This window comes from Dasypus novemcinctus, chromosome 8 (genome assembly GCF_030445035.2).
Source record: "Dasypus novemcinctus isolate mDasNov1 chromosome 8, mDasNov1.1.hap2, whole genome shotgun sequence".
NCBI classification, from domain to species: Eukaryota; Metazoa; Chordata; class Mammalia; order Cingulata; family Dasypodidae; genus Dasypus; species Dasypus novemcinctus.
This window is the reverse complement of record NC_080680.1, coordinates 20,683,071-20,826,006: the sequence shown is the minus strand read 5'-3', so window position 1 is coordinate 20,826,006 and position 142,936 is coordinate 20,683,071. Positions and strand designations below refer to the sequence as shown.

At 44.3% G+C, this 142,936-nt stretch overlaps 2 protein-coding genes, 1 long non-coding RNA gene and 1 pseudogene across 4 annotated transcripts; 2 read left to right on the top strand and 2 right to left on the bottom strand.

Moving 5' to 3' along the window:
- The first annotated feature begins 34,933 nt into the window (after positions 1–34,933).
- On the top strand, positions 34,934–40,401 carry CTSL (cathepsin L). The gene is made up of 8 exons (XM_004470929.5): positions 34,934–35,043; positions 36,115–36,250; positions 36,546–36,668; positions 36,752–36,895; positions 37,084–37,308; positions 37,761–37,923; positions 38,743–38,860; positions 40,021–40,401. The coding sequence occupies exons 2-8, from the start codon at positions 36,125–36,127 to the stop codon at positions 40,118–40,120; spliced, it is 999 nt and encodes a 332-aa protein (XP_004470986.1). The 5' UTR covers positions 34,934–35,043; positions 36,115–36,124; the 3' UTR covers positions 40,121–40,401.
- Positions 40,402–54,109: 13,708 nt separating this feature from the next.
- Positions 54,110–56,014, bottom strand: LOC139439484 (uncharacterized). Its single transcript, XR_011649355.1, has 2 exons — positions 54,757–56,014; positions 54,110–54,346 (listed from the first exon to the last, which is right to left on the bottom strand). It is a non-coding gene; the product is annotated as an uncharacterized lncRNA (long non-coding RNA).
- A 2,037-nt stretch (positions 56,015–58,051) lies between these two features.
- FBP2 (fructose-bisphosphatase 2) lies at positions 58,052–130,487 on the bottom strand. Of its 2 annotated transcripts, XM_004470931.5 has the most exons (7): positions 129,941–130,473; positions 123,285–123,447; positions 120,237–120,329; positions 105,400–105,540; positions 102,289–102,426; positions 62,375–62,494; positions 58,052–58,468 (listed from the first exon to the last, which is right to left on the bottom strand). In XM_004470931.5, exons 1-7 carry the CDS (start codon positions 130,108–130,110, stop codon positions 58,274–58,276), a joined length of 1,020 nt encoding a protein of 339 aa, XP_004470988.1. In that variant the 5' UTR covers positions 130,111–130,473; the 3' UTR covers positions 58,052–58,273. The 2 variants fall into 2 exon arrangements, with proteins under 2 accessions (XP_004470988.1, XP_058157545.1); XM_058301562.1 differs by lacking the exon at positions 62,375–62,494 and having other exon boundaries at positions 129,941–130,487.
- LOC139439431 (SREBP regulating gene protein pseudogene) lies at positions 94,942–99,199 on the top strand (annotated as a pseudogene).
- Positions 130,488–142,936: the final 12,449 nt, after the last annotated feature.

The following is a 142,936-nucleotide window of genomic DNA, read 5'->3' as shown; positions in this document are numbered from 1 at the left end:
TTTCCAGATGGGTCAGCAAGACTCGCCAAGGCAGTCCCTGGGCTCAGCACCGCAGTTGAGCTGAACCTTTTGCCCACAGTTGACCTATTTCAGTAGGTCATACATATCTGGAGGCTCAACAACTGAGGAAAAACAGGGAGAAAACAGTGATGGAAGCTGGTTTGGCTGAGAGACTCCAAAGGCTCATTAGTTCTTTGATGCTACTCGGAACCATAAGAGCAAAGCAGACCTGATGGACTGTGCTGAAATCGGGCAAGGTCAGTGACGATGGCCTTGTGTCCCCAGTCTACTGTCTAGCCCTGCCATGTCCTAAGACCCCCAGTGCCTGGCCCTCCCCAGGCCTCCAGGGCCTATCCTGTGCCCTGTTGTTTTTCTGTGTTTTCTGACAATTCTAAGGTCTCCAGTGATATATCTCAAGGTATGGCCCCAATAAAGATGTTTCAGGGATATGAGGAGACTCGAGTTCCAACAGGGCTTTCAGAAAAATCATAGTAGCTGTATGTTAGGGACTGTATGCTAAGCACTAAATAATTATACCCCTTTCATCCTTGCAATAACCCCCAGAGCTGGGCATTTTTAATCCCCCTTTCACAGCTGAGAAAATGGAGGCACTAAGAGATTTAGTGTCTTGTCCAAGGTCACATGGCTGTTAGGAGGAGGAGCCAATATTTGAACCCAAAACTATTTAATTCCAGCACCACCATGGTCTTAATTACTCTATATTTGTTTACCTGATTGTTGCCTGCCTTTGCCCTTCGACCATTGTGTTCACCACTTGCCTAGAACAGTGCTTGACGTAGAGTAGGTCCTAAATCATGGTTGGATAAAGAAAGGAGGAATTGAATACTTTCCTTTCTCCCCTGCAAAGTTGAGAAATAGAGGCATAATGGAGGAATGACAGGTCATTGTTGTATCTCGTTGTTTACTGAACTATCAGCCGTATAGAGTTCAGCCAGCTCTGTAGCTCCCTGGCACAAAAGCAGGAATTCCTTGTTCACTGCAGGAAAACTTCATGCTGATACTTTAGTAAGAGTTCTTTCTTTCTTTTTTCATTTTTCCCCCAATATCCCACATTGTACATCAGCCCGCTCAAGCGGTTACAAAACTGAAAGATTTGAAGGTTAAGTAAAAATCAGGAACAGAACATTTTCTTCAGGAAGGAGCACTAAATACAGCCTCAAATGGGAAACTTCTTTCCTCCAAAAAGTCAGTCTCTAAAAATTATGGCTAGCATGGTTTCTCCTGTCAGAAATCAAAGTTGGGAAGCAGATGTGGCTCAAGCCTCTGAGCTCCCGTCTACCATATGGAAGGTCCCAGGTCCGGTTCCAGGGGCCTCTTGGTGAAAGCGAGCTGACCCATGCAGAGAGATGACCCAACAGAAAAGAGACTCAGAGGTGAGACAGTGAGAGACACGACAAACCAGGGAGCTGAGGTGGCTCAAGCGACTGAGGGCCTCTCTCCCACATTGGAAGTTCCCGGGATCGGTTCTCCGTGCCTCCTAAAGAGAAGATGAGAAGACAAGCAGACACAGAACATGCAGTAAATGGACATAGAGCACAGACAGTGAGTGCAAGTAGCTGGAGGTGGGGGGATAATAGATAAGATAAGATAAAAAGAAAACCAAGTTACATCTCCTGGCAGCTCATCGTCAGTGACTTCAAGTCACTTTTCTGACTTTCTGACTCCTCTACAGCCAGTCTGATCTCACCCTTCCTCCTCTCTGAGTCCTCTCTCTCTCTCTTTTAGGAGGTACCGGGATTGAACCCAGGACCTCATCCATGGGAAGCAGGCGCTCTTCCACTTGGAAGGTCTCTGCTTCCTGAGTCCGCTCTCTTAAGCTGAGCCCTTTGTCCTGCCCACCTGCTCCTCTCCTCCCACTCACATACTTGCCTTCACTCCCTCAGTCTGTCCAGCGCGTCTGCCCCGGGACATGCTGGCTACTCTGACCCCAGCCCCTCCGCCTCTGTGACTTTTCTTTCCCCTGAACGCCTTCCCCGTAGTGTTTGAAACTGGATACTTCTTTTGGCTGCTAAATACGAAGCTGCTTCTCAAAATAAGACTCAGTGCCCTGAAAGAAGATTCCAAGGAAGAAGAGCCAGCTCCCATCTCCCGTCAGCACTCTGCTGCTGCGTAAGACCTCATCTATTAAAGGCCTCCTGAGGCTCTTTCAAAGACGGTGGAAATGGGTTACTATGTCTGAATTTCTGAAGGTGCTTTTCATAGGGAAGAATTCAATGGAATATATGGATTACTGATTGCTTCTCCCCAAAGGTTTGTGAACACTTCTTCGAGCCACTGAGGACCAGACCTCTGACTCGCTAGAGAGCCTAAATGAGAGCCAGCAGATGAGCAGGCGAAGGAAGGGGGAGCCTCCAGCCCCAGCCCGCTCAGTCTGCTAGAGATCCCCGCCCCACCGTTACAGAGGGAACCTGCTTGTCCTTCCAGGCCAGGGTTACTCATCAAGTAGGAGTAACAGCTGCGCTGCTGCCCCTTACTCCCTCTGGTCACCCACAAATAGAGGCTTGAGTAGGGGGCAGCTTATTCTGAAGCTAGGAGCCAGTTCAATCAAGCGTTTCCTCAGATTGCAAGATTTGCTGAAAAAACTCGCTTAGTCCGCGTTGTGGTTTGCAGGGCTGCTGTAACAAAGCACCACGGGCTAATTGGCTTACGAAGTCTATATCTCATGGTTCTGGAGGCCAGCGTCTGAAATCAAGTGGCCCTCTGAAGGGGGAGAGTCCATCCCGTGCCTCCCCTGGCTTCTGGTGGGTGCTGGGAATCCCCAGGTCCCTTGGCTGGTGATGGCACAACTCTCAGTCTCTGCCCCTGGCACGTGGCTGGCTCCCTCTGTGCCCAAATTTCTTCTCCTAGTGAGGAGTCATTGGTTTAGGGCACACCTGCTCCAGTTTGGCCTCCTTTTGTCTAATCACATCTTCAAAGATGTTATCATCATATTCCAGACAGGGAACATGTCTTCTAGGGGGACAGAGTTCGGTCCATCACATTCCCCCCAAAAGTAGGAATTACTATGAGTAATGCAAGGGCATTTGTACTTCTCCCTACATAAGCCTCCTCCTCCTGTGTAGTTGGAATCCTGTTTGAAGGTAACAAAAGGGACAAAATGGGCCATGACTCTGTGGTGAGTAACACGGTGGCTGCTCTGGGCAAGTTGGACTGGCTGCGTGGGTTTCAGTTCCTCTCTCTAAACAAAGCAAGCCTTCTCGTCACTCACAAAAGCAGTAGAGGGTGCTGATCGTCAGCACCGTGCCAGAGGCTGTCCAGTCACTAGCATGATTCTGCTGAAAAAATAATGTTTATCAGCAATCCCAAGTCACGATGAATCTTGCTTCCACGGGGCTGTGTTATTTGCTAATAGTTTTCCCGACAGCCACTTCAGTGTAGGAGAGCTTGTCCAGAGCTGCAAAAAACCAGGTCTCTGTCCTCGAGAAGATTGTGAAATATGAAGAAAGCCAACACACCAGCACCTCTGCAGGGAGATGCTGGAAAGAGCAAAGGAGATCATCCATGGACTTGAACCCCAGCACAGGGGTCATGAGTCACCTTGGGCAAGTCAAGCCTGGGCCCCATATGTTCAGGGTCAGGTTTTGGATAACGCCCTTGATTCCTCACCTCAGCCGGGTTGTCACGATTGAGTCATGGAGCTCTTCACTTAACTCCTTGCTCAGAGCAAGGAAATGGTCTGGGTTCCACCCCCAAGAAATGCACAAACACCAAAGGGCATATTTTGGCAGTGGAAGAACAGCTAATAGCCAAAAGCATGTGTTTATCTTGCAGGTGCCAATAACACTTCCCTGGGCTTGGGTACCAGAGACTTGAGCAGCCAACTCTCCACCAAAAGGCATAGCCTGGTAACTGACTCAGGACCCATGGGGTGGTGCCCCCAAGTCTTCTAGTTCACAACCTCACATCCCTGAAGCTTTGTTGTCCAATTCCTCCATAATAATGGAGTCCACAAGCCACCACCCTGCTGGCTGATGATGGTGCTCCACTTCTCTCTTTTAATGTTGGGGAAGGAAGAGCCACCTCCGTAGTTTCTCAAACACTCCCTATTGGGAATATTCTCAAACACAAGGTGAAGTCCGAAGTACCAATGGAAACGTGACCTGTCCCAAGGAGCACTTCAGGATTCTACGATCTGCAAATCTAGACATGGGGTGACTATAGGTACCAGTAGCCAAAGTAAGTACTAACCACATTAGGGAAAATAGTGAAGGGCAGAAAGATCAGAGTCTGAAAAATCCCACAGTGTTAGCTTCCTGTTCCTTCTCCCCAATTAGAAAGAGTATGGTGGGAATTCTCCAGTTGTTGAAAGTCCACTGTGTCCCTCAATTCCCCCAAAGAGTCTAAGGACCTAGCCTGATTCTCAAATTTCTGTTTGAGAATGGTTTTCTTCTGATTCTCTGGCCTATAAAGGCCTCTCAGAACTGGAAGAGTCCCAGTAGCAGAATGCAGTCTGAAGAGTGTGTGGTCAAGGAAATTCAGGCCATTGCACATTGTACCTGGTCAGGCTGAGACAAAGAAGTGAAGAGTTTGAAACAGCCAGAGGTCTGACCAGGACCCTTTGACTGAGGGAGAGAGAAAAACCCATTCTCAGAACTGAATTTCTAATGCAAAAGAATTAAGTTGGACCCCTACCTCACACCATAGAAAAAAAATTTAACTCAAAGTGGATCAAGGACCTAAATAAAAGTGCTACAACCATTCTCTTAGAAAAAAACATAGAGGAAAACCAGGACTTATATTTGGCAATGGATTCTTAGATAGGACACCAAAAGCATGAGCAACAAAAGAAATCATAGATAAACTGGACTTCATTAAAATTTTTAAAATTTGGTGTATCAAAGGATATTATCAAGAAAGTGAAACTACAACCAACAGAATGGGAGAAAATAGTTGCAAATCATATATTTGATAGTGCCTTAATATTCAGAATATATAAAGAACTCCTACAACTTAACAACATCCCAATCCAAAAAAAACACAAAATGAGCAGAGAACATTAACAGTTCTCCAAAGAGGACAATGAGCACATGAAAAGATGCTCAACGTCTTTAGCCATTGATAAAATGCAAATCAAAATCACAGTGAGATACCCACTAGGATGGCTATTTTTTAAAAACAGAAAATGACAAGTGTTGGAGAGGATGTGGAGAAATGAGAACTCCCGTGCATTGTTGGGAATGTAAAAGGCAGCCACTAGAAAGTAGTATGATGGTTCCTCAAAAAGTTAAGTATAGATTAACCATGTGACTATAGTGATGGTTAATTTTATGTGTCAATGTGGCTAGGTTATGGCACCCAGCAGTTTGGTCAAGCACTGGCCTGATTGTTACACAAAGATATTATGTATATAAATGGATTTGCACCTATAGTCAGTTGATTGCAGCTATGGCTGATCACATCTATAGTCATCAAAGGTTATCGCCCTCAGCAATGACGGGAGTTTCCTCATCCAATCAATTGGAGGTCTTAACCATTTCAGAGGTCAAAAGAGGAATTTCTGCCTCCACTTCAGCCAGCTAGCTTCCCCTGGGGAATTCGACTTCACCTTCACTGGAGTTTCCAGCTTCTGGCCTGCCCTAAGGAGTTGGACTTGCCAATCCCCATATCCACATGAGCCAATTCCTTTAATAAACTTCATAATATTTGCGTTATATATATACACACACACACACACACACATATATCTCCTGTCGGTTTTGTTTCACTAGAGAACTCTGACTCCTAACAGCAATTTATAAGAATTCAATCCTACCTCTCCCATCTAGGGTCTTTTAACATTGTACTTTCTAAACTGTAAAGAAAATTAAACCTTCCAAAAAAAATTAATGCAAGAAATATTTAAATTATTTAACAGTATCTAACATGGGATAAGGTATTGAAAAATACCATTGTGGTGAGGATGATGACGGTGATGTTTCCCTGGAAGGTAGAATATCTGCATCAAAAGTTCCAAATTAAAAAAAAAAAGTTCCAAGTAACTTGCTCTCCTTGCTGATAAAGTGAAGCCAAGTAGAAGAATTATTTTAATAAGCAGATGACATACTTTAAATTTGCTGGCCTTTGGAACATAGAAAAAAACAATGTTAACGTTTTCAAAACATTTTTTTTCCCTGTAAATAATTCAAATATTTCCTGCACTTGTTTGACTATTAATTGATTCACTAAATCTCTTCTTCATATATTGTATAGAGAGAAACTTCATGCTTGCCTGGTTGATCCATCACAGATTATCTGTTGGGGAGAAAGAAGCAAACAGATAACATGTAAACATAAATGTGACTATTACAGCCTGATTTCCTCGTTTGTAAAATTGCTGGAATTAGAACAATTTTTACATAGATGAACTTGGCAAATCCAAAAGGTATTCAACTCTAAGGTAATTAGAAGTCACCGTTTGGTTCTGCTGCCTGCATTTTTAATCCAGCATTCAACCTTACTTATTACTTAAGCACCAAGTTGCCCAGTCACTGAGATAGGGGATTCAGTGTTGTATTAGGCACATACACGACTTTGAGGAGCTCAGCCTAACAAGGATGAACAAAGACTTAGAAAACACTCGAACCAGCACTCTGAGAACATCATCGTCCAGGCGCTACGGAAACACAAAGAAGAAATTCATTTATTGTCCATTGGTGTAGGGATTGAGGGAAGAGCAGGCTTTTACCAGACATTTAAAGAGATGGAGGGAAGTGGATGTGGTTCAAGCATTTGGGTGCCCACCTACCACACAGGAGGTCCCAAGTTTGGTTTCCAGTGCCTCCTAGAGAAGACAAATAAGACAGCAACCTAACCTGATGGGCTGACATGATGAGATGATGCAACAAGGAGACACAAAGAGGAAATACAGTAAGAGACATAACAAAGCAGGGAGCTGAGGTGGCTCAAGCGATTGAGCACCTCTCTCTTACATGGGAGGTCCCGAGTTCAGTTCCCAGTGAAGACCAGCAGACACAGTGCACAGTGAATGCACACAGCGAATGGACACAGCAGTCAGCAAGCACAAACAACGAGGCGGGGGGGGGGGGGATAAATAAATACATAAATAAATAAATAGATAGATAGTAGTCTTTTTTTTAAGAGGTGGAATGGGAAGAAGAGCATTCCAGGTAGAAGGAATGACCTGGGCAGGTGCACAGAGGCACAGGAGCACAGCTCGGAAGAACCGCAAGTAGTCAGAGCAATATGGCTGGAGAACTGTGTTGCACAGTAGGGTGAGATGAGATTGGAAAGGACTGTTAGGGCCAGTTATGAAGGCTCATGGAAACGAAAGTGATCCATGATGATGGTGCACTGTCAAAATGGGATAAAAGAAAATCGAGCCCCATGACGACCAAAAAGGACTGGCACCCTGAAGAACTGAGTAGTTCAAAAGCCATGGAAAATTATGAGGAACCCAGTAGTTCTGACGTTACATCATGCAAAATAAAATATTTCCTGTTTGTATCACTCAGAGGTTGGGGGCAGGTGACTGCTATGGTAACATAGAAAGTGGTCTTTGAGAACGTTTCTTCTACTTCCTGTTCAATTGACTGGAAATGATTTTTTCTTCCATTGATGGATCTTTTTAGTGCTTATCAGAAGATATGAAATATTTAGAAATCATAATGAACATTGTATAAAACAAAGTATGAATTTGAAAATTCTTTCTCTTAAGAATCCAATATTCCAGGCAATATTTCTTCAATACATTCTCATTTGTCCTTGAAATTGTACCAGACTCTCTGCTCTGTTGCCCTTAGGAAGCCAGCAAGAGGCAAACAAAACCCGAAGATGAGGTATCTAGAGAGTGATTCTTGTACAGAAGGCAGGTAGCTGAATGGCCCAAAGAAAATTTCTAAACTGGAAATTAGGCTTCTTTCTGGGCTGCAGCAAGAGTCCTCCCTCGCCTAAATTCAGTTCATCTCTTTAGGTTTTGTTAATATTTGCTTTTCTTGGACCAGGTACTTAAATGTACTCAAATAGTTAACAACAACTCAGACTAACAATTGTACCCATGAATAGTTGAGTGGCTGAATCACCCAGCAAGCCTGCAGAAGGTGTTACAAGACACTTATACAAGTATTTCAGCTATTTTGAATCAGGTGTGTAAACTCTGGCAGGCAATATGCCACAGAAAACCCTTCGTTGCTTAACGTTGCTCAAAACTGAGACCAGGTTAGGGCCTCTGTGGTATCAGCCACCTTTAACTTTCTTAGCTGATCAAATAGAGGTTAAATTTGAATTGCTAAGGTGTTTAATTCAAGATACCTTATCTCTTCTCCTGTTGCTCTTCATTCAAAAGGAATTTATTGCCCCAGTCATAGAAACTTAATTCCAAGTGATTTAAAGCTTTCTGTAAAATCCGGCAATTTCACATGCTCCTTCAGTAAACAAGACCAACACAGCACCAGGAAAAGGTAGTACATCTTGTCCTTCTCTCTCATCTGATACTGTTTTATTTATTTGTTTTTTTAAAGATTCATTTTATTTATTTCTCTCCACCTGCTCGTTGTTTGCACTTGCTGTGCCTGTTACTCTTCCTTGTTTCCTTAGGAGGCGTGGGGAAGCAAACCTGGGACCTGCGATGTGGGAGGGGTGGCGCCTAATCATTTGAGCCACCTCCGCTCCCTACTTTGTTGTGTCTCTCATTATATTCTCCTCGTGTCTCTGGTTGTGTCATTTTGTTGCATCAGCTCACACTGCCTGCCTGTCGTGCCAGCTTGCTGTCTTCTTTAGGAGATACCTACCTAGTGACCTAACCAGGGACCTCCCATATGGTAGGCAGGAGCCCAATCTGTTGAGCCACATTCACTTTCTTGATGCTGTTTTAGAAGTGCAAATAAACTACAGAGAAGGGGATAAAGGGCCATGGGATCCCAATAGACCATGCAGAGAATTGTTTTCTAAGGCACAGTTGACCAGAAAACCTGTAAAAATGAGTCCATGCAAAGCAGAAATGGGAAGGCAGAGGGATTCCCCATGCAATTCTGTAGAGTCATAATCACTATATTGCCTTCAGAACTCATCAGAATGAGCAGAATTATTTTCACTCTAGACATAAGGAACTGAATGCTTTAAGGAAGAGTCTTTTTTTCCTTTTTTTTTTTTTGGCTCAGAAACATTAAACAGGAAATAGCTATTAGGAGGACAGTATCCAAAGCTACCATTTACCATTTCGCTTCTGTAGCTGATGCTTTCATTTCCTAAGATGCAGTTTCATCCTTCCTCGTTCTCCTTCTCAGCAACATAAATTGGGAGGAGCGCTGGACTCAGTCAGAAGCCATGGCACCTCGTCCCTAATCTACCATCAGCTCAACACCAGTAGTATATGGTCAACCACGTCACTTTCGGGGTTCCTTCCTTGGAGAATGGAAACACATATCTGCCCTAACCAGCAACCCCTCCCCGGGTGGCTGTGACGTGCGGGTGGCCTCCCCTGTGGGGGTGAACCTGTAAAGCACCCAGCCTGGAAACGTGAGGGTACAGCAAGCACTGAGCAGCAGGCACTGAGCCAGCATCTCGCCTCAGCCCTGCTGAGCCTTCGTCTCTCTACCTCCTGGCCTCTCTCTCCTGCCTCCTAGATGCTGGCCACTCTGTGGGGTGCAGAGGAAGCGGGGACAGAGGAAGGGGCTGGTATTGCCTGATTCGCATTTCTCTTCTATCTGCTAGTGTCCCTGCTGATAAAGTCAGCCACGGCACAGAACACTGGGGTTTTTTTTTCCTATTAGCAATGTGTTCAAAAATGATTTGAAATGATGATTTTTTTTAAAAAATTAGGCATTTAAAGAAAGTTGGGATTAATAACTTCTCAGATGAAAATGAGAAAGGAACTAAATCAGCTGTCTTAAAGTTTTCACTTTTTAAACTATTGACAACTCCCAGCATCAAATAATGTTGAACGCAATTATACAGTAGGGAATGAAGTATACAGTAGTAAATGAAGGAAACAGCTTAAAATATTGGATTTCCAGGTATTTAAAATATCTAATTTGTTTTTTAAAAATATCTAATTCAAAAAGAAAAATTATATTTGAAGAACTCATAGGGAAGTGGATGTGGCTCAAATGATAAGGCTTCCATCTACCATATGGGAGGCCCTGGGTTCGATCTCGGGGCTTCCTGGTGAAAAAGAAGAGAAAGCAAGCCAGTGCAGCAAGCCAGTGCCCACAGGGCAAGCCAAGTACTGCATGGTGAGCCAAGTGCCCACGTGGTGAGCCGAGTGCCCACATGAGTGCCCGCGCAGCAAGCTGAGTGCCCGCGCAGTGAGCCAGCGCCTGCGCAAGTGATCATACAGCGAGATGATGATGCCACGGAAGAGGCACGAAGGGGAGAGTCAAGGTGAAGCACAGCTGAGACCAGGAACTGAGGTGGTGCAATTGACAGGGAACCTCTCAACATCAGAGGTCCCCAGGATCAAGTCCTGGTGAATCCTAGAGGAGAAAGATGAGAAGAGAAGACAAAAAGAGAAAAAAGACACAGAAGATGACACAACAAATGGACACAGACAGCAAAAGGAGCAGGACTGGGGTGGGGGAGGGGGAAAATAATGTGCGGTGCTAAAAGGGACAACTTTGGAAAAAAAAAAAGAATTCATAGGGATGTAGATGTGGCTCAAGCAACGGGGCTCCCGTCTACCATATGGGAGGCCTCAGGCTCGATTCCCGGGGCCTCCTGGTGAAGGCGAGCTGGCCCTCACCACGGAGAGCTGATGACCCATGCTGAGGAAAGCTGAGCTGGCACAGCGAGATGACAACAAAGGGAGACACAGAGGAGAGACAGTGAGAGAAGCAGCAGACCAGGGAGCTGAGGTGGGTTAAGCCATTGAGTGTCTCTCTCCCATGTCAGAGGTCCCAGCACCGGTTCCCGGTGCCGCCTAAAGAGAAAACAAGAAGAAAAGACAAGCAAACTCAGAAGAACGTGCGGCAAATGGACACAGAGAGCAGACAGCAAGTGCAGGTGGCAACGGGGGTGTGTATATAAAAATAAAAGTAAATAAGTAAGTCTTTTTTAAAAATTTTTTTAAAAACTCATAGTCTTCCAGAATTTGAAGCACCAGACTAGAAAACTATCCCAAAGAAATGACTGGCTGGAGTAATAAATTGTTTAAAAAAGATATCCCTGAATACATAAACATCACCTAAATACCTGAAAGCAAGCATTGTTCCGGAGGGTTTTTGTTTTGTTTTGGCTTGGTTTTTGTATGGAATAACTTGGCACATGAGATTTAGTAGAGACAAGGTTCCCCACAGCAGAGCAGAGACTTTCCAAACAGAAAAATCAAAACTGGAAACAAAAGCTTTTCCCCCGCTAAAAGAAAGTCAGATTCCTGCTTTTTCCCCCTTTTTCTTCCCTTTCCTAACAGGTATATGGTTCTTTCACCTTCCTGTGAAATGTTCTAAAGCTCTGCTTTAAACAACCAGCAAGAACTGGCAGAAACAATTCTCAGGGCTCCAGAAACCAGTTAAAGGACTGCAATAACAGGGCAAACATCAAGAAAAAGGCTTCTTAAAAGCTCTAAAATCTAGGGGCACCCTAGCTGGCTCCTCCCCGCCCCTCACCAGGTTAGAGTGGAGTCGGCCTGTGCTCCCAAGTGCAGGTGCCTGGTCCCAGTTCCAGGGGGAGCAAATACATATACTGGGAGCTTGTATGTCTGGTCCCATCGGTCTGGTTCTAGAACGTACCCTGCACATGGAAGGCGGCACATAGAGCTCTCCTACAGAACACTGGGGGACAGCTGTCAAGTCACGCTGCCGAGGCAATGGATCGTTGGCTGCTGTGCATAACATGCAGGGCCCAGGACCACAAGGAAACCGTTTCTTAGGGAAGAGGTACATTCAGAACTCTCTAAACAGGTGAATTCCTAGGGCCATATGTGCATGCCCAAGACAAGAGGCATGCACACAAAGGATCAAGGAAGCCCCTATGCTTTTGCCCAGACCTATTATTGTATACCCCACTGTATGGATAAGCCCTGAAGGAGACCACTTACAGGTCAATCTGCAAAGAATAGGAAAGACATTTTCTTCTTTTCCTTCTTCTGTTTGTTTGTTTTAGTTTGCTAGCTCATAGCATGCCATAACACTATCTGGATACAAACTTAAGGAACAGACATCACAGAGTTTAAATTTCAGGAATAGCACATCAAAAATTCCAGGTGTATTAGTTAGCCAAAGGGGTACTGACACAAAATACCAGAAATTGGTTGGTTTTTATAAAGGGTATTTATTTGGGGTAGGAGCCTACAGATCAGGCCATAAAGCATAAGTTATTTCCCTCACCAAAGTCTACTTCCACATGTTGGAGCAAGATGACTGACGACATCTGTGAGGGTTCAGGCTTCCTGGGTTCCTCCCTTCCAGGGTCTTGCTTCTTCCTGGGTTCAGGGTTCCTCTCTTCCTGGGGCTGGCTTCTCTTTCCTCTGTGAGCTTACTACCCAGGGTTCCAGCTTAAAGCTTCAGCATCAAACTCCAACATCAAAACTCCAACATCAAAAACCCCTACCTCTGTCCTTTGCCATGCCTTTTATCTGTGAGTCCCCACCCACCAAGGGGTGGGGACTTAACACCCTACTGGCACAAGAGGTTTACATAATTAGTTAATCAAGTAAACCTATGAATCTGATATAATCTAGTATGCCCAGAAGAAAAGATCAGTTTACAAACATAATCCAATATTTCTTTTTGGAATTCATCAATAATATCAAACTGCTACACCAGGTTTCAACAAAATTTTACAAAACTTACAAAGAAACAGAGGGTGATGGCCTAGGTAAAGGAGAAGATTAAAGCATTAGAAACCATAAATGATGGTTGCTACATCTAATCTTTCGAAAGGATTAGGCCTAGGACATGAAAGACAATGGCTTTTAAAAACTGGTCTTGAATTTGCTCAAAGAGCTGAAGGAAAACATGGACAAATTGCTCAAGGAAATGAGGAAAACATCAGATGAACGCAAAGAGAATACCCATAGAGAGAGAGAAATTATGAAGAGGAGCCAAACAAGACCATAGTAATAGAAATTAAAAATTCCCTAGAGGAGTTTAACAGCAGATTGGCGGGCAGAAGAAAGAATCACAGAACTTGAAGATAAGACAGTTGAAGTAATTCAGTGTGAACAGCAGAAGGAAGAAAGATTAAGAAAAATGAAGTGGGCCTGAGGAACTGTGGGAAACCATCAGGCATATCAATACAGACCTTGCGGAACTCCCAGCGACAAGAAAAGGCAAAGAGAATATTCAAGAAAGTAATGGCTGAAAATTTCCCAAATTTGATGAAAGACATGAATATCCACATCCAAGATGCACAACAAACTCCAAACAGGATAAACCCAAACAGATCTATGCCACAATATATTATAGTCAGACTGCCAAATGCCAAAGATAAAGGGAGAATTCTGAAAGCTGTAAGAGGGAAGTAACTTGTCACATAGAAGGGAATCGTAATAAGATGAAATGCTGATTTATAATCTGAAACCATAAAAGCAGAAAGGCAGTGAGAAGACATATTTAAAGTTCTGAAAACAAGATACGGCCAACCAAGAATTCCGTATCCAGCAAAATTGTCTTTCAAAAGTGAAGGCAAGATTAAGATATTCTCAGATAAACAAAAGCTATGGGAGTTCACCACCACTAGACCAGTGCTACAAGAGATACCAAGAGGGAGTTCTGCAGGTGGAAAAGAAAGGACAATAGACAATAGATCAAAGCCACATGAAGGAATAAAGATCTTGGGTAATCAAAACAAATGTCAGTATTGTTATGCTTTTGCTTTGTAATTCCATTTGTTACTTTCTACAGGATCTAAAAGGCAAATGCACAGAATGTAATGATAAATCAATGATTTTAGACTTATGAAGTATAAACATGTAATTTGTGACAAGAACAACATAAAGGTGGGGGGATGGAGTGCTACAGGAACATAGTCTGTATCTATTATTGAATTTAAGTTGGTATTAAAGCAAATGAGATTGTTATAGATTTAGGATGTTAAATTTAAGTCCCAGGGTAACTACAAAGAAAATATTGTAGCATATGCAAGCTCACAGAGACAGAAATTAGAGTACAGATTGCCAGGGACAGGGGAAGTGGATGTGGAATTCATGCAAAATGAGTTTTGGGTTTCTGTCTGGGGAGATGGGAAAGTTATAGTAATGGAAGGTGTTGAGGGTACTGCAATATTGTGTTGTGATTAATCTTACTGAATGGTATGTTGGGAGTGGTTGAGAAGGGAAAGTTTATATTATACATATGTTCTCATAATTAAAGAAGAAGAGAAGAAGATGGAGGAGGAGAAGGAGGAGAAGGAAAAGAAACTAAAGAGACAGTGACAAGCAAATGCGATACAAGATTCTGGATGGGATATTGCAAGGGAGGGGGAAAGGCTCAAAGAACATTATTGAGACATATGAAAAAACTGGAATATAGACTATATAAACTTTACATCAGTGTTAAATTTCTGGGACTTGATTACTGCTCTTAAGGTGATTACATAAGTGAATACCCTTGTTCTTAAGAAATGTACATGGCTGGGGAGAGGATTTGGCCCAACGGATAAAGCATCTGCCTACCACATGGGAGGTCCAAGGTTCAAACCCATGGCCTCTTGACCTGTGTGATGAGCTGGCCCGTGCACAGTGTTGATGTGCACAAGGAGTGCCATGCTATGCAGAGGTGTCCCCCACGTAGGGGAGCCCCATGCATAAGGAGTGCACCTTGTAAGGAGAGCTGTCCAGCACAAAAAAAGGGCAGCCAGCCCAGGAATGGTGCTGCACACACAGAGAGCTGACACAGCAAGATGACGCAACAAAAAGAGACACAGATTCCAGGTGCCGCTGACAAGAATCCAAGCGGACACAGAAGAACACATAGCAAATGGACACAGAGATCAGACAGGGGAGGCAGGGAAGGGGAGAGAAATAAGAGAGGAGGGGGGCAGGGAAGGGGAGAGAAATAAATTTTAAAAAAAGAAATGTACATGGCAATATTTAAGTATTCAGGGAGAATGATATATATACAACCTACACTCAAGTGTTCAGAAAATGGATGGATGGATAGATAGCTAAATACATACATACATCATACATACATACATATATACATAGAATGATGTGACAAATGTGGCAAAAAGTTAAAATTGGTGGATCACAGTATTGAATGTGTTTCACAATAAAAAGCTTTTTAAAAAAGTTTATTTTGTCTATGTTCCCATATTGCTGAATAGGAATACAGTACTATGTGTTTATCCATTCTCCGGCGGGTGGATCCCTGTCCACAGGTGTCAAGTTGGGAGCTATTTTTAATAAAGCTGCTATGAACAGTCTCATCTGAATATCCACCAAAGACTGGAATTGCTGAGTCACTGGGTAGGTGTATGCTTAACTTTGTAAGAAACTGCTGAACGCTACTCCTGAGTGGTTTTTACCATTTTGCACTCCCACCAGTTCCATTTGCTCCACATCCTGGCCAGCGCTTACTATTGCCATTCCGCCCCCCTCCCCGCCTTTTTAAAAAAATTTATCCATTCCAGTGGGTAGTATAATGCCATCTCATTGTGAGCTTGCAGTTTTTCAGAAAATCTGAGCCATCCTAGCATCTCTCCAAAGCTCTCCTTAATTCTATTAAGGCAAGGAAAGCTATGTGTAAATGCAAATGTTAGATTATCTCTATTCTGACCATCAAACACATGAAACAATGGATTGTATTTTAGGTTCTCTGGGTAGAGTCCTAGGATGTTTATGTCTACTTTTATCAGTTCGGGAGCATATTTTAAGGTTAACTAACTATCTTTGCTTTTCACTTAGCATAATGTTTATTTTGTCTGATATTAACATCTTATAGTATTAACATACATTAGTTCAGTTTCAAAGAAAATCAGTCTTATATACAATTTTACCCATATTCATATTTCCCATGTGGTTTTACTATGCTATACAGTACCATGTTACATTTTTTAGCTTCCCTTTTAGTAATGTGCATTACCTTAGACTTTCTCTTTAAACCACTGCCATACCCACATAATAGTACTGCTGATTACAAACACTATGCTGTATTTTCATCTTTTCTATTCATTTCCAAAAATTAACACACAACCTTGTTACCAGTTCTTCACAAGTTAACCCTCAGCTTTCCACTCTCTAACTTCATTCTATTTTCTGGTGACTCGTATCAAGTTATTAACTCCATGAGATCACACAATGTATGTAGTTCATAGTAGGGCAATCATACAGTATTTGTTCTTTTGTATCTGGCTTGCTTTACTCAACATAATTCCCTCCAGGTTCATCCATATTGTTACATGTTTTATGATTTCATTTCTTCTTACAGCTGCATAATATTCCATCATGTGTATACACCACAGTTTAACCCTTCATCGGTTGATGGACACCTGGGTTGTTTCCATCTTTTGACAAACGTGAATAACATTGCTACGAACATCAGTGCGATGTCTGTTTGTGTCACTGCTCCCAGTTCTTCTGGGTAAATACTTAGCATTGGTATTGCCAGGTCACGTGGCAAATCTATATTCAGCTTCCAAAGGAACTGCCAAACAGTCCTCCACAGTGGCTGCACCATTCTACATTCCCACCAACAGTGAATAAGCGGTTCTATCTCTCCACATCCTCTCCAACATTTGTAGTTCTCTGTCTTTTTAATAGTGACCATTCTAACAGGTGTGAAATGATACCCCATTGTAGCTTTGATTTACATTTCCCCAATCATTAGTGATGTTAAACATTTTTTTCATGAGTTTTTTTGCCATTTGTATTTCTTCTTTGTACAAATGTCTCTTCAAGTCTTTTGCCCATTTTTTAATCAGAGCATTTGTCTTTTTATTGTTGAGTTGTAGATCTCTGTGTATATCATGGATATTAAACCCTTATCAGAAATGTGATTTACAAATATTTTCAACAAATTCCTTTGAAGTGCAAAAGTGTTTAATTTTTAAGAGATCCCATTTATTTATTTTTTGTTTTGCTTTTCATGCTTTAGGTATAAGGTTTAAGATAGAATTTTTGCCTCTATGTTCATTGGAGAGTGTTCTGTAATTTTCTTTTCTTGTAGTGTCTTTATCTGGCTTTGGTATTAGGGTGATGTTGGCGTTAATAAAATGTGTTGGGTAATTTTCCCTCCTTTTCAATTTTTTGAAAGAGTTTAAACAGGGTTGATGTTAATTCTTCTCGAAATGCTTGGTAATATTCACCTGTGAAGCCATCTGGTCTTGGACTTCTCTTTGTTAGAGATTATTGATGACTGATTCAGTCTCTTTAAATGTGATTGGCTTGTTAAGATGTTGTATTTCTCCCTCTTATTCTTTGTTAGGCTAGCTAAGGGTTTGCCAATTTTATTGATCTTCTCAAAGAACCAGCTTTTGGTTTTATTGATTTTCTCTATGTTGTTGTTGTTGTTGTTCTCAATTACATTTATTTTTGCTCTAATCTTTATTATTTCTTTTCTTCTGCTTGCTTTGGGAATGGTTTGTTCCTCTTTTTCTAGTTTCTCCAACTGGTCAATTAGATCTTTGATTTTAGCTCTTCTTTTCTGATATAAGCATGTAGGGATATAAATTTCCCTCTCAGCACTGGCTTCACTGTATTTCATAAGTTTTGATAAGTTGTGTCCTCATTTTCATTCATCCCAAAATATTTCCTAATTTCACTTACAATTTCTTCTTTGAATCACTGATTATTTAGCAGTGTGTTGTTCAGCCTCCACACATTTGTGATTTTACCTCTTTCCTGCCTATTATTGATTTCCAGTTTCATTCCATTATGATCTGAGAAAGTGCTTTGTATGATTTCATTCTTTTTAAATTTATTGAGACTTGCATTGTCACCTAACATGTGGTCTATCCCGGAGAAAAATCCATGTGCACTTGAGAAGAATGTATAATCCACTGAGTTTGAGTGAAACATTCTGCATGTTATCTGTTAGGGCTAACTAGCTTATCACATTGTTCATGTTTTCTGTTTCCTTGTTGCTCTTCTGTCTAATTGTTCTATCTAATGATGTGAGTGGGGTGTTGAAGTCTCCAACTATCACTGTAGAGATGTCTGTTTCTCCCTTCAGTTTTACCAGAGTTTGCCTCATATATTTTGGGGCACCCCAGTTAGGTGCATAGATATTTATGACTGGTAATTCTTCCTGGTGGAGTGTCCCTTTTATTAATATACAATGGCCTTGTTATCTCTTACAACTTTTTTGCATTTAAAGTCTGTTTTGTCTACTATTAGTATAACTAACCCTGCTCTTTCTTGGTTACTATTTGCTTGGAGTATCTTTTTCCTACCTTTCACTTTCAGCCAGTTTGTATTCCTGGGTCTAAGGTGAGTCTCTTGTAGGTAGCATATGGATGGCTCATGTTTTTTTATCCATTCTGTCAGCCTATATCTTTTTTGAAATTATTATTAATATTCCCCTCCCCAAGACGGCTCCCTTGTCTGTCTGCTCAATGTTTCCACTCATTGTCTGCTCGTTGTGTCCCCTGGTCTTCTTTAGGAGGCACTGGGAACCAAACCTGGGACCTCCCATGTGGGAGAAAGGTACCCAATCACTTGACCCACATCCACTCAGTGCTCGTTGCGTTTGCTTACTGCATCAGTTCTTTGTGTCTGCTTGTCTTCTTTAGGAGGCACTGGGAACCTAAGCCAGACCTTCCCTGTGGGAGATGGGCACCCAACTGCTTGAGCCACATCTGCTCCAGCCTATATCTTTTGATTGAGGAGTTTAATCTATCCACATTCAATGATATTACTGCAAATGCATTCTTTACTTCCCCCATTTTATTTTTTGGTTTTCATATATCATATCTTATTTTCATCTGTCGTCTCATTCTTTTGGTAATCCTTTCTGCTATTCTTGTCTTCTATACTCTCCTCCAAGCCTCTCTCTCCTGACTTTTTCTTTCAGGTTGTAAGGCTCCCTTTAATATTTCCTGCAAAGATGGATTCTTTTTCATGAAGTCTCTTAGTATCTGTTGGTTTGTGAATATTTTAAACTCACCTACATGTTTGAAGGACAATTTTGCTGGATAAAGACTTCTCAGCTGGCATTTTCTCATTCAGTACCCTAATTGTTTCATACCTCTGTTTTCTCACCTCCATGGTTTCTGATGAGAAATACTCACTACGTCTTACTGGGCATCCCTTGTATGTGATGTTTTGCTACCCCCTTCCTGCTCTCAGAATTTTCTCTTTATCTTTGACGTTTGATATTCTGAGTAGTATGTATCTTGGAGTAGGCCTATTCGAATTTATTCTGATTGAGGTATGCTGCACTTTTTGGACATGTAAGTTCATTTCTTTCATGAGACTTGGTAAAATTTCAGCCATTACTTCCTCAAATACTCTTTCTCCCCTTTTTCCCTTCCCTTTTCCCTCTGGGACTCCCATGACATGTATGTTGTTGCACTTCGTGTTGTCCTGCAACTCCCTGAGCCCCTGCTCAATTTTTTCCCATTCTTTTCTCTCTTCAGTTAGAGTCTATCTTCAGTCTGCGTTGTATGCCTCTAATGTATTTTCTTCCTCCCTCCCTCCCTCCTTCCCTTCCTTCCTTCCCCAGGACTTAGTACTTGGGAAGTGGGTGGTCAAACCCTGAGCTACAGCCACTCCCCAGTGAGAGTGAGTTTTTTCCTTTTTGCTTGTTTGCTTTTGTAGGAGGTAGTGGGGATGGAACCTGGGACCTCATACATAGGAAGCAGGGACTCAAGCCCTTGACTACATCTGCTCCCTTTAATGTGTGTGTGTGTTTTTTTAAGATTTTTTAAAAAATTATTTACACCCCCCCCCCCATTGTCTTGCAGTCACTATCTGCTCTCTGGGTCTATCTGCTGTGCACTCTCTTGTGTCTGCTTGTCTTCTCTTTAGGAGGCACTGGGAACCGAACCTGGGACCTCCCTGTGGAAAAAGGTGCTCAATTCCCTGAGTCACCTCAGCTCCCTGCCTTGTTGTGTCTCATGTTGTCTTTCCTCTGTGTCTCTTCTGTTGCATCATCTTGTTGCATCAGCTCGCCGCACCTGCCAGCTGCGCCAGCTCCCCTTCTGCAGGAGGCACCAGGTTCTAAGGACTGAGAATTCAACAGTGTCTTAGAGCACAGGAGGATGCTGGCGATTGCAGCGGCAGCTTTCGACGCGCAGTTTTGCTGCCACGATTCTTTTCTTTTGCCCCTCTCTCTTCTGACGGTGTCCAGCCTCCCCCTTGTCCTAAACCCTAGAAGATGTTCTTCCTGGCCATTTCTGTCTGTCGTCTAGCTATTCTTTCTGGGAGAGAAGAGAGTCCTGTGACTTTCTAGCTCTCCACCTTCCTGGAAGTCCCACTTCTTTGCTTTAGTTATAATTATGGCTTTACGGTGGTTTTTTTAAAGGAGGGATCGAACCCAGGACCTTGCATATGGGAGGTAGGCGCTCAACCACTGAGCTACATCCACGCCCTGGCTTTATGATTTATCTGACCAATGTGGTCACCTGATTCAAAGGAAGAAAAGAAAAGGTGAGGACGGCTTGCCCAAGAAATCCTCAAATAAGTTTTCTTTCAATGAGTTAAGACCTCTGGAAGGATTTTGTCTTGACCCCACAATAAAGCGATATTGTTAGATCCAACAGGTGCAAATGCTTTATATGTATTATGTCATTCAGTCTTCACAACAATCCTAGGAGAGGAGTACAAATATCATTCCTGGGAGCAGATGTGGCTCAAACAGTTAAGAACCCGCCTCCCACACGGGAGGTCACAAGTTCTGTTCCCGGTGCCTCCTGCAAAAAAAGACAGCCAGCATAACAAACGAAAAAAACAACTCAGGGAAACTGATGTGGCTCAGTGGTTGAACGCCGGCTTCCCACACACGAGATCCTGTTTCAGTCCCCAGCACCAGGTACCTAAAAATATATATAATAATAATAATAATTCCCACTTCCTGAAAGAGGAAACAGAGGCTCAGGCGAGTTACAGAACCTCCTGAGGTTTTCCCCTGCTGGAAAGCAGCAGAGAGGCTATCACCCTCAGGCCTGGTGCCAAGCCACATCCTTCCCGGCCTTGGATTCTACTCTCTCAGCAGAGCGCCGGGCTGAAGGGCAGAATGTGGACAAGCAACAGGAAGTGCTTTGGCTTTTCCGGATAAGACTACACTGACTAACTGCTTAGAGATGTGGAATTATCTTTCTAAACAGCAAAATCAATGCTTAGAGTGAAAATTCCACATCTACTGATAGATACTTTTTTGCCTGAAATAGCTATTTTTGTCTCAATTTTTAAAATATTGCTTAGCTTCCCAACAGCTGGAAGTGGCCTGGCCATCTTGGTAGATGAAAATGAATAACACTTCCTCTACAATAGCAACTCTTTTCCACCCTAAACCCAACTTTTTTTGTTTGTTTTCATTTCAAAGGAATATATATTATTTTTTTTTATTGACTTTGTAATAATATTACATTAAAAATATATATGTGAGGTCCCATTCATCCCCACCCCCCCCACCCCCCCTCTCCCCCCCCAACAACACTCGTTCCCATCATCATGACACATCCATTGGATTTGGTAAGTACATCTCTGGGCACCTCTGCACCTCATGGTCAATGGTCCACATCATGGCCCATACTCTCCTCCATTCCATCCAGTGGGCCCTGTGAGGATTTACAATGTCCAGTGATTACCTCTGAAGCATCATCCAGGGCAGCTCCATGTCCCAAAGACGCCTCCACCTCTCATCTCTTCCTGCCTTTCCCCATACCCATCGTCCACCATGTCCACTTTTCCCAATCCAATGCCACCTCTTCTATGTGGACATTGGATTGGTTGTGTCCATTGCACCTCTATGTCAAGAGGAGGCTCAGATTCCACATGGATGCTGGATGCAATCCTAAAGGAATATATATTATTGCAAAATGGTTTTTTTCCCCAAACAACACAAAAGGGTAAAGTATATTGTTGAATGGAAAAGAAAATAGAGTATTAAACAGGCTATCATGTGCTACCTTTTTGTGGAAAAGGAAAGAATGAAATGAGAATCTGTGTTTGTATTTGTTCTTAGATGCATAAAGAAATTCCAAGAAATTGACAATAGATGTTACATACTTGGAAGTTGGCACTGAGATGGAAGAAAATTTTTTACTGTATTTCTTCCTATATTTGGAATAGCTTGAACTATGTGACTTTATTCCTTATTATTGAAAAAAAAGGTTAAATTTTTAAAAATTGAGTCACAAAAAATAACATAAAGTAAAAAGTTCATGTGCCCAACAGAGCTCCCATCTCCCCATTCAGCTGCCACAGATAACTTAAGTTTGCTACACATTCCTCTAGACTTTCTCTCTATATTTACCTATGTCTACTTATCAAAATACATTAAGCTATTTTATTTTATCTTGACTTTTAATGAATTCATACTATGGACACTGTGTAAAACTTGCCTTTTGCACTTCTTTTGCACTCGGCAGTATATGCTGAACACCTTTCATTGCTAGTACACCTGTAACCATGATTGTACATTCCCTGGCTGATAAATATTTAGGCTATTTTCAATTTAAAAAAATTTTTAATTTTTTAATGTATTTCCCTCCCCCCCCCCAGTTGTCTGCTCTTCTGTGTCCATTCACTGTGTGTTCTTCTGTGACCGCTTCTGTCCTTATCAGCGGCATGGGAATCTGTGTTTCTTTTTGTGGCGTCATCTTGTTGTGTCAGCTCTCCGTGTGTGTGGCGCCATTCCTGGGCAGGCTGCACTTTCTTTCACGCTGGGCGGTTCTCCTTACTGGGTGCACTCCTTGCGTGTGGGGCTCCCCTACATGGGGGACACCCCTGCATGGCACGGCACTCCTTGCGCGCATCAGCACTGCGCATGGGCCAGCTCCACACAGTTCGAGGAGGCCCAGGGTTTGAACCGCGGACCTCCCATGTGGTAGGCGGATGCCCTATCCACTGGGCCAAGTCTGCTTCCCTCAAATTTTTGCTGTCACAAATAATGCCACAATAAAAAATTTTTGAAATAAAGACAGTCCTTTTGAGTCAGCCTCCTAGGAGCCCCTGGGCAGGGAGGCTCTTTGTAAATGAGGACCATCTTGCTCCCTCCAGGAAAAGGAATGCAACCGCTATTTCCCCAGCTACCACTTATTTATTTTTTTAATATAAGGCTTGTTGTTGTGGGTTTTTTTAAGACTTTTTAAAAGATTGATGTATTTATTTGTCTGCTTTCTGTGTTCATTCGCTGTGCGTTCTTCTGTGTCTGCTTTTCTTCCCTTTTAGGTGGCACTGGGAACCAATTCTGGGACCTTCCGGAGCGGGAGAGAGGTGCTCAATCTCTTGTACCACCTCAGCTCCCTGGTCTGCTGCGTCTCTTATCGTCTCTCCTCTGTGTCTCTTCTTCTCTTGTATCATCTTGTGTGCCAGCTTTCGGCTTGGGCCAGCCTGCTTCATAGCCGGAACTCCTGCGCATGCCAGCACGCCTGCATGGGCCAGCTCTCCAAGCGGGCCAGCTCGCCTTCACTGGGAGGCCCCAGGAATCGAACCCTGGACCTGCCATGTGGAAGACGGGAGCCCAGTGTCTTGAGCCACATCCGCGTCCCCCCAGCTACCGTTTAGCTACCACTGACTGGGAAGTGGATGATGCAGGCGGTAAGTTAGGAGAGCCACAAAGTTCACGGTTCCTACTGAAAATTAACCATTTTCTTGAATAAGTATTCCTTAGGCTGCTGCAACATTTGGTTATTTCCAGAGTTCCTATAAAGTTGATTCTGACAATTTTTGTCCATCTCTTTTTTCATTGTTTTATACAGTGTGGAATTTGTAATTCCTTACTCAGGATTTTGCTGATGTCACTCCAAACCGTGTGCCTAAAAAAAAAAATAGTTTTTTTTCAGATTTGAATTTGAGGTCCTTTGCCCTCCAAAGTAAACATTACAGTCTTGAGGGTGGGAACGTGGGACGTGGGGAGAAGCCCCACAAGGGCAGCTTCTGCCTTAGTTTCCAGGGGTGCTGTAACCAAAACCAGAGACTAAACAACAGAAATTTATCGCCTCGTAATTCGGGTGCTGCCGGCAGTCAGGGCTTTCTCCCAAGTCGAGCGCTGTGATGAGCCGCCGGCGACCCGCGGCTCAGGCTCCGCCCCCATCACGTGACCGTGGTCCTCAGGCGCCGCCTCGCTCCCGCTGCCTGTAAGGGCTCCAGGCACACGGAGCGATTCCGTTTGGCGCCATCTTAATAGAACAGGCAAAGATCCTATTTACAAACGGGTTCACAGCGGTGGGACTTGGGGTTAGGACTTGAACCTGTCCTTGTGCGGACCGGATTCAGCCCGTAAGAGCTCCCTTCTTACCCGCAGCTCCAATAGGCTTGGTCTTAATTTTATTTAAATCTCTCTGTCACGACCGGTGCCCATTTGCTATAAAATCAAGATTACTGTGGAAAGGTCAAATTTTACAACGGAAAAGCTGAGCCTGAAAAACCTGTTATGAAAGCCCCAGGTAGATTATATCTAAATAAATGATCGAAGTATACCCAGTAGAGGACAATGAGGATACCGTAAGAGCATGAGTGTAAAATTAATTCTTACTGATGAGCACAGGAGTATAATTAATGTTTGTTGATGGACTGACAGAACAACTTGACAAATTGTTTGCCTATTTAATCCCAAAGGAAAAGCAAATGTACAGTAACTCAAAAATTGATCTCCGAAGTGAACTCACATGAACATCAAACCATAATCAGTGTTTTCTATTTGATTCTAAATAGTATTACACCACCTTGCAAATGGACAGTTTCTGGATAATGTTTTTTAGGAGTAATTCTGGGCTCTGTGAATTTACACACACTGCAGGGGGTCATTCTACTAGGGAGGGTACTAAGTGACTTAAATATCTTGAATACCACCACATTAAATGTATGAGTTCCCTCCCATTTAAAACTTCCAGAGACTAGGTAAAGAATTAGATCCTAAAGATTTTAAATGCAAAACTGTTCTAAGAGATGAATTAGGTTACTATAGAGTAATACAAGTGACAATTCACCAAGAAGAAATAACAATAATAAATATTTATGCACCTAACATAGGTGCCCAAAAATTCATGAGACACACAGTGGCAAAACTGAAGGGAGAAAAAAAAGTCTTCAATAGTAGTTGGAGATGTCAACAGTCCACTCTCAGCATTAGATACAACATCTGAAAAGAGGATAAATAAGGAAACTGAGCTTGAATAATATGATAAATAACTAGATCTAACAGACATTTATAGAGCATTAAACCCCTGAACAGCAGGATATACATTCTTCTCAAGTGCTCATGGATCTTTCCCCAGGATAGACCATTTGTTGGGACATAAGTAAATCTCAATATATTTAAAAACATTGAAGTTATAAAAACACTTTCTCTGATCACAATGGAATTAAGCTGGAAATTAGTAACAGGCAGAAAAGGGAAAATTCACAAATATATAGAGATTAAACAATACATTCTTAAATAATCAGTGGGTGTATTAGTCAGCCAAAGGTGTACTGATGCAAAATACAAGAAATCTGCTGGGCGTTATAAAGGGTATTTATTTGAGGTAGGAGCTTACAGTTACCAGGCCGTAAAGCATAAGTTACTTCCCTTACCAAGTCTATTTCGGCATGTTGGAGCAAGATGGCTGCTGACGCCTGTGAGGGTTCAGGCTTCCTGGGTTCCTCTGTGCTCAGCTCCTCTGTTTCCTCCACAAGGTCAGCTGTAGACTATGAGGCTCTCTAGGCTTTGCCTCTCTCCACAAGGTCAGCTGTAGACTATTAGGCAAATAGCTCTGTCTCTTTCCCTGGGGCTCCAGCTTCAGCATCAAACTCCAGCAGCAAAACTCCAACATTAGAAACCCTTGCATCAAAAGCTCCAAATCTGTCCTTTGCCATGCTTTTTATCTGTGAGTCCCCACCCACCAATCATAACTCAGTCATGCCCAGTAATAGACCAGATTACAAACATAATCCAATATCTATTTTTGGAATTCATAACTATATCAAACTGCTACAGTGGGTAGAGAAGAACTTACAAAAGAAATCAGTAAACATCTCAAGACAAATGAAAACAAGAACACAACATACCAAAACTAATGGGATACAGCAAAGACAGTGCTGAGAGAGAAATTCATAGCCCTCAATGTTTATATTTAAAAAGAAGAAAAAGCTCATATAAAAGACCTAACAGGAATTAGAAAAAGAAGAGCAAATCAATCACAAAATGAGCAGAAAGAAAGATTTATGAAGATTAGAGCAGAAATAAATGAAATGGAGGGAAAAAAGCAATAGAGAAAATCAACAGAACTAAAAGTTGGTTCTTTGAGAAGATCAAGAAAATTGATTAAAAGGAAGCAGATGTGGCTCAAGTGATAGAGATTCCACCTGCCATGTAGGAGGACCCAGGTTTGATCCCTGAGGCCTCCTGGTGAAAAAGAAGAAGAGAAAGCATGCCTGCACAGCGAGCCAGTACCCATGTGAGTGCCCGCATGGTGAGTCAGTGCCCACATGAGTGCCTGCACCGTGAGCCAGTGCCTGCGCAAGTGAGTCACGCAGCAAGGTGATAATGCATCAAAGGAGAGACAAAGGGAAAGTCAAGGTGAAACGCAGCAAAACCAGGAACTGACATGGCACAATTGACAGGGAACCTTGCTCCACATCAGGGGTCTCTAGGATCGAATCCTGGTGAATCCTAGAGGAGAGAAAATGAGAAGAGAAAGCAACACAGACAGCAAAAATGGCAAGGCAGGAGGAGGGAAAGGGGGGGGATAAATAAATAAATAAATCTTTTTTTAACAAAGAAAATCAATAAACCCTTACCTGGAGTAACAAAGAAAGAAAGAGAGAAGATGCAAATAAATAAAATCAGGAATCTGAAGGGGGACATTACCACAGACCCAGAAGAAATGAAAGAGCTTGTCAGAGGATACTATGAATAACTGTATGCCAAAAAACGACAATGTTGATGAAATGGACACATTTCTGGAAACATATGAATAAACCACACTGGCCCTAGAAGAAATAGAGGACCTCAGTAAACCAATCAGAAGTAAAGAAATTGAAACAGTCATCAAAAACCTCCCCAAAATTAAAAGTCAGGGACCAGATGTTTTCCCAGGGGAAGTCTACCCATCATTTACAGAACTAATACCAATCTTGCTCTAACACTTTAAAAAAATTGAACATGAAGGAACACTACCAAACTCATATGAAGCCAATATCACCCTAATACTAAAGCTAAATAAAGATACTGTGAAAAAAGAAAACTACAGACTAATTTCTTTAATGAATATGGTTGTAAAAATCCTCAGCAAAATACTAACAGAATCCAAAACACATCAAAAAAATTATACATCACAATCAAGTGGGCTTTATACCAGGTATGCAAGGGTGGTTCAACATACGAAAATCAATCAGGGAAGTGGATTTGGCTCAACTGATAGAGCATCCACCTACCACATGGGAGGTTCAGGGTTCAAACCCAGGGCCTCCTGACCCGGGTGGTGAGCTGGCCCACGTGCAGTGCTGATGTGCACAAGGAGTGGCATATCATGCAGAGGTTTCCCCTGCATAGGGGAGCCCCACATGCAAGGAGTGCACCCCCTCAAGGAGAGCCACCCCACGCGAAAAAAGTGCAGCCTGCTCAGGAGTGGCACCACACACAGAGAGAGCTGACGCAAGATGACACAACAAAAAAAGAGACACAGATTACTGGTGCCACTGACAAGAATGCAAGTGGACACAGAAGAACACACAGTGAATGGACACAGAGAGCAGACAATAGGGGGAAGGGGAGAGAAATAAATAAAAAATAAATCTTAAAAAAAATGTAAAAGAAAATCAATCTGTGTAATAAATACACCACATTGATAAATTGAAGAAGAAAAATCACGTGATCATTACAAATGATGCAGAAAAGGCATCTGACAAAATACAACATCCTTTCTTGATAAAAACCCTCCAAAAGATAGAAATAGAAGAAAACATTCTCAATATGATGAAGTACATATATAAAAAACATACAGCTAACATTGTACTTAATGGTGAAAGATGCTTTCACCATTGTGAAATGCTTTCCCACTGAGATTGCGAACAAAACAAGGATGCCTACTCTTCCCACTGTTATTCAATATTGTGCTAAAAGTTCTAGCCAGAGCAATTAGGTAAGAAAAAGAAATAAAAGCCACCCAAATAAGAAAGGAAGAAGTAAAACATTTCTATTTGTGCTGATGATATGATCCTTTACTTGGAAAATACCAAAAAATCCACAACAAAATATTAAAACTTCAGCAAATGGCAGGATACAAGATTAATATGCAAAAAAAAAAAAGCATTTCTGTACACTACTAATGAGCAATCTGAGGAAGCAGTCAGGAGAAAAATCCCATTTACGATAGTGACTAAAAGAATAAAATATTTAAGAATAAGTTTAGCAAAGGACATAAAGGGCCTGTATTCAAAAAGCAAAAAAATGTTGCAAAAAGGAACCCATGATGACCTAAATAATTGGAAAGATATTCCATGTTCATGGGTTGGAAGACTAAATATTAAGATGCCAATTTTCTACCCAAACTTACCTACAGACTTAACATAATATTGATAAAAATTCTAATATCCTTCTTTGTAGAATCGGAAATGTCAATTATCAAATTTATCTGGAAGGGTTAGGGCCCCTGAATAACCAAAAATACCTTAAAAAAGAAGAACAGGGTTGGACGACTCTTACTTCCTGACTTTATAGCATATTTTGTAGCTACAGTGGTAAAAACAGCATGATACTGGCATAAAGACTGAGAGATTGACCAGTGGAATCAAATTAGAGCTCAGAAACAGACCCTCACATCTATAGTCAAGTGATTTTTGAAAAGGCCATCAAACATACTCAGCAGGGTTAGAAAAGCCTATTCAACTAACAGTGCTGGAAAAACTGAATATCCACATCTAAAAGTAAGAAAGAGAACTCTTATCTCACACCATATAGAAAAAATTCAAAATGGATCAAGGACCTAAGTATAAAATGTAGAACCATAGAACCTATATTTCTTAGGAGAAAATGTAGGGAAACAGCTTCAAAATTTTGTGTTAGTGATGTTTTCTTGGCTCTTACACCCAAAGCACAAACAACAAAAGAAAAAATAGATAAATGGGACTGCCTCAAAATTAAATACTTCTGTTTTTCAAAAGACATTGTCAAGAAAGTAAAAAGGCAGCCTATTCAATAGGAAAAAATCTTTGGAAACCATATATCTGATAAGGGATTGATCCCCATGTTATAGAAAGAGATCACACAACTTAATCACAAAATGACAAACAACCTCATTAAAAAATGGGCAAAAACATTGAATAGACATTTCTCCGAAGTGGAATTACAAATGGCGAAAAGACACATGAAAAGATGTTCAACATCACTAGTTATTAGGGAAATTCAGATCAAAACTATAATAAGATATTACCTCACACCCCACAGAATGGCCATTACTAAAAGAACAGGAAACTACAAGTACTAGAGAGGATGTGGAAAAATAGGAACTGTCCTCTACATTGGAGGGAGTGTAAAATGGTGCAACCTCTGTGGAAATGATCCGGTGGTTCCTCAGGAAACTAAATATAGAATTGCCATATGATCCAGCAATCCTGCTACTAGCAATATATTCAGAAGAACTGAAAACAAGGACGCAAAGAGATTTTTGCACACTAATGTTCATAGTGGCATTATTCAGAATTAGTTAAAAGATGGAACCAACCTAAGTGTCCCTCAACCAATGAATGGATAAACAAGATGCGGTATATTCACACAATGGAATATTATTCAGCTGTAAGAAGAAATCATTTGGGGAACATGACAGCATGGAGGAAACTTGAAGATATTTGTTAGGTGAAATAAGCCAGACACAAAAGTTGAATATTGTACAGCCTCACTGATATGAGCTAAATACAATGAGTAGATTTAGGGATTTGGACTATGAAAAGTTGGTGGGAGATGGAATGTGGGATGAGAAGTTGGGGAATATGCTGGATGTGTGTAGAATGTTTAAGCAGGTCAAATGTAAACATGTGGTAATGGTTGGCCTTGATGGTAGCACATTATAATGAATGTAACAAATGCTGTTGATTTATGGATGTGACTGTGGCTGAAATAAGCAGATGGGAAGATTCATGCTAGTCAGAGGACAGCTGGAGGATAACACTGGGAATGTATAACAACGATATTGGAAGTAGACAAGGATTGTGGTTAAAATATAAATACAGAAAAGTTCTACTTTAGGGTACTAAGAATGTGGTGATATATGGGAAAATATAACTAATGAAATTTATGGACTATAATTAACAACACTGTAATGTTTTTGTAGCAAAAGCAAAGTTGGTACTCCATTTTAAAGGTAAAAAAATGGTTTAGTGAGATATGAATACATTTAAACATTAGTTTTTTCTCTTTTTCATTATAAGAAGACTTTGACTATGTCATTTAACTGATCTGTGTTCATCTGGGTATCCTTCTTTCTTTCTTTTTTTTTTTTTTTAAAGATTTATTTATTTATTTATTTCTCTCCCCTTCCCCCCCACCCCGGTTGTCTGTTCTCTGTGTCTATTTGCTTTGTGTTCTTTGTCCACTCCTGTTGTTGCCAGCGGCACGGGAATCTGTGTTTCTTTTTGTTGCTTCATCTTGCTGTGTCAGCTCTCCGTGTGTGCGGCACCATTCCTGGGCAGGGCTGCACTTTGTTTCGGGCTGGGTGGCTCTCCTTACAGGGCGCAATCCTTGCGCGTGGGGCTCCCCCACGCGGCACAGCACTCCTTGCGCGCATCAGCACTGCACATGGGCCAGCTCCACACGGGTCAAGGAGGCCCGGGGTTTGAACCGCAGACCTCCCATGTGGTAGATGGACGTCCTAACCACTGGGCCAAGTCCGCCGCCTGGGTATCTTTCCGAACACTAGAGGGACAACTGAGTTGGCAGTTGGAATTAGAGGAGATAAAAGTGCCTGAAAAAGAACATTTTAGGAGTAAAGTTTCCATAACTTGTTGAGTTTCCGTTTTCTGTTCTTTTATTTTTGGGAGTTTGAAATAAAGTTGTTTTTTTTTTAAATCCTCCCTCACCCCCGCCCTTGTCTGCTCTCTGTGTCCATTTGCTGTGTGTTCTTCTATGTCTGTTGTATTCTCATAAAGTGGCTCTGGGAATGCATCCTGGGACCTTCCATTGTGGGAGAGAGGTGATCATTCTCTTGTTCCACCTCAGCTCCTGCTTCACTGTGTCTCATATTGTCTCTTCTCAGTGTCTCTTTTTTGTTGAGTCATCCTGCTGCGTCAGCTCTCTGTGTGGGCGGCACCACTCCTGGGTGTTCTGCTCTCCTGCATGGGGCTGTGCTCCTTGCACAGGGGCCACTCCTTGCGTGGTGGGCACCCCTGTGTGGAGCAACACTCCTTGCACGCAGCAACACTCCTTGCACGCAGCAACACTCCTTGCACGCAGCAGCACTCCACGTGGGCCAGCTCGCTACACAGGCCAGGAGGCCCTGGGTATCAAACCCTGGACCTCCTATGTGGTAGGTGGAAGCTCTACACATTGAGCCATATCTGCTTCCCTAAAATTGTTTTTAAAAAAAGAATTATGTCCTGTTTATGTATAAGCAAAAGAAATGTATACAGATGCTGTATTAGTCAGTCAAAGGGGTGCTGATGCAAAATACCAGAAATTGGTTGGTTTTTATAAAGGGTAATTATTTGGGGTAGGAGCTTACAGATACCAGGCCATAAGCGTAAGTTACTTCCCTCACCAAAGTCTATTTCCACGTGTTGGAGCAAGATGGCTGCTGACGTCTGTGAGGGTTCAGGCTTCCTGGGTTCCTCTCTTCCAGGGTCTTGCTTCTGTTTGCTCTGTGAGCTTCCTGGGGCTCCAGTTTAAGGCTTCAGTATCAAGCTCCAACACCAAAACTCCAACATCAAAAACCCTCAACTCTGTCCTTTGCCATACCTTTTATCTGCAAGTCCCCACTCACCAAGGGGTGGGGACTCAATGCCTTACTGACACAAGAGGTTTACTTGATTAAGTTATCAAGTAAACTTCTGAATCCAATATAATCTCATATGCCCAGAGGAAAAGACCAGTTTACAAACATAATCCATTATTTCTTTTTGGAAGTCATCAATAATATCAAACTGCTACAGCTGCACACAAGAATATACTTTCATAGATACTGCTTTTTAAATAGGAATTGGGAAGTTCTGCCAACTGCATTTTTTTTCCATCAAAGGCAGAACTAAGGCTTGCTCGCTTGATGAAAATGTGAATATTTAATAATTAGCACTCAAAGTTATTTTGCAAAGCACTGGAGATAGAAGAGTAGTGATAAGAGCTAAATGGTTAGCACTATCACTTTTCTGTAATACATTATTTAACAGATTATGTATAGAGATGTTTCTGCGACTTGGAGCAATGAGCCTCTTGCTTAAATAGTCTTTCCCTAAAGTTTCTTTATATTTCTCCTGCATTTAGGTATTTCTTGTTTAATTTTAGATTTTCAGCATATTTGGCATTTTAAAAGTCCATTTTCTTCCATTGCCTTTGCATCACATCCAGAGAACAAAGGGGTTGCCACTGTTTGGAGCAGTACCTGCCACACAGCCTCGAGTCCAGTTGATAAACAGCAGGTTTTTCTTGCTTTTGCAATCTTATGAAGCTGTAACCTAAGGGTAGTTGTAAAGGCCACAGGTTAGAATAACTTAGATTTCTTTAAAGACTGGTTTTGTTGAAACCTGTGGTGTATGAAAAAGTAAAAGCTTGGGTTATTTGCTAAGCAGTCTACTTTTATAACCACCCGAGAGTTTCAGCCTCTACTCATATTTGAGAGAAGGGATTATATTTTCTTCAAAGACCATAAAACGAAAATTTTAATGACTTACTTTAAAAAAACAACTATTGGTTGGTTTTATGCTCCTAGAAAGGTCATCAATTTACTCTTAAATAAAAAATAACTTACAACGAGGGGGAAACAAAATGCTTGTGGGATCTTCTTGTACAGACTAGCTATCCCTGGTTTGGCCAAAATGGACCTGGCAGTAAATTTCAAAAAGGGCTTGGAATTTTCTCTCCTCCTGACCCTTCAAAGGGCAAAATGATTAAGATTTAGCATAGAAAGAAGAATTATTGTAATCTAATTATGCAAGCTTAAAAAGAGAAAAAAACACCCAGATGAAAACTTTGGGGAAAAACTTGTATCTGGTTTTGTTCATGTCATCTTTCCTGCCTGTGTTACATTGATGGAGATGGTTATTTCATTCTTTAATTATTGTTTTGTTTTTTTTCTTTGTTTCTGAAGTACCTTTAATTTATTTAATATCCATTGTTTCAAGCTCTGCCATTTTGGGAGTACCTGTTATTAGCATTTATGTACATCAGGAGTGTGCACTCACTGTTTAGTATGTTTTATTTACAGTAAACTGATCTCCAAAGATTTCCTTTTGAAAACACCCCTCCCTCTTTAATTTTTACATTCCTTACTGTTTTACTAAATATTAAGTATTCTTTGACAATTTTGGTGCTCATGAGTTTCAGGGAACAAAAAGAACACGAATCTGTCATTACATCAGAAAATTTGTTTAAAACGCACAGATAATTTTTTTTTCATTTAGTTGTCAAACAATGATAGGATGGCCATTTTAATATATGTCTTGGGAGATCTGCTTATTTGGAAATAGCCGATTGCTCACTTGGAAAAATAAACCAGTGAACAATATCTTTCTATTGTACTTCACCGAATTAGATTGTCTTATCACCCCTGTTTTAGCTAAAGAATTGTATTCTGTTTGCAGAATAAATAACATATACACTAATTCATAAGGTTTTCCACGTTTTTCGAGGGAATATTATGGGAACTGCAGTTTGGGAGTGAAATGAAACTAACTTTCAAGTACCTCCCGACCCCTAAAAAAACCCTTACAAATCAACATATATTATGATGATTTTGTTCTAAAGGGTAATTTCAACAATTAACATGTTTCTTACGTAATAAAAAGAAAAGTTTTAGAAAGTTTCCTGGACTAAATTTCTTAAATCCTTAAATATATATATATTTCCCCCATCCAAAATATTTTCCCACCCTCTGTAACTTAAATCCTGACATTAAATGCCATTAAAGTAACTTTCTTAAATTAAATCTCGAGAGGCACTGTGGACACGGAAAAAGATGCAATAAACCATAAGACATTGAGGAAGTAAAAGCAATTTTTACTATTCTCACCTTCTTTGTGAAACCAATATTTTCTGTAAATAATTAATTTCTAGTATTTTTTGTTTGGTTTCTTTTTCTTTTTTTTAAGAAAGGCTGAAGATAGTAAAGAACGCATTACAAAACATGGTCTCTGCAGAACCACCCAGTGCCGTCCCCTCTGCCTCCCAGCAATTGAACCTTGGCAATGGGATCACGTGCTTTGGAGACTGGCTTTCCCCGCCAGATTTTTCTACAGCCCGTCAACACTCCACCCCTAAACTAGGAGATACTGTGCCTGCGGCTCTGCATTCTTCCACCCGTTTCACCTGTTTGGACTGTCCAAGTGACAGCTAGCGTTTATGGTTCTGACCCCCCAGGAGTTTTTTATCAAATATTTTAGGACGAAAGACACACAGCATGAGGTGGAAATTTCACTTTGGGTTCGCGTGGAAGTTTCTTGGACTAAACCGTACAACGAGCGCATAAATGCTAAGCCATTGCTTCCGCTAGGCAAGTGCTCGGGAGGGGCGCTCGACCCCCGCTCTGTGGGCCCCCGCCGACGCCCCCGCCCCCCGCCTCGCCGTCGCCCTCCCGACCCTCCGCCGCCAGCCCCGCCCCGGGCCCGCCTCCCCTCAGGCCACACCCAGGCAACCTCGCCCCGCCCCCGGGCACGAGGTGAGCCTGAGCAGCGTCACGCGCCCATGGGCCGAGGCAGCCAATCGCGGTGCGAGAAGGCGGGGACGGGGCGGGGCCGAGCGGGTAGCATTCCCGGGGCCTTAAAGGCCGAGCCGGCGGCTCCGGGGCGCAGCCTGCGGACCTTAGAGACCCTGGGATCCGTCTGTGGTGCGCGTGCGCGGGCGTCAGGCTCGGCCGCCGCAAGTGAGCGCCGCCGGCGGGGCCGGGCGGGACGGGGTCGGAGGAGGGGGCCTGTCCCCCAGGGACCTCGGCGCGGCGGCGCTCGCAGCCCCGGGGATCGAGAGCATCTGCCCGAGCTGCCGAGCCGGGGCTGGGCGCTGCCGCCAAGTCCCCCAGCCTCGCGGGCGGGGCCGGCTCGGCCTCGGGGCGGCGGCGCGCTCTGGGTCCCGCAGCCGGGCGGTCCCGGGCCGGGCGGGGCGCTGGACGGCCTCGCGCCGGGCCGCGGTGCCAGCTGCTGCCCGCGCCGCCGAGGCCGCGCGCCTGGGGAGGAGCGGCCCGGGGCGGGTCCCCGCCGCGCGGCCCCGGGACTGCTGTTCGCGGTGTGCAGAGGGCCGGGGGGCTGTGCCGGCGCAGCCCCTTGTGTGGATGTGGTGGGAGCGGCGCTCCTTTCCCATTTCTTTGTGAAGTACCTCAGGAACGTTTAAATTCAAGGAGGGGGAGGCTCGAGAATGGCCTCACGTCCCGCCAGGTCATAGACGGGGAAATCGGTATGGGGCCCCTCAGAGCTGGGCGCTTTGCCCCCATCGGGAGCAGATGTCCGGCTTACTGGGTTCTTGTCCATCCCCCTGGTGACTGGTGGTAAATAACCCGGACCATCGGTTCCTCGATGTGGCCCTGAGATGCTGAGCCCTGAGGTATTGCGAGACCCTTAACAAAATAAGTTGACGGCGCTGTTACTGTTTCAGTTGCCATGGCACCTGTCTGCTTTTCATTTCCATGGCTGAATCAGGAACCTTTGATGCTTGATAAGGCCCTGTGTTGTTTTTCTCCACCCAGGACTTAGCTTTCTTTCACAGTCTACGGGTAAATACTTGGGAAGATAATTTAAATGTTTTCACTCCACCACGGTGGCTGTAACTTTTCAGGAGAGATTAAGAATGACTTTTTAAAAAGGACTGGTCTTGCGGGGCAGGTGTGGCTCAGTGGTTGAGTGCCTGCTTCACAGGTACAAGGTGTCCCAGGTTCAATCCCTGGTACCTCCTAAAAAATAGAAGGATTGGTCTAACCAGATACTCGTTTCTTTTCCCTTACCAGGATTTGAAACATGAATCCTTCGCTCTTTCTGACTGCCCTTAGCTTGGGAATAGCCTCAGCTGCTCCAACATTGGATTCACGTTTAGATGCACAATGGCAGCAGTGGAAAGCAACGCACCAGAGGCTATATGGCATGGTTGGTAATATCTGAAACTGTTTAGAGGGACCCCAGGGGGTTTGGCTCCTGCTCACTGGGAGCTGAGAGCCAGACAGGAGCTTCTAGAAGCCGGCTTCTATCAGAGCAGTGACTTAATGGTACCCATGACTGAGCACAGTGTGGGGGTACACAGCCTCAGCCCTCTTGTGTCTGAGCTTGGAGAGCAGCTCCCAGAAGTAAAAAGCTATCTTGGGCCAATGTTACTCTTCCATCCCCACTAAGCCACATGAGTTTTATGTGGAAATAAATACGATTAGTTCTGTGTTTGCTCTAGAATGAAGAAGGTTGGCGGAGAGCGGTATGGGAGAAGAATATGAAAAGGATTGAACGGCACAACCTGGCGTACAACCTAGGGCAACAGAGCTTCACGATGGGAATGAACGCCTTCGGTGACATGGTGAGCGTGGCACGGCTTGCTGAGCTCTCTGCGCTTCCCCTCCTCAGTGCTTTTTAAATATTTTGCTTACTTTTCTTTTAAAGACCAATGAAGAATTCAGGCAGGTGATGAATGGCTATCAAAAGCAGCTCAACAGGAAGGGGAAAGTATTCTTTGACTTCCCCTCTGAAGTGCCCAAGTCTGTGGATTGGAGGGAGAAAGGCTACGTGACTCCTGTGAAGAATCAGGTTTGGCCTTTAAATTCAGACCACCTGTACCAAATAGTAAAGTTAGAAAGGAATCCACCTTTTGTTAGACTGTGGAGCCACATGCATTTAACTTTTTTTTTTTTTTTTGAGAGAGAGAGAATTCAGGACTATGGGTTGTGGTCAGAGTCTCTCTGCCTTGTAAACTGACACGCTTTTTTATTTTCCAGGGTGAGTGTGGCTCCTGTTGGGCTTTCAGCGCGGTCGGGGCCCTTGAGGGACAGATGTTCCGGAAGACGGGCAAGCTTATCTCCCTCAGTGAGCAGAACCTGGTGGACTGCTCTCAGGCCGAGGGCAACCACGGCTGCAACGGGGGCCTCATGGACAATGCTTTCCAGTATGTCCAGGACAACAGGGGCCTTGACTCCGAGGACTCCTATCCCTACGTCGGAAGGGTATAAACGGCTTATTCTCATTCCAGCTCTGCTTTTGGAAAGTTGGGGCACTTTTCAGGAGCAACAGAACCCCTCACGTTTTAGATGGGGCTAGCTTTTCAGACCTGTCCTTAGAAATTAGTGGCCTAAGCCCGGTTCTCTGATCCGACAGTGACATCTAACACGTCTACACTTCTCCCTAGCGAGAACAGAAGCAACACTGGGGGGCTGGGAGGGGCTTGGCATACCACCGCTGCCACCACAAAGAAAACCTTTCTCCTTGTGGAGAGACCTAGAGAATCTCGTGGAGGAGACCTCAGCCAGTTTTTCACTTTCGCTTCTTGGGCGGCTTTGTAATGAAACAGACTTGGAAGTCAGACACTGACCCGCTCCGTCTCGTGTGGCCCCAGAATGCACGTTCGCGGCGCGGTGGAGAGTAGTAATCAAGGCTCTGTCCCGCTTCCCTCTGAAAGGACATGCGCTGCCGCTACAAGCCCGAGTACGCCGCCGCCAACGACACGGGCTTCGTGGACATCCCTAAGCGAGAGAGAGCGCTCATGAAGGCGGTGGCGACCATTGGCCCCGTCTCTGTCGCCATCGATGCCGGCCATGAGTCCTTCCAGTTCTATAAGTCAGGTAGGGGGTGGTTTGTTGCTAGAACTTAAGGCAGGAAAGTGGGAAAGCCTCCAGTACCTCGTAGCACGATTGACCCTTTGGTCTGTAGAATTCAGTGTAGCATACTGGGTGTGTGTTTACCATAGGTGAGTTTATTCTGTACATGCAGTGCTCGTACCTGTACGTTTTTAGGTACCAAGGGCCAGGGATTGAACCTGGAACTGCGTATGTGGGAAGCAGGTGCTCCACCACTGATCCAGATCATCTTCCCTGAGTGTTTTTTTGCCAGTTGTTCTCTTTTTTTTCGGGAGGTACCAGAAATCGCACCTGGGGCCTCCAACGTGGGAGGTGGGTGCCCAACTGCTTGAGCCCCATCCGCTCCCATAATACTGTGCATTTGACATTCCGTTAAGGACATTCCCAGGAGAAGCACTTCATGAATATTTGCTGATGGCTGCATACTTCTTGAGGGATAGTTTAATTTACATAACTTTTCTCCAGTTGATTTTTACTTCTATAATTGAAAAGTACCCCTAGGTTTAGGTATTTTTGCATTCTGTGTCTTTTCCTTAGAGAGACATCCTGGGGGAGGAAAGGGGGTAAAATTACCAGATTTTAATGAGCTGTCTTTCAGGCCCCTTGGTGAGATGTTTACAAAAGGGATTATGCTAATTGTGCTTCTGCTAATAAATCCCCATAGCTTCTTTTAAAATAGATCCTAAAAGTAAGTCTTGGCTGGAATTTGGTTTCTTTGAATTTTGAGCTGCTTACCTTGCTGTGGCTAAGGGTGAGTTAGTGTCACATGTCACTTCTCAGGGCAGTGTTGACTTTTGCTCTTAGGTGTTTATTATGAACCAGACTGCAGCAGCGAAGATCTGGATCACGGGGTTCTGGTGGTTGGCTATGGCTTTGAAGGAACAGACTCTGATAACAACAAATATTGGCTCATCAAGAACAGGTATACGGTGTCCAGTGACTTACACTTGTATGTGAATTGCAAAAGGGAAGCCTTGCTTGGAATCTCTATTTGGATCCAGGTCCACAAACCCATAAGGACAAGGCTGAAACCCCAGAAGTCTCTCACTTAGGGTGAATTTTATTCAAAAATTGTTAAGTACTCATTTACAAATAATGATATTAACCCATGTTAACATTTCCCAAACTACTGTACTGAGAAGAGTGGCAGCATTTTATATGTTTGCAAACTTCTTTAACCGTCTGACTCTACCACATTTTGAGAAGTGTCAGTCAGTAGAGGACGACCTATGAACGGAGGGATGTGCATATTTTCAGAGGTAGCAAAATTGCTCTCTGGAAAGAATGTACACAGACTCCCTGCAAGCAACATGCAGGTGATTCCCTAAATGGAGAAATATTAAGACTGCCCTGAGCTCACTGGGGCTATTAATATGGCATTCTAAATTCTGAAATGCCCAGCCCCAAGGGTTTCCATTTTCTACCTCTCAATCTTACAGTTCTGGAAAAGGTCATGGGTGTTTGGGGTCAGGGTTTTGTGCAGATTTGGGACTCAATGATTTCTGTTAACATCTGCCTCTGTCTTTTTTTTTTTTTTTTTTTTGAGGTACCAGGGGCTGTGGAGTGAACCGGGCCACACCACTGAGCCACAGCTCAGTGGCTCTTGTTCGTTTTTGTTTTTGTCTTTATTTTTTTAATCTTGTTTGTTTTTGCTTATTTGTTTTTGGCCCTGGGAACTGAACCCAGGACCTCCCATGGGGGAGACGGGCACCCAACCCCTTGAGCCATATCCACTCCCTGCCTCTGATTCTTTCTTTGTTTTTTTGTCTGGTTGCATCATAGTTGCTTCGCCACACGGGGGCCTGCACCTTCCACACCGTGTAGTTCTGAGCGCCTTTTTTTCTTCCTTTTTTTTTTTTTTTTTTTACCAGGAGGGCCCAGGAATCGAACCTGGGTCCTCCGTATGGTAATTTGCTTGAGCCACAGCTCCTTCCCTGGCTCTTTATGTTAAGTCTAAAAGGTTGTCCTGGACAGCCCAGGAGGCTTATGACCTCTGGTGCACCATTTAATTATTGGCTTCTCTTGGTAAAGCTAAAACGTGTTTTTGATTCTTTGCATTAAGCGGAAAATCTGTTCTTTCAGCTGGGGTGAAAAGTGGGGCATGGAAGGCTACATCAAGATGGCCAGAGACCGGGAAAACCACTGTGGGATCGCCACGGCAGCCAGCTACCCCACCGTGTGACCCGAGGAGGCCTGGAGGCCGTTACCGGAGGCGTTTTATTTTAAAACTGACCCAGCCCTTTTGGTGTGGGGTAAAAACACTTGAATCATTGAGGATCCAAGATTTGAATTCTGTGACACTTCGATGGTACAGTGTTACCACTATTTAATTACTGCTGTAAGGAACTTTGTAATATTATAACTCATTGCTTGATACTAAAACTTGAATTTTCCTTTTGTTTTAAAGAAGGGTGTGTATATATAGTTTTACCTTTTTAAATAAAACCGAATACTTCATGAGTAGATGTGGGTCTTTTTTTTTTTTTCTTTAGGAATAACAGGGATCGAATCTGGGACTTTTTACATGGGAAGCAGGTGCTTGACCACCAAACTGAAGTACACCTGCTCCCTGTTTCTTTCCTTTTTTAATGCATTCGCTGTTTGTGTAGTCAGGAAATGTAATTGGGCTATAAAAATAGAACTAAACGTGCCAGTGGTGTCGGGAAAAATACCGGGTGGCGTCTGGATCTTATAAGTGCATTCTTGAGAGATGTTGTTCATTTGACCCAGGATGGGCATAAACGCAGTCAGGCTGTTTATCTGATGGAGCTGGTTTCTGGAGCTTCTCCCAAGTTGCTGGTGAAAACCTGTTGGTTACTTTGCAGTTTGAGGACCAGACACCAGTGGGTTGCCCAGGGTTGTTTTGTCTTTGGGTGGACAAGGGATGAAGGAAAAGCTCTAATAGTGAGGCCAGGCTTCAAAAAATAGTTCCCTGTCCTGGGATGGTGGAAGAGATGAGCTTGAGTAGAAGTCAGGCCAAATTTAGAACTAGCTATCTAGTTCCCTGAATTAAAACCACTCCACAATTCTGCTGGCTGAAGAAGCACATAGTTCTAGCAGCTGTATATGTATTTTTAGAGTCTATTTTCCATCTAGGGCAACTCCATGACATGCTGCACCCTCTGTGGCCTTCCCTCATAGGCACTTTGGTTTTGAACTTGAACCTGTTGCATGTGGAATGAAAACTTGGGATTTATAAAAGTACTAGTACTAGCAAGTGTAGCAGGAAGGCTTGAGAAATTTCCAAGCCAAATACTGTCCCTAACTTGGGTCCTAGATTTGATAAAGCTAGAAGGTACATAGCACCCACTATGTGCCAGTCATCACAACTGCAGAAAAGATGTCCCTGTCCTCAAGAAGGAGCTGGGTGCTGTTGGGGAGATGGGGATGGTCAGGGCAGACTTCCTGGAGGAAGGGAAATTGGGCACGAGCCCAGAAGAGCCAGTCAATAAGGAAGGATGAAGGAGCATCTTAAGCAGAGACTAAATCCTTTTGCGTTTGGTGACACTGGAGGTGATGGATGAGGGTGGAGATGAGGCTGAGGCAAGAGATGGGTTTTGGGCATTGAGGAGTAGTGAAAAGACTGTCCTGGTTACCTACTGCTGTCCAAAACTACCTCCAAACGTGGTAGCCTGAAAAAGCATTCGCTTTCACATTTCTTGACACATCTCCCAGTAGGTGTCGCTTGGAGGAGTGTCGGCATGCGGTTAGCAATGGCTGGGCTGCAGTCGGCGTGATGAGACTGGCCCTCCACCGGGGTTCCCAAGGCCGGTCACAGACGCCAGCGTCAGTTAGCAGTTGAGCTTGGGCTGTTGACCAGAGCCCCAGCACGTGGTCAGCCTGGCTGGGGCTTCTAGCACGAAGGCCAAGGGGAGGGAACATCCAAGAGAAAGTATGCCCAAAGGCCCACCAGCAACTGGGCCCGCTGCTTTTGACCCAGGCTTAGCTCTAAGTGAAGCCTGCTGCATTCTCCTGGTTGCGCAAGTCAGCAGGGGCAGCCCAGATTCAAGGCGAGGGGAATTATACTGGCCAAGACTAAGGAAACTTCTGGGTACTGAACTGAAAAGTTAACAGAGACCCCACAGAGGTCTCAGACGGTCACTGAGATATTTGAAGTTTAGTAATTTATTTAAATTTAGGAAGGATTTCCAACAGCAACAGCTGAAAGCATTTTTGATTAGTAATCGAAGAAAATGGGGCATTGGTGTGGAGAAAGTGGCCATGGTGGCTGGTGGGGGTAGGGAGTGGGAGGAAGAGATGAGATGTGGGGGCGTTTTCGGGACTTGGAGTTGTCCTGGGTAGTGCTGCGGGGACAGTTACCGGACATTGTATGTCCTCCCATGGCCCACTGGGTGGACTGTGGGAGAGTGTGGGCTATGATGTGGACCATTGGCCATGAGGTGCAGCGGTGCTCAGAGATGTATGCACCAAAGGCAATGAATGCCTCATGATGACGGAGGAGGTTGTTGTTATGGGGGGAGGAGTAGGGTGAGGGGGGTGGGGCGTATACGGGGACCTCATATTTTTTGAATGTAATATTAAAAAAAAAATAAAGATAAAAAAAAGGCAGCCAAGAGATGCGAAATAGAGCTGAAAACAAATTTTGATTACAACAATCGAGTCTGAAGTAAAAACTTGCTGTTAGTTTTTCTTATACTCGAGACATCGTCATAGTTTCTTAGCCTAGTTAAATTGCAAAGGAAGTAAGGAAAGATGAGACAGAAATGATTCAGAAAATTATAAGGGAGGAATTTGCTCATGTGGGTGTGTAACTCTAATTCTTGGGCATTTTGTTGAGGGAGGGATAGGACTCTAATTAGGAAACTGTTCATAGCACACATTTCAGTCACCATCGCCAAGGTGAATTTACAAATCGTAAGCAAGTACAGCCATGTCTGTTAATGCCAATGTTTCATGTTTGAAGAAAAAGTTAATGGCAAGGCCACATTTGTGTTTTGCCTATAGAGTTTGAAAACGGTTGTTTCCTAACCACTATTTCTGTTTGTTTGGTTTTTTTTTTTTTAGCATTTGAAATATTTTAGGAAAAGTAATATTTAGTTTGATCTCAATTTTTCTTCCTTAGTGATACTGGTGATGATATATATAGGCATATATATATATATTTAAAGATTTGATTTGTTTATTCCCTGCCCCCCTCATCACTTGCACTCACTGTCTGCTCTCTGTGTTTGTTGTGTGCTTTCTGTGTCTGCCCATTTTTTTAGGAGGCAACAGGAACTGAACCTGGGACCTCCCATGTAGAAGGGAGGCACCCAATCACGTGAGCCACCTTCACTCCCTGCTTGTTTCTCTCATTGTGTTTCCTCATTACATCTCCTCTTGGTCACATCAGCTCGCTGTCTTGCTTGTCTTGAAGAGGCACCAGGAACCAAACCTAGGATCTCCCATTTGGTAGGCGGGTGCCCAACTGCATGAGCCACATCCACTTCCCTGCTGATGATATTCAGTGTAATCCTTGTCAGATGAAAAGTCTAAACAGCAAAGAAAAACATCTTGAATTTTAAAAAGAGCAAATGTTAGTCGTGTTATGAGTTTAGGTAGTTTATATAGATCCCAAGTTGCTTCACTTTTAAACACTGAATTCCACAAATGTTCAAGATCATCTCTGTTTTCAAAGAAGTTTATAATTAAACTATTATCAACAGCTGCACCATGTCCTCTCTCATTCGGTACTGTTTAAATTTCACAGTTCTTACAGTGTTGTTTTTTTCATATTTATTCACTCAAGTATTTATTAGGAACATTTTATGTGGCAGGATTGGGGCTGGGCTCTGGGACATAAGAATGAAGCAAGTGGGCAGTCCCTCCCTTGAGCTCCCAGAGGGGAGACAGCGGGTCAAATCACGTTGCGTACTTGGACTTGAGGCAAGGGCTCTGAGGACGGAGCAGAGAGGACAATCAGCACAATCAGGGACTTGACCTCTGGAGTTCAGGAAAGCATCCCGAAGGAAGTGACGTGAGTCACATTTCAATATTTCACCCATCATAGCTTGGAGGGCCAGAAGGGAGCAGTTTCTCTTTGTGCTGTATTTCCACCCCCTTTTTTTTTAAAAAAGTAGTGAACATGCATTACTTTCTTGTTACAAATTTCAGAAGTATATGTTTCAAGAAAAAAAAAAATGAACTGGTAATGGAGAAGGGGAGTTGGGAGAAAGAGATGGGCTTATTCTGGTGATTTATCATCCTGAGAGTCACCCTGACCCTGCCGAGCCAGTCACCTTTGTGTAGCACAGGTGTCAGGTTTCCACAGCCGCTCGGCTCCCCAGAGGAAAGTGGGGGGGGCTGTTGGCTCAAACTCACTGGCTGCTGCGAAGAGGGGCAGGAGAGGAGCCAAAGAGGAGACGGACGGGAATGCACCAAGCGGCGACGTTCTCCTAAGAGGGCTTCAGTGGGAGGAAAACTGGCTTCTGGCAAATTCTAAAGGCTGCTTTCCCTTCACTGCCTTCCCACCCGTGTCGCAGCCGCAGGACAGTATAATGAGTTAACAGAAGGGTCCTTTCCCCAGCTCTCTGCACCCTTTCCCCTCCCGCACATTCAGGGACAGCGATAGACGCCTTACGGGCCGTCGGCATAGGCGTGCCAAGAGCAGATCCTTGGCCTTGAGTTCTAAATGCTGCTTGTAAAAACCGTTGCAGACCTGTTCTTCCATGAACTGTAACAAATGTACCGCCGTAATGCAAGGTGTTAGTAATGGTGGAGGGGCTAATATGGGAACTCTATTTCATGCATGATTCTTCAGTAAATCTACAACTTCTCTAATTAAAAAAAAAAGGCATGGGGGAAAATTCTTAGAGCATGAAGAATTTAAAAAAAAAAAATGACCTGGATAAAAGCAGGCTAAACCACGGTATCTAAATACCATTAGCTACTGTCAATTTACATTTGGGTTCTAGTGGTAAATAATGTTGTGTCCTTTATTGGATCTCTCTCAAGATTTTTATCAGCAATTTGAATGAATACAGGGGAGGGCCACAGAAAGCTTAAAGGAACTTTAATACACTCAGGCGAGTGCCCACACACACACCCATCCCACCCCACTGTGCCAACAGGAAACACGCATGCAATCTGAACAGAAACTACGATTGCTACATAAATACAACTTTAAAGCACCGGGCATTTTATCACCACTAACCTCTTTTATAAGGAAATTACCATCAAAGCTGCAGATGACGGAATTGGCAGGGATGGTCTATTAAGGAAGACTCTTGTTTGCAAGTGATGGGAACCAATTTTAAACAGGCTTATGCAAGAAAGGGGAACTTGCTACAGATGCAGCTTGATCGGCTCTCCATTTCTCTCCATCTCCAGGACCTGCTTTCTTCCTGTTGGATACACTCCCGTCAGGCTCTCTCTGCTCTTCTCCTCTTTGGAGGAAAGTGGTTTTCTCAGGTGCACAGCGCTGGTGGGTCAACTCCGCCTAAACCATGTGGATTGAGATTTGCAGAGTGGTGGTTTCCCACAGGAAAACCAGTATGTTTTTATCAGATAGACACGAACAATCTACATGCACGATAGGGAGGGTACACTCTAAATAAAGCTATATAAGGATTTCTAGTGCTTGGAAAAAAATTAGTAAAACTAATACAATGAAATGTATTGTACATAAATGTAAAGCACATGATGAAGGAGAAATCCTTTAATAGTACACTTGAAAACAAAAAACCTTGCATTTTTCTTGCCAGTAATTTCAATATGATTAATGGCATGATTTGGGCAGTCCAAAGGTTTGTAATAATGGGAGGAAAGGGATGGGTAAAAGAGGAAATGTCATGCCTTCTTCATGGCATCATGTCTGGAACATTGTGATCAGGCCCACAAGCCATATTTTAAGAAGGGCACTGGTGGGCATCCAGAGAAGAAGAGCCAGAGTCTAACTAGGAGTGGTATGTTTTTTGGTGAAGTGAGTGCTTATTCCTGCAGGGTGGGGGTGAAATTGTAGGAGGTAGATTGCATTTACCCTATGCAGCACTTGATTCTTCTAGCCACAAAGAAGTAAGAATTGGCCATAGATATTATAGAGAAAATTCCTTGCTTTACATAAAGTGAATCGGATGACCACCAATTTGTCCTAAAAATCCTAAAATTCTGCGATGCTAAAGGTACCCTAAGTTCTAAAACAAGAATTAAAAAACACTTACAAAGCCTGAGCAGGGAATACAACTGAATAAAAAGGATTTGGTACACAATAGGGCATGTTGGGGGCTGTGGTAAATTGGACTGTATATGTCCCATCTAAAAAGGGTAGCCAATGTTCAGCTTGAGTATACTGTTGACCTGTGAGAATTCAAGTCTAATCTGTTGCTAGATCTTTTATTTTTTCAACAAAAGCCAGAAGCTTGTGTTTTCATATGAAAGTTCCTGAGTTTAAAAAAGCACTATATTAGATATTTTAAAGAATACTCTGAGGACCAAACATCTGAGTATGATAGCAGGGTGCAAACCATTCTCCAAAAGATGGCTAGATTGGAAAATAGTGGTTCATCGACTGCAATAAATGTAACACATTAATGGAAAATGTTATTAATAGGGAAAACTGTATTTGTGGGAAGGTACTTAGGAACTCTGTACTTTCTGTGCAATTTTTCTGTAAACTTACAACTGCTCTAAAAAATAAAGTCTATTAAAAAAAAAAGAGAGATGGTTACATCTTTCCAAGAAACCCTTCTGGATTTCATGACACCGCTGAAGAGATGCTTCTCTAGAAGTCTTCAGGGAAGAAAAAAGGCAGAAAATACGAACCAGAAAGACTCATTTCAACCTCGAGCAGTTTTCCAGGAATGGTGCTGGCTGCAAGAACAAGCCGTCCTGCACTTACTTCAAGATTTAAAAAAACAAAAGCCAGCACAGAAGGGACCTGCCAGGAGTTTACCCACACAGAGATTATTTTTTTCTCTTTTGGCCAAATTCCTCATACTGGTCTAGCAGTAAACCTACACGTGACGGTTACTGAAGCTACATAAAGAAAAAAAGACCGTGGCTAAACTTGAGTACTAAAACCAATAGCAATTTATGTATTTTCAATTATTGTCACTAATATACTGTCATGGTTAATATAGTGTGATGGGTAATTTCATGTGTTAACTTGGTGAGGTTATGGTGTCCAGCTGTTTGGTCAAGCAAGTGCTAGCCTAATGGTTACTATGAAGGTACTTCATAGATGGATTTGCATCGATGGCTGGTTGCATCTACAATCAACAAAGGAGACTGCCCTCAGCAACGAGGGGAGTCTCTGCTTGCAATTAGTTAGAGGTCTTAAAATCCAGAACCGAGGATTTCAGAAGTCAGAAAGAATTTCTGCCTCTTCAGCCAGCCAGTTTCTCCTGGGGAATTCAATTTCACCTTCACAGGAGTTTCCAACTTACAGTCTGTCCTACGGAATTGGGACTTGCAAATCCCCACAGTCATGTAAGCCAGTTCCTGTAATAAGTTGATTGTCCATTCTGTCTCTCTGGAAAACCCTGGCTAATATTAGATATATAGGATTGGTTAAACTTTGGCTTCTTAAAATTAGCAATCAGATGAGATCCTTTTTTGCCTGCACTCACCAATAACATCTGTTGAATAATTTAGAGATACTTTAGGGGTGTATGTCTCTTCCTCAACTACTGTACCCCTCTATCTCTTTGGGCATTCTTTTTAGGACAGTCCTTTGGTGCTGTGTCCAAATCTTTCACAAATTTTAGGCTCCTTGAGGACAAGTATTCTGGAACTAGTGCTTATTTTTAAAAAGCAGGGAACTAATGTGACTGAGCACATCGGGCTAGGTCCAGGTGGGTGCTTCACACGTGTTTAACTGTGTTTTGTTGGCAGGATAACCTCATGACGCGCACACTGTGAGGGTTAGGCTACTGCGCCAGCTAACTGTAACTGTGCCAGGTAACTGTGCCCAGGTTTTTGGTCAAGGAAGCACTGGGCAAACTGTAATACAAGGGCATTTATGGACTTTAGTCACCATTGACTTTACTGCAGTGGTAAATCAGAGGTAGCTGATTACAGTTACATCAATCAGGGAGATTGCCATCAGCAGTGAGTGATGCTTAACCCAATCAGCTGAATGCCTTAAAAAGGGAAGCGAGTCCAGCATTGAGGGAGAATTTTCCAGCTCGTCTTTGGACAGCCAATGTCTCCCAGAACTCGTCAAGAACCTTCACTGGACTGAAACTGGAGCCCCTGGTTGCAGCCTGCCTGCAGAATCTCAACTTGTGCATCCCCACGGTCACGAGAGTCTGATAAAATCTGTTACTATCAACAGATAACTCTTGTTGATTCTATTTCCCTAGAGAACACTGACTAATACACATACTTTTTTTTCAAGGCTTATTTTATTTATTTATTTCTCCCCTCCCTTTCCTTCCCCCTTCCTTCCCCCCCCCCCCCCCCAATTGTTTGCACTTGCTGTGTCTGTTGTCTGCTCATCTTCTTTTTAGGGGCACTGGAACTGAATCCAGGACCTCCCATGTGGGAGGGAAGCATATAATCCCTTGAGCCACCTCCGCTCCCTGCTTTGTTGTGGCTCTCATTGTGTTTTCCTCCTTGTGTCTGTTTGTTGCATCATCTTATTGTGCCAGCTCACTGTGCCAGCTTGTCTTCTTTAGGAGGCACCAGGAACTGAGCCCGGGGCCTCCCATGTGGTAGGTAGGAACTCAGTTGCTTGAGCCACATCCACTTCCCAATACTGTTCTTTTTTTTTAAGGTTCAAAGAGTCTAAGTTAAATGTCAGAGTTGGGATTTTAGCCAAAGTATAACCTATCATATATCACCAGAGCTGCTTGGTTCATGGGTAGCTGAGTTTTCCTGGGGGATAAAATAGGAGAGACAGTGAAGCAAGAATGACTGAATTTAGAGTTGACAATAACTGAATAAAACGTAGTGGATAGGAAACCTGGAGAGATCCTTAGACACAAGTCTTGCCTCTCCTAGTTCTATGGAAATTATCATCGTACCAATTTCTCGGCAGTGTAAGAGCGTGGAGATGGAGGTCTTCCTTATGGCTGAAGCTTGAAATGACCAGGTGCAGAGCTGAGAGGGGACGACGGGGCTGTGGGAGGCCTCCCACCACCTTTTTCTTTTTTTTTAAATTCTGGAAAGGGCATAGGTCCAGCTAGAATGTCAGCGTCTATAATTGCCATCTGTTTAGAAAATTGTTTCCTCCTGCTGGTCTTTGTTGTCATTTTTAAGAAGGCTAGGCATAAAAAGGGTTAACACAATTGTCAAAGGTTATCAGTATTTCATCTCCATCACAGCACAAACCTCAAAAATAAATATATTTTTGAGAATGATTAAGAAGGTGCAAGATCTGGGTTCAAACCTGGTTCCATCTTTTTAGCCTTGTGCCTTGACTCACGCTGAGCCTAAGAGAGTTAATGTGCCTATTCAACAGGGCAATGCGCCTCAAGAGCTTGGCACAGAGCCCGGCACAGACGTATTCCAGAGGTATTTGCTAATTTTATCTTTGTGGTTGTTGCTAATTTTGCTTTTGTCCCAGAGACTCGGGTAAATCCATGTTTAATTCTTGAAAAAGAAAATGCAAATAAACGAAAATATCGTTTGCATCAAGGTCATCTCCTTTGTGTCAGTGCTTGGGGCTTCTAGCTCAGCAAAACTTATCTGCATAATCAGAAATAATTGTCTACACCTCACATTTGGACTACACCCTCCCCCCCTTTTTTTATCACAGCTACAATCACAAAAGTTTTGTTTTACATGTGCACCTCTGGCTCTCTCTCAGGGCTGGACTGTGTGAGCCTGGTAAATTACAAAGTCTTTATGTTGGAGAATTTTCTAGAAAATTAATAAAGCAACTTTTCCTTCCTCAAGTCCCTGATCCATTCAGATTTCTCTGAAATTTCTTTTCAATGATTTTTTCAGAATATTCCCCAGTCCCAATTGTGTAGTACACAATTGGCTATTACATATTCTATGTCTACACACATTCTATTTGTCTGCTCAGGGCATTCTGTTAACAAGGCCTTTCAGAGGGTAAGGAAAACCCAGACCAAGTTCAGAGGATCTTTGACATGTAAGAAAGAGCAAAAAGAGTGTTGGAGATTTGGACCCGAAGGGTATCGGGAATGAAAGAAAGTGAAAGAAAGAAAAAGAATGAGAGAGCTGGGATCAGGGGGTCTGCAAGTAATGACTCCTCAGACAACTTTACTGTTTACAAGGGGCTCTCTATATACCCACAGCCTACGTGCCAATAAGCATAAACACATAGCCTACATGTCATCAAGCAGCAACATGTATTAACTATCAGCACTAAATTAAGGAATTTAAAAAAATCTTATCTCAAGGTTCAGAGTCTAAGTGTCCTATTCACTACAAAAGGTATGTGCTCATCTTTTCCTTCAGCCTTTAACAGCGTCATCCCATTCACCGGGAACTCTTAATTACCGCATTCCTTAGGCTGCAAGCGTAGCCATGGAGACAGCACGTCTCTCCTTGAGAGGTCACTGTGCCTCAGTTTCCAACAAAAGAGAAAAGAAAAAAAAATCGTGCTTGCTAAAACACTGATCTACTTTAAAAAGTCATATTAACAAAATAACACTTTTTATTTGCCTGGACACACAGCATAGCTATGCTCTTCACAAGATAGTTAAGGAGTTTACTATTTTTAATTAATTAATTTCCCCTCCCCCTTCTTGTTTGTGCTCACTGTCTGCTCTCTGTGTCTGCTTGTCTTCCTTAGGAGGCACTGGGAACTGAACCCGGGGCCGCCCACGTGGGAGGCAGGCACCCAACTGCTTCAGTCACATCCGCTCCCGAATTTATTTTTTAAATACAAAGTCATGGTGCATGGTGATGTGTATCTGGCAACAGGACATAAGTGTAAAGTTGTATCATGTACTGTTTTCTCCCAGTCAGGTCTACCTGTTTTGAGGGACCACATAGATCCTCTCTTGGAAACGGGGCCACAACTGACCCAGCTTGAGTCCCTCCCCCACAGACAAAGCTCGGCCCAGCAGGAAACGCCTGTTGGCTGGTTGGCCAATAAGTAGCATTACACTTATGCTAATCCTATAAACCAGAAGACACGGTTCAGAAATGAAGAGAGAAAGAGCTATAAGAACAGGTAGGAGCTTCAGAACTCAGAAACCAGAAAGCCAGCGATCCTCTTCTTATCCCGGGATGCTGCCGACGGAAATCAGCACAAGAGCTTGGAAAACTTCAGATGGGGAAAAGAAGCAGGGAAAGAGGCCCTTTTCCTCCAGGCCTCTGGACTTTCCTGATGGGGCGGCCCGAGGAGAAACGTGTGGAGGTACCTCTCTGTTCCCATGGGCAACGGTGAGGGAGGGGAGGGGTCAGTCCCAGCACGCCCCCCACCCGCACCGAGTCATGCCCAAGTTAACCAAGAAAACTCTTTATTCTCCCCCACCCCTCAAAATGGTCAGCGGGGCTACCGTTCTCCACCCCAAAGAGTAGGTTTCCTGGGTTTTGTTTTCTTAGCCCCTTGCGGTGACTCGGCTTTGTTGAATCCTTTTTGCATGTTGCTCTGTCTCCATCTTTTTTCCCCCATACGTTATTTTTCAGCATAGTCTTAAACTGCTGAAGGTTTAGGGTCCCTGGCCACCACCCAGCTCTTTTTTTTTTCCAAATAAGCTCTATTTTTTTTAAAGATTTATTTGTTTATTTATTTCTCTCCCCTCCCCCCCCCGTTGTCTGTTCTCTGTGTCTATTTGTTGCGTCTTCTTCTTTGTCTGCTTCGGTTGTTGTCAGTGGCATGGGAATCTGTGTTTCTTTTTGTTGCATCATCTTGTTGTATCAGCTCTCCGTGTGTGCAGCGCCATTCCTGGGCAGGCTGCGCTTTCTTTCGCGCTGGGTGGTTCTCCCTACGGGGTGCACTCCTTGCGCGTGGGGCTCCCCTATGCGGGGGACACCCCTGTGTGGCAGGGCACTCCTTGCGCGCATCAGCACTGTGCACGGGCCCACCCAGCTCCTGACTGATAGCACAAGGTATAGAGAGAAAGAAAATAACATTTTTTATTTGCCTGGACACACAACATGGCTGTGCTATTCGCAAGATAATTAAGGGATTTATTTACTTGTTAATTTATTTATCCCTGCCTGCCCATTGTTTGCGCTCACTGTCTGCTTTCTGTGTCTGGGTCCTCTCCTCTTTCCTTAAGAGGCACTGGGAATTGAACCCAGGACTTCCCATGTGGCTTCCACTAAATGCTCTATTTATCCCTCAGTCACCCCTGTGCGCCATGTAGCACGAAACCAAAGAAAAGGGGCCCTATGCTCCGGACAGACACCCATTTGACAATGCAGCGGCTTCTGGCCTCAGGTGATTAAATTCCAAACACATTCCACATGCAGTGACAGGCAACACCTGTGGCATCGTACCTGCATGCTGCTTTTTTTTTTTTTTTTTTTCCATTTATCCCAGAGACTCCAAAGTATTAGCTTTGGTTTCTTGACGTTTCACATGGGCTGGACTCGAGGCTGACTCAGCAGAGTTCGAGCAGCCGGAATGTGCAGAGAAGCAAATGTTTACACCACGGGACAAGCACTCAGAGTCTGAAAGCCTGAAGAAGCTTCACTTCCAAGCATCGCCTCACCGGGCCTGCCTGAGGGGCAGACCTGCGGTTTCCAACAGCAACCGAGCGTCCCTGGAGCCCAAAGGAGCAGCAGCTTGGCTTGGCGGTTCTGGAAGGGCCCTTGCTGTCAGTAAAAGGAAGAAGTTTCTAGATGGAAAATGATGAAGGAAGTTCTGTGGAGGGGAGGGCAGGGGCTCACTTGTTTGTTAGGAAGTCGCTGGGTTCATGGGTACATTTGAGAACCCTGTTTCCTGGTGTGGGTTGCATGGGGGCCCCCAAAAAAGATACGTCCACAAGCCAACCTCCAGAACCTGTGAACGTGACCTTCTTTGGAAGAAGGTCTCTGCAGATTAAGCTAAGGATCTCAAAATGCAGGCTCTAAATCCAGTGTCACGTGTACTCAGAAGGGACAGAAGAGGAGATGAGGATGCAAGGAGACGTGGGTAAGACCGTCTGAAGTCAGGGGGTGCGGCCACAAGCCAAGGCCTGCGAGAGCCACCAGAACTGGGCGAGGAAGGAGGGCCTCTGCCCTCAGGCTGCCCACACCCTGGTTTCACACTTCTGGCCTCCAGAACTGTGAGAGAGCACATTTCTGTTGCTTTAAGCCACCCGGCTTGTGGTACCTTGCTACCACAGGAAATGAAGATGCCCGATGGTGCAGCTTTATGCTCTCTTTAACAACACCCACGGCACAGTGGGATCCCATGGTAAAGACCAGCCAGAACAAAGTCAATCCGACACAGTAGTAAGTAATCTTCAGCTAAAAATTGTTCACAGGCGTTTGTTGTGTGCTTGCTCCTTTGAGACCTAGTTTTGTTTTGACAAACTATATAACATAGTTCCTAAAGGTTCTGCTAAGCTCAGCAAAATGTTACAGTACAGTCAAGAAAAAACCAGACTGCTATGGGGGAAAGAAGCCCCACATGGGTTAACAGCGGTGTCAGCAGCAGCAGTGGACTTAGGGGTTTGCCAAACAGAAAAAAAGCATGACAAGACTTTGTTATCTTTTTCCTTCCTTGCCTGACTCCTTTCGTATAAATAAATCTCTGCCCGTATTTCACAGCAGTAATAAATGAATCACATAGAAAGATATTCTCATACATTAGAAGGGACAGATGTGGGAAGTGGATGTGACTCGAGTGATTGAGCTCCTGCCTACCACATGGGAAGTCATGGTTGAATTCCCAGTGCCTCCTGGAAAAGACAGTGAGGTGGTACAACGAGCAGGTGCAGCAAGCTGACACAACAAGATGATGCAACAAGAGACTCAAGAGGAAAAACATAATAAGAGACACAACAAAGCAGGGAATAGAGGTGGCTCAAATGATTAGGCACCTCCCTCCCACATCAGGGTCCTAGGTTCAGTTCCCAGTGCCTCCTAAAGAAACAAGGAAGACGAATGGACTCAGCAAGTGCAAACGACAAGGAGGTACAGAAAAAAAATGGACAGATGCACCCCAAAGACATTTTTTTTCAAATGGTGATAATTAACATTCTTTGGTCTCTGACTCTGCTTTCATCTAATAACATCACATTTCCTCTTTTTTTTTTTTTTCCTCCATGAGGGAGAGAAAGAACAATAGAATGATATGGAAGAAAAGTAGGAGACAGTGCAAATTATACTTTAATATTATTTATGCCGCTAAAAAAAAGTAGTTCTGAAAAGGGGCAGCATTCAACACAATGGGAAATATTGCTGGTCTCTGACATGGAAATCCTGGTCTGGATAACAAGCCCTCCATTCTGAGGACGGTTGAACTGTGTATTCTACGAAATGATGGGAGTTGATGTGGCTTGGTGGTTGAGTGCTGGCTTCCCACATATGAGGTCTTGGGTTCAATCCCCGGTACCTAAAAAAAAAAAAGATCTGTTGTAGTCCTAACCCCAGTCCCTCAGGATGGACCCTTAATTGGAACTAGGGTCATAGCAGGTGTAATAGTTAAATCGCGATGAGGTCATATTCAGGTAGGGCGGGTCCCCACGCAGCCACGACTGGTGGCTTTTAAGAAGGGGAAAGGAGACAGACAAAAGATGGCAGGATACGACAGGGACAGACCGAAGTGCTGCGCTGCCTGGAAGCCAAGGATTGGGGCAAACCAGCAGAAACTGGAAGAGTCCAGAAAGGCTCCTCCTCTGCAGATCTCGGAGGGACCAGGAGAAAAAATAAATGTCTGTGGCCGTAAGCCACCAAGCACAGGGTGCTCTACTACAGCAGCTCTTAGAAACCGGGAGGCACAGCCCCCGGGTGTTGTCACCTGACCTTTGCTTTCTGCAGTGTCCTTGGGCAACTTCTGTTTTCCTTTTGCAGCTCCAGTGCAGGGAGATGAGTTCATGAGAAACTGTGATTCGCGCTGTGCCATCCTCAACGTTCTCCATAAGACTCTGGGAACCTTTTGTCACTTGACTCTCAGGCTATCCTGGGTTTCTGTTTAACTTACAAGAAGAAGAGAGCTTAAGGAGAGATTAGCGACATTTCCAAACCAAAAGCCCTCTGGTGCCTAAGAAGCACCTTTGTTAAGGTTTTCTTATCTAAGGAGACCTGGTCAGCTGGAGTTAACCATTCACCAGGTGAGAGCCTGTGTTTCATCTCCCCCCTGCACACTGCCTCTCTGTAAAATGTCGGTGAGGGCCATTCCTAAAAGGTGACAGTGAGATTGTGGATGAGAAAGGGCTTTGGGCCCCCAAAACACCCTTTTGAGAAGGGTGCTTACAAATTTGAATATAGTATTTTTTTTTTAATATTTATTTTATTTCTCTTCCTTTCCCCCCATTGTTTGCTCTCTGTGTCCATTCGCTGTGTGTTCTTCTGTGTTTGCTTGTATAATCAGGCAGCACTGGGAAACTGCGTCCCTTTCTTGTTGCATCATCTTGCTGCGTCAGCTCTCCATGTGTGCGGCACCACTCCTGGGTGGGCTGCGCTTTTCTCACATGGGGTGGCTTTCCTTGCGGGGCACACTCCTTGTGTGTGGGGTTCCCCTGCACGGGGGGCACCCCTGCGTGGCAGGGCACTCCTTGCACACGGCAGTACTGGACATGGGCCAGCTCCACACGGGTCAGGAGGCACTGGGTATAGAACCCTGGACCCTCCATACGGTAAGTGGATGCTCTATCAGTTGAGCCATGTCTGCTTCCCTAGTATTTTTTTTTCTTTTATATGATCCTAGTATTTTTACATGTTTTAAAACATATAAAAAAGCCTGCAATGATTTCCCCAGTGTTTGTCTGGCTTCTTCCCCTCCCTCTGAACATGGATTTTTTCCATGGCATTTTTATCACCACTGGGCATACTATGATTTATTCGCTTGCTTTCTTTATGTTCTGTCTCCACACATCAGCATTTATTTGTTTGTTTGTTTGTTTACTTATTTTAAGGAAGTACCAGGGATTGAACCCAGAACCTTGTACATGGGAAGCAGGTGCTCAACCACTGAGCTACACTGGCTCCTTCACACATTAGCATGTAATCTTGTTGGAGAACAAGGAATTTCCTTTCATTCAAGCCTGTATCCTCAGCACCAAGGACAGTACCTGGCAAAGCAAGGCATACAATAAAATCTGCTGAGTGACAACCCTTCCCCTCCCCCAGAGAAAGGAAAAACCACTATTATCAACTTGGAAATAATGGTCTAGTCCTTTTTCTTTTTCTGTGTCTTTACACAAAAACACCTGTCGTTTTGTTTTGTTTTGCACTTCTTTTATTTTATAAAAGCGGCATCCTATCGTAATGAAACAATTGTCTTTTCAGACTTGGCTTCATTTTCCCAGCAGTCCTGAAACCATTGATATGTAGCCTCGACGAATGGAATGGCAGATCTGGGTTTTTCCTAACTTTCTGTTCTGAGATGTGACGTGCAGGGACCCAGCCTCTCAGGTTTAAGAACGCACAGGAATCGTGATCGGAGCTTTCCTTGGGCATCTGCCATATGCATCGAAGTAACATATCTATGCTTAAAGGAGCTACAGTCTTTAAACTACGTAATACTAATTCACCAAAATCAGGGTAATCATAAGATTTTTTGAAGTGAAGGCTTCAGTTTGAATCTTAGGTCTATGTTTCAGATGAAGTGTCTAATAAAGCACACTAATTAATAGCCCATTGGTTTGAGCTAGGATTTTTCCTAGGAAAAGCAAATCTTTGTGCCTTTTGGGGAGGATAAAAAAATTTCAATAATGAATTAAAATTTTTCCGCTTCCACTATAAGCCACTGTAGGCTGAGGAGCAATGTTGAGTGCTGACTTATTCCCCAAGTTGAAATGGCTTTGGGTTGGGTTAACCACAATTCCCAAAGTTAACACGGGACAGGACTGCCTTGTTTCCTTCTGTCCCTTCTGTCAGTTGTCCCCTCCAGACTTCCATGTTTCCTCCTTAAAATAATGAATTACTCTCATAGGTTTTCTAATGTTGAATCACTCTTGGATTTCTGGGTTAAGCCCGATTTTGTTCCAATGTGTCTTTATTTTACAATTTCCTTAAGGATTTTGGCTTCCAGGTTCATATATATTAAAACTGGCAGGAGGGAAGCGGCCGTGGCTCCATCAGTTGGGCTCCCGTCTACCATACGGGAGGCCCTGGGTTCAGGTCCCGGGGCCTCCTTGTGAAGGCAGGCTCGCCCGCATGCCGAGGAGAGCTGACGGCCTGCGCCTGCGGAGAGCTGCTGGCCCAAAGCACCACGGAGTGCCGCCCGGCCCACAAGCGCTGCGGAGAGCCGACTCAGCAAGGTGACACAACCAAAAGGGAGACAGGTAAAAAAACACAGAAGAGCATGCAGCGAATGGACACAGAGAGCAGACAATAAGCAAGCCGCAAAGGGGGGGGATATAAATAAAAAATAAAAATACGGACACATAGAAGAACACACGGTGAATGGACACAGAGAACAGGCAAGCAAGCGAGCCGCAAAGGGGGGAGGGAATTTTTTAAAAAACTGGTGGAATTTCAGATGTATATGCCATTCCCCACCCCAAATTTGAACAAGTGAAGAGTTATCTTAGCTGGTTTGGTTAGGTCTTAAGATTGACTAAATACTTTTCAAAAAAATGAAAAGGCCAGGTTATGGTACAGATGAAAATCTCTCCAAAAATGGAAATCTAGGGTTAAGATGTTGAGAAAATGGGCATTCATTTAATATATGACTTCCATTTAGTGTCTGACTTTTCAAACAGGCGACCCACATTTCCCATTCAAATAGTCATCAGTCATCCAAGGTGTGCCTCTCCAAAAAAGACTTGATTAGAAAATTTAGAATTTAATAGCCATGAGTTTTCTGACTCAAAGCTTACCCCCAAAAAAGGCAGAAAAACTCTCCCAAGAAATTAAGTCAGCCATTAAAAAGTATATAGATATAGAGAGATTAGATGATAGATGACAGATGTAATAAGGAAGGAATTTATTACAACAGTGTAAGACCCTGTGCTCAAATCTGAAGGCAACCAAGATAAATTCTTAGCTGATCGACATACTTTTTGCCCATGAGTGGACAGCTGGCGATTACTTAGGTTGACAGTCTTAGAATTAACCCGTTTGCCACTGTTGATGACAGAAAACAAATCAGTCATTCTTTTCACACGTGGGTGTTTATTTTCAGCCCTTTACATTGACCACAAAACTACGGCTGGCGTCTGGAGCCATCATTAGCAGTTTGTTGTTGCTCTTCTCGGGGTGATTATGTGGCTGTGCCTTTTGCTCTCTCATCACCACCGTCTCCATTCATCATTCCTTCGGGGTCCATGGTACACGGTACAACACAAAGAGAAGAGGGCTGGCGGGGTCCAGCACACTAACTGCCTGCCTGGTGTTTCCGTACACAGGTGAGATATTCCTGCACGTCCTCCGGGGACCCCAGGATGAGGGGGACTCGTTGGTGAATGGCCTCAGGCTGCACATCCAGGACGGGCTGCGTGCCCGTGGTCGCCAAGCCCCCTGCCTGCTCGATGATGTAGGCCACGGGATTGCACTCGTACAGGAGCCGGAGCTGCGGAGAAACAGAGCCATAAGCACAAGCTTTGCAAGGGACCGGCAGTCCCGAGCCATGCCCCTAAAGGGATTTGGACTGCTGAACTCCTGTGTGTCTCATTCACACGTGAGGGCTGGTGCCCCTCCTGAGAGTGGGACGCTAGAGCCCGAGACCAGACTGGCTATGTGCATTGGCTGACGCTCGTTGCATCGGCTGACACTCATTGTCTCTGCCTCGGCGTCCCCTCTGGCCAGGTGGCTGAGACATGCGTTTACCTGTCTTGTGCCCCTTGTGCCTACGAGAGACCTCCCTCTTGACTTAGCAGTAGGAGATGCGGGCACCCATTTCTTGTTGGTTCAGCTATAAGGCGAGCAGATTCTGCAGGCCTAGTTAGTTCGGAGCCTTGATATGTGAGGTCCCGTGGCTGGTAAGGAATCTTTAGGGTGGGATTCTAAGGTCACCCTCAGAGTGCTGCGAGGCCCCTCTGGGGATAACCGCAGAGGCTGGGATTGGGCTCAGTAGTTTATTGGTGTTTAAACAGCCCTTTCTTGTGTGTGTGTGTTTTTTCTTTTTTTTTTTAGGAGGTACTGGGGAATGAACCTAGGACCTCATACATGGGAAGCAGGTGCTCAATCACTGAGCTACTTCCACTTCCCAAAGAGAGTTGTTTTCATTTGTTTGTATTTGGGAAGTACTGGGGATCAAACCCAGGACCTCATACATAAGAAGCAGGTGCTCAACCACTTGAGCAACATCCACTCCCCAAGATGGCCCTTTCTTCTGAGCCCTGAAATGCAGTTAGCTCCCCCATTGCTGGACACTCCCATAGCACCAGAGCGTCTGCCTTTTCTAACAGTCAGCACACCTGACTTCCTCCCTAGACAAAAGGTTCCTTGAAGCAGGGACTTGTCTGTCTTGGTTGGTCTCTGTACTATCTCCGTGGCGGCCTTCCACAGTGCCAGATGCAAAGGGGTGTCCAAAGAGGCCACTGCATGCCCAGCTGAGGCAGAAGGGAAGCTTATCATCAGCCTGCACCCAACCTCCTAAGCTCTGCATGAGCAGCTAGGCTGAGCCCATTCACGGGAAGAAATGCCTTTCCATTTCATCCAAAGGCAGCGTAAGGGCCAGCAGGTGCCCTGTGGCCTGTGAGTACAACGGTGCACTGAACCGGGTTCGACTGAATGTCCTTTTGGTTCTGGTTCGTGATTACCTCGTGACTTGGCCCCTTCCCCCCCCACCCATCACATTAGACTCAGGGTCAAGTTCCAGCTAGATGTTCTGCCACTATGCCTCTGTCTGGTATCATAATAGCTCCTTTTTTCCTCTCCCCATTGGTGCAATATTTGTAAAAATACGTTTGACTTTGCTCTCTGCAGCCTTGTCGATTCCATCCTTTTCTTTAAACGCAAGTTAAATGTACTTTTGACCTATTTTGAGAAAGAGTCATGTCTTGGGCTGATTTTATTATTAGTATTTCAAGGAGAGGAACAAAATCACTTTGATCTAGGTTACAGACCCAGGAAACAGAAGAGAGTAGGTTAAGAGGTCTAGGGGGCATGTGGGTTTAATCCTGACATTTTGCTAGAACACTACAAAACGCCCGGCACCTCTGGCTCTTACAGAGGGCAGCCTGGCAGGGTGCAGGGGAGCCCCCTGGCACGTGGGCGCCTCTGGGTCGGCTGATTTTCCCCTGTGGAGGCCACACGATCCTGGACAGGTGGCCGAGCTTGAGGGCTTGGCTTATTCCTCCCGTGTCCTTACCCTGCGGATTGGAAGGATTTGGGGGTATCAAACACGAAAGCCTCATATTGAAGCCGATCAGCCTTTGCTTTACCATGCTGAGTCAGGGCCTCTCTTTTTTTAAAGCGCAGCTTTCAGGGGAAGTGCATACAGCTCCCCCCGGAGTCGCTGACTGTTTGCTCTGACTGTAGAAAGCCCCGTTTTAGTAAACTCATCTTAAAACCATAGTGCTCAGGTCTCCGTGGGGCCTCGGCCTACAGGTCATGTGATCTGTTTTGTTCTGCAACAAAAACCATACTACTGTGACACAGCCACTTTGGAAGAAAGTGGGGCAGTTACTTAGAAAGCTAGACATAAGCCCACCATACAAACCAAACATTGGGCTGAAAACTTGTGTGCACACAAAAACCTGCACAGGAGTGTTTATAGCAGCTTTTTAAAAATCTGGACGCCACTAAGATATCCTTCAATGGGCAAATAGATAGACTATGGTACATCCATACCATTGCTTTTTATTCAGCGATAAAAAGAAATAGGAGCTATCAATCCATGAAAAGACATGCAGAGAATTTAAATATACATTGCTATGTGGGAGAGCCAGTGTGAAAAAGCTACCTATTGTATGATTCCAACTATATGATGTTCGGGAAAAGGCAAAACTATAGAGACAGTAAAAAGATCAGTGGTTACCAGAGGTTTGGTGGGGAGAGGTGGGAGGGATGAACAGGTGAGCACAGGGCATTTTTGTGACATATGCATTTACCAAAACTCAAAGAACTGCACAACACAAAGAGCGAATCCTAAGGCAAACTATGGACTTCAGTTAATAACAATATTTCAATATTGGTTCATCAATTGTAATACTTGTACTATACCCATGAAAGACATTCTAGGAGAAATTGTGGTGTGTTGGGAGATCATGTGGAAATTCTTCACACTTTCTGCAAAATTTCTCTGCAAACCTAAAACTGCTCTAAAAAATAAAGTCTATTTACCAAAAGATGACACTGCTGTATAGAGACTAGTATACACAGAAGCATCCGCACACACACGCACTCCGCAAAAAGCTGCCATCACAAGCGCACAGAGCTCAGACAGGGAGCTCGGGAACTGATGGTACTTTCAAAACGCTTGGTGGCTACAGTCTGTGAACACAGATTTATATATGGAATTACATGCGTGTATAGGAAATGTTTATGTAATTATCTGTGGATATTTTCTGGCTCATTTATGATCATTTAACTGAATAGGTGGCACAAGTGGTTTCACTTAAGAATTTCCACATCTTCTATTCGAGTTCACTTAATAAATCATAGTACTTTCCTTCCCTTCAGTACCTCTTGTGCAGACTTTTCTGTGATAATTAGTTCAACAAGTTCATGTCCATGAGCTAAACACTCATACAGAGAAAAGTGCCTGATACACCACCTTATGTATGAAAATCTGCTCTCTGGTTTCATGTGCTATGTTAGATTTCTTCTTGTGGCTTTGAGACTGTCTGTTATAATCATTCTAAATACAATGTCTACACTAAGAGACAAATGTGTGTCAAAGAAAACGGTGGATCTCGGTTTTGATTTGGCTACTCCATGGAAGGCTCTATTCAGTACAGATAGATTTGGACCATAAGATTTCCAGTTGATAATACAAGTATTTGCATAAAGTTGCCATCAGATCTTCCAGGAACTAACCACCTTTCTAGAAATACTGAATGAGCAGGAGATCTTATTCTGGAGTTTGTGGATTCTCTAGGGGATCCTTGGGTAAACATTGGAGCATCTGTGGAACCCCTGAAAATGAATGTGACATGTATGTTTATGCACGTTTTGGATAAGAAGTGGGTCTGCAAGCTGTGTTAGAGCTTCACAGGGTCAATGACTCTGAACCAGATGCTGCTAAAGCTAAAAATTAGACACAGCCTGTAGGAAGCAGGAGATGAACACAGCTGACTCATGCTGAGTGATGGGCTGGAGAATAGAGGAAGTGAAGGCAAGTGAAAATCACCAGGGACAATCCCCAGCCTTCTCCTCCAAGCCTTCAACCACAGCCTCAAAATGCACAATGGGACAGATATCTAGTTTCTCTTCCCCTGCCCCCTCGCAGACAGATATGCCAAGGAGCAGGGCCGTGGCCAAAAGGCAGGGGTGTGGGGAAAAGGCGCGCTGACGGGCAGTGGAGAACTACCTTGCCCTTGGGACTCTTCTTGTTGGCTGGGTACAGGAAGATCCCTCCGTAGACCAGGGTGCGGTGCACGTCGGCCACCATGGAGCCCACGTACCTGGCCCCGTAGGGGGCACTGCCGTCCTAGGAGACACAAGGAAGAGACACGGTCCAGGGGTTAGGCCACTCGCCAGCCCCAGCTCCTGGGTCACAAAGTAGGTGGCGCAGCCTGCCCTCCATCCACTAGTTTAGGAACGGACAGCATTACGTAATCGGGCATTTCCTTCATTACCTCCAAACCTCAACCAGCGGCCAAATGCATTAAATGGGGGAACTACTTAAAGTAAGGAACAGTAGCTTTATAGCAGTCTTTTTTTTTTGTAAACAAATCAACTTTACTGGTACATATTAATAAAGTATACAATTCATCCAAAGTGTACAATCAAAGGTATTTAGGATAATTACATAGTTGTCTTATAGTGATCTTAAAGAATAGCTAACAAAAATTTAAAAATTGGAATATAAACGTTGTATTTTTTTGCAATTATCCTGTACATTTGAAACTATTTCAAAATTAAAAATTTGAAACTATTTCAAAATTAAAAATTTGTTTAAAATATATATATATATATATAGGGAGCAGATGTAGCTCAAGTGGTTTGCACCTGCTTCCCATGCTTCCTGGGTTCAATCTCCAGTTCCTTCTGGAAAAACAATTAAACAAGTAAACAAACAAATGCTTTGCACCTCCTAAAAATAACAAAAAAACAAAAAACAAAAAAATATATATATACACAAACAACAATGTATGGCAGCTCCTTGAAACTCCATCTATTCATACCATGGTTCATAGCATTTTCTAGCTTTCTGAGAACCAGACTTCCTTGAGAAATAAATTCTACACTCACAGCAAGCAGTGTTCATCTACTGGCAGAAATGTAAATGACTTTATTATTTTAATTTTTATTATTTTAAGATATATTTTATTTCTCTCCCTTTCCCCCTACCCCCACCAGTTGTCTGCTCTCTGTGTCCATTCACTGTGTGTTCTTCCGTGTTTGCTTGTATTCTTGTCAGTGGCGCTGGGAAACTGCATCTCTTTTTTGTTACGTCATCTTGTTGCATCAGCTCTCTGTGTGTGCGGCGTCACTCCTGGTCTGACTGTGCTTTTTTTGCACAGGGCAGCTCTCCTTGTGGGGCACACTCCTTGTGCGTGGGGCTCCCCTACCAGGCGACACCCCTGTGTGGCACAGCACTCCTTACGTGCATCAGCACTGGGTGTGGGCCAGCTCACCACATGGGTCAGGAGGCCCTGGATTTGAACTCTGGACCTCCCATGTGGTAGGTGGATGCTCTATCAGGTGAGCCAAATCTGCTTCCCTGTAAATGACTTTAGAAATCATTAAAAGAGATAGGACAACTTATTTTTTTACCTCATTTCCATTAGTCATGCAATGGGAAAAAAAATTTCTTCAGAAAGAAATATGCCAAAAAGTATGATTTTCCTCAAAGTAGGACATGGCAGGTAATGCACAACTAAATGACTGAATTGCTCCTTTAGGCAGGTTGTTTTTCCCCCCATTCAGTGACCCATCTGCAACTTTTTGTCTAATCTAATAATTCTAATTTCTTTGTCTTATTAAATAAAGTGCAACTAAACACAGCAAATTCTTCAGGACAGCCATCCAGTGTTTTGTCTCTGGACAAAGCTAGAGATTAGCTCAGCATGGTATAAACAATGAATAATGACAAGCTAAGACAAGCTTCCAAATAAGTACTTGGTTTGGCAAAACAAACAGGCAAACAAAGAAAAAAACGGTACAGACTTTAAAAACTTGAACCAGAGCTAGAATGATTAATGGAACAAGAGTTAACTAAATGCAAATAAGATCAAAGGTTGCAAACTGTTGTTCTCTGGAGTGTTTTGCTTAGAAATCATGTATTTTTGTTTTTAATTAGTTACCAATATTTTTAAACTGGGCAATTTCTCATGAACATCCAGCTTTAAAAGACAGGCAACCCTGAGTTTATGTGTACACAGAAAGTTCTCTCCACTAGACTTCATTAGAAGTGTAGCAGCTTCAAATTCCGACCATTATTATATCAACCAAGTAGATGGAATGCAAAACCTGCCAAGTACTTTCTTTTTTATATATACATTAATTTTTATTTTTGCAGATACTGTTTGACTACCACTCAGATCCCTAACTATTTTTATTGACTTCATTTTTTTGCATTAAAAAGACAGCACTTTTAGAGTACGGTTGGAAATGCATTTCAACTCTCAAAAATTTAACAAAAGAAATCTTTTGGAGACAAGTTATAGAACATCAACTAAAACTGACTTAGGAGCCTGTATCAGGAGTTACCAGAGTACTTCATGTAGCCGCTCTTTGGCAGCAGGGCCTGAGCTTTTATACAGCTCGATCCCAGAAATCCCATCCCACAGCTGACATCATCAGGGAATTCTCATCTCGTTCCTTAGTTCCAGTTCAAAAACCCCTGAGAACAAATTCTGATCTGCCTGCCTTGACTGGCATGATTTTATCCAGGGAGGTGGGGTCACCTGAATGGCACAGTTGGAATCCAGGGAGAGGTAATTCTCTAAAACATGGGGATTCTGTACAGGCAACGGACAGACACAGCAAGAATAATCGAGTAAAACAGCCAGACATTCTGAAGTTGGAGTAATACCAGAAAGTTAAGCTGGCATCATAGAATGCTGGAAATTGGCATTAAGGGTCCTTCAATACATTTTTTTTTTTTACATTTATTTCCCCGGCAAAGCAATGAAAATAAAAACTTGATTACACACCATTTTCTCTCTTCCCTTTCTTACATGCTTTCCACCACTTCCCTAGAGCATCTAAATTTCCCACATGCAGAGCATCATAATGTTACTGTCAGACTTGTCTATATTATTTTCAGACTTCAGATCTTCAGATGTGCGTTTCCTTATTCAGGGTTCATTGCATTATCTTGCAGGCTTTGAGATTCTGTTGCAACTTCCAGTTTATGGGGGATGGGTAGCTCAGTGGTTTGAACACCTGCTTCCCATATATGAGGTTCTGGGTTCAGTCCCTGGTACCTCCTTACAAAAAAAAAAAAATTAAAATTCCAGTTCTTATTCCTTATTCACTGTTTGCATTTTCCTGTTTATATCGTTCTGGCCACCTGGCGGTTTTGGAAAAGCATTTTCCTCGGTCCCACGCGAGCCGGCCCGCTCCTTCTGCACCGCCGCCACCTCAGGACCCTGCTGGGGGCGCCGCGGGGGAAGTCGTGCCCCAGCTGCGGCCCATGTCCTCCAGCAGCCGGCTGGTGGGGGTCCCCCAGGGAAGCCGTCCGCGGGACGCGAGGCTGGGGGCCAAAGCCCAGCTGAGCTGGGGGGAGGGCGGGAAGAGCCTTTCTCCCAGAGGCCCCGCGAAGACTTCTGTTCTACTTCCTTAGGTAACGGCATCAGTTGTGCTACTTGGAAATCTTGTGTAAACTCAATTCAGTAAATAACTCTCCAGCACCAACTCTTGTGCCTTGCATCAGACTGGCCTGGGAATGCCAAGCTCAGTAAGATGGTCTCTGCCCAAGGAAGTCACTTCTAATGGAGGAGACCGCATATAAGCCTTTCAATGAGGCAGGTGCCATAGAAGAGGCAGGTGCCAGGTATCGTGGGGAAGGAGGAAGGCAGGGAAGGCTTCCTGGAGGAGGTGATACTTGCATTGGGAGGAGTTCACCAGGCAAACATCAGCAAGGGAAAAATACTTTTGGCAGAAAAGCAAGCACAAAGGACCGGCGATATGGCAAAGTCTGGCACATTAGCAAGCACTGTGACTGTCTGAAGAATAGGGTAGGGTGACAAAAGAGACAAAATGGGGGGCACAGGACCAGGTCCTGGAGTGGGGGGGGCTTGCCAGGTTGGGTTGGGGAGTTTGGCCTTTATCCTACCTCAGCTGGGATCTAGAAAGACCCCTCTGGTGGCCGTAGGGAGGCTGGAAGGAAGGAGGCATTCGCCGCACTTCCTGCCTTGTCCCACGGGATGTGGTGGAGCCACAAGGCAGTGCCTTCCTCGTCTGTGCGACGCACGAAGTAGGCGCTGGAAAATGAAGTACCAAATTGCATTCACATGAGATTTCTGGAGAACCCTATTCAAGTTGTTATCTTAAAAAAAGTACATGGGGAAAAATTACATGGGAAATTTTGCATTCCTCATATTTTATTTATATAAGGGTATTAAGGGTGTAAAAACCAAAAAACAAAAACAACCCTTAAGATGTCAGTTAAGAAATCTCTCCATAGGTAAGAGACTGGAGGACGTAATTTGACGCAGTGTTGAGAAATAAAGCATAACGTTGCAGAAAACTATCTAATGAACCACTCCTGCCCCGCCCCCACCATTTCTGTAAATCAGCCCATGAGAACATGGCCTTGCAGGAGACTTTCTATCAAACCACTCCTGCCCCCTGATTCTGTAATCTAGTGAACCACTCCTGCCCCCTGATTCTGTAATCTAGTGAACCACTCCTGCCCCCCACTTCTGTAAATCAGCCGGCAAGAGCATGACCTTGTGCCTTCTACTTCCATAAAGCTGCCTGCAAAATTTCGCCTAGCAACGTGTTAGCCAATGAGCGAGAGCCATGCTAGTCCTGCATAAAATCCTATATACACCTATGAAAACTGAAAAACGGGGCTCAGAGTTTGGAGACTGACTCTCCTCCCGGCCCACACGTAATAAATCTGTTCTCCCGCCTCTCTGAGTGCCGTCTGGGTTTTCCGCCACTCAGAATTCCTGGCTTCGCTGCAACAGCAGGAGGGATGAAGAAAATGGACTCTCTTCAGAGATACTGAGAAAGAATTGATAACACTGAGTGAACGATGAGATGTGGGCACGAGAAAGAGGTGGTCCTCACGGCTCACCCCCAGAATTCTGTTGGGAATGAGTAGGATGGAGAGGAAGTAAATATCAGGAAAAGAAAAACAAAGAGGAGCAGCCTTGGGGGTGGGGGGCATGGATTTAGCAGGGGGTGGGGGGTTGTAAGGCTAGAGGAGGAGGACACGTGCACTTCTGGGCGTCTGAGGACCAAAGAGAGCTAAAGCTCAGGAGGAGGTCAGAGGACAGGGGTGACCAGAACAGAGCGGACTAAGCTCACCCTTGGGGACATTGAGCCGAAAGTCTGGCTTGGGACAGGGTCCGGGAGGGAGCCAACATTTATGGGGAGGGAGAGGCCCAGAAGTCAGCAAAAAAGCTAAGAGGGTGGTTGGTCAACAAGAGCAAAGGCCAAGGAAGAGAGTTTCAAGAAGGATGCAGTGAACTGTTTAACGCCCCTGCGAGGTCGGGTGAGAGAAAGTCGAAACATGAAACTTAGAAAGACCTGGGTAGCCTTGGCCAGGGCAGTGTCAGAGGATCATGCAGAAAAGATGCTGAGCAAAGAGGGTCAAACGGAATGAAAGGGAAGGAAAACTTCTATGAAAAAGGAAACAGCTTTTAGTTTCGGATTGTGAAAATAACATATGCTTGCTGTTACAAAATTCAAACCAACCACAAACTGTTCCAACAGTGCCTCTCTAGTAGATGTTTACTCTACACCACATAGGTAATTTTCAATTTTAAAGCATCCACATTAAAAAAAGTAAAAAAAAAAGAACCGGTGAAATTAGTTTTAATAATATTTTATTTAAAATAATATATTCAAAATAATTATCAGGTCAATGTGTTAACAACAAAACAAATTATGAATGAGAGAGCTTACCTTCTTTTTTCCTACTTAATCTTGGAAACCTGGTGTGTATTTTAGACTTAGAGCACATCTCTGTGTGAACCGGCCACATGTCAAGTGCTCCAGAGTCGCTTGTGGCTTCTGTCTATCGTATTAGACAGACCACATCCACGTGGAGACTATAAAAGAGCCCTGTAACTCCACCCCAGAGGGAATTCCTCATCTTCATTGGCCAGAGCTGCTGTGACAACAAGCACTGATTGTCTCACCGTCCTCAGCAAGGCCACACTTCATCCCCAGGTCCGATGCGTTCTGGAGAAGGTGCTCCACGTGGCGCACTCTCTCTCTGTGTGTCTGCTCTTCTGACATCTGGCTTCTACTGACAGCACCCAAATTTCCTCTCTTTATAAGGCCTCCAGTCACATTAAGGCCCACCCTGATTCAGTTCAGCCACAAAGACCCCATTCACCACTGAGTCCACACCTGAACCCATGACCGCGCCGTAAAGGTCTTGTTTACGAATGGGTTTCACCCCACAGGGAGGCAGCCGAAAGCTTGAATATGTCTCTATGGGGAGGCGAGCTAAGCCCCAACATCACCAAAAGTAACAGCCTTTTTTTAAAAGATGTATTTATTTATTTATTGTATTCCCCTCCTCCCCCCACCCTGATGTTTTTGCTGTCTGTAGCCATTCAATGTGTGATCTTCTGTACCTATTTCTCTTTTTGTCTTCTCATCTTTCTTGCCTAGGATTCCTCGGGATTTGATCCTAGGGACCTCTGATGTGGAGAGAGGTTCCCTGTTAGCTGCTCCACCTCAGTTCCTGGTTTCTGCTGTGCTTCACCTTGACTCTCCCTTTTGTCGCTCTTTTGTTGCGTCATCATCTTGCTGCATGACTCATTTGTGCGGGCACTGGCTCACCATGTGGGCACTGGCTTGCCATGCAGGCACACTTTCTCTTCTTTTTCACCAGAAGGCCCAAGGGATCTAACCTAGGACCCCCATAGGATAGACAAAAGCCCTATCACTGGAGCCACATCCGCTTCCCAACAGCCTTTTTAAAAAATAGTTCAACAAGTTACTGGGGAGTGAGTGTTTGAGCACCTGCTTCCCAGATACCAAGTCCTGGGTTCAATCTCCAGTATCTTACAAACACACACACACACACAAAACAAGTTACTAAAATTCATAATCTTCTGGGGAGCAGGTGTACTTTGGTAGTTGAGCACCTGCCTCCCACATACTAGGTCCTGAGTTCAATCCTTGGTACCTGTATTAGTCAGCCAAAGGGATGCTGATGAAAAATACCAGAAATTGGTTGGTTTCTATAAAGGGTATTTATTTGGGGTAGGAGCTTAAGGATACCAGGCCATAAAGTATAAGTTACTTCCCTCACCAAAGTCTATTTTCACGTGTTGGAGCAAGATGGCTGCCGATGTCTGTGAGGGGTCAGGCTTCCTGGGTTCCTCCCTTCCAGGTTCTTACTTCTCTCTGGGTTCAGGGTTCCTCTCTTCCTGGGGCTTGCTTCTCTTTCCTCTGTGTGCTTACTTCCTGGGGGTCCAGCTTAAGGCTTTAGCATCAAACTCTAGTATCAAAACTCCAATATCAAAAACTGTCAACTCTGTCTTTTCCCATGCCTTTTATCTGTGAGTCCCCACCCACCAAAGGATGGGGACTCAATGCCCTACTGGCACAAGAAGTTTACATAATTACTTAATCAAGTAAACCTATAAATCTGATATAATCTAATATGCCCAGAGGAAAGGATCAGTTTACAAATCGAGTATTTCTTTAGAATTCATCAGTAATATCAAACTGCTACACTCCACCCTCTGAATTCCCAAAAGACATTACAATATTAAAATAAGCCTTAAGGCAGTAATAATGCAAGTACTAAATCATATCACAATCAATTTAAAGAAATACAGTTTGTCTTGGGGCAAAGCCCCATCTGCTATAGACTTCTGAAACTTACAAAACAATTTATCTACTTCCAATACACAAATGGACAGACAAAGAATAAACATTTTCATTACAATAAGGAGAAATTAGGAGGGAAACATGAGTTATGATTTCTCTACCGTTCAGTAAACCTGCAGGGAATTCTCAGTTCGATTTCAAAGTCTGGGAGTCATTCTTACAGAAGATGGTTTCTTCTCCTTGGGTTCATATGGGGACCCATCCTTTCCACGGTCTTGCCCAAAGGCCATTTTCTTAATTCCACCCTCATCAAGCACCTGGGTGTCAACCAAGCTCCAGACCTCTCCCTCCAAGAGTGTTGGGGTGATTTGCACACCTCACTCAATCTTCGGGTTAGAGTCTTACCCCCCCCAGTAGAGTGATCTGAAGACAACATTCCCCTTAACCTTTGGCATACAAGCTCACCCCTCTCAGAGCAATGAGTTGACCACCTGGCCTTCCCTAACCTTTGGGGGACAGGTCCACCCCTCTCAGACTTGTGGAGTGCTGATCTTAACTGCCCTAATCCTTGGGGAATGTGCTCCACACTCTCTGTACCCTGGGGCAGCAAACTCTCCCAGAACATTGGGTGGGAACATCTACCCTCTTCAACTGCTGGTGCAAACTCATCCTCTCTGTACACATGGGTGGGATTCCTCTCTTGGCCCAAGGTGATATTTTAATTCCAGATCTCAGCTTCCATGGTTTTTTTCCTGAAGTCGTTTCCCCTTTAATCTCTCCTTTCCATGTTCCTTTTATTCCAGGCTGACAGTGATTTTGCTCAAACAGGTCTCTCAAAAACCTTGTTGGTTTAGCATGCAAGAACTGGGGGTCCAAGCCATCAGACAGTAAGACTTTCCACATGTCTTTCTGAGATAACTGCATCTTCAATCCTGATTTACAAGTTCCAAGTTTAGTTAGGTCCTCCAATGGGGCACTTTCATCTGGGAGCTTGATTTCCAGAGGCTTGGAATTTCCAGAATTTAATGTTTTCTTTGTGCCTGACAGTTCAGTCCTCAGTACATCTCTCTTGTCTAGCATTTTAGTATAAGCTGCAAGCAGAATCCAAGCTGCATTCTCTGGGTTTACTTTGGAAATTTTTTCAGCTAAATGCCCAGGCTCACCATTTTCAAATTCTGCCTTCCATAAAACACCAGGAGTTAATCTTGCTAAGCTCTGTGCACCTTTAAAACATGGATCACCTACCTCCAGTTTCTAATAATAGTTTCATCATTTATTTCTAAGGCATCATAAAAAGTCTTACTAGCATCCATATTGCTATTAACAGTTTCTTCAAAGCACGGTAATTCTTTCCTTCCAAGCATCTCACAATTCCTCCAAAAAATACCCCTTACACATTTATAAAACCTTTCCAGCATTTCAGTAATTGCAAAACCACTTCCCCACTCCTTGGTACCAAATTCTGTATTAGTCAGGGTTTTCTAGGGAAATAGAATCATCAAGAGATGTCTGTTGATAGTAAGAGATTTTATCAAAGTCTCTCACGTGACTGTGGGGATGCACAAGTCCAGGTTCCACAGGCAGGCTGCAAACCAGGGGCTCTGATAAAAGTCCAGCGAAGGTTCTTGAAGAGTTCTGGGAGATGCTGGCTGTCCAAAAATGAGCTGAGAAATTCTCCCTCAATGCTGGAATCACTTTCCCTTTTAAGGCATTCAACTGATTGGATAAAGCATCACTCATTGCTGATGGCAATCTCACTGATTGATGTAATTCTAATCAGCTATCTATGATTTACCACTGCAGTAAAGTCAATGGTGACTAAAGTCCATAAATGCCCTTGTATTACAGTTAGTCCAATGCTTGCTTCACCAAACAACAGGGCACAATTACCTGGCCAAGTTGACACATTAGCCTAACCATCACAGTATCTCAAAAAAAAAAAAAAAAACAAACACACAAAAAAACCCAGAAGAACACATAGTCTTCTGTATTGCTCACCTTATAATAAATATATATATATATATATATATATAGGTTTTTTAAAAACAGATACTGTAGAAACAGATACTGTAGAACAGATACTGTAGAAATATCAGAGCAAGATCCTGGCACTTAGGGCAACATAGGACTAGGCAGGCACTCACTAATCCTGATGACATGGTTAAAAGGCTAAGCAGCAATTTCGACAGTCTTGTAAAAGAGCTAAAAGTAGGTCAGACCACACTTTGGATTGATGCCCATAAGGCTGCACATTTCAGACTTGGGTCCATAAGGCTGCACCCAGAAGTAAACTAGCCTGCATACGGACTACAGCCTAACTATGAAACTGAGATTGAATTCAGGTGATCCAGATTGCAAGTGCCGTCAGATACCTGGAAGATGCAAACAAAATCCTCTCTGGAGAAAGAGAACATCATCCGAGGTTTCAAATTATTTATAAAAAAATTTTCCAAATACAATATAAAGCACATGTAGCAGTTTGATATAGTTATGAATTCCAAAAATAGATACTGGATTATGTTTGCAAACTGTTCTGTACCTGGGCATGATTAAATTATGATTAGGACTTTGATTAAGCCACATCAGTAGGGTATTGAGTCTCCACCCCTTGGTGGGTAGGGCCTCACAGATAAAAGGCATGGCAAAGGACAGAGTTGAAGGGTTCTTAATGTTGGAGTTTTGATGTTGGAGTCTGATGCTGAAGCCTTAAGTTAGAGCCCCAGGAAGTAAGCACACAGAGGAAAGAGAAGCAAGCCCCAGGAAGAGAGGAACCCTGAGCCCAGGAAGAAGCAAGCTCTGGGAAGAGAGGAACTCTGAACCCAGAGGGAAGCAAGACCCTGGAAGAGAGGAACCCAGGAAGCCTGACCCCTCACAGACGTCGGCAGCCATCTTGCTCCAACACCTGAAAATAGACTTCTGCGAGGGAAGTAACTTATGCTTTATGGCCTGGTATCCTTAAGCTCCTACCCCAAATAAATACCCTTTATAGAAACCAACCAATTTCTGGTATTTTGCATCAGCACCACTTTGGCTGACTAATACAAATCTAAAAATGAACAGACACCTCACCAAAGAAGATATGCAGATGGAAAATAAGTATATGAAAAGACGCTCAACATCATGTCATTTGGGAATTGCAAATTAAAATCCCACTATACACGTATTAGAATGGTGGTTAAAATCCAAACCACTGACAATATAAAATGCTGGTAATGCTGAGGAGCATTAGAAACTTATTCATTGTTGGTGGGAATGCAAAATGATACACTACTTTGGAAGACAGTTTGGCAATGCCTTACAAAGCTAAACATAGTCTTACCATATGATCCAGAAGTTGTGCTCCTAGGTATTTACCCAAATTGAGTTGAAAACTTATGCTCACACAAAGAAACTGCACAGAGATATTTACAGCAGCTTTATTCATAATTGTCAAAAACTGGAAGTAAAACTCAACAAGTAAAACCCAACAATAAGAAAACAAGCAACCCAATTAAAAGACAGGCAAAAGATGGGAGAGAAGCTAGTATGTTCCTAAGCTGAAAGGTATGGAAAGTAACAAGCAGAGAGTAAGAGGATGGAAATACAGGAGAAGAAAGGTGTGGCAAGGATGAGGAAGTGGAGCTGAGAGCCTGGGTAGGAGGACAAAAGTTGGACCTGAGAAGGTCTTTTAAAGAGGAAAGGAATGTCAATGTGTTTGCAGGTATGGGAAGGAAAGCTGATGGGATTTATTTTCTTTTTCAGTAAGAACCAAGGTCAAATGTGAGAAGGCTGAGAGGCTCTGAGAAACTAGAAAACATGATGACCCACATTTGCAGTGACCCTTTTACCTGGTTATATTAGACTGCCCCCCATGCATTGGAGTGGAGGGTCACCGAGGATTGACCAGGGGATGGGGAGATGTTGAAGGATAAGGAGTTAAGGCAGTATGGGTGCAACTGAAATAAAAGTTCATGTCTAGGTGCTCAGGTCTCATGACTAGGTGACCTCAGTGAGGTCAGAAGAGGAACAAAGGGCAGGGACCAGAGGACAGAGAAAAAGTGGAATGATCAAAGGACATGATGAGACCCAAATCAGGGTTAGAGGACATGGAAATAAAGTAATATCAAAAGGCTAGGAAGGATGAGAAGAACTATGGATGCTTTTATGTACATAGAAGTTTTAATTAACTTGACTGTAAAAGTGTGGAGATGGATAGAGTTGATAGTAACACATTATAGTGAATAACAACTGGTTTGTAAATGGGATTGTGACTGAAAAACATAGTCTGGGGAAGTAAATGTCAGTAGAAAGTAAGCTAAAGAATAATCTAGGGACTGAATAACACAGTGAACCCAGAGGCGGTTGAGAATTGTGGTTAAGGGTACAAATGCAAGAGAGTCCTTCTGTGAGCTAGGGCAGATGTACAGCACTATGGCAGAGTGATGGGAATATGGAGAAACATGGGAAAACTACAGTTGGTGTGACCTATAGACTGTGGTTAACAGCAATACTATAATATTCTTGCATTAATGCCAAGCTATACTGTCTTGATAATAGAGGTATATGGAAAAAGTGTGCCAAATGTATGCTATGGACCATGATTGTTGGTAATAGTCTGATGATATTGTCTAATAATCTGTAATAAATGTACCACCAGGGTGTGGAGTTGTATGGGAAATCTATACATCTGTATGATTGTTTTGCAAGTTCACAATATCTGTAACAAAAATACATTAAAAAAATAGTATGGGCTGGGAGAAAAATACACCAAATGTAAGATAAGGAATATAGTTGGTAGTAATATTTTGATGATGCTCTTGCATAGTTTGTAACAAATGTTTCACACCAATGCAAAGAGTTGGTGAAGGGGTGATGTATGAGACCCCTGTGATGTTATGTATGTTTATTTTGTAAGTTTGCAATCTTTACTACATATTTATTGTTTATGTGTGTTTATGTATGAATGATATATTTCAGTTAAAAAAAAAGGCTAGGAGGCTGTGTTTACAGAATGAAAGAGAAGTGTTCACAATTTCATAAGTGCAGCAAATCCATTAGTTGATAATACCAATGGTTTAGATGAATTGAAATGGAGATGAATATAACTGGAGTTAAAGAACCCGAAGAGGAGTAGCAAAGGGAGATGGGGTCAGAGCAGCTCAGGCAGGGTGCAGCTCTCTTACAAAATAGAGGAGAAGGCAGAGAAGTTGTCTGAGGGAGCTGCTCTGGAGACCTGCAGACCAGGAGCATGAAGTACACATCATCCAGAAGGGACTGGGGACAGAGAGACAAAGAGGCCAAAAGGAAAACCATGAGTTCTCCCCTGCTCCGCAGCTGGAAATGCTGCCATCCCCCATCCCCCAAGGCAAACAGCCTCCATAAAGTCTATGGCTGTGCAGCCAGCTGAGAGGGGAAAGGACCGGTCCTCCCCGGGAAGAGGGAGGGTGTGGCTGAGGGCTGAGTGTGGTTTTCTTCAGCGAGTTTAACCACCATAATCCAATGTTGAATCATTTGTTCAAAAGGGTCAGTCAGTGGAAACTGAAAGATTCGTCTCCATGGAAGGGGTTCCTGAAGAGCACCATTTGCTGGCCAGCTGGGAAAGCGAAGGAAGACAAGGCTCCTCTCCCTTCCCAGGTACCACAGAGCAGGTTCATGCCCCATTTGTGGTGTTGATAACTTAAACAGGGAAATCTTAAAGTTCTAGAAAAAACTGAACCCCAAATCAAAGAAGACCTGTGAAATAAAACCACTAGGCAAGAAATAGAAATTGACCAACAGAGTAAAATCATCAACACAATCAGATCCCAGATATCAACAAAAAATAACAAGCCATATGAAGATATGGACCAGCCAAAGGAACAAACTAAGAATTCAGACAAGACACATGATTTAAGACAACTAATCAATGATGTTCACACAAAATCTCCTATATCAATTTAAGGAACCGAAGAAAAATATGACTAAAGAGATAAAGGATATTAAGACAACACTGTGTGAGCCTAAAGAACAATTTGAAAGCCTGCAGAAAAATGTAACTGAGTTTATGGGAATGAAAGTCACAATGAATGAGACTAAGAACACATTAGATGTATATAATAGCAGATTTGAATTGGTTGAGGACTGAAATAGTGAATTGGAAGACAGAGCATTTGAACTTGAAAAGACAGAAGAACAGAACAGAAAAATTGAACAGGGTCTCAGGGAATTAAGTAATAGCATGAAACACACAAACATACATGTTTATTGGTGTCTCAGAAGGAAAAGAGAAAGGAAATGGAGCAGAAAGAATATCTGAGGAAATATTGACCAAAAATTTCCTGACCCTTATGAAAGATGTGAATATCAATATTCAAGCAGGCCAACACACCCCAAACAGAATAAACTTGAATAGACATAATCTGAGGCATCTATTATTCAGAATGTCAAATGCCAATGATAAAGAGAGGATTCTGAGAGCAGCAAGAGAAAAGCAATTTATCACCTCTAAGAGAGCCTCTATAAGACTAAGTGCCAATCTCTCATCAGAAACCATAGGGGCAAGAAGGCAGTGGTATGATTTATTTAAGTTACTGAAAGAGAAAAACTGCCAGTCAAGAATTCTTAGCCCAGCAAAACTATCCTTCAGAAATGAAGGTGAGTTTAAAGTCTTCACAGGGAAGAGGACTTGGCCCAGTGGTTAGGGCATCCATCTACCACATGGGAGGTCCGTGTTTCAAACCCCGGGCCTCCTTGACTCATGTGGAGCTGGCCCACATGCAGTGCTGATGTGCACAAGGAGTGCCGTGCCATGCAGGGGTGTCCACTGCATACGGGAGCCCCACGCGCAATGAGTGCGCCCCGTAAGGAGAGCCACCCAGTGCAACAGAAAGTGCAGCCTGCCCAGGAATGGCGCTGCACACACGGAGAGCTGACACAACAAGATGATGCAACAAAAAGAGACACAGATTCCTGTGCTGCTGACAACAACAGAAATGGACAAAGAACATGCAGCAAATAGACACAGAGAACAGACAACTGGGGTGGGGGGAGAAGGGGAGAGGAATAAATAAATAAATAAATCTAAAAAAATAAAATTAAAGTCTTCACAGACAGATAAAAATTGGGAGTTTGTCAATAAGAGCCCAGATCTACAAGAGATATTAAAGGGTGTGTTGCAACCTGAAGGGAAAAGACAAGGGTGAGAAGCTTGGAGACGAGAGTAGAAATGAAGATTATAAGTAAGAGAAACTAAAAGGGTTACAAGACAGGCAATAGTAAGAAAGGCAAGGGATAAAATGGACAAAGTACGTAATGACTTTACAGTAGTAACACTGAATGTTAATGGATTGAACTACTCAATTAAAAGACAGATTGACAGAATGGTTTAAAAAAATATGAGCCATCTATTTGTTGTCTACGGGAGGCTCACCCTAGATACAAGGTCACAATCAGGCTGAAAGTGAAAGGTTGGAAAAAGATATTCCATGCAAATAGTAACCAAAAAATACCTGGAGTAGTAAAACTAATATCAGACAAAATAGATTTTAAATGCAAAATTGTTATAAGAGATAAAGGAAGACATTATATATTAATAAAAGGGACAACTCATCAAGAAGAAATAGCATTAATAAATATTTATGCACTTATCTTAGATGCCCCAAAATACATAAGGCATACACTGGCAAAACTGAAGGGAAAAATAGACATCTCTCAGATGGGTAGAACATCTGGAAAGAGGATAAATAAAGAAACAGAAAGTTTGAATAATATGATAAATGAACTAGACCTAACAGACATTTATAAAACATTATACCCCAAAACAGCATGATATACATTCTTCACAAGTGCTCATGGATCTTTCTCCAGGATAGACCATATGTTGGGTCATAAGTCAGATCTTGGTAAATTTTAAAATATTGAAATTATACCAAGCACTTTTTCTGATCATAATGGAATAAAGTTGGAAATTAATAACAAGTAGAAAAAGGGAAAATGCATAAATAAAAAGAGATTAAACAATATACTCTTTTTTTTTAATGGGGAATCTTTGTCTTTCTTTCTTTGGGACATTCAGAGAAAGCCACATGATGATTAATAAGATTTATAACATACTACAAATACAAATATGTAATAAAAATAATTACCCTTTATAAAAGAAAGCACTGTCTTCTAGCTACACACGTTTCACTGTCAGAGAAAATTTATTTATTCAATTAAATAGAAGGTATAAAATAGTGCTCTAATTCCAAATACTTGTTACAGAAGCTCAGTATTTGGAGGCCCATCAGGATTTTCTTTAAAAGTAATAATTAGGGAAACGGACTTTGGCCCAGTGGTTAGGGCGTCCGTCTACCACATGGGAGGTCCGTGGTTCAAGCCCCGGGCCTCCTTGACCCGTGTGGAGCTGGCCCATGCACAGTGCTGATGCGCGCAAGGAGTGCCGTGCTACACAGGGGTGTCCCCCGCGTAGGGGAGCCCCACACGCAAGGAGTGCACCCATAAGGAGAGCCGCCCAGCGCGAAGGAGGGAGCAGCCTGCTGAGGAATGGCGCCGCCCACACTTCCTGTGCCGCTGACAACAACAGAAGCGGACAGAGAAACAAGACGCAGCAAAAAGACACAGAAAACAGACAACCGGGGGAGGGGAGGGGAATTAAATAAATAAAAAATAAAATAAAATAAAAGTAATAATTAACACAATATGAAAATCAGACCCCCCAAAAAGACAACTACAAACTTAAAATTCAGATCAACATTCCCAAACATTCTGCTACAACAGAACACATTTTGATATTACCAAAGACTAAATGGACATGAGAAATACTCAGAAGGCAAAGCATCTGCATTTTTCAAAAATATGCAACCACTTAGGAAAAGTAGTCAAACCTCAATCCACAGCATCATTTACAAATAGACATTTTAAGGTGTATAACCCAAATGTAGCAATCTAGAAATTAGCAGTCATAGAATGTGGAGTAATGAAAGACTAAGAATCAAGGAAGTCTAGCTACTGATCTCCACTTCTGCCCCTAACTAGCTATATGCTTCAGGCAAACAACTTTGCTCCTGTGGGTTCTAATTATAAAATGTAGAGACTGACATAATCTTGAAAATTCCTGTAAATTTGCTTCTAAGGTTTTTGGGTAAATCAGGAAATAGGACAGTATACTCTTCTGTCACATTGTAGGTTCAAATTTATCCTCAGTTTGTTTGTTTTTTTAAAGATTTTCTTTATTTCCAACCCCCCCCCCCCCCCCGTGGTTCCCCCATTGTCTGCTCTCCATGTCCATTCACTGTGTGTTCCTCTATGTCTGCTTGTATTCTCACTAGGCGGCTCTGGGAACTGAGGGAGGCGATTACTTTCTTGTGCCACCTCTAATCCCTGTTCTGCTATGTCTTCTTCTTGTCTCTCTTCTGTGTCTCTTGTTGCAACACCTTGCTGCGCCAGCTCTTGGCGTTGGCCGGCACTCCTGCGCGGGGCGGCTTTCGCACACTGGGTGGCATTCCCATGCAGGGGGGCACTCCTGCGTGGGCCGGCACTCTGCGTGGGCCACCTCACCACGTGGGCCAGCTTGCCCTCACCCAGAGGCCCTGGGCATCGAACCCTGAACCTCCTATATGGTAGACGGGAGCCCAACTGGTTGAGCCACATCCGTTTCCCTCATCCTCAGTTTTGTATGAAATCATTTTAGTTCTGCAGAATTCTGGATATTGCTTCAAAGTTCTCTGCCATTTCAATGAACAGTCGACCTGAACAGTCCAGAAAAAGAACATTCTTTGCTTGTTGTTTAAATACACATCCAGAGAGGCTACAGGAAAGCTCCTGCTTGGCCATCAGGGCCATGAACATGAGGTCTTAGCACTAAGCGTTGACTCAGCTCCATGATGTCCAAAAGCAGCAACTGCCTTTCCTGGTTGGTCCTTGTGTTTACAGTTTACTGGAGTCCTTGCACCCCCTCCGTGTCTTCTTGCTGAATCACAAGAGTCAATATTTCCAATGCCATAATTTTGAAAGTACAAGGAGGAATGGAGTTCAATTATCCTGAGCGTGACCCTGAAGTAGTGGTTGGATTCCCTGATTGTGCAGAGAGCTGCTGCCTGGTTCACCAGGAAGTGGTCTCTCAACTCTTTGTTGACTGTATATTTTAAAGAATACACTTTTTAAAAAAGATTTATTTATTTATTTATTGTTCATTTCTCTCCCCTTCTCCCCCCACCCCCTTAGTTGCCTGTTCTCTGTGTCCATTTGCTGCGTGTTCTTCTTTGTCCGCTTCTGTTGTTGTCAGTGGCACGGGAATCTGTGTTTCTTTTTGTTGTGTCATCTTGTTGTGTCAGCTCTCCGTGTGTGCAGTGCCATTCCTGGGCAGGCTGCACTTTCTTTCATGCTGGGCGGCTCTCCTTACGGGGTGCACTCCTTGCACATGGGGCTCCCCTACGTGGGGGAAACCCCTGCATGGCACGACACTCCTTGGGCACATCAGCACTGCGCATGGGCCAGCTCCACATGGGTCAGGAGGCCTGGGGTTTGAACCGCAGACCTCCCATGTGGTAGGCTGATGCTGTATCCATTGAGCCAAACCTACTTCCGCCATTTGCATTTCATCACCCACTAATGGGTGGTGGAGCATCCATGGGCTCTGGATCCAGATGGCCCAGATTTGAATCCTAGCTCTATCAGTCATTTATTTATTTATTTATTTTAATTTTCAAATTTAAATTTTTTTTTTTTTGTACCAGGGCCAGTGAATGAACCTGGGACCTCGTATGTGGGAAGCCAGACCTCAGCCACTGAGCCACATCGGCTCCCCTCTATCAGTTATTAGTGCAGTCACCTTGGACAAGTTACTGGATTGGTCTGTGCCTCAGTTTCCTCATCTTTAAATGGGGGCTGTGGTATGAATACTTGCCTCGTTGCTCTGTTGGAGCGTTAAATGAATTAGCGTGTGAGAAGTCCTTGTGCCGACATGGCCTGGCTGCCGTCACCACCACCACCGAGTGGAAGAGGGCAAGCAGGGAAGCTGCTCTCCTGGGGGCAGGGGGGGGCACAGGAGGCAGGGGAGGAAAGGAGGCACACACCTGTACATTTCCTGAGCCCAGGGCGTGGAGGGTGGGAGAAGGGCAGGAAGATTCTGCGGGGAAGCAACCGCCTCAAGGAAAATTCAGGAAGGGGAGGGGGACTGCTCCCAGCGGAGAGGGGCTTCTAGGAGGCACAGCCCTGGGCAAATGGTCAGCAGTGGGCGGGAGGTCAGGGGTGCGGGAGGCCGGGCGGGCGGAATCAGCCCTGCTGCAAGGCCTGACCTTCGGTCAGCGGCCTCAGGAGACCCGTAATGCAGGGCCAGGGCAGTGGCCTTTCCTTCATTTCCGTAAAGGAAATTTATGAAATTCTGTGACCATAAAAACAGGTCATTGGTAGTCATTAGCAAACACTGGAGTTGGAAGGGCTGCTGGGCATCCAGGCTACCCGCCTAAGGCCAAAGTCCCAGGAGTTGAAGGGACACGCAAAGGTCCCACTGGTGTTTCAGGGAAGCCGGGACAGAACCTACAGTCTCCTAACCCGAGTCACTTGATTTCCCCTACAACATGCTGCCTCGGTGCCAGGAAGCAGGCAGCTTTACTCCAGAAACAAAAGATCTTCTCTTGCCCCTGGTAGTAAAACTGCTCTGTCCCAGAGTTTACATTTTAAGGATGGATACCCCTTCTTAACTGCCCAAGCCCCTAAAGCTAGCTCCCTCTTAGGAGAGCAGTCTAATTCTTAGTGCCCCTGGCAGTGGACTTGGCCCAGTGGTTAGGGCGCCCGTCTACCATATCGGAGGTCCGCGGTTCAAATCCCGGGCCTCCTTGACCCGTGTGGAGCTGGCCCATGCGCAGTGCTGATGCGGGCAAGGAGTGCCGTGCCACGCAAGGGTGTCCCCCACGTAGAGGAGCCCCACACGCAAGGAGTGCGCCCCTAAGGAGAGCCGCCCAATGCAAAAGAAAGTGCAGCCTGCCCAGGAATGGCACCGGCCACACGGAGAGCTGACACAACAAGATGACGCAACAAAAAGAAACATAGATTCCCGTGCCGCTGACAACAACAGAAGCGGACAAAGAAGACGCAGCAAATAGACAGAGAACGACAACGGTGGGGGGGGGGGGGAGGAAGGGGAGAGAAATAAATAACTAAATCTTAAAAAAAAAATAATTCTCAGTGTCCTAACAATGTTACATATATGCTGTGTATCCATCCAAATGCTTACGGCTATGGCTTTATTTCCTCAGCTCTTGTAAGAACAAGAGCATTTCAGAGTGCGCCGCATTCATTCGATAATGTTAACTGGCTCCTAGTACGAGCAGGCACTGTTCTAGACGCAGGGTACAAAGGGCCCGCGCTCAACGAACACTCAATACTCAGCTGATAATCAACCCTTGACTGGTTTGGCTCTGAAGCCCATGTCGGGCACCTGCAGTTTTGGGCTTGGTGTCTGCACCGACACATGCTGTGGTCTTGCCCCGGGACGCCTGGGTGAGACACGGGCTCTTTTCTGCCTGAGGTCCAGTGTCACGCTGGCGCCCGCCACGACCACACAACGGTCTCCAGCTGGCGCTGGGCGCAGTTCTTGGAAGTGTGAGCCGTGGCCCCTTTTATCACTGAGGGGTGCTAAGGGGCGAGGACCGACGTGCCGGGTCCCGCCTCCCTGTGGTTGCAAGGGTGGCGGGGAGCCACGTCGAGCGAAGGGAAGACAGAGCCATCCAACACGTCTTAGGCAGCCCCCCAAGTCTGAAAAGCAGGGTTTCCCCGGGCACCGCTCTCTACAGCCCTCCCCTTGCCATCCCCGCGCCCCCCCGCCGCCCCCACCGTGCGGATGAGTTAACAGGAAGCAGGAAAACCTCTGGGGAAAATGTGAAAACCATACTTAAAACCACACTTTAGAGAGGATTTCCCCTTATACAGAAGGATCCCCCAAATCCTTGGGTGAAACTTCCTCTTTTCACTACATTTCCCCTTCAATCAACCCTTCGCAATGCGAACTAAGCCAAGAAACTTCCATTTTTATTCAATTTCACATCCTAATAAAACACATTTGGCCACCCACACAGCAGGCACTAGGAGACGTGAGGTTCACATATCTTGGAAGGGGGTGCCCCCAGCATGCCTGGGCCTGGGGGTCGCTCGGGGCACGCCGCGCCCACGGCAGCTGGCCTGCAGCTCGGGCTCCTGTCGAGGGGGCTGCTGTGAGCTGGGGTCCCCGCTGCACAGCAAGGGGGGACACTGCTGCCTCACCAGGAGGAACCAGAGCCGCTGCTTGGCCTTTTCCACTCTTTCACCTAATTGTTTGTTTGGAGTGTACTAGGAGACAGACCCTGCAAACTCTGGACAACAAAATGAACTAATTAAATAGCACCCTGTAATAATTTATCATCCCACCTTTTCTTTGAGGAGGTCCTGGGGACTGAAACCAGGACCTTGTACACGTGGAGCAAGTGCTCGGCCACTAAGCTCCACCCGCTCCCCCGTTACCCCACTTTTAAATTGAAGTAGGGGAATAAAGGCCAGGAGAGATGAAATTCGTGGTAAGAGGAAAAGAAAGGAAGAGGGACATCAGTCTCTGATTTCAGAAATGCTTTTCCTTTCACGAGAGTTTAAAATAACACCTAGATACAGTTTCTGTTTGGGGTGATGGAAAATTTTGGGTAAACGGTGGTGGTGACTGATGGTAGCACAAACTGAAAACGTAAATTTTACCGCTGAATAGTACATTTGAAAGTGGCTAAAATTAAAAATGATACATTGTATATATGTTACCATGGTAAAAATTTAGAAAACCCCTAACCAGAAAAAAACCATAGAACCGTACAACACAAAGAGTGAACCCTAACATACCATGGAGTTTAATTAATAATGTAATGCTAATAATATTGGATCAGCAACAGTAACAAATGTACCATACCAATCAAAATGTTAATAATAGGGAAAACTGTGTGGGGGTAGGGGTGGGAAGAAGGTGGTATATGGGAACTCTGTACTTTCTGTATAATTTTCTGTAAACTTACAATTTTTCTTAAAAAAAAAATCTATTAAAACAATACAAAACAAAGCAAACAAAACCAACACCAGAGTTCTAGAGTTTTGGTCTCCTCTTAACTGTAAGACTATTTGAGCATGCCTACATTCACATATTAAGCACTAGATGTATTTTTTTTCTTTTTTTTCTTTTTTTGTTTTAAGGAGGTACCAGGGATTGAGCCTGGGACCCCGCACATGGGAAGCAGGGGCTCAACCACTGAGCTACAGCTGCTCTCCTAGGTCTATTTCTAAATTATGTCCATGAATTTTCTGTCCATTATCAAATCTACCCAAAACATAAGTCTAAAGAGAGGACGAGAGAAATGCATATAAATAGAGGTTCTAATCGTTTCCTTCCTAGGACTGTGTCGTGCACCTGCTGGGGGTGTTTTCCCTGCTTGGAAGGGAAGCCGCTGCTCCGCAGGTGAGGTGAAGCACCACGGTCCCTGCCTCGCCCCAGGTTCCGCCTCTAATTCAGTTGGTTCCTGGAAGAAGGGATAGGTCCAGGCACTGCTGGAAAGAGAGCAAAACAAGAGCTACCGCTTGGACACAGGAGATTGAATCCAGAAGCTGTTATCAGCCAACGCCACTCCTTATGCCACCCACTGGGAGTGTGGGTCCTCTGCCAAGTGACAACCGAAGACTGTCCTTAGTTCTATAGAGATAGCACTACTGACCCGAGAAGCTGCAGTCAGCCTTCCGCCAGCAGCTCGGGGAGGGCAAGGCGGCGTGCTTGGTTGTGTGACAGGAACCCACCTGCCTGCTTGGATCTGTCCTGTGACGCTGCAGCAACATCAGCAGAGGTAGCGGAGGAGCGGAAATAGATGTCTTTGAGCTTTATTTCTTTTCAGGTACTGGGACAGGGGACTGAACCCCGGATCTCATATGTGGGAAGCCAGCACTCAATCACGGAGCCACATAGTCTCCCCTGAGTTGGTTTTTTCATTTGTTTGCTTGTTGTTTGATATTTTTTTTTTGTTTTGCTTTTGTTTTTGTTTTTGTTTTTTAGTTTTTAGGAGGCACCAGAGACCAAACCCAGGACCTCCCTTGTGGGAAGCAGGCCCTCAACCGCTTGAACCACATCCGCTCCCCTGGCCTTTGTTTTTAAAGTGAGAAACAGGGAGGGGAAGAAAGTTATCAGTCAACATTTCTAGATCTTCTGGTATTAGAATTTAAGTTTAGGAAGGACCAAAGAAACAAAAATGATGCTTAGACTCTTTCCTTGGCAGATTTTTACAGTTTCAGCAGAAGTCACTGGGGGATGGGGGCTGAGAAAAGCAAATTTATGTAGACAGCAATCTACAGCCAGGCAGGAGAGGGAAATGCCATCTGGACTTCATAGGAATCTTTCCCCTAGTCCCCAGCCCTTGTCAGCATACCCTTTTTTTTTTTTTTTTTTAGGTACTGGGGACTGGGGATTGAACCTGGGGCCTCGCATGTGGGAAGCTGGCTCTCAACCTCTGAGCCACATTAGCTTCCCTGAGTTGGTTTTCTTGTTTGTTTTGCTTGTTGTTCGTGTATGTGTTTTTCAGGAGGCAGCAGGAACCAAATTCGCAACCTCCCATTTGGGAGGCGGGAGCTCAACTGCTTGAGCCACTTCTGCTCCCCAAGAGCACATTTATGTGTCGCTTTAAACGCGGCCCAAACTGCAGGTGTCTGGGTCCCCCCGCTAGCCTGAGCAATGGCGGCCGCATCGCTAGAGCCCAGGGCTCAAAGGCAGGGAAGGTCGAGTGAATCCACTGTCTGCCCGGTTCCTCCTGGGTCCCGGCCCAGTAGGTCAGGCTGGACCACACCTGAGCCTTCGGGTGCTCCCTCAGCCCCTCAGGCTTATGTCAGGAGTCAAAGAAGGCCCAAGTGGCTTCTCCCTGAGGCCCCCCGTGTTCTTGGTGGCATCCCTAGGGTGGGGAAGGACCCACCAAAGCAGGAGGAGCATGCCAATCCCAGCGTGTGCAAGGACGGGACGAGGTGGAGAAAAGAAGAGGATCGCACCAAGAAAGCACCCCCAAGCACGGGGCTGCACGAGGGGGTCACGCCAGGGTGCAGATCTTAGGCCGTGGGAAGCTGGACGACAGGAATGTGGGATAAAATGAGGTTTTAATAGCTGCATGTGGAGCGGGCAGACAGGAGAAAGGTACCACGGAGACGCCTGCTACGACAAATGACAGCCGCGGGAATCGTAAAGCTGATGAGACGAGAAGCACAGAATCAGCAGAGAGAGCCGGCAGGAAGTCAGATGACTGGTGCAAAAAATCAAAACATCCCGTCTGTGGTTTCGAATGAGCTTTCTTAGATCGTGAGGCCATCTGGTACCCTTTCCACATTCAGGTACATTGGTGTGAAGAAAACAAGTAGGTTTTGGAAAGAAACAACCCAACCTGAGGAAGTGGCACTGATGAGCTCTCCAGGAGCAAACCAAAGCAGAGGGCTTGCTTTCTCAAAAGCTTTGAAGAGAAGGTCTCAAAAGTTCCCATAGGACAAATGTTCTGGAAGGAAAAACAATTTGTCTTCATGGAGAAAATGCGAAATCACTTTGTTAGACTGGAGTTTGTGTTCTGCTGCTCTGAACTTAATTGCCAGTCCATTACCTTCTATGTAACTAGGAAAATGAATGTGGAGCCCATTCTACCTGCATGCTCTTAGCTCCCAAATGCCCTTACTTCTCATCTATCCTATTATCTCTGAAATGGCAGAGTCATTCCTTAGGTTGCACTGAATGAACTGAGAGACGGGGTGCGACTTCCTCTTGTTGGGACAGCTGACTGGAAGCAACTGTCTGGTTGTTCCCTTTAACTGAGTGGTTGACAGAACTAACCCGGTGTGGTCATATTTGATAACACTGGGAAGCCACAAACTCACAGCTGGTAGGTTGCATTTGGCCACAGAAATGCTGTGCTTGGCCTTTGTAGGAGTATTGCTATTAGAATGTGAATGTTTATGGGACACTCTTCTGGTGCCACAGGCCTCACCACTCCCTATTGTCGTAAACTCCGCCCACTTCAATATTTATCTTATTTTCTTGGCAGTGAAACATGTGGTCCCCGCTCTTCATGCAGTGTACAAACTGCATCATCCTGCTTCTTTTATTTCGGTAAGGTACTCACGACATTCACTGGTTTATTACATGACCGATATGGGTCCAACATTTATATTACAGCTACCACAAGTTAAAGAAGGCTTTTGAGTCCCTTATTGTCCATTTCAGTACCCTCTGAGATTATCCATACTTGAGTTTAGATGCAAAAGCTGAGACTCATAAGCCACAGGGCCTTTCATAATTCCTTCAAATTTAAATAAGGAATGCTCATCGGAGGCCATTAGTGTCTCATTCATCTTTCCATTCCCAGGATCTAGCACAGTGCCCAACACTTCATAAAAATTTGTGGGATAGAAAGATTTTAATCTTGCAAGTTAATAGGTAACTTGCAAGTTCGTAGAAAGGTTTATAGTGGTTAAAATTCAGACTCTGCTGGAAATCTTTTTCCTAAATATTAACAGTTTCAGACCTCAGCCCATTCTTAGCTGCCACACTTAAAGATATTTAAATACCAGGTGCTGTGGCCAGACCCACCCCAACCCACGAGCTAATTAAGAAGGCCACGTTTAAAAACAGGACTCCACCGCCAGCCACGGTTACAGGTGATGACGCCGAGAACAGACGCCTGAGCCAACCTGGGCCAAGCAGATTCTCCCTCCGGAGTCGGGAACTGAAATAGCAATTCCTGCCTTGTGGCTTGACCGTGTGCTGGAGTGGACATGGAGTGACCCTGGGAACCCGGGGGCCACTTCACGGCCACCAGGACTGGCGATCTGCTTTGAGAAGCAGCGAGAGCTGGTCGGCAGAGGAGCCAAGATGGGGCGAAGGGGCCGAGACACCAGACGAGCAGTCCTGGAAGGAGAAGGAAGAGGGAGGAGCCGCCACCCTCCCGCAGCCCCTGCTCGGCCCACCCTGCCCGCCGGGTCTCGGGCGCACAGTGTCCTCTGCCTCGAGGTCCTGTTTCGCCGAAGGGACTTCGAAGTTGGTTTCTGTCCCTTGGAACCGAACAACAAACACACACACCTAACACAGAGTATAGAACAGTTCATCTACGTACAGCGGCCCGGGTTAGTTTCTCATCGACAGGAGAATTCCCAGCCAGGACATTGAATACCATAAGGGAGAAACAGAGTCAGTGGTCCTCAGATGGCTGCGATTACAGGAAAAGCCTTTTAAATGTCGTAAAGGCATTTGTAAAGCTGAGTTTAGTGAAGTATGATTTACACAAAATAAAATGTACCCTTTTTAGTTACACGTTTCGACAAGTTTTGACAAGTGTATACATTCATGTAACTACCACCACTACCAAGAAATAGAGCTTTTTCATTACCTCACAGTTGGCTTGTGGCTCTTTGGAGTCCACCTCCTGGCCACCCCCCTTCTGGACCTTTGTAATCATTGATTGGATATTTATCCTGATAGTTTTTCCTTTTCCAGAATGCCAAATAATGAAATCATACAGTGCACTGGCCTTTTTTTTTTCTTTTGGCACCAGGACTGGGGAATGAACCCAGGACCTTGTACATGGGAAGCCGGCGCTCAACCACTGAGCCACATCCTCTCGCCTGGGTTGGCTTTTTCGCTTGTTATTTTTTGTTGTTGTTGTTTTTAGGAGGCACTGGAGACCCAACCCAGGACCTCCCATGTGAGAAGCAGGCGCTCAACCACTCGAGCCACATCCACTCCCCAGCACTGCCTTTTTTTCTTTCCTGTGCTGCCTTTTGCATCTGTTTTGGTTTTTTTTTTTTTTCACTTGGTACAATACTTTTGAGATTGATCCATGTTGTTGCATGGATTGATAGAATATTTATTTTTATTCCCTCTTAGGTATGTACCACAAATACTTTCTCCATTCACCGCCTGGTGAAAATTTGGATTGTTTCAGTAACAAATGGTGGTCTATGACTCATCTTAATTTACTCCATTGCACACTATAAAGCTCCATAGGATCACTCTTCCTCTCCATTTCAATGTGCTATGTGTAAATCTGTAATGTTTTTCTGTAAATAGGAGCTAAAGGACCATTTTTGTGTTCTTCTCTGTCAGGTCTAACTCCCTCCCCCTCTCTCCCCCTCCCCCTCTCCCTCTCTCGCTCCCTTCCTTTCTCTCTCCCCCCTCCCACTCTCTTTCCCTCTTTTCCTCCCTTGCTCTCTCCCTCTCCCTCTCTCTCCCTCCTTCCTCCCCCCTCTCTCCCTGCCTCCTTCTCTCTTTGCCTCCTTTTCTCTCTCTCTCTCTCACACACACACACACCCCGTCAGAGACGACCTCCAGCCCTGGTGCTGATCTCTCCTCTCCTCCAGAAGCCCACCCACCCGGGTCTCTTTCAGAGGCGCTGCCTCCTCGGCTCTCTGCCTTCCCAGTCTGGGGAGGGGCTGCGCCTTCAGCCTTGGCTTTCCACTCGCCTTCAAAACATTCTGACACAGACTCTAGAGACCTCAGTCCCCGCCTTCTGTGCCTCTTACTGCAACCAACACAAACAGCACCTGCAAAGCAAGCGCGTGTCCCAGACACTGAACCCGCTCCCACAGAAACAGACGAACTTAACTGGCTGCTAAGCACTAGGTCTGCTCGGAGCTCACAATTACTCAAGGAGCCGTGCAGCAGACTGAATGACTTCACTCTTCCTATTTCCCCAAACACTTCATCTTGCTGAACATCTGGTTTTTTTTTTGTATAGTCCTAGTGATAGATAAAAAAACACTGAGCATTGTACTAAGTATTTTTCATGGATTTTAAACATTTAATCCTTTGAATTAGAAGCTATTATTATAGATAAGGAAATGCAAGCGTAGAGATGACAAAGCTAGCAGAATCAGGATTTGAACAGAGGCAGAGTGACCGCCGAGTGACCTGGCTTCTCCGCTCTCATTTTTCTTTTCCTCTTTTGTTTCCAAAGTGCTTTATTCCCCCTGCTAACAAAGTTACCTCTCAGTTCTGTGGTGAGAATGGCCACTGACCGGGGAATATATTCCTCTCCCGTCAAGCGCCTTGTCGTTCTGAGCACAAGCTCGCGACTCTAGGTGAACTAATGAACATTTACTGTGACTCAGCGCCCGCCCCGCGCACCTGCACTGGGGACCTCAGCCCTGCTGCCTCTATTTAGCAGGAAGGGCATAGACAAGGTGACAGCCTTGGGTCAGCAATTACCATGGCCAGGGCCCGTCAGCCCTTATATTCTTCCTTCTAGATCTACCCTATTCAAAATGGGAACCGCTAGCCAGGTGTGGCTCTTTAAGTTCATTTAAATTAAGAAAAAGTAAAACTTTTGTCCCTCAGGTGCACTCTCCACATTTCGAGTCCTCAGCAGCTGCTGTACTGGACAGTGACTTGCGGCTAGTGTATTGGACGGAACAGAGCGAAGGCATTTTTCTCTCATTTCAGAAGCTGCCATTGGACCACGCTGAGGTGAACTATGAGTTCAAGGAGCAGAAGCAGGACATGAATTCAGAGTCGACATCCCTGACCTCTCCTTCCCCCACCTTGACCTTCTGGTCATCAGCTGCTCAACCCCAAACTGCTTCCCGGAGGCAGGACCGTCCTCACCGCCACCCCACCTGCTTCTCTGTTGAGGGTTCGTGTTTTTTTCCCCTCATTTATATTAACAGAAAGTGGAGTTTATTAGATATTATTAGTTATGCACCTTTAATCAAATGTTCTAATTCTTATCATTAAACATCCTGATCGATTTAAAAGTATTCTCAAGACTACAAAATGGGGTGTGAGAAAAATCCCGCAGTGATAGAGCAGCTTGAAAGCAGAGCTTTTGCCTGTGGAGATGCAGGCGAGGGCACCTGGGGGTTGCTGGGGACCCGGCCGTAATCCGGCCCCCCATTTCAAATCCTGGTCCTCGGCTCGTAGGTCTCCCTGGTCATACTGACTCTAAGTGTGCTCACCTTCAGGTTTTCAAATAGATAACTACACTAATAAAATATGTTTTAAATTAGAAAGTGAAATCAGGAACAACAAACCCTTTCTGTACTGACAGGTGGAGTTCTTCAGACCCAACAATGTGTTTCTGGGCTTTCACTGAATCTGTTTGTCTTTTCGGGATAAGAACTGGACATTCCCAAGACCTTGCAGCCCTCCAGCCAAAATAATGATTGCTTTTGCATCAGTAAGAATACTCCTGAGGGTACACTTGAGAAGGACTGTACATATCTCTATACATTTGCTTTTTAAAAAGTTGCCCTGGAATTAAAGAAAAAAATTTTTTTTCAAAAAGAAAAAAAAAAAAAAAGAAAAGAGAATTCCTCCCAGGACTCCCTAGAATTTTCTTTGGAAATTATCAAGCATTCACCTAGTTTCCCGACAGGTTATCAGTAAACAAGGCTTTGGGGGCCAGGTCCGACTAATCCCTGGTCCTCAATTTATGGAATTGTAAGGGATTTTATGTTAAAAGCAAGCCAGCAAAACCAAAACCCCTACAGACAAAACAATTCCTCTTACGTAAAGGACAGAATTACATTAAATCTAGGATTTCATGTTAAAAAACAACTGGAAAATTCTGGAGTCTTATTTTATCCTGAGGAATTGTCTGACTTTGTTATTTAGAATACTTATTTTTTAAAAAGCGGAGGGGGGGCGGGGAGAGGCAGTTCCTCAAAAAGTAAACCGTGGAATTACCATATGACCTGGCAATTCCCACTCCTAGGCATATACCCAAAAGAACTGAAAATGGGGAGTCAAACAGATACTTGTACACCAAAAGTGGAAGCAATCCAAGTGTTCATCAGCAGTTTAATGGATAAACAAAATATAGTATATACCTACAATGGAATATTATTCAGCCATAAAAGGGAATGCAGTTCTCATACATGCTACAACATGGATCAACCTTGAAAACATTATGCTAAGTGAAGCAAGCCAGACACTAAAAGGATAAATAGTATATAGTTCTTCTTATACGACGACGTATCTAGAACAGCAAATTCATAGAGACAGAAAATAGAATAGAGGTTACCAGGGATCGGGGGAAAGGAGAATGGAGAGTTATTGCTTAATGGGCAAAGAGTTCTGTTTGGCATGATGTGTTATAAATACAGCTAGTGGTGCTGATCACACAAAATTGTGAATGTACTTAATGCCACTGAATTGTACACTCAAAATGGTGACAAATGTAAATTCTGTGCAAATTTTGTGTATATTTTACCCCAAAATGTTTTAAAAGGGGAATGGTGGTGGTGAAGAAGAGTTTTATCTTTGAATAAATATTGAAATATTGATTACTTTATTGAACTCTGTCTTACATTTTTTTATCTAAAGAGTCCCCAGGAAAGACATGGGGACTCCCTAAATTTTCATCTAAGGGCAGAAGAGAGACTATAGCACTAAAAAAATTTTCAAGAATGAGGAGGAAATGAAAATAGCCTGTTTTGGGTTATGTTGCTTAAGTCTTACTTGTTCAGCACACTGGTTACAATAATATCTGAGCCCTAATATGGGCTTACTCAGACTAAAGTTAACTTCATCTGTAGCTAATGCAAACAATTTTCTCCCACTTTATTTTATTTCACTGTCCTCACCTTTTTTAACAAATCAATTTTATTGACACATATTTAAAAAGAATATAATTCATCTGAAGTGTACAATCAATGGTATTTGGTATTACCACATAGTTGTGCATTCATGCTTTATTAGAGCATTTTTAAATTATTTCAATAATAATAATCAACAAAAAATAGACAAATAAACAAGAAAATTCTTTACCTCTCAATCTCTCTACATGTCCTCATTTTGAATGTGTGGACTAATTTTAAGAGCTAGAGGCATGGCTCAGAAGCTGCCTAATGTAGCATTTTTTTTTTTTAACTGTGGATGAAATTCATTGATGGATCACAAAATCAACTTAATGGGTCAGGGCCAGTTTTTTTTTGGAATGGAATGAACAAAATGAAACAGAATGGAAGGATTGGAATGGAATGGAGTGGAGTGGAGCAGAATAGATACAGTAAAAAATATTAAAGTACCATAGAGTGGTAAAGGAGTATAATTTTTGCTTTAGTTTTATGTATGTGTGTGTGTATACGTATGTGGGAATGTTCTGAATTAGATGCACAATACAATTCTTATTAACAGTCACAGTCAAAAAGTTTGGAAAACATTGGCTTAATGGACATCTCTTGACAAATTCTGTATGTTACCTTTATACATTTTCTCTGTTTGGTCATCTTGCAAAGAATTCCTTTTAGATTTTTAGTGTCCTTTGTCTAGCCTTAGCCAAAATATGTAGGTTGAGCTGTGAGAAAGAAGATGAGGGAAAAAAATTTTTTTTTAAAGAGTAGAGTTTTATTTGGGAGGAGATAAAATTAAAATGAAATTGGTAAGGATCTTCAAAATTATTTAGGGGTCCTCATTTTACAGAGAGGTGAGTCACTTGCCCATTGTCACCCAACCAGTTAATGGTAAAGACTAGAACCTAAATTTCCTCTTACTCTTGCTGCTGGGGAAGAGGCAATGTGTGCACAGCTGGAAAAAATCTCTCGGTAACACTGATCCCGGAGGGTCTGCCCTGGTTTCCAAGCCACAGAGAATCAGTGGCATAGGAAATCAAAGAAGAGGACCATATAAAGACGGAGAGGGGATTTCTTTTTCATAATGGAATGATCCATTTGTTTTCTTAATAACCCATGATCCTGACACACACACATTCACACCATACAGAAAGAAGTAAAGAACATTAATCTCAATTGCCAGGAAACACTATTAACAGGATGGCACAAATCTCCAAAGACATTTTATGCATATACACACACTACATATATTTGTGTGTGTATAAATGCATACATGTATTTTCATATATGAGATTATAGTTTATATTTGATTCTGTAACTGATTGCTTTCACTTAATATTTTCTGGACATAGTTCACTGTCAATATGTAAATATCAAATTTACCTTTTCAATGCAAGCATAGCACAATGTTTCATCGTAAAGATGTCCCGTAATTTATTAACTAGTCCCTTATTAATGGATACTTAAATTGTTGCTTTTATTGTTGCTGCTATAAACAAAGTTACAGCAACATAACATATCCTTTCACATTTACCATTATTTATTTGACCTATTAGTTCCTTAGGAGAAGTGACTGGGAGGAATTTAAGATAAACTGCGGAATCAAAGGATATGAATATTTAATATTTAAAATCAGATTGCCAGATTGCCCTCCAGAAAGGTTGTGGCACTGATATATTCTCTAACAAAACATGAGAGTGCTTATTCTCTCACACCACTGAGCACTACTCATCTTTTACTTATTTATTTAGTTTCCCATTTTATTATTTATTTTTATTTTTTAAATATACTTTTTTTAAAAAATATACTTAGATTACACAAAAAATTATAAGGGATTCCCACAGCTGATTCCGTTGTTCTGTCTATCTATCCTTGTGCCAGGACCATGCTGTTTTGATTTCTGTGGCTTTGTAGTAAGTATTTTTTATTGTCTTTTTTTTTTTAAAGATACATAGGTCACAAAAAATGTTACATTAAAAAATATGAGGTTTCCATATACCCACCCCCTACCCCCTATTCATCTTTTACATCTTAACCAATTTCATATGTGCAAAAGATATTGCAATGATACTTTAATTTGCATTTCTTTCAATGCTATTAGCTTCTTTTCATTTGCTTACTGGATATTTATGTTTCTCCCATGATTTGCATTATCATGTCCTTTGCCTGGTTTTCTAGCTAGTTATTTATCCTTTGCTTATTGATTTGTAAGGGGTCCTCAAGCAGTAAGTATATTAACCAGTTATCTGTCATATGTGTGGTCAGTACTTTTTCTTAGTTTGCAACTTGTCTCAAAATTACTTATTGTATTTTTTTATACAGGAATTTAAAATTTTTAAGTGGTGAAATAAAATATCTTCCTTTATAATTTCTAGAGAAGCCACTTTTTAGCCTAGAACTGGAACCACCTCTGAGACCATGCACCTGTAAATAACTTTGATTTTATCAATGTCACAAGTCAAATCCTATTTTTTTCTAAGATCAAAATATCTGATGGAGTTGTGTATGATTGACAAAATAATACCCTACAAAGGAGAGGTACAGGAAACTGCATTTATGAGAATTTAGCTAGAAGGAAGGAAGGGAGGGAGGGAAAAGAAAGAAAGAAAAGGAAAAAAGGAAAAGTAAAGAAAAAAGAAAGCTCCCTGAATATTCCAGTTGAGGCAGCATCCTGTTGACTGAGTGCTACCAGGTCCCATGAAGGATTTCCAAGGTGAACCAGGGTTGGCAAGGCCAGACATACCATACCATTGCTTTTCCACCAAATGGAAAAGGCCCTCTTTTAATACATCTCCCAGAACTTGGTAACTGAGGAGTCCACTACAAGCAAGCTTTCACTCCACTTACAACTTAGGCCAAGTTTTACTTACTTGATCTGGAAATTCTTTGGCTCTATTCCCATGCCTGTCTTAAAACTTCTCTTTGTATGGTGGATGTCCTTAATGACTGTTTGGGCTATAGTAATAGCTACCTAAAATCCAGAATGCAGTGATCATGTTGAAAGCCAAAGAGCTTCCTGAAACTTGGCTTAAACCTAAGGCCCTGATATTAAGGATGCGAATGGGAAGTTCAAATATAATTATTCTATTTAAAGTCAAATGTAGGCGGCGGACTTGGCCCAATGGGTAGGGCGTCCGTCTACCACATGGGAGGTCCGTGGTTCAAACCCCGGGCCTCCTTGACCCGTGTGCAGCTGGCCCATGCACAGTGCTGATGCGCGCAAGGAGTGCCCTGCCACGCAGGGGTGTCCCCCGCGTAGGGGAGCCCCACACGCAAGGAGTGCGACCGTAAGGAGAGCCGCACAGCGCGAAGGAAAGTGCAGCCTGCCCAGGAATGGCGCCGCCCACACTTCCGGGCCGCTGACGACAACAGAAGCGGACAAAGAAACAAGACGCAGCAAAAGGCACAGAAAACAGACAACCGCGGGAGGGGGGGAAATTTAAATAAATAAATAAATCTTTAAAAAAAAATAAAATAAAGTCAAATGTAGGCGCAAGAGGTTCACATAAGACACTTCAGGGTGAAGTTTCCCCACAGTGTCTTTGAACAACTACAAAAATTGGCAGAGCACCTGCAGAAAACAGTTAAAGGGTTGCAGTAACTGTGCGCGTGCTGAAACAAGAAAAGACAGCTTTAAAACTGGTACAAGGAGCTCACGGTGCCCTTGCCGGCCCGGCCCCCACACCCTCCCTGGTGCGGTGTGAGCCAGCCTGCAGACTGTGGGCTCCCAACCCTGTTCTGGAGGCAGAGTAACCCCTCGTGCATACCGAGGCACCTGTATGTCAGTGCCAATCTGTCAGGTGGCAGCCTGAAAGCCTGAACCAGGAAATTCATCTTGGGTTTGCTTACCCTCCTAGAACTTTCTCTGGGGGCAGAAGCAGCTTGGGGCCAGCTAAAGCAGTGTAAGAAACAATTAAGTCAAAGCAGCCTGGAGCAAAGAATTACCTGCTTCAAGTCATACAACAGAGCACCAGGGATGGGGAGAAAGTCTATTGGCAGGGAGTAGAGGGGACATTCAAATACCTGTAAATGGGGGAATTCTAAGACCCTTAGCAAGCACAAGTACAGGACAAGACAGAGAGAACTCTGCACTTCACATTTCTCCCAGGTTGATCTTCTTGATAGGAGGGCTAAACTCTGAAGTTTGAAGAGCCAATTTGCAAAGACCATGAAAGGTGTTTTTTCTGTTGGTTGGTTTCTTTTTTGTTAGCTTCTGGCAGTCAAGGAAATCTCTGTCATATCACTAGCTGAATATAAACTTAAGGATCATATAGCTCAGGGACTAAATCCCAGAGTTAATACTTCAAAATATTAAAATGTACAGTGTGCAATGAAATATTACAAGACAAAGAAACAGGATATGATGGTCCATCAAAAGGAACCAAGGAAAATCCAGAAACTATCAGTGAAGAAGACAAGACTTTGAACATACTGGGAAAAGACTTAGGAAAAAAAACATTTTCAATATGTTCAAGGAGATAAAAGAAACCATGGAGAAAGAACTAAAGAATATCAGGAAAATAATGCATGAACAATATGAGAATCTCAATAAAGAGACAGAAATTTTTAAAAGGTGCCAAAGAAAAATACCTGAATTGAACACCACAATAACTGAAATGAAAAATTCCCTAAGCAGATTAGAGCCAGCAGAATTAGTGAACTCAAAGACAAGACCATTGAAATGATTCCGACTAAAGAGCAGAAAGAAAAAAAGAATGAAAAAAGTGAACAGAGCCCAAGAGAGTTGTGGGACCCAATCAAGAGTATAAATATACAAATTATGGAAGCCCCAGAATGAGAAATTTATCAAAAAACATGAATATGCACATTTAAGAAGCCAAACAAATCCCAAAGAGGATAAACTCAAAGAGAACAATGCTTAGACACATAGTAGTCAAACCATCAAATGCCAAAGGAAAAGGAGAGCGTTCCAAAGCTGCAAAAGGAACATGTTATGTACAAAGGATTTCCACTAACATTAAGTGCTCATTTCTCATCAGAAACAATGGAGGCAAGAAGGCAGTGGGATAAAAAAATTTAAAGTGCTGAAAGAAAACAGTTGCCAACAAAGCATTTTATATCCAGTGAGACTGTTTTTCAAACGAGGGAGAGATGAAGACATTCCCAGATAAACAAAAGCTGAGGGAGCTCGTCACCACTAGACCTGCCCACTCTACGAGCAATCCTAAAGGGAGCTCTTCAGGACCTCGTGTTAGACAGAGTTTTCTTAGACTTTACACCAAAAGCACAAGCAACAAAAGAAGTAATAGATAGAGGAACTTAATCAAAATTAAAACCTTTTGTGCACCAAAGGACCTCATCGTAAAAGTGAAAAGACAATCTACAGAACGGGGGAAAATATTTGGAAACCTCATGTCTGGTAAAGGTTCAATATCCAGAATATATAAAGAACTCTTAAAACTCAATAACAAAAAAGAAAACAACCTGATTTTAAAATTGGCAGAAGACTTGAATGAACACTGCTCAAAGAAGACATACGAGGCTGGGTGCTGGCGGACCCACGGGTCACGGGGTGTGCCCGGGTTGCTAGGTTTGGGGGCTCCCGAGGTTTGGGGGCCGTGCTGCCCGGGCCCCAGGCCTACCCTGCTTCACACTGGGATGGTGAACCTGGCGGCCGTGGTGTGGCACCAGCCTCTACAGAAGAAGAGGAGAGGGCAGTGAGAGAGCCAAATCTTCTGCAGGTTCAAGACCACGATCTGGTCTTAAGCTGCACGGAAAGTGCAGTTGAACCTGGGCAACGGCAGTCAACCAGGCAATGAGAGCCATACCTCCATTCAAGGGAAGCCCCTCGTCACCGATGAACTCGGATACGCTGTGAAAGGAAGGAGCTGCGGGTGAAAGGCTGCTGTCATGAGCACGGCCCTAGCACAAAGTAATACTGCTGCGATGGCTGCTCGTCCAACAGCTGCTACGGCGCCTGTGAGTACTGCGTCTCCTGCTGCCTGCAGCCCAGCAAGCACCTTCTCCTGGAGCACTTCCTCGTCTGCGCAGCCGTGGCTTTCCAGAATCTCTTCACGGCAGGGGAAGATCACTTGGAACTGCATTTGGCTACAGGCAGGACCTCGTCTCAGCACGCAGTGCAAGAACACCTGCAGGGATCCCTAGCCAAGTACTGCTATGGCGAGAGCCCTCCCGGGCTCTTCCCTGCCTGCCGGGCACAGAAGAAAAAGCAAGGGCGAGGGGAGGCCCTGCTGAAGAACTGTCAGCCTGAAGCCGGACTTCAGCATTCAAACTAGTGCACTGGTCAGAGGACAAGAGCTTGGTGGGAATCTACTTCTCGTGCTGTACTCTCTGGCTTGACTCATTGCCCGGGCTTTACCAGTTGGAACTGTTCCGTAAAACAACACAGAAATGCCAGCCGCTCACATTTGCAAAAGACAAAACTACAGACCAAGCTTTGCGTGGTGCTGACCTTGGATGGATGGCACAACCAGTGTGGCTGCGAGGGAGCTGTGACTTGTGTTCCCCAGGTGTCAGGGGTCAAGCTTTTACTTACTATTCTGATCTGGGCCCTTTTGCCATAAAATTATTTATTGGATTTCTTTGGAATAGTGAGAAAATTATGTTTTGTGTAGCAAAATGTCTTGCCTTTCTAGTTGACTATATTCAAGGAAATAATTTTTATTGTTGTCATTGTTCCAGTTTTCTTGTGTTTTTGAGCTTCATAGTTAAATGATCCTTTTGTCCAGATAAAATGTTTAGAATGTGGATTTTCTCTTTACGGAGTTTATTTTTTATTTTGTTTTAACAGTGTCTTCAGGAGTAGGTCCTGAACACCAAGGAATTAACCATATCCTTTCGCATAAAATTACCTGAACAGTCAAAGACACTGTTCCATTCTAATTCTATGCAAAATTTCTAGCAGTTGGCAGAACACACAGGTTCTTTTCTAGTGATATTTGAATAGGCTTGTATACCTATGTGAGAGAATGGTTAAACCAGAAATTCTGGCTTACTGTCCTGGAGAACACTGTTCTCATTGCCTTTGAAATCACTGTGTTCTACTCAGCCACAGTACCAAGGGGGTCTCAGGACAACCAGGGGCCACCTTGTGCCCTTGCCTCGTCCCCTTCTCCTGTCAGAGAAACCCAGTGTTAGGTCAGTTCTTAAAAGGAGATATATTAGCAGCTTGCTGTGTGTGCTCATTCTTTGTCGCGTTCAGCTTCTGCAAATGTAACAGATGCAAATACTTGGTTCCCCAGTGGTTTGCAACTTAAATAGTTCATAGTTTATGTTTAAAAGGAAGAAGAGGAAACCCAATTGTGACGGTAAAGTTCATGCACCAACTTGGGTAGGTGATAGTGTGCAGTTATTTGGTCAAGCAAGTACTAGCCAGATTGTCACTGTGAGAATATTTAATGGAGGTGAATCATCAAGAAGTCAATTGCATATATGGCTGACTACATCTGTAATCAAGTGAGGAGATTACTATCACCAATGAAAGAAGTCTCATCTAGCTAGTTGAAGGCCTTAAAAGGAGAAGTATGATGTCATTTGTCGGAAGAAGTTTCCTTCTACTTCAGCCAGCTAGCTTCTCCTGGGAAATTCATTAAAACCTTTACCCAAGGTCCCAGTTGCAGGCTACCCTACAGAACACACGTTCACAGACTTGCCCATCTCCACAGTGTGGGGACTGTCAGCTTCCTTACAGAGCAAACGGTCACACAGTGGCTTTTTTTAACCCTTAAACTTAAAAAGCTTTTTCAAACACTCCACCTTCTTCTCTCCCTCCCCTGCTAACCTCTAACTTACTTTCTGCCTCTGTGAATTTCCTATTTCCAATAATCTCTTATAAGTGATATTATACAGTTTTTGTCTTATGTGTCTAGCTTGTTTCATTAAGCATAATGTTTTCAGAGTTCTTCCATGTTGCAGCAGGTCTCATAACTTCAGTTTTTCTTGTGACCGAATAATGTTCCATTGTGCGTATGTACCACATTTTGTTGATCCACTTGTTGTTGATGGACACTTGGGTTGTTTCGTGAGTGATGCTGCTGTAAACATGGGTGTGCAAGTATCCGTGGCCCTGTTTTCACTCTCTTCTGGGTGTATATGTAGATGTGGGTTTGCTGGGTCCAATGGTAGCTCTATATGTTAGTTTTTGAGGAACTGCCATATTACTTTCCATGGTGGCTGCACCATTTGACATTCACACCAAAAACACACTAGAGTTCCAGTTTCTCTACATCCTCGCCAACATTTATTTTCTGTTTTAAAAAGAGTAGCCATTCCAGTGGGTGTGAAACATTATCTCATTGTGATTTTGATTTGAATTTCCCTGTTGGTTGGTGATGTTGAGCATCTTTTCATGTGTCCATTGGCCATTTGTGTGCCTTCTCCGGAGAGATGTCTATTAAAGTCCTTTGCTCATTTGAAAAACAAAGAATATATAGGAATGGTCAATAAGGACATGAAAAGATGCTCAATATCATTAGCTATTAGGGAAACGCAAATCAAAACCACAGAAGACAATGTTTCACACCCACTAGAATGGCTACTGTTAAAAAATGAAAATAAGTGTTGGAGAGGATGCGAGCAACAGGAATACTTGTTCACTGTCGGTGAGAGTGTAAAATGGTGCAGCTGCTGTGGGGAAAAGTCTGGCAGTTCTGCAGAAAGTTAAGCATACAATTACCATATGACCCATCATTCCCACTTTTAGGTATATACCGGAAAGAATACAAGCGGGGACTTGAACAGATATTTATACTCTGATGTTCATAGCGGCATCATTCTCATTTGCCAAAGGATGGAAGCAACCCAAGTGTCCATCAACAGGCAAATGGATAAATAAAATATAGTGTATCCATACATGGGATATTATTCAGTCATAAAATTGAATGAAGTTCTGATTCCTGCGACAAACATGGATGAAACCTGAAGACATTGTGTTGAACAAAATAAACCAGAAACAAAAGGACAAATATTGTACAATCTTACTGATATGAAATAAACTAGAATACAGTTTACCAAGGACTGGGGGAAGGGGAAGGAATGAGGAGTTAATACTCAGTGGGTACTGAGTTTCCTTTTGAGGTGATGAAAGTGTTTTGGTAATGGGTGGTAGTGATGGTTGCACATTTTGAATACAATTTACACTAATGAATTATACATTTGACTGTGGTTAAAGGGGGAAATTTTAGGTTGTAAATATGTTACTAGCATAAAATTTTTAAAAAATAGGACTATGACACAAACAGTGAACCTTAATGTAAACTATGGACCCTAATTAATAGTATAATTATAATAACACTGTCCAATCAACTGTAACAAAGGTACCACAGTAATGCAAAATGTTAATAGGGAAAACTATGTAAGTGGGGGGGATACTCTGTATTTTCTACTTGATTCTTCTGTAAATCTACAACTTCTCAACTTCTCTAATGCAATTTTTTAAAAAATAAAGCAAATGTAACTGAGTGACACAAAGAATTTACAGGTAGTCGTTTAGGCAACAAATGACTTCAGAAAGTTCAATGACTTTTGAAAAGATGGTCCCTGTCTTCTTCATAAACACTTTCTCCCAGAAAAAACTCAGCTGGGGAATATTACCTCTATTAGGCAAATATCAGCTACAAAAGATATTGACAGCTTTTGAAAAAAGGCAGAGGCCGTCGGTCTCACGCCAACCAGAGCCATATTCAGCGGCACAACCTCTTCCAGCAGGCCCCCAACGCCAGCGCCCAAAGAGGAGCCCACCGAGGCAGCTTCTTCCTGCTGCCGCTGTAGACTTTCCTCACTTACCTCAGGAAATTTCTTTCTCTGCACGTATTCAGTGGTGGCAGAGTCAAAATACTTGGCATAGCCTTCATTGAGGCTGTAAATCTTGCCTTTCTTCTTAATCTTGACATCTTTTTCTACCAGGACAAATTCACCAAGAGCCTAGAAAATGGAAGACAGCCATCAGGAAGAAGAGCGATGCCAAGAAACAGACGCCAACAGTGCCCTCCAGCACAGGCAGAGGGCATGAGACGATGACTCAGGGGTTTGACATGGTCATTCCGCAGCCTGTCCGGTGGTGGTTTCATGGGTTGTATAATGAACAGTAACAGTGTAGTGTCTATGCAGGAATTCCCAGCAGCAAGATAATAGGAGGTAGATAATTCTAAGGAAAGAGGGCTCACCTTGGCAACGTGCACTGGTGAATCCCAGTTGCTCTGCAGCTACATAGCTCATTTATAAGGAACCTAGTTGTGCTTGTCTCCCAAATTCTCAACCCCACTTAATCCCTAATGCTATCAGGAAGATTTTGGCCATCAACAATGAGAGGAAGACATTACCTGGATGGGATTTGTTTGTAAACATGGGGGATGCAGCTTGACCACTAATATGTGGTCCCATTATTTTATTTATCTTAATGATTCGGTCTTGGAAACCATTAAAAGTTCCTGTTATCCCAGCAACTCTTACCTGGGGAAAAGAGGAAATCTCTTCAATCAGAAACTGTGTTCGCTCAGCATAGACAGTTGTTAAAAACTGACGGAATCCTTAGGGTTACTAATAAAATTGTGGCCCGTCTTGCTATAGACAGCCTCATAGTGTCCACAGTGTTTCAATAGCTGCAGACCACCCCTGGGGTGTCCTTACCCCTGCGAGCTGGTGAGATCAGTCCCTGTTCAGGTGAGGAGCTGGCTGCAGGGATCACTTTTAAAGGCTGGCTGGATCTCTCTCCAAGTTATTAGCAGGAAAATCAGGACCTGGAAACAATATCTCCCTTTTGTAAACAAATACACTGACTTTGTGGACCACAGTTGAGAGTTCGGTTAACAGAGGCGTTCCCTTTTATGCCAGAACAAAATGTGCGCTCTGACAAAACCAAACTGCCAGCCCCACAAACCTGAGGATCAGGCAGGGGCGGTTTGACCCTACCAGGGAACTCTGTCCCCTGAGAAACCAGCTGGCCTCCCTCCCTCATATTTCTATCTGTGACAACAGCAAGACGCTATTTCCAGTTGAAGTCAATAGTTCAAACAGACCCTAAAGTTTACACATTGGGTCTTTGTTCAACTTCCTTCTTTCATAAGATGGTGTGATCCAAAGTGTCTTCAGGCTAATAAAAAGAGAGGAAAAGAGATTTCTCTATGGTTCCTATGCATGGGCAAAGTCTTGCTGCCTCCCTTTGCCCAGGTTGGCTCTCCTGTCATGACTGAAGGTCAAAAGCATGGGCTCTGTAGAATCCTTGAGTTGGACCCCTGAGCTACAGGTACCTCCACCTTGCCTTTAGAACCACTTTGGAACATTCTGGGAAATATTTTGCTTGCACTCAAGAGCACTTTACTCACAATGTGGTCTGAGTAGTAAAAGACAAGACTGCCTAGCTCCACCATTTACTAGCCTGTTCCTAGGCAACTCATCCTCTCTGTGCCTCAGTCTCCTCATCTGAATATGGGGCTAATACTAGGCCCTACTTCAAAAGGCTGAGGTGAGGTCAACCCATTAATATATGTATGTAAATCACTTAGAACAGGTACCTACCTCCAACTTAAAAAGCACTACAAAACTCTTAGCTATTATTCCAGAACAGTTTTAGAAAGAGCATTCTACTGTTTGAGGGTAATATTTGCAAACTATAGAGTTTCTCAGGGTTTTTTTTTGCCTGCTTCTTTAAAAATAAGGGAAAATTAGGACATCTGCAAACTGACAGAGGGATGGGTTATGATCTCATAGGGTCATGTGCAAAAAGTTTATATTTGAAAACTTACTAAGTTTTCCATACTGTAAACTTTAGTTTAATTCTGTTCTATTTTGAAATGTTCAAACCCTCTCCCTCCTCAAACATGTGCTAGCATGCAAAGTCCACAAGGCAAGAATAGTTGTCTATTTTCATCAGTCCTGGATCTCCACCACCCTGGCGTGATGTCTTGGCTTGTTGCTCAATAAACATTTGCAAATTCAAAGTGAAATAAAAATGCCTAAGAATTACTTGTGAGTCATTGAACATTGAAGTTTTGAAATGGGCTTTGGTCAAAATTATTTGAGCTCTAACAAGTTCTGGCTATTTTTTGGCAAAACAGCTAATGAATAATGCATAAGGCATCCAGCAGAGAGAGAGAGAAATTCTATCAGAAATATTTTCCAAAATTTCTCCTCTACGGTTTTAACATACATCCACCATGGGGCTCACCCTTATTTTTAGAAACTCCTGTGTCTTTATCCAATTATCTGTTCCTTCAATCAAGCTTGTGTTATCATATTTTTCATCTCCCCAGATGAAATGTTGTAGAAAGCACAGAGAATAATTCAGAACGTAACAAAACCATTCTCTACCAGTCACTCCTCCCATTGGCAAGACCATATATATCAGGGGAAATCCTCCAGACCTGTTCAATAGGGAAACCACGAGTTCCAGGGGGCTTTATAAACTGATCAAATGAAATAAAATTAAAGCCCCGGTTTCTCAGTCCCACTGGCTAAGGGTTCAGTAGTCACTTGAAGTTAGTGAAAACTTATCCGACAGCCCAGATTACAGAACATACCCATCAACACACAAGGTTCTACTGGATGGTGCTGCTCCAGATAATCCATTTCTCTGTCTGAAAATATGTAACACTGGGATTCTTAAACCACGAGGTCCCCATAGACTGAAGAGAGTTCGTGCATTCTTGTATTATAAACTCCTTAAGGACAAGGGCTGGGTCGATACAAGTGGTTCTAGAGAACCTCCCACACAGCCTCATGTGGATGGAGGTGCTCCATGTTTTTGATGATGCCACTGGCTCCCCAAACCAGGCTCTCTGGCCCCGAAAGCAAATATGAATGAATGATCGGGAAATTACCACACCCCCCATTGGGAACTGGAATTAACGCTGAGAGCCCCAGCGGTCCAAGTGCCGACCCGCCATATTTGGTACCTACTGGGTCCAGCATGAAGAGATCCACTCCTTGGCCCGTGGACAGGGCCACCAGGGTTGCGCTCCCGTAGAGCGCGTATCCAGCAGCCACGATATCACGGCCAGGCTGTAGGGCGTCCTTCTCGGAAGGCTCGCTCTCCGTGGTCTGCGGAAGAGGAGAGAAAATGGTGTGTTACTGTCCTCTCTGGCAGGAACCCTTTGCCGGGGGCCTGGGTCTCCTTGAACCCCGGAAGGAAAGGCAGCTCCAGGAATTTCAAGCAGCAGCCAATGCATCCAGGGGAAACGAGCAGACATGTTAATGCCCATTTCTAGCTGAGTCATGGCCAAGGCCATTCTTGGACTTCTTCCTGTTTTTCTGGACACATCCATGTGCATTATGCCAAGTAAAGCACCCCAAGCTGCTAAAACCACAGGCCCTCTTAGTAACGGTAAGCTGCGCTTTCACCAGGAGAACGATAAACCGAGCTCCCTCAGCTCTGATTGTGTGCAGAGTCTCATCCGACGTGCTCAACCGCCCTCCGAGGCCGCCATCGTCCCTGTCTCTACCATACAGGTGAAGAAGGCGGACCTGAGCAACCGAGTAACTCACCCAGCATCACATAGTGTGGGAGCTGCGGTCCAACCCCGGCAGCTTGCCTACAGCTCCTAACCCTTCTGCGCTGAAGGCCGTCCTGGCCTGCCCTGAGGTCCCCCGCTTGCAACTCTAAACATTTTCCTGAGGAGGCACTTCTCTGCGTCACAGCGGCACTAGCATTGCTGACCACAGGAGCGGGAATTCAGAGAAAGGAAAATGTGGGGCTGTCGAGGAACAGCAGACGTTCACAATGGTGGCACGGAGCAGCCACGGAGATGTGATATTGTGACCCATTTTTTCCTGATGTCTCTTGAAGTTTCCTTCCCTCCTCATTCCCCAAGGCTCTAGAAGGCAAGTGGATACAATCTTACGAATCTGGACAACTGGGTAGCTCTACGTTTTTAAGAGCTTCCTGGGGTGGGGCCAGGCAGGAAGGGCATGAAATGCCTTCACGGGGAGCTCGGTTCTTCTCTCAGCATTCATCGGGGATTCTCACTGACCCTGGATATCTTCTAGGGAGGAAGAACTTCTCAACAAACTCAGGCTTGACATCATTTTGGATGGCAGAGGCGAGGGGAGTATGGAAGGAAAGGCAAATGGGCAGTCTCGGATCAGCGACATTCAAATCAAACAATCCAGGTCAACTCAGCTTCACGGCCTGGGATCAAGGGGTACGACATACGAGAATCTTGGGGCTCCAAACCCGCTTCACCCAAAGGTCATGGTGCTCAGGGTATGATGGTTAAGTTAGAAATTACTGGGAAGCAGACTTGGTCCAGTGGTTAGGGCGTCCGTCTACCACATGGGAGGTCCGCGGTTCAAACCCCAGGCCTCCTTGACCTCCTTGACCCGTGTGGAGCTGGCCCATGCGCAGTGCTGATGCGCGCAAGGAGTGCCCTGCCACGCAGGGGTGTCCCCCATGTAGGGGAGCCCCACGCGCAAGGAGCGCACCCCGTAAGGAGAGCCGCCCAGCGCGAAAGAAAGTGCAGCCTGCCCAGGAATGGCGCCACACACACGGAGAGCTGACACAGCAAGATGACGCAACAGAAAGAGACACAGATTCCCGTGCCGCTGAGGACAACAGAAGCAGACAAAGAAGAAGATGCAGCAAATAGACACAGAGAACAGACAACTGGGGTGGGGAGGGGGGAGAGAAATAAATAAATAAATCTTAAAAAAAAAAAGGGAAAAAGAAATTACTGGACTCACTGCTTCTAATCATTCTATTTTCTCTGCTGTCTTATTTGTGCCTGTTTACCTACCACCTAGTACAACTTGGCTCACGGTTGGCACATTCACTTGAAATACAGAGTTATAGATAGATACACACATAAGCATGCATACACAGGTGTGCACATTTGCATATTTATGTGCACATACACATTCACATCTACATACGTAACCTACTTATCCATGAGCATGCTGCAGTGTACTGCACCCCTAATCTATCACCTACAGTAAATTAAAGTCTTTCCTAAATTTTTTAAACTTTTTATTTTATTTCAACATAGGAAGTTATCTGCATGGTAAAAGTCCCAAGTACCCATTCCCCTAGCTTCCCCCAGTGGCTGCATCGATGTACAATGTCAAGCCAGGAAACTGACATTGGTGTAAAGCGTGTGGACAGTTCTGTGCCATTCATCCCGAGTAGATTCATTTCACTGCCACCACCCCTGACATATAAAATAATTCCATTGCCACAAAGGGTCTCCAGATCCTCTAGGGCTGTTAAAAGCCAGGCCCTTAGATTATAGCACTCCTCACTCCCATCAGGGCAATTTCAGCGTCAGTCCTTCTCGCTTTAACACGCTGTTTTTCAGCTTCCTGTGATTCTGGCCCCTGCCTTTTACTTTTTGTTTGTTTTGATGAACTCAGCTATACATTTAAAGGCATGGTTGCTCTATTTTATCCAGCAGTTCTGAGTGTTTTAAAGCAGGCAAGTTTGCAGTTTGTCTAATCTGTGATTTGCCTGGAAATGGAAAATGTGAACTTCAAAAAATAAAGGAAAATTGCACCAGCAGAGCGTTGAAAGCATGGCACACAGCTAAGTGGTGTTTAGCCTTGGATTCCTCAGAAATGGGAGGGAAGAGGGCAGCCTTGGAGAGTTCTCGGATGGCTCTGAAACTTCTGTCTCGACCCTTATCAGAGAATCACAGAAGTCCTAGTGGAGGAAAGGCTTTGGGCCAGATTTTGGCAAGGCTCTAAAATGCCGTGGCTGCCCAGGAAGTCTCTGGAGCACGCTCCATCCTCACTAGACATTGCTTGAGCGTCACAAAGCTTTCCCTCCGTGTCCTGATTTCATACCTTCCCATCTAAAGTGCCATTTTAGTCTCTCAATTTGCTTCTCTCCTTTAGGAATATTTTCAGAGGGAATTCATGGCTATTAGAACTAACCTTCAAATCCTGCACTGTATCTAAAATGTAAGATGAAAGCTCTCTGCTCAAACTTCACCTAAATTCAAGGATGACTGTCCCATACGATGTACAGTTATCGTCTTCTTAAGTCTTTCAACCCAGTGGGCTTAAGAACATATTAGCAGATTAGAAAGACATGGGACTCTCTCCTTTCCCAGAAAAAATAGCTAGAGAACAGACATACATGGACTGGAAAAAAGTTCTAGGGTTGAGGACACCAGAGGAAGGTAAGATACTGCCTGGCAGAGAGGGGAAAAGGAAAAGAATTTTGACCTGAAGACTGTGAGTGGAAGCTGCAGCCGCAGCACCCCTCCCCACCCTAAGAGCAGAGAACTGTGAATCCCCCTACCTCGGCACAGCGGCTCCAGACATAGATGGCCGCAGGGATCCACCTCCCAGGAGAAAGGAGAGAGACTGACTAAGGCTGATTCGGCTTTTGGCTCACAGATTTGGTTTGCTGGGTGCCAGGAGCCCTTCCGCCAGTGGGTCATGTCATTGTTTGCCCTGGGAGCCGGCAGGGGGCTAAAGAGATCCGAGCCTCTCCATTGCCTTCCCTACTGACCAGGCCAGTTGTTGAGGACACAGAGGGAGTGGAATTATTTCCTATCCAGGAAAAGGGAGGGGCTGCCAGCAGAGGTTGGGGAACTGTCTCTGAGAAAGTTTGAATTACGAAGCTCTTAGCCCCCAGGCGGGATCCTCTGTAACACGGTGCAGTCCACGTTACAGCAAACACAAAGGCTCTGAAATGTGCGGCCTGCTGAAGAGCGCCATCTGCTGGTCAACCAGGGAGTGCATGTGAGGAAATTAAAAGTAAATACAAGAGCAGATGTGGCTCAAGCGCTTGGGCACCTGTCCACCACATGGGAAGTCCTGTGTTCGGTACCTGGTGGCTTCTAAAGAAGATGAGCAAGACAGTGGGCTGATGCAATGGGCTGACATGGCGAGCAGATATGGTAAGCTGATGCAACAGGGAGACATGATGAGGAGACACAACGAGAGACACAACAAGCAGGGAGTGGATGCGACTCAAGCGATTGGGCATCTCCCTCCCACATGAGGGTCCCAGGTTCAGTTTCTGGTGCCTCCTAAAAGATGAGCAGATAGTAAGCACAAACAATGGGGTGTGGGGGTGGGGGAGAGAAATAAATTTTTAAAAAGTAAACACAAAAGAGAGGCTCTTTTCAGGCTTTTATAGCCTCTCTCCTCAAGGCCCTTGGAAGTGGGTCTGTAATTGATTACTGGCTCCATGGCCCAGATCTGAGCAAGTAACAGGGACAATCCTAAAGACCTAGAACAGGATGAAGAAAGAATAAAAGAATGGCAGTAACACACAGCCTTCTGCTACTAAATCCCTACAAAAGAGAAATTGAGCATCAGCATAAACTCACCATCATATTCAGATGCCTAGACATCAGCAAAAAATTACAAGCCATTTAAGAAAATGGAAAATATTGCCAAAACAAAGGAATATATCAAAGGCCCAGATGAGACACAGGATTTGAGACAACTAATCATAGAAATCTCATAAATCAAATTAATGAGTTGAAGACAATTATGGCTAAAGAAATAAAGGACATTAAGAGGACACTGGGCAAGCACAAAAAGAATGAGAAATCCTGAATAGAAAAAGAACAGAGCTTATGGGGATGAAAGACACAATAGGTGAGACAAAAACATAGCAGAAGTATACAACAGCAGGCATGAAATGATAAAAGAAATAGGAAGTGATGCAGAAGACAGGACAGCTTAAATTGAAGAGAGGGAACAGAGAGAGAAAAGAATGGGAAAAATTGAGCAGGGGCTCAGGGAGCTGAGTGAAAACATGAAGCACAACATATATGTGTTATGGGAGTTCCAGAAGGAGAAGAGAAGGGAAAAGAGAAAGAAAGAGCATTTGAGGAAATAATGGCTAAAAATTTCCCAACTATCATGAAAGAAAAGAATTTGCATATCCAAAAAGCACAGTGTACAACAATCAGAATAAATCCAGATAGACCTACTCTAAGACACATATGATTCCAAATGTCAAAGATAAAAAGAAATTCTGAGAGTAGCAAAGGAGAAGCAAACCATCACATACAAGGGACGCTTAGGAAGACTCAGTGAAGGAAAGCGAATGTGGCTCAAGGGATAGAGCTTCTGCCTACCATATGGGAGGACCTGGGTTCGATCCCTCAGGCCTCCCAGTGAAAAAGAAGAAGAGAAAGTTATGTCTGCGCAGTGAGCCAGTGCCCACGTGGTGAGCCAGTGCCTGCATGGTTAGCCAGTGCCCGCATGGTGAGCCGAGAGCCCACACGGCAAGAGTGCCCACACAGTAAGCCAGTGCCTGTGCAAGTGAGTCACACAGCAAGATGATGACACAACAAAAGAGACACAAAGGGGAGAGTTAAGATGAAGCGCAGCAGAAACCAGGAACCAAGGTGGCGCAGCTGACAGGGAACCTCCACATCAGAGGTCCCCAGGATTGAATCCTGGTGAATTCTAGAGGAGAAAAAATGAGAAGACCAAAAAGAGAAACAGACACAAAAGATCACACAGTGAATGGATACAGACAGCAAAAACCGCATAGGACGGTGAGGGGGAAGGAGGAAGGGGAAAATTAAAAAAAAAAAAAAAAAAAAAAGACAGTGCAGATTTCTCATCAGAAACCATGGAAGCGAGACTACAGTGGTATGATATAATTAGGATACTACAAGGAAAACTGCCAGCCAGGAATTCTTTATCCAGCAAAATTGTCTTTCAAATACAAAGGTGAGTTTAAAATATTCACAAATAAACAGAAACTGAAAGAGTTCATGAAAAAGAATTTACCTTTGCAGGAAGTATTAAAGGGAGCCTTACAGTCCCAAAGGAACAAAAAAAAACAGGCGAGAGGGGATTGGAGGAGAGTGTAGAAGGCAAGAATAAAGGAAAGGTTAACCAAAAGAGTAAAAAATCAAAAATAAGACATGACATATGAAAACCAAAGAACAAAATGGTGGAAGTAAATAATGAATTTACAGTAATATCACTGAATGTGAGTGGATTAAACTCTCCAATCAAAAGATACAGGCTGAGAGAATGGATAAAAAACCAAGAATCATCCATATGCTGCCCACAAGAGACACCTTAGATCCAGGGATACAAGATAGCTGAAAGTGAAAGGTTGGAAAAAGATATTCCATGCAAACAGTAACCAAAAAGAACAAGGTAGCTATACTAATAACAGACAAAACAGACTTTATTATTTATTTATTTATTTTTTATTTATTTCCCCCCTTTCCCCTTCTCCTGCCCTGCTGTTTTTGCTGTCTGTATTGTCTTCTCTTCTCATTTTTTCTCCTCTAGGATTCACCGGTATTCAATCCTGGGGACCTCTGATGTGGAGAGAGGCTCCCTGTCAATTGTGCCACCTCAGTTCCTGGTCTCTGCTGCACCTCCCCTTGACTCTCCCTTGTCTCTCTTTTGATGCGTCATCTTGCTGCGTGACTTGCTCGCGCGGGGCACTGGCTCACCATGCAGGCACTCGCGCAGGTACTCGTGTGGGCACTGGCTCACTGCGCAGGCATGTTTTCTCTTCTTCTTTTTCACCAGAAGACCCAGGGATCGAACCCAGGTCCTCCCATATGGTAAGTAGAAGCTCTGTCACTTGAGCCATATCTGCTTCCTAAAACAGACTTTAAATGCAAGAAACTTATAAGAGAAACAGAAGGCCATTATAAATTAGTAAAATGGACAATCCACCAGGAAGATATAAGTCATAAATATCTCAGCACCTAACCAGGGTACCCCAAAATACATGAGGCAAACTCTGGTAAAACTGACGGGAGAAATAGACATCTCTGCAAAGTGGAGACTTCATTAGATAGAACAACTAGACAAAAAAACAAGGACAAAACAAGGAAACTGAGAACTGAACAATATGACCCCAAAGACATATACAGAATAGTGCATCCCAAATCAGCAGGTTATACATTCTTCTCAAGTGCTCATGGATCATTCTCCAGGATAGACCACATGTTGAGTCACAAGGCAGGTCTCATAAATACAAAAGGATTGAAGTCATACAAAACACCTTTTCAAATCATAATGGAATGAAAGTGGAAATCAATAATAGATAAGAAAAGGGGAAATTCACATTCTTATAATAGATGAGAAAGGGGGAAATTCACACTCCTAAATAATCAGTGAGTCAAAAAATACATTGTAAGTAAAATTAGTAAATATATTTAGACAAATGAAAATGAGAACACAACTTAACAAAATTTAAGAGATACAGTGAAGGCAGTGCTGAGAGGAAACGTTATAGCCCTAAATGCCAATATTATTAGAAAAGAAGAAAGAGCTAAAATCAGAGATGTAACTGAACAACTAGAGAAACGGGAAAAAGAAGAGCAAACCATTCCCAAAGCAAGCAGAAGGAAAGAGGTAATAAAGATTACAGCAGAGATAAGTGAAATTGAGAACCAAAAAGCCACAGAAGGGAATGGAGGTGGCTCAAGTGATTAGGCGCCTCCCTCCCACATCTCAGGTCCTGGGTTCAGATCCTGACACCTCCTAAAGACACAGCACACAGCAAGTGCAAACAATGAGGGGATGGGTGAAATAAATAAATAAATTAAATCTTCTACCTCAAAAAAAATACCCTTTATAAAAGCCAAAACAAACAAACAAACAAAACCATAGAGAAAATCAACAAAACCAAAATCTGGTCCTTTAAGAAGATCAATAAAATTGACGACTCTTAGCCAGACTAACAAAGAAAGAAAGAGAGAAGACACAAATAAATAAAATTAGAAATGGGAAGCAAATGTGACTCAAGTGGTTGAGTGCCTGATTCCCACATGAGAGGTGCCTAGTTTGATTCCTAATGCAAGCAACAAGCAAAAACAGAACAAAACAAAACAAAACAAAATGAAAAAACGAACTCGGGGGCCCAACGTGGCTCAGTGGTTGAGCACACTGAGTTTCCAAATATGAACTCCAGGGTTCAATACTCGTCCAGGTACAAAGGGAAAAAAAAAAGAGAAATGAAAGCGGGGACCCCACAGAAATAAAAGGGACAAAAGAGGATATTATGAGAAAATGTATGCCAACAAAATAGATAACCTAGATGAAATGGACAAATTCCTAGATACACACAAACAACCTACACTGGCACTAAAAGAAATACAAGAACGTAACAAACCAATCACAGTCAAAGAGATTGAATCCATCATCAAAAATCTCTCGACAGGGAAACGGACTTGGCCCAGTGGTTAGGGCGTCTGTCTACCACAAGGCAGGTCCGCGGTTCAAGCCCCGGGCCTCCTTGACCCATGTGCAGCTGGCCCATGAGCAGTGCTGACGCGCGCAAGGAGTGCCCTGCCACGCAGGGGTGTCCCCCACGTAGGGGAGCCCCACGCGCAAGGAGCGTGCCCCGTAAGGAGAGCCGCCCAGCGCGAAAGAAAGCGTAGCCTGCCCAGGAATGGCGCCACCCACAATTCCCATGCCACTGACAACAACAGGAGCAGACAAAGAAACAAGACGCAGCAAATAGACACAGAGAACAGACAACCGGGGGAAAGGGGGGGGGGGAATTAAATAAATAAATAAATCTTTAAAAATATATATATATTAAAAAAAAAAAAAATCTCTCAACAAAGAAAAGACCAAGACCAGATGGCTGTACAGGTCAATTCTACAAAGCACTTTGAGAAGAATTAATAGCAATCCTGTTTAAACTCTTTCAAAAAGTTGAAAGGGAGAGAAAATTATCTCAACACATTTTATGAAGCCTAATACCAAAGCCAGATAAGGATACCACAAGAAAAAAAATTTACAAGCCTATCTCTCTAATGAATACAGATGCAAAAATTCTCAACGAAATACTTGCAAACAGAATCCAACAGCATATCAAAAGAATTATGCACCATGACCAAGTGGGTGTGTTCATGGTATGCAAGGCTGGTTCAACATAAGAAGGTCAATCAACATAATATAACACATTAACAAATTGAAGTGGGAAAAAAAGCATTTGATTATCTCAATTGATGCAGAAATGGCATTCGAAAAAATCCAGCGTCCTTTCTTGATGAAAACACTTCAAAAACTAGGAATAGAAGAAAAATTCTTCAATATGATACAAAGCATATATGAGAAATCCACAGCCAGCATCGTACTCAATGGTGAAAAATTGAAAGTTTTCCCTTCAAGATCAGGAATAAGACTAGGATGCCCACTGTCACCACTGTTATTCAATGTTGTGTTAGAAGTTCTAGCTAGAGCAATTAGACAAGAAAAAAAAATCCATCCAAATCGGAAAAGAGGAAGTAAAACCATCCTATTCAGAGATGGCATGATACTATATTTAGAAAATTCTGAAATGTCTACTATGAAGCTATTTGAGCTAATAAATGAGTTCAACAAAGAGGCAGGATACAAGATCAACATGCAAAAATCATTAATGTTTCTCTACATTATTGAACAATCTGAGGAGGAAATCAGGAAAACAAATTCCACTTACAATAGCAACAAAAAGACTTAAATACTTAGCAATAGATTTAACCAAAGAAGTACAGGACTTATATGCAGAAATCTACAAAATAATACTAAAAGAAATCAAAGAAGACCTAAACAAATGGAAAGACATTCCATGTTCATGGATTGGAAGACTAAATGTCATGAAGATGTCAATCCTACCTAAATTGATTTTTAGATTCAATGAAATACAAATCAAAATTCCAATATCCTACTTTACAGAAATAGAAAAGCCAAAAGCATTCTAAAAAAGAAAAACGATGTGGGATGACTTCCATAGCCTGACTTTGAAACATGATATAAAGCTACAGTGTTCAGAACAGCACAGTGGGAAGTGGATGTTCCTCAAGCAACTGGGTTCCCGTCTACATTATAGGAGGTCTGGGGTTCGATACCCAGGGCCTCCTGGTGAAGGCAAACTGAACTGTGTGGCGAGCTGGCCCATGCGGAGTGCTGGCCCACACAGGAGTGAGTGCTGGTCCACACGGAGAGCTGGTGCAGCAAGATGACGCAACAAAAAGAGACACAGAGGAGACACAATAAGAGATGTAGCAGAACAGGGAGCTGAGGTGGTACAAGAGAATAATCGCCTCTCTCCTACTCCAAAAGGTCCCAGGATCAGTTCCCAGAGCTGCCTAATGAGAATACAAACAGACACAGAAGAACACACAGTGCATACACACAGAGAGCAGACAATGGAGGGAAGGGGGAGAAATAAATAAATACATCTAAAAAAAAATAAAACAGCATGGTATTGGCATAAAGATTGATATATTAATCAGTGTAAAGAATTGAAAGTACAGAAGTAAACCCTCACCTCTATGGCCAACTAGTTTTTGACAAACTTATCAAGTCTGTGTTAATGGGACAAAACAGTCTTTTCTGCAAATGATGACTGAAGAACTGGATATCCAAAACCAAAAGAATGAAAGAGGTCCCTTTTCTCACTCCTTATACAAGAATCAATTCAAAATGGATTAAAACGTAAATATAAAAGCCAGGATCATAAAACTACCACAAGAGGGAAGCTGATATGGCTCAAGGTATACAGCTTCCACCTACCATATGGGAGGACCAAGGTCAATCCCTGGAGTCTCCTGTTGAAAAAGAAGAGAAAGCATGCCTACACCACGTGCCAGTGCCTGCGTGAGTGCCCACGTGGTAAGCCAGTGCCCACATGGTGAGCCAGTGCCCGTATAAGTGAGTCACGCAGCAAGATGATGACGCATCAAAAGAGAGACAAGGGGAGAGTCAAGGTGAAGCGCAGCAGAAACCAGGAACTGAGATGGAGCAATTGACAGTGAACTTCTCCCAACATCAGGGGTCTCCAGGATTGAATCCTGGTGAATCCTAGAGGAGAAAAATGAGAAGAGAAGACCAGAAGAGAAATAGATACAGAGATCACACAGCGAATGGACACAGCAAAAACAGCAGGGTCGGAGGAGGGGGGATGGGGGAAATAAATAAATAAATAAATAAATATTTTTTAAAAACTACTAGAAGAAAATGCAGGGAAACATCTTCAAGATCTTGTGGTAGGCAGTGATTTCTTAGATATTACACCCAAAGCAAGAGCAACAAAATGAAAAATAGATAAATGGGACCTCCTCAAAATTAAACACTTTTGCACCTCAAAGGACTTTCTCAAAAGGGTAAAAAGGGAAAGTGGCTGTGTTTCACTCAGTTGGGCTCCCGTCTACCACATGGGAGGCCCTGGGTTCGCATTTGAGGCCTCCATGTAAAGGCAGGCTCGCCCGCAAATGCCACAGAGTACTGACTCTGCAAGGTGATGCAACAAAAAGGAAGACAAGCAAAAACACAGAAGAGCATGCAGTGAATGGACACAGAGCAGACAACAAGCAAGCTGCAAGAGGGGAGGGATAAATAAATAAATACAGATACAGAAGAGTGCACAGTGAATGGACACAGAGCAAGCAAAAAAAGCCACAAGGGGGGGAGATAAAGAAAAAAAAATCCAAGCTACTAATTTCAAAAAAGGATAAAAAGGCAGCTGACTCAATGAGAGAAAATAGTTGGAAATCACATATCTGATAAGGGTTTTATATCCATGATATATATAAAGAGATGCTACCATTCAACAATAAAAAGACAAGTGACCCAATTAAAAAATGGGTGAAATACTTGAATAGACAATTGTTCAAAGAAGAAATACAAATGGCAAAAAAAAAACATGAAAAAATTTTCAACATAACTAATGATTAGGGAAATGCAAATCAAAGCTACAGTGTAATATCATTTCACACCTATTAGAATGGCCACTATCAAAAAGTCAGAAAACTGTTAAGCGTTGGAGAGGATGTGGAAAGACAGGAATGTTTATTCACTGTTGGTGGGAATGCAGAATGGTACAGCCACTGTGGAGGACTGTTTGGCAGTTCCTAAGGAAGTTAAATATAGATTTTCCATGTGACCTGGCAATACCACTACTGGGTATATACGCAGAAGTAATGAGAGCAGTGACACGAGCAGACATCTGCACACTGATGTTCACAGCAGCATTATTCACTATTGCCAAAAGATGGGAACAACCCAGGTGTCCATCAACCAGTGAATGGAAAAACAAACTGTGGTGCTTTGACATGATGGAATATTAGTGGTTGCGTAGGGCTGGGGAAAGACTGCTAAGGCGTGTGGAGTTTTTCTTTTTGGAGTAATGAAATTCCTCTAAAATTTTTTGTGGTGACGAATGCACAATATCGTGATTGTACTAAAAGCCACTGGTTATATACTTTGGATAGATTGTATGCTATGCGAATATATCTCTATAAAACTTCTTTATAACAGATAAATATGCAAGAATAGCCAGAAATAGCAGCTATGTGCAGCAAAGGAAACATAAAGAGATTGAGAGGTGATGAATCTTCTGTTTAATTATCTGGGTTTTATTATTATTATGATTGAAATAATGAAAATGTTCTAATAATGACTGACGTGATGAATGCACGACTATGTGATTATACCAAATGCCACTGATTGGACACTTTGGATAGATTGTATGCTTTATTAATATGTATCAATAAAATTGCTTTGTTTAAAAAAAAAAGTTAATTATACAGATGTTAGGTAATTAGTGCCAAAAGAGTCATATAGAAAATTAGGGATGCCTCCACTTGTTTTTTCCTGGGTAATTTAATAGAACAAATGTGTGCTTTAGAGCAAGGCAAATGAGTCTCTAAAACCAGTCCAGCACTTTGTCTGAGGCAAGTTACTCAACTGAGCAATCCATGCAGCTCTCTTGGCCTTATTCTACTGAAAATCCCAAGAGCACAGGGCCAGCCACCCTGCTGGAGTGAGGAATGACCCCCCAGTTGAGGCATGGCTCAGCCAGATAGCCTGGATTATAGGGCATGAAGTTTCTGGTCATAATAGATGGTCTCACACTGACCCACAGGATCTTTGCTGGGAGCTATGTGGGGTAGGCAGAATGGACCCCAAAGACGCCTACGTCCTAATCCCCAGAACACGTGCACACGTTGCATTAAATGGCAAAAGGGACTCTGCAGATGTGACTAGAGCTTAAAATTGAAAGAACAGGGGAAGCGGATTTGGCCCAATGGATAGGGCATCCGCCTACCATATAGAAGGTCCAGGGTTCAAACCCCGGGCCTCCTTGACCCATGTGGAGCTGGCCCATGCGCAGTGCTGATGCGCGCAAGGAGTGCCCTACCACGCAGGGGTGTCCCCACATGGGGAGCCCCATGCGCAAGGAGTGCACCCTGTAAGAGCTGCCCAGCGGGAAAAAAGAGTAGCCTGCCCAGGAGTGGGGCCGCACACACAGAGAGCTGACACAACAAGATGACACAACTAAAAGAGACACAGATTCCGGGTGCCACTGACAAGAATACAAGTGGACACAGAAGAACACACAGCAAATGGACACAGAGAGCAACTGGGGGGGGAGGGTGGGGAAGGGGAGAGAAATAAACTTAAAAATTTTTTAAAAATTGAGAGAACAGTCTTGAGCCATCCAGGTGAGTCCAATCCACTCAAACGAGCCCTGAAAAGCAGAGAACGTTCTGTGGCTGGAGGACAGGAGAGATGAGGTGGGAAAATCAAGGAAAAGGGAGGGTAGAGAGATTCAAAGGGTGAGGACTCAGCCTGCCTCTGCTGGCTCTGAAGCTGAGCCAGGGAGTCCAGGCAGCCTCTAGAAGCTGAGAACAACCCTCGTGGATAAGCCAGCAAGAAAATGGGGGTCTCAGCCCTCAGCTGAACAGGACTGAGCTCTGCCAACAACCTGGGAGGCTGGAAGCAGGTTCACCCCACAGCCTCTCAGCAAGAGCCAAGCCAGCTGACAGCAGATGTTGGCTGTAGGAGACCCTAAACCGGGAGTATCCAGCCTGCCCTGCTGGGCCTCTGACCTACAGAGCTGGGAGACAGTAAATAGGTGTTGTTGGAAGCCTCTAAGTGCGTGGTAAATTGTTGTGGCAGCAATAGAGAACAAATACAGTATGAAGGGGAGACATACAAAAAGGGAAATGAGTGAGCTTTGAATGCTGCCTGGAACCTAATGCAGTGCCTGGCATTTGTGTAGCCATGCAGATTTTCAAACCAAGATGCCTTGCCACATGACCCTGCAAAACCACTACTGGGTACATACCCAGAAGAACTGAGAGCATGACATGAACAGACATCTGCACATCTTTGGCGGTATTATTCACCACTGCCAAAAGCTGGAAACAACCCAGGTGTCCATCAACAGATGAATGAATAAACAAACTGTGGTGTATACACACCATGGAATATTATGCAGCTCTAAGAAGAAATGAAGTCGTGAAGCATATGACAACTTGATGAACCTGGAGGACATTATGTTGAGCAAAGTAAGACAGACACCAAAGGACAAATACTGTATGATTGCGTGAACCAAATATACGGGGTAACCTATTATATGATTCGAAAAAAATATCTATGCATCTAGTACATTTAATTGAGAAATGTTTGTTTTTATTCAACTGTATTTTCTTTTTTTTTAACTTATTGTTTATTTTTTTAATTATTAAACGTACAAAATAAAATAATGTTATTTAAAAAAAACAATAAAAAAAAGATCCTGGGGAGCAGATGTAGCTCAAGTGGTTGAGCACCTGGTTCCTATGTATGAGGTCCCAGGTTGATCCCTGGTACCTCCTAAAAAAAAATAAACAACAACAAAAACAACAAAAAATAAGATCCTATCTGTCATCACGAGTTCTGTGAAGACGCTAGAAGGAGAATCACCAGTTCTTTCGACGAGGAACGTGAAACACTAAGGTTGATGATGCACGTTTAGGCGGTATGAAGATAGAGGTTAGAAGTCCACAGTCCACCAGCCGCCTCATGGCCTGTCCACTCACCTTTCTGTAGATAGCGAATATGGTGCCGATGGAAGCCAGGCAGTCGATGTTGGAAGAGCCATCCAGTGGGTCAAAGCAGACAACATATTTGCCCTAAATGAAAAGAGAGAGGCACCGCCCAATCAGGTTATCTGATCAGCACCAAGGAGCTGTGTGTGGCAGATAACGCCAAATCAAAGAGATTTAGACTGACAGGAAATTGTTGTGGGAAAAAAAGGGCAATTATGTAAGGAGAGTTTACCAGCATATCTGAATTCTGCAGCTCCAGGTCAACCCTGCACGTGCACAGACCAGTGGATGCCTACGTGCACTGACCCAAATGGCCCTCGTCCTTTGCACGGGCCGGCTCTGCCCTCCCCGGCTACCTTGGCCACCGGGGCCTCGGTGCTGCTGAGTGTGGTGTAGGAACCGAGTTCTGAAGGGGGTACCTTGCAGGGAAGCTGAAGCTGAAGATAAGCTTGGGCCACGGTCCCCATCATGCTCAGGGCGAGCTCTGCTCGTGTCCACATTAAAATCAGATATCAGTTTCCTGATGATTCTTTCTCTCTCCCTAGACAGGTGTTTTAATCTTGAATTTTGACATTTTGGAGCACTTTGGCCAAAGGGCATGCCAGGGCCTCTGGGTCTGCCTTATTAAGATAGCAGGTGTGCATAAATATACGTGAGAGAATGAAAATACCATTCTGGTTTTTGCTACATCCAACTCACCAGTCCAAGGGGAAGACTGGAAGATGGTGCAGGTGGAGTCTTGCAATACGGACGTTACCTGTCCCCATCGCTGTCTCAGGCGACTCTAGCCGACATTCTACGGAAAGAAATTACTAGGTCCTTTTTACAGGCTTCCTATGTGGCAAGTCTCCTGGGGAATTAAACACCCTGCACTAAAATTATTTTTCCCTGACTCTCCTAGCTTAATTTGAGATTTATTTCTCTTGCTTTTCTTGGTCAGCCAGAGGGAGAAAAAACAAAACAAAAGTGGGATGGGAAGTGGATGTGGCTCACGTGACTGGGCTCTCATCTTCCATATGGAGGGACCCGGGTTCAGTTCCTGGGGCCTCCTGGTGAAAGAGAGCTGGCCCGTGTGGCGCAACAAGATGATGCAACAAAAAGAGATACAGAGGAGAGACAGTGAGAGACACAAGAAACCAGGGAATTCAGGTGGCTCAATCGATTGAGTGCCTCTCTCCCACATCAGGAGGTCCTGGGATCAGTTCCCAGTGCTGCCTAAAGAGAAAGACAAGAAGATAAGCAGACATAGAACACACAGCGAATGGACAGAGAGCAGACAGCGAGCCCAAGCAGTGGGGGTAAATAAATAAATCTTTTTTAAAAAGTGGGCTAATCCGCAACCTTGAAAATTCCCCAACCTTCCCATGAATAATCCAACTTCATTCATTCATTCCTTCATTCAACAGATGTTTGTTGAGCGTCTGGCAAGTGTTGGATGCTGTTTCACCCAAGGTTTCTGTGGCATCAGAGGCTGCGATTTCATGGAGCTGTCATTTGAGTGGGGGCAACAAACCCTCCATAAGGACGCACTCACATAATAAGTGCTCTAAAGAAAAACCCAACCAGGTGAGGGGCTTGGGAGACCTGAGGGGAGTGATACTACTGAAGATATGATGGCCGGGACAGGCTCTCTGAGGAGGAAACGTTTGATCAGAGACCTGAATAAAATTAAGGAACGAAGCCACACAGAGAACTAGAGAGCAGAACTGTAGACATAGAGAGCATGGAGTGTTCGCTGGGGCGGGAACAGGCTTGGAGTACGTAAGAAATAGCGTGAAGACTTGTGTGCTCAAGCCACCGGGGAAGAAAATGGTAGAGATTAGAAAGAAGAGAGAAGCAAGGGCCATATCAGGCAAAGGTGACAACAATAGGTGTAATTCAACTTAAATTCTGTGAGACAACTGGTGTAAAGTGTCTGGCAAGGTAGCTGGCGTACCATAAGTGCTTAATAAATAGAATTATCTTTTTTTTAAAAGATTTATTTATTTATTTAATTCCCCCCCTCCCCCATTTGTCTGTTCTCTGTGTCTGTTTGCTGCGTCTTGTTTCTTTGTCCGCTTCTGTTGTCGTCAGCGGCACGGGAAGTGTGGGCAGCGCCATTCCTGGGCAGGCTGCACAGGGCGGCTCTCCTTACGGGGCACACTCCTTGCGCGTGGGCCTCCCCTACGCAGGGGACACCCCTGCATGGCAGGGCACTCCTTGCACGCATTAGCACTGTGCATGGGCCAGCTCCACACGGGTCAAGGAGGCCGGGGTTTGAACCGCGGACCTCCCATGTGGTAGACGGACACCCTAACCACTGGGCCAAGTCCGTTTCCCAGAATTATCTTAATAAACAGGTTTGCCTCACCATTTTCATCCATCCAGCTAATCACGAGGAAATGGCACCTCGTCCGTTTATTTGTTTATTGGGTATTACTCAACTGCAGGGGAACACTGGTTGAATTGTTTGGCTACTAGCTAGCCTCTCTCTTTAATAAACTGTTGGTGAAACTGTAGCAAATGTGGACCTTCCGCAGCCATGCCCTGCACTAAACAACTTCACCACTGAATTAGGGCAAGAGCTCCCAGCCTTAGGATTTCCTTTCTAGAATAGTCTACCAGTTTGTCAGGCATGAAGAAATCTCTGCTCATACCATAACCCTATTGGGAAATGGTGGTAAAGCCTATAAAATACAGCTCTTCCTGTCAGCTCTACTTTTTACTGGACTCAGAAGCTTTCAAGCCCCAAAAGATGTACCGCATGATATTGACATCCTCAGAGAAAACCCAGAAACACCCACTCACGGGGTGTTTTTGATAAATCGCCCTGCAATATTTCCTGAATGAATGAATCACTGCCCAGCTGAGTTATTTTTTCACTACAGAGCTTGAGACTGCTAACTGAAAAAATATGTAATCGTTTGTTTCCAGAAAACAAGCATTAAGAAATAGTGGGAAACCCCAGAGACTGAAGGAAAAGAAGGCAACCAATCTCCCAATGACACAGCACCATCTACTGGTCAGCAGGGAAACTGCAGCCCACCCCAGGGCGCTCACCCTCTTTTCCTTGGCTGTGATAATAGCATCTTTATTCTCTTCCGAGACCAGGACGCAGGTGCTGTAGGAGGACTGCAGCATGTTGACCACCAGGGAATTGGATAACACGTCCAGTTTCTTCACCTCATCTCCCGTCACGTTCACGGTTCCCGCAATTCCATATCTAGGAGAACAAAAGGCTGTGTGAAATCCCAAAGGGAGACCTAATGCCAGCAGAGAGCTCTAGATTCTCAGATGCCAACTAAGCAGGGGCTTAGAAGACGGATGTGTGTATTCCATGTATCCCTTCCTCCCTTTCATTTCTTTGGAGTCTCCGAATTTTACATACAAAGCACGTCCTGTCTCACCTTGGTGATTCTCAACCTCACTTTGGTACAACTCAGGGGTCTTCTCCAAATAAGATGAACTTCGATCCAATCTAAAACACAAACCTACCCTGGCACCGGTGGGTGAAGAGGTGGGAAAGCTGATAAAGTCAGACACCTCACCACAGGCAAAGAAGCCCCAAAGTAAAGGACCATGGCTCCCTGGCACTGATATTTCAAGTCTGTGTTAATTCTCCTTAAATAGTGCTCTTCAGGGTTAAGTTAAAAATTGCCCCGAGGCAGAGCAGATATGGCTCAAGCAGCTGAGCACCCGCTTCCCACATACGAGGTACCAGATTCAATCCCCGGGTCAGGATACCAAAAAAAAAAAAAAAAAATTTGCCCCACGGCAGCTTGGCATTAATTGAATTTAGAAAGAAATTTGGGGACGGAGCATATCTAATCTAATTCAGTTCTTCACTACCATCCAATGACGATAGTGATTGAATGGTGCGCCCCACAAAACCCGTTTGGAAAGAGGACCTTGGCAGATGTTGTTAAGGTGAGCCCTACCTGAACGAGGGCGGGCCTTCGCCCACCACCGCCGAAGTCCGCACAGGCAAAGGAGAGCAGACCCCGAAGGAGAAGCCGTGGGGAGCAGCCAGAGGCTGGAAATCCGCAGACCCCGGAAGACAAAGAAGATGCTGCGGTGTGCAGGGCCCCGGGACTGAAAAGCCACGGAACCCCAGGGAATGCCCACCGGGCAGAGGGTACCAATCCCGAGAGGAAGCAAGCCTCTGCCTCTGAATCCGTGGGCCCACAAATTCCTGTTACTAGGCTAGGAAACGAATCCATGCTCCAAGAGACATAAGAAAGAGCACTAGGATAAAACCGTGCTTTAGAAAATCAGTGTGCAGAGGTCTCTCCACATCCCCTCCTCGCCCCATCCAGGGCAGTCTCAGCACAACAGTTGGAGAAATCCTAAGAGGTGAGTTGGACCTGCCTGACCCAGAATCAAAGCTTCTGCCCCCGTCCGTGGACCGCCTGCCCCAGCAGTGACCTTGCCTCCCGCCGCTCTCGCCCTGGCTTAGTCCCCTTCCTGTTTCTGGAACGCCTGGGCACACCTGTCTTACCCCTGGCCCTGGCCGGTGAGCTTGCAGCCCCCCTGCCTGGGAGGTTTTCCCCTCGACAGCCAAGGAGCTTGACCCTATGTGGGGACCCAGGCCCCCCTAAACCTTCAGCACACAGCTGCTTTCAGGTGACCTAGGCATAAGTTAAAGGTTAACAACCCTCCCTAGAGGAAGAGAATGCGAAGATGGTATCATCAACTAGGATCTTCCCAAAGCAGTAAACGTCCTTGGTAAGAGCACAGTGAAAACGTCACCGCACCCTTCACGTGACCCTAGCAGGGACTCTGCTCTCATTCCCTACGGAATGTCCTCGTTATCACCCCGAGGGAAAGTCCTTGTTCCGAGACCCCTTTTATCCACTCTCATTTTTTTCCTGTCTCTTTAGGGAGCACTAACTTCATTCATTCTTTGACCGGCCTCCATCAGAGATTCTCTCCTGCACTTAAGTCCCAATAAAGCTGATGTCTGCTACTTGCCAGGAGCGCTCTTTGGTCTTGTGGCCTCACCAACTCGTGCCCTTCAGGAGCTGGGCTCTAACACCCACTCAAGCCTTTTTCTTGGGCAGGCCTCGTGTCCCATCCCCCACGCCACACCTCTCCTGGTTTACTTTTTTCTCCTTAGCCCTTGCCCCCATCTGACATTTGTTTATTGTTTGTGAATTCCACCAAGGCGGGGATCTCTGTATTTCTTCTGTTTTGTTCATCCCTGTCGTCTCATCTACAATGCCTGGCTCAGGGTAGAGCTCAGGAAAATAGATCTGAAATGAATACAGGAGAGTGAGGTTAAATTTTTTGCTGTCTGATCATCAGGCTGTTATCTTGATTATATTTTATTAAGGTTACTTTGTGCCCCATAAACATTTGTGATGACTGATCACCTCTTCCCTGATTTGACGTTTTGTGTTGAGCCAGCTACCTTGGCAAATAGTGCTGGTACGCCTGGCCTCAAAAGATTGCTGAGCAGTTCTTTGTACTTTGGATTCGAAACAAAACAACAAAACTGGGTCATTTTGCATCAGAGCTTAAAGCAACCACAAACCTAATCCTCTAGTTTAAACATGTACTGGAAATGAAGAGCTAGAAGTGGCCTCTCCACCCGCGTGCTTTGCAGACTTCCTGCCTTCCCACCCCCACCCCCACCTGCTCTGACTACCCATCAGCTCCTCCATCTCAGCCAAGACACGGAACATTCACAAGAAGATGCAATTGCCTGGCAACGGCTCCCGGTTAGGACAACTTCTAGCATTTTAGCTAGCACTAAAGCCTTTGTTGAAATTTAAAAATTTTTTTAAATTCAATGTCTGACCATCTTGGCATTGGAAAGCCATGGAGTGGCTTTCGGAGGGGCAAGCACTCTCGCGTTCCCTTCATCTCACAGTAAGGAGAGGGAAAGAAGCAGAGGATGTCTGATAAAATTTAAATTGTGCCTAGAAATGTCTTCCCAAAAGAGTAAGGAAAGGAACGAGGGGTTTGCAAGTAGCAGGAACATACTAAAGCTCCATTCTAAAGAGAAGTAGGTCTGCGCCCAAACAGGGTGCCCCCTTTTACCTCTCTGAGAAGCAATTCCAGGGTTCTCTTGGGAGATTCTGAATAGCTTGTTAGAAAAAAAGAGCTTTCCAGCCAGTGGGTTTCTCCTGCTGCCACCGTGAGCGCCCGGGCAAGGACGGGATCTGAGCGGGCAGAACGCGGCCCCCCGCCGGGCCTAGCCCCCGCCAGGGACGCCCGGAGAGCCGGGGCGCAGACGCCTGGTTCGCACGGCCCGAGCCTGCCACCCCGTGGCCGGCCAGCGCACCCGCGCGCGCGGGGACCCCCGGCCCGGGCTGGGAGTGCTCCCCAGCAGCCCTAAGCGAGCATTTACTGCGGCGCTGGCCTGTCCAAGGCCCCGCAGGGCCCTCCTAGCCCTGCTGCAACCCCGGTGCTAGCGCAACGCTCTGGGTCTGGGTTTCCAGTTCTCGGCTCTGCTGCGTAAAGGAATTTAAGGACACGCCGTAAAGTAGGCAAGGGAGTCAAGAGTTTATTAATAAGTGAGAAAAAGAAAACGTACACACCCGAGACGCGGCTGCGGGCGCGCTACAGGGCGAGGGGCGCGCTACAGGGCGAGGGGCGCGCTACAGGGCGAGGGGCGCGCTACAGGGCGAGGGGCGCGCTACAGGGCGAGGGGCGCGCTACAGGGCGAGGGGCGCGCTACAGGGCGAGGGGCGCGCTACAGGGCGAGGGGCGCGCGGGGCCCGGGTGCGCCTGCTGGGGGCCTGCCCTCCTCCCCTCCCCACGCGAAGGAGGGGTCCCGGCTCTTTGCCTCCTGATTGGCTGCTTTTCGTCTGTCAGCCTTCAGGGATCCCAGACAGAGGCCTTTCGGTTTCGAGTTACCGCGGGCTTCCTGGGAGCCCGGGAATTTCAGATGGGACCGCGTGACCCGGGCCTTTGTGTGGCTTTGTTCTCCGGCAGCCGCCTTCCCTCGGGGCTTTCTGGGCGGGGTCTCGAGGCATTGATTAGAGCCGCGGTACCTTCCCAGTCTCCTCTGTTACCTTGCCTCACTGTGCCATTTTTTTTTTTTAATTAGAGAAGTTGCAGAATAATCATGCATAAAATACAGGATCCCCCTAGGGGTCATGTGAGATCCTCTCCATTTTACAAACAGGGAAACTGAGGTCCCAGGGAGCGTAAATCACTGCCCACAATCACATGGTAGTAAAAGCTAATTAAAAGGTAATTAGGTCAGAGGAGCACCTTAATTAGCTAGCTCCAGATCCCACCCTGAGGCGGGCGGGGTGTCCTCGGCTGGGTTCCTTCACACCCCGCAGCAGAATAGACAGACACACCAGCAGAATAGACAGACACACCGAACTAGGTTAGGAAGGAAAAGGGGCTTTGTTTGCAGGTGGGAGACGAGATGGACCATCTCAAATCAGCCTCCCTGAACTGCAGAAATTCGAATGTTTATAGCATCAGGGTACTAAGGAATAGTTGGGGTGGAGCTGGGCACAGGGTACTTCAGTCACAAACATTAAGGGTCTGAAATTGGTGGACTGGGTACCAAGCCAGGGTGAGTTACAAAGTTGCAATCATCATCCGAGAATGCCATCTGGGATAGGAAAGTACAACAGAGGGTTGTCACCAGGTTTCCATTTGGATATTAAACAGGAGCGTGGTTACCATCCCAATGGTAAGTGCACACAAGGGGAGCCTAGTTCTGAAATAACCATAAACAAAGGTAAATTCGGTCTGGAATGACCGTCTCAGGGAGAGGCTACCGTTTTGAGTAGCTGTAAACAGGGGTGAGAACTGTTTAGAATGACCACCGTAATCGCAGGGCTAAGCTAAATCCAGTCAATTTCAGCAATTTCAGGTATTAACCTTGGCTATTCTATAATTGGCTGGAAGCAAAAAGCACCTGTATAATGATTTAATAATCACAATTATTTGTTAATTCTTAACCCTCGGTTACAAAGGTTCAGTACAGTGTCTTAATATTTAAGCTCTACTGGGTTTTTCTAATACATTATCATCTCTAAACTCAACTGCCACAAAATCAGACGCGTGAGGCAGATTCGTAGCAATTCCACTCCAGCAGCCCAGCTTGGCAGCGTGTCCAGCACAAGAAGGAAAGGCTTAAAATGGGTGAATGATGCCACCATGTCAGCAAGCAAATGGTCCCAAGCCCAGCGGGCCCGTGGGTGGGGTGAGGGTGTCACTCTCCAGTAGGGGGCGCCTCCTGGTAGGACCACTGAAGAGGCACAAGGCTGGACCTTTCATTCCTAAAGGTCCTGAATTGTAGAGTTTAGACTCTATTGGCCAGGGAGGTGAGGCATATAGCTATAAGAACACACAGGGGGGAAAAGGCCAAGGATAGTGCAGCTTTAACTAGGGTCCCATTACTGGGTCAAACTCTAAAATAATACGTTTATAATCAGCTTGTGATAATTACATCTTGTGAAAGCATGCTACTACTTTTTTTTTTTTTTTGCATTAAAAGCACTAATAAGAATGCATCTTTTAAATTATTGGACTTTGCCATTTCTTCACTTAGGGACTCCTTCCCCCGCCCCCCCTGCCCCCCCCCCAAAAAATGGATCCCTTCAATTTCTGAGAGACTGTCCATTGGGATCACTGCAAAGAAAATGAAACCCAAATAAAGACTGTTTTTATCACATACTTAAACAGAACACTTGGCAGGGAGGATCAGCAGAAGTAGCATGAACTTTAATCGTTCTGCGCCCACTTGGCTAAGGCGTAGAAGAGAACAAAATGAAAGAACGTTCTCCTGTAAATTCCCCCTTCCCTTCTGCTAAGCCCAACACCTCCCAGCTTTCTGAATACCTAATGGAGAAGAAGATAAAGGGAAGAAACAATAAATGTAGCCAGAAAATTACTCCTTTTGAGGGTGCGAGATGAGCTGTGGGGTTGGGCCCTGTGAAGTCCTCAATTTTGGAAACGATTCCTAACTCCCCAGGTACTGGCAAGGGCCATGAGAATAAAATGCTCTTATCTGCAAAGCCGGTAAAGAGAAGTGTGAAGTCTCTCGCTGTTTCTCTGTGCCCGTGAAAATCTCCCCGTACCGATACAGGCCATGATCATTTCATTTCTTTTTTAATGTAACAAGTCCCTGAGCTTGTTGTCATAATAATCCTTGATCATTGGAAACGTTATGTATTTTTTTCCTCTGTGGTGTGTCTCAAGTGTGTTTGCTTCTTCCTGCAAGCAAGACACAGGCCCCTGGCTCAAAATACATGGTGATAAGAAGTTGCAAATGCAATTTCCTTCTGGGGCACACCCTTGCCAGTGAAGAAATGGACTTTTTTTTTGTTTTGGTTTGGTTTTGGGGGATTGAACCTAGGACCTCATGCATCTGAAGCATGCACTCAACCACTGAGCTACACCTGCTCCATTTGCTTTTTTTTTTTTTAAGAAGGTACCAGAGATTGAACCCAGGACCTCATACATCATGGGAAGCATGCACTCAACCACTGAGCTACATCGGCTCCCTAATGAGGGCGAGCATTGGTTTTTTCATTTGTTTGATTTTTTAGGAGGTATTTGGGACTGAACCCAGAACTTCGTGCATGGGAAGCAGGGGCTCAACCACTTGAGCTACACCCGCCGACGCTCTGGCTGCAGCGCCTGTGGCTTTTCCCGCCCTCCCCGCCCTGCAAGGGCAGGTGGCTGCGTGTCCAGGCCCGGTGGGAAGGCACCCTCCCCCCCCCCCCGCCCCCGCCCGGACTCACAGGTGGGCCAGGCCCGCCTTCCGCACGGCCGAGGAGATGGCCTTGATGGCCGTGAGCATGGAGTTCAGCAGCTGCGTCAGCTCCCCGGTGCCCTTGGCCTGGCGGCCCTTTTCCATCACGTAGCGGGTCAGCGTGAGCATGTCCGTCTCGAAGGGGCTTCTGTCCGTCATGGTGGCGGGGAAAGTTTAGCTCCCTCTTGTCCGCCTGCAGGAGCCGGGTGTATCTGTAAGCACGGTGGCTCCCGGTGTTAGAGCCAGTCCAAACCCACGCTCGGCCTGCCAGGACCTTTAAGAAAGCGGCCCAGCCCACGTGGCGGAGACAACTGGACGGGCCTCAAGGAAACCTCGCTGGCCTCCCGGGGCCGCAGGCCACCAGCGCCCCAGCAGCAGGCTGTAAATAGAACGGCGCGGCCCGGGAGCCTAACCCTCCGTCCTCTCAGAGGGCTTAAAGATCACAAGAAGCAGGAGTTTTGTAAGAGAGATGAGGGGTGCGGGTGACACAGGGAAATCAACAGTCCTTTCATTCAAGGACTCAAGAGGATTAGTCCCAGCTGCTGCAGATCCTGACTCCCTTGGTAATAGGGGGCAGAATTGGCAGATATTTTATCTGGGGCATAGGGCGTGTGATGACATAGGGACAATCCCGGGAACAGAGAAGAGGGCTTCCCTCTTCCCCCTCCCTCCTGCTTCAGAGAAGATGAATCAATCTCATAACTGATGCCAAATCTAGAAGAAAAAATATATATATATTCCTGGTGCAGTGCCTCACACCAGTGTGGTTTTTATCAATCAGTTTCTCTGGATTTGCTCTTTTATAACAAAGATAGTACTTGCTTATTTAGGGGGAAAAGGAGCATTACTGAAGTAGATAAAGAGAAAGGAGAAGTCCTCGCCACGCCCACCCCCCTTCTAGAAATAACCGCAATAAGAATGGGTGGAGCGTCGATGGCAGGCAGACCAGACTGTGAGTCCCAGGTTAGTCACCTCCTAGTTGTGTGCCTAAACCCCTTGAAGCCTCAGTTTCCTCACCTGTAAATGGGAATAACAATAAAGCGTCTACTTTATAAAGTGGTTGTGAGGATTAAAAGTGCTAAGACCATATAGAAGCCTGGCACAGAGTACGTGCTCAATAAATGTTTGCTATCGTCACCCTTCCATTTTTTTAATATTATTATTTTTTGTAGATGTATGTCTTAGTTTCCAGGCTGCTATGACAAATACCACCCAATGGGATGGCTTAAGGAGGAATTTATTTCACGGCGTTGGAGGCTACAAGGGTTGTTCCTCCCGGGGTTGGTAGCATTCTGGCTGACCGGCAAATCCTGGGTTCCGTGGCTTTCCCGGTACATGGTGATGTCCCCTCCTTTCTCTTTCAAGGTCCCACTAATTTCAGCTCCCCCCCTCCTTGTGGCCTTCTCTCTGTAAGGCCTCTAGTAAGAGAATTAAGACCTGTCCTGCTTCCGTTGGCCACACTTTTTAACTGAAGATTACAGCTCTGAAAGGTCCTATTACAGTGGGTTCACTCCCACAGGGATGGGATGAGAGTTAAGAACAGGTTTTTTTCTGGGATACAACATTCAATCTACGGTAATGTATAACTATTGTGTGTGCAAGTAAATATAATTCTATTCTTGAAAAATAATAGAATAGGCACATGGCTCTGCAATGTGGTTGGTTCTCCTGACAGTTACTTCAGTTAGGCATGTATTAAGCGGAAAGTAATAGAGAACTCAGGGTGTTTTTTTTTTAGACTTATTTATATCCACCACCCCCCCCCCATTGTTTGCACTCGTTGTTTGCTCTCTGTGTCTGTTTATTGTCTGCTTGTCTTCTTTTTAGGAGGCACCAGGAACCGAACCTGGGACCTCCCATGTGGTAGGTGAGCACCCAACTGCTTGAGCCACATCTGCTTCCCTCAGAGTGGTTTACACATACGGGGATTTACTTTTCTCGTGGGCCATGAAGCTCAGTGGGAGGTGGTCCGAGGCATTCATTTAGTGGTTCAATCATTGCATTAGGGACCTCTCAGTCATCCTTAGTGTATGGACTTTGCCCTCATGCCTGTCATTCCGTGGACATAGGTGGCCACCAAAGCTCTGCATGTCCAGTCTACACTGAAGCCCCCAGAAGGGGAGAAAGGGCAGCTCCATCTACCTCGGTTCCCTTTTGTTAGGAAGTAAAAACTTCCCCAGAACCCTGTCCTCTAAGACTTCTACTCTACAGTCTTGGCCAGAATTGTGTCCTTTGGCGATTCCTTGCTGCAAGGGTTAGGCACAAGTAATCTAAAGTGTTTTCCGTTGCAAAATATCTTGATAGATATCAATACCAGTACACAGGGACTTACTGCATTCTTTAAATACATTAGAATGTGTGGACATTTTGATTTATTTTGGAAATTTTTGCTCTTCAAACAGTGCTGCAGCAAGCCTCCTTATATGGGTGCATGTGCATGTGTGAATGCTTCAGTAAGATGATCTCTAGAAGAGGAACTGCTAGGTCTGAGAGTTCTGCATTTTAAAATTTGATGTCATCTGGATTTAAACAGGAAAACTCTTTCTTTTCAGAGAGTCTCTGGGAATTACCTTGACCTTGACTTGTCACGTTGCCATTCACAAATAACTAAAATGTGTCTTTTCCGTGGGAAGGCCAGTGATGGTTCTTCTTACATAATTACAGAAAGTAATTATGTAGTTGCTGAATATGAGGAACTTTGGAACAGTAAATGACTGCGAGATGAAGAGAGGGGACTGGTTGATTGGTTTCTTTCTTTTCCCCCCAAAGATTTATTTTATTTATTTATAACACCTTCCCCCCATTGTTTGCACTAGGTCTGCTTTCTGTGTCCATTTGTGGTGTGCTCCCTGTGTCTGCTTGTCTTCTCTTTAGGAGGCACCGGGAACTGTACCTGGGACCTCTGATGTGGGAGAGAGGTGCTCAATCGCTTGAGTCACCTCCGCTCCCTGCTTTGTTGCCTCTCTCACTGAGTTTCCTCTTCGTGTCTCCTTGTTGAGTCATCTTGTTGCATCAGCTCACCATGCCAGCCCATGGCGCCAGCTCACTGTTCTTGCTCTTCTTCTCCAGGAGACATCAGGAACTGAACCTGTGACCTCCCAGGTGGTAGGCGGGAGCTCAATTGCTTGAACCACACCTGCTTCCCTTGATTGGTTTCTAAGCTTCCCTTCTGGTCTAACCCTGTCATCTGATTCTGAGAGGGCTTCCTGTGTGATGGTGTAAAGCAATGTCATTCCAAGTCACATGTGTCTTAGAGAAATGAAAACTTAATATTCACACAAAAACCCATACATGAATATTAATAGCAGCTTTGTTGAGAATTGTCAGACGCTGGAAACAACCCCAATGTCCTTCAATGGATGAATGAATACACCAACTATGGCATATCCACAAACTAGAATACTGTACAGCATTGAAAATGAACAAACTACTGTTACATGCAGCTACTGGCCATGGGCACTGGTATCAGGGCAACCAACCTAAAGTGTCTTCCATCACAAAGCATCCTGGAAACACACCTGCTTTAGTAACAGGACTTATTTAGGAAATTTTTGCTCTTCAGTATGAGGGCAATTTATTATATGAATCGCAAAGGCTTTACATTGAGGGAAAGAAGCCAGTGTCAAAAGTATATACTAGATGAATCCATTTACATGATATTCTTAAAAAGACAAAATTATAGTGCCAGGGTTAGGGGTGCAAGTGAGGCAGTCTAGATTAGGAATCAATAGAGGGATCTGGAACCTGGCAGGAAAAAACACGTGGCCACAAATACCCCACAAAATGGTTGCTGGAAGAATCTGCGAGAACGCGTGTTCAGAATGAGATTTCTTCCGGACACCAGGAGAAGTCCGGGATATTCTCCAGGGGCCTTACCATTGGGCCCTCTGGGAGGATTGATGGGTGGGATTACCAATCAAAACAGCAAATAACTGGGCCGCCTCCCCCAGTATTAGCAAAGGGGATGAATAATTAATAGTTTAAAAAGCAAGTGCAAAAGCCAAGCCGGCCCTGTTCTTGCCTTTTTTCCTTTCCTGGAACAGTGTGCAAGAAAAACCGTGGCATCTGGCATCTGTACGGGGATGTATAGTCTGTAAATCGGCCCTCTTTATCCTTTTTCAGCCCCTTTCCTCACTACCTGGGCCCCGTAATCGGTTATTTTCTCCCATTTCTCTTCCCTCCCTTCCTTAATAAATTACTGGCCTAACTAAACTGAGTTGCACTTAAAATTCATTTTTTGTAGCTTGGCCAAGAACCTAGGGAAAACCCTACAACACAAGGAGGAAATAGGACTAGGAAATTTTTTTTTCCATGATGGAACTGTTCTGTATCCTGATCAGAGTGATGGCTATTTGACTTGATATATAAGTTAAAATTCATAGAACTATACACTAAAAGGGGGGGGTGGGTGGGGAATCACTTTCCTGTAAAACAAAAACACAAAGCGGATGCTGGGGAAGATGGAGCTGCTTCTCCAAACCACCCCTTGGCACCCGTACTTCCCTGGGGCCAGCAGCCGCCCGCCCAGGGGCCCCGGCCCGCCGGCTGAGGCCGCCACCCTGGGCTCTGCTCCAGGCAGGGTTCGCAGGTGCCCGCGCCAAGGCGGGAGGGGGCGGGGAACGTGGCCCGGGAGGGGGGAGCCCCGCGGCTGCGCAGTGCGGACATTTGTCAGGTTCGTCCTGCACCACGGGTTTGGCTTCCCGGCCGTGACGCACGTGCCGGGGTTGCCCTCGACCTGTGGATGTCTTTGTGCATCCGAGTAAGCTGCACGTGGAGGGCTTCCCGAGCCGGAAGGAGGGCGAGGCAGTGGGGTTCACCTTTAAGACGTCTGCCAAGGGCCTGGGATCTATCCGCGTCACCCGGCCTGCGGGTGGGGCCGAGGGAGGGGGATCTGTGTTGGGAGTGAGAGGCGGCCAAGGAGACAGGAGCTGCACCTTGGAGGCTTTTTAGACCATCAGGCACCTGCCGGCCCAGCCTAGGAAGTCCACTTCTGCCAGAGCCTCGGCCAGATGGTGTTCTCAAGTCCCCTGGAAGCTCGGCAGGCCCCCAGCTCCCAGGAAAAGCCCCCCTTATTCTCGGGAGGAAGAAGAGATCCACAGCCTGCCCTGCTCCCAGAGGCCCAGAATTGAGCCACGGTGGGTGGGGGCGATCCTTGGACCATCAGGAGCTTCCAAGGAGCAGGCATCAATGGGCAGAGCGGAGAAAGGTGGCTGGGTGGGTAGGGGGCAGCTGGCACTAGTTACTGCATTTGTCCCAGCTTCCTGAGAACTTCACGAGTCACTGATTTGGTGATTGCTAGCTGGCCTAGTTTGTGGAAATATTATGTGTTGATCTTTCTCTGTTTTGTTTTGTTTTTGTTGTTGTTTACAAGCTTCTTTTTTGCATTGAAAGAAAAAAAAAAAAGTCAAAGCATCTTTGACAGGAGATTCTGCACCAGGCAAAAGGATCTGAAATATGCTTGGGGACCTCTTTCGAACCAGGGATGGCGAATCATCTTCTCTTTTGTGCTCCCCTTCCCGTTTCCTATTTTGGAGTAGATCTTCTGTCCTGAAAACTTATCCCAAGGCTCAGCTCCAGTACTCTGCCTCAACCCTCCCCATAAAATAATTTTGGGGGTATTTCCACAAGTCTTCATTGATTTCTGCCCCCAAACCTGATGAGTCTAGGAACACTCCATCCCTCATTCCCAACTCTCTGAGTAAAGACCATTCTTTGATGTGATTCAAGCCAAAAGAGTAACACTGCTGTATGTGGATTGACCAGACCCACTTAGTCACCAGTCCTAGGAGAGGGAGAAACAGAGGGGGTGGGGTTCCCATGTAGAAAGTGGGGGTGAGAGATCAAGGAAGAGAAGATAAATGTATATACAAGTTACTGTTTTGCAGGTGCAGAAATGTGTCAAAGTGGCCACAGGATTGTTTCTAGGAGACAAAAGACTTGTAACTCCATGTTTACTGCTAGAACCCAAAGCTTTGTGTAAAATCTAGAATTCATGGGGAGGGAAGGAAAGGAGGACAGCGAGTCCCTTTCTGTCCTTTCCCTAATCCCTTTGAAGCCGGTTAGTAAGACAAGGAATCAATAGATGGATCTGAAACCTGGCAGAGTCCGTGTGGACATCAGTAGCCCCAAGATGGCTGTGGAAGATCCCTCCCCACAAGATCCTGCCATCCAGAACAAAGACTCCTCTGTAAGCCAGGGGAAGCCCCGGATATTCTCCAAGGACTTTATCATTGGGCCCTCACGGGGAACTGATGGGTGGGGTGATCAATCAAAACAGCCAACAGCTGGAACTCCTCCCCTGCCATTAGCAAAGGGGTGGAATAATAAACAGTTCGAAAAGCCAAGTGCAAGGCCTGAACGAGCGCTCTTGCTCTCTCGTGCATTCTCGTGCCTCTGGACCCCGGCTCTGGCTGCCTTCTCCCCTGATTGGATCACTGCGCAAGTAAACCTGGGGATTTATAACCTGTAATGGGGAATCATAGCCTGTAAATCAGCCCACTTTCTCTCTTCTCAGCCCCTTCCTCTCTACCTGGGACCCCTGCTCTGTTATTTTCTCCCATTTCTCTTCTCTCCCTGCCTGAATAAATTACTGGCCTAACTCACCTGACGTGCTCTTGAAATTCATTTCTGTAGCATAGCCAAGAACCTAGATAAAATCTGGTAACACCTTCCCCTGTTAGAAAGAAAGCTGCACCTGTAGGAAAACAAAAAGCTCACTCGATTGTGGAGGAGAAAAGAATGTTCTTAATGATCTTGTGTATGGGCGCTACCTGGATAAAATGGCCGGAGTGCCAAACAACAAGAAACAGTGATATTTATACCTTAAACCTAACACGCAGGTCCCTCCCCTATTCCCCACTGATTGGGCACTTCAGAGGTTACAGCTTATCCGAGATGCCTAACTAAGTTCTGCAGTTCTCCCTCTGACTCTCCTGCTCCTGCGCTCTCTACACTCCAGCAGGTTGGACGAGCCTGGCCCACTTTCACTACTGGCAGGCTTTTCAAATTTGGCACCTCCTTCACTTTTGGCCCTGCCCCCGCTTCTCACCATTGGCCCTTCTCACATTGGCCCCGCCCCCACTTCTCACCATTGGCCCTTCTCACTTTGGCCCTGCCCCCACTTCTCACCATTGGCCCTCCTCGCTTTGGCCCCACCCTCTTTCCTCACCATTGACCCTCCCTGGTTTTGCACCACTTTTCAAATTCCTGGCAGCCAAAGCCTCTAGAACCCCTTTCCCTCCCTCCTCCAAAGGTAAAGCCGGCTCTGGCTTCCCCTTTGTGGGAAAATTAAACTTAACCCTTTCCTACACCCCTCATTCCTGAACTGCAGGAGACTGAGTCCCGTTGTGAACCACAGCAATTTAAAGCCCACAAACAGTGACCCATGGATGTTCTGGGGTTGCAGGGGGGGGGGAATAGGTGTAGTGGGGGGCATTTTTTTGGATGACATTACAATGACAAATACAGGCCATTTTATATCCAGCCATAACCTACAGAGTGCAATGGGAGAGAGTGTCAACTGCAATGTAAACGATAGTCCATACTTAGTGGCAGTACTCCAAAATGTGTTCATCAATTGCAATGAATGTACCACACTAATGAAAGATATTGCTAATATAGGAAAATGTGGGAGGTGTGGGGAGCGGGGCATATGGAAATCCCCTCTATATTCTCTGTAACATTTATATAACCAATGTATCTTTTAAAAAATAAAAAAAAGTGAAAAAAAAAATCCTGCAAACACCGGGGTCTTGATTGATGCAGTTCTCCCTTGGTAACCTAACATTAAAATAGTTTAAGTTGCTTTGTTGATAAACAAAAGTGCCCAGTTTTTTTGTTTGTTTAACTTTATTTTAAAAAGTTTTAGATTAAAGGAAAGGGGATAGGGAGTTGTGGTTCAGTGGTTGAGCACCTCCCTGACACCTCCTTAAAAAAAAAAAAAGAAAATATAGGGGATTCCCATATACCCCCCCTTCACATTTCCCCCTATTAATAACATCTTTAATGTGGTACATTTGTTATAATCAAGAGCACATATTACAGCATTGCTAACCATGGTCTATAGTATCCAGTTTTTTTGTTTTTTTTTTAAGTGAAGCCTGACACTGTAACTGAGAGTTAAGAATGAATAAATAATTGTGATTACAAAATCATTATATAGATGCCATTATATAATAAGATAGCCAAATCTTAATATATGAAATTGCTGAAACCGGCTGGATTTAGCCTAGACCTGCTATTGTGACGGTCGTGGTAAACAGGCCTCACCCCTGTTGATGGTTACTCTTAGCCTCTCCTTCCCGTGTATTTACTATTTGATGGTTATTCCAAACTGAACTTAACCTTTGTTTATGGTTACTTCAGGACTAGGCTCACTCTTGTGTGTGTTTCCTATTGTGATGGTAATTCTGGACTGAACTAGGTTCACCCTTGTGTATACTTACCATTGTGATGGTAACTGAGCTACCTTTCCCTGTTTGAATCCATAGAAAAACCTGTTCCATCTTGTTCAGGGAAGGCAAATTTGAGACTGGCAGTTTGCTATTATTTATGAACTCCAAAAAGAAATATAGATTATGTTTGTAAACTGGTCTGTTCCTCTGGTGTGATAACCCTTTGATTTGTTAGATTCAGCTGAGACATCTGATTAAACTATGTTAAGATTAGGGCTCTTAACCAACGGCGTCCTTAGAGTGTGACTCAGCATTGAGTCCCAGCGCCTTGGGTTGATAAAACAGACTCTAACGTGGAAGTAGACACACAGTAGCACAGGAAGAGGGAGTGCTCCAAAGACACGGCCCTGGGAAGAGAGATGAGTGTGATAGTCCTCAGCTGACCTTGTGGAGAGAACAGAGCAGCTGAGCCCAGAAAGAAACGAGCCCCAGGGAGAGAGATGAGCCCTAAGCCAGCCTACAGCTGGGATCGGAAGATGCTGGGACCACGGAGCCTTAAGAGGAAGGAGGAAGGCTGAGCCCTCACAGACATCACCCGCCATCTTGCTTCAACACGTGGCAACAGAGTTTGGGTGAGAAAGTACCTCTTATGGTACCTTGAGTTGGACTCTTTTGGGCCTGGTACCTGTAAGCTTCTCCCCCAAATAAATGCCTTTATAGAAGCTAACAGAGTTCTGGTACGTTGCATCAGCACCCCTCTGGCTGACTAATACAGCGACACTCCGTCCTGTCCTTCCTCTGGTGTTAATAAACCTGCTTTCTCTTATGACCACCCCATGGTGGACTCCAAGTCATCTGCTCCTGGCAAGAGCCCAGAGGGATCCTCCCGGGGTTTCCTTCACTTGGGCTGTGGAGACCCCAGCACTGGGCTATGCTTATTGACGGTTGATTCTGCCCTGGGTACTTCCTCTCCCTTCTGCTATCATTTGGTAACACATGCTGACCTTTCGCCTTTCCCTCTTTTCCCTGGGATAGTACAATGAATAAATGAAGATTTATTAGTACCGGAAGAACAACAACAACACAGCGGGTCACGGACAGTCCCCAGACTGTTATAGGTCCACAACACGGGAAGTAAAGAAATTCAGAAATTGAGAGGATCTGGGAATTTCTCTAGCAATTTTCCTGCTGTTGCCATATTTCTTCCAGGTTCTTGACTATGTTACAAAAAAAGAATTGTAAGTACATGCCAGTTAAGTTAGACTAGTAGTTTATTAAGAATATGAGAGAAGAGAAATGGGAAAAAAATAACAGGTACACTTGCAGGTTGGTCCAGGGCTAAAAAGGGGTAAAAAAGGTTGATTTACAGACTACAAGTCCCCATTACAGATTACAAGTCCCCGGGTCTACTTGTGTGCTGGCCAGGTAGGGAGAGAAAGGGCAAAACAGGGGTAAAAGGGGTAAAATAGGATGATTTAGCTTCTGCACTTGCTTTTTAAACCATGCATTACCCCGCCCCTCGTTAATGTTCAGGGGAGGAGTCCCAGCTGTTTGCTCTTTTGATTGGTCACCCTACCCGTCAGGTCCCCCGTAGGGCCCAATGGCAAGGCCTCTTGAGAATAGCTGGGGCTTTTCCTTGATCCCAGATGAAATCCTGTTCCAAATGGGGAATTTCCGTGAGGTTCTTCCAGCAGCCATCTTCTCAGGTCTTTTCCCTCAGGGGTGGTTCCCAAGGCCACGTGTTTCATGACCATGGTTTTCTACCAGTTCCAGATTCATCTTTTTATTCCCTAATTAGCCTGCCTCACTATGTTATGCTTGTTTTGATTATATTTATTACATTTATTGAGATTTAATTGAAAGTTTTTATTTACTTTTTAAAATTTTATTTTATTGTGATAACACCCTGGTGGAGAAACTGAGGTCAGTATAGAATTTGTCCTGTTTAAAGTGGATGCATGGAAGCGGATTTGGCCCAACGGATAGGGTGTCTGCCTACCACATGGGAGGTCCAAGGTTCAAACCCAGGGCCTCCTGACCCATGTGCTGAGCTGGCCCACACACAGTGCTGATGCGTGCAAGGCATGTCATGCCATGCAGGGGTGTCCCCCATGTAGGGGAGCCCCACGTGCAAGGAGTGCACCCCATAAGGAGAGCCACCCAGGGCAAAAAAAGTGTAGCCTGACCAGGAGTGGCGCTGTACACATGGAGAGCTGACGCAGTGAGATGATGCAACAAAAAGAAACACCGGTTCCTGGTGCTGCTGATAAGAGTGCAAGCGGACACAGAAGAACACACAGTAAATGGACACAGAGAGCAGGCAATTGAGGGGTGGGGAGAAATAAAAAATAAAAAATAAAGTGGATGCAAAACTGTTTCAGCAAAATAGACATTGAAGGGCGTTGTGTTTTGGGTGATGGTACTGTTGGTACAACATATCTCCTAATCTACACAAAAACAATTTCCATCAAATACGTACTGAGTTTTTAAATTTTTTTCTTTGTTTCTTTTGTCCATACCCAGTCTGTTTTAGACAACCAGGCAGTCAGTTCCTCTTGGTGGAGAGCCATCTACTCTTGGGATTTCTGATCCTGCAGGGCAAAAGGGTTAGGACAGAGGATGACTGCCAAGTTACCCGTAAACAGATGCATTTCTAGTCTGTTTTTACAGTAGTCTCTCTGTCCTCATTTGAAAATGTGAAAGAAAAGTGCGTACCTGAGAGAACTCACCACTGTCCAAAGATTCCTTTCTTGTTTGTTGGGACTCAAATTGAGCTCAGAGATGACCTGTCTGTCATCCAGAAACTTGCCAAGAACAAACAGAAGCCTGCCACTGTGGAGACGGCGGAAAAGCTGGCCGGTGACCTGAAGGCTGTGAAATATGTGGGGTGTTCTGCATTCACAGAAAGGCCTAAGGAATGTGTTTGATGAAGCAGTACTGGCTGCCTGGAGCCTCTAGAACTGCGGAGGAGCCGTGGGTACGCGCAGCTCTCCAGAGCCCATGCCGCACAGCTGGTGTCGCATCATCCTAACAGCCATGTTCAAATAAACTGTAGACTAAAAACTAAAATTCATCTCTGCGTTAAGGACAAATGCCCTGAACCTACCCACATGCACTTGGGTGACCCTCCCAATACTAGTTAATATTGTGTAATTGGGTATTGTCAAAAAAGTGATCGGTAGTAGTTTCTGTTTTGTTGTTTCAAAATTTTTATTTATTTATTTTTTGGTCAAAAGCCAGACATGCTTGAGGTGACTCGGTAATAGACTGGCTTGAATTGTTGAAGCTGTACCCTCGTTCCACTCTGGAGGGTAATCCACGGCGTCTTAATGTTTTTTTTCTTTCCCTTTTTTCTTGGGGTAGGGGTAGGTTATGGGGAGCTTGTTTTTACTGAGTCTCGTTTTTTTAATTCATCAGCCAGTGGTGGGCAGCCCTTGAGGGGAGGAGGATGCATTGATTCCACATCCCACTTCCTAGATCCAGGTTAGAAAACACGTTTCCCACCCGGTGCTCTTAGGAAGGTGTATAGCTAATGCCTCATTTAGTGATGTGCTCCTTGGGGGAAGTTGCCTTTTCTCTCCACCCTAGAGTAGATCCAGAATTTGATGACACTCATGAAAGTGGTGGAAACTGTCTTGTCCCTCCTCTTTCCTAGGATGCCTGATATATGTGACAAGGAAATGTTAGGCATTTGCTGAATTTATTTTTAAAGATTTATTTATTTCTACCCACCCCCTTGTTGTTTTTCACTTGCTGTGTTTGTTCATCTTCCTTACTTCTTTTAGGAGACCCCAGGAGCTGAACCCGGGACCTCTGATGTGGAAGGGAGGTGTCTAATCACTTGAGCCACCTCTGCTCCCTGCTGTGTTGTGTTTCTCCTTATGTTTTTCCTCCCTGTATCTCCTGTTGTATCATCTTGTTGCATCAGCTTGCCATGCTTGCTGGTCATGTCAGCTTGCTGTCTTTAGGAGGCATTGGGAACCTCTGCTCTCTGCTTTGTTGTGTTTCTCATTATGTTTTTCTTTCTTCTGTCTCTTGTTGTGTCAGCTTGTCATGCCTGCCCATTGCACCAGCTCCGTCTTCCTCAGGACATACCGGGATCCAAACCAGTGACCTCCCATGTGGTAGGCAGGAGCCCAGTTGCCTGAGCCACATCTGCTTCTCTGAATATTTTCTTTTGAAGTTAATTTCTACCTTCTTTTACCGATAAGTGAATAAAAGTATTGCACATTTTGAAACACACCAAATGGATTGAGTTCATAATTTTTACAAAAAATTTTCCCTGCCTGTATTTGTGAGCCAAAGGGGTGCTGATGCAAAATACCAGAAATGGGTTGGTTTTTATAAAAGGTATTTATTTGGGGTAGGAGCTTACAGATACCAGGCCATAAAGCATAAATTACTTCTCTCACCAAAGTCTATTTTCATGTGTTGGAGCAAGATGGCTGCCAATGCCTGTGAGGGTTCAGGCTTCCTGGGTTCCTCTCTTCCAGGATCTTGCTTCTCTCTGGGTTCAAGATTCCTTTCTTACCAGGGCTTGCTTCTTCCTGGGCTCAGAGTTCCTCTTTTCCTGGGGCTGGCTTCTCTTTCCT

What these genes read in the sequence shown, in the direction of transcription:
- CTSL (XM_004470929.5), top strand. Translation starts at nt 36,125, where the DNA reads ATGAATCCTTCGCTCTTTCTGACTGCCCTTAGCTTGGGAATAGCCTCA. An exon ending in CCTATCCCTACGTCGGAAGG is followed by an intron (nt 37,309 to 37,760) that starts GTATAAACGGCT and finishes TCCCTCTGAAAG; the next exon opens with GACATGCGCTGCCGCTACAA. An exon ending in TATTGGCTCATCAAGAACAG is followed by an intron (nt 38,861 to 40,020) that starts GTATACGGTGTC and finishes CTGTTCTTTCAG; the next exon opens with CTGGGGTGAAAAGTGGGGCA.
- FBP2 (XM_004470931.5), bottom strand. Translation starts at nt 130,110, where the DNA reads ATGACGGACAGAAGCCCCTTCGAGACGGACATGCTCACGCTGACCCGC. An exon ending in AGAGAAAGAAATTTCCTGAG is followed by an intron (nt 62,495 to 102,288) that starts GTAAGTGAGGAA and finishes TGTGTCTCCTAG; the next exon opens with GACGGCAGTGCCCCCTACGG. An exon ending in AGAAGAGTCCCAAGGGCAAG is followed by an intron (nt 58,469 to 62,374) that starts GTAGTTCTCCAC and finishes GTTTCTCCGCAG; the next exon opens with CTCCGGCTCCTGTACGAGTG.